Source organism: Schistocerca cancellata, chromosome 1 (genome assembly GCF_023864275.1).
Source record: "Schistocerca cancellata isolate TAMUIC-IGC-003103 chromosome 1, iqSchCanc2.1, whole genome shotgun sequence".
NCBI classification, from domain to species: Eukaryota; Metazoa; Arthropoda; class Insecta; order Orthoptera; family Acrididae; genus Schistocerca; species Schistocerca cancellata.
In genome coordinates, this window is record NC_064626.1 from 409490968 (window position 1) to 409635146 (window position 144179).

The following is a 144179-nucleotide window of genomic DNA, read 5'->3' on the forward strand; positions in this document are numbered from 1 at the left end:
CGCAGTGAACGAATTGTCACGCTACGTTGGGATAGGGGAAGGAAGTGTTTGCAGAATACTGAAAGTGTTGGCGTTAAAAAAGGTTTGTGCCGGGTGGGTTCCCAGAATGTTGACAGTGGCTCACAAAGAAACAAGAAAAACGGTATGCAACGAACATTTGGAACAGTACGAGAATGGTGGAGATGAATTTCTTGGAAGAATTGTAATAGGTGATTAAACATGAAAAAAAATTCAAAACCACACATTCTGCTGGAAAAGTTATTGTTACGGTGTTTTTCAATTTCGAAGGACTGTAGCTTGTGGACATCATACCAAGTGGAACCACTATAAATTCTGATGCATATGTGACGACACTGAAGAAATTTCAAGCTCGACTGAGTCGTGTTCGACCACATCGGTAAAAGCAGGATGTTTTGCTGTGGCACAACAATGCACGACCACATGACGGTCAAAAAACCGTGGAAGTGATCACAAAACTCGGATGGACAACACTGCAACACCCGCCTTACAGTCCTGACCTGGCTCCATGTGACTATCATCTCTTTGGGAACCTGAAAGACTCTCTTCGTGGAACAAGGTTTGAAAATGATGACTCCCTTGTGCACGCTGCCAAACAGTGGCTCCAACAGGTTGGTCCAGAATTTTACCGTGCGGGTAGACAGGCGCTGGTTCCAAGATGGTGTAAGGCAGTTGAGGGGGATGGAAATTATGTGGAGAAATGAAAATATTGTTCCTAAAGGATGTATCTACACACTGTAAAACTTTCAAACATGTAGAATAAAAGATGGATTTAAAAAAAAATAGTGTGCATTTCTTTTGGAGTGACACTCGTATTATTGTTGTTGTTGTTGCTGTTGTGGACTTCAGTCCTGAGACTGGGTTGATGCAGCTCTCCATGCGACTCTATCCTGTGCAAGCTTCTTCATCTCCCATTACGTACTGCAGTTTACATTCTTCTGAATACGTTTAGTGTATTCATCTCTTGGTCTCCCTCTACGATTTTTACCCTCCACGCTGCCCTCCAATACTAAATTGGTGATCCCTTGATGCCACAGAATATGTCCTACCAACCGATCCCTTCTTCTAGTCAAGTTGTACCACAAACTCCTCTTGTCCCCAATCCTATTCAATACCTCCTCATTAGTTATGTGATCTACCCATCTAATCTTCAGCATTCTTCTGTAGCACCACATTTCGAAAGCTTCTATTCTCTTCTTGTCCAAACTATTTATCGTCCATGTTTCACTTCCATACATGACTACACTCCATACAAATACTTTCAGAAACGACTTCCTGACATTTAAATCTATATTCCATGATAACACATTTTTCTTCTTCAGAAACGCTTTCCTTGCCATTGCCAGTCTACATCTTATATCCTCTCTACTTCGACCATCATCAGTTATTTTGCTCCCCAAATAGCAAAACTCCTTTACTTCTTTAAGTGTCTCATTTTCTAATCTAATTCCCTCAGCATCACCCGATTTAATTCGACTACATTCCATTATCCTCGTGTTGCTTTTGTTGATGTTCATCTTATACCCTCCTTTCAAGACACTGTCCATTCCGTTCAACTGCTCTTCCAAGTCCTTTGCAGTCTCTGACAGAATTACAATGTCATCGGCGAACCTCAACGTTTTTATTTCTTCTCCCTGGATTTTAATACCTACTCTGAACTTTTCTTTTGTTTCCTTTATTGCTTGCTCAATATACAGATTGAATAGCATCGGGAATGGCTACAACCCTGTCTCACTCCCTTCCCAACCACTGCTTCCCTTTCATACCCCTCGACTTTTATAACTGCCATCTGGTTTCTGTACAAATTGTAAATTGGCTTTCGCTCCCTGTTGTTTACCCCTGCCACCTTCAGAATTTGAAAGAGAGCATTCCAGTCAAAATTGTCAAAAGCTTTCTCCAAGTCTACAAATGCTAGAAACGTAGGTTTGCCTTTTCTTAATCTAGCTTCTAAGATAAGTCGTAGGGTCAGTATTGCCTCACGTGTTCCCATATTTCTACGGAATCCAAACCGATGTTCCCCGGAGGTCGGCTTCTACCAGTTTTTCCATTCGTCTGTAAAGAATTCGCGCTAGTATTTTGCAGCCGTGACTTATTAAACTGATAGTTCGGTAATTTTCACATCTGTCAACGCCTCCTTTCTTTGGGATTGGAATTATTATATTCTTCTTGAAGTCTGAGGGTATTTCGCCTATTATTATTATTTTGAAACATCAGTCGTGCTTGATGGACTAGTGGTTGATCTATACATCTCCTTTTACCGCAGTAGTCTGGAATGGCAACCGGTTGAAAAACTTCCACCAGGTGGCTGAACATCCCTCTTGATGGTACTGCCAGGCTGTCATGTCATAGGCTACGACTAACGTAAAATCTGGTTAGCCTGATCTCAAATTTACTCCTCCAGAGCAGGAGCTAGTATCTTCAACCCGGCGGCATCCCGCTCGCGCCCGATGTAGGAGCGGCGCGTTGCGCGGCCTGCGGTCTGTGATGCCGGCGCTGTTCTGCGGCGGCTAATGGACGGCAAACTGGGCGCCACTCGCGCGATAAATCAGCCCCGAGTGAGCTGTCTGTCAGGCGCGCCCGCAGCGCCGCCCCCATTAATATCGCCTGCGAGGGCTCTCCAGGGCCGCGGCGCGCCGGCCCGGCATTCCGCGGGCACACGAGCCGCGCCGCGCCGCGCGAGGACGCCCGTGCGCGCCGCATTTGTGCGACTGCCCACACTGTACTGTATTCTGGGGCGTGCGCTAGCGTAGGCCGGAGGGCGGCGTCCAGGCTCTCTCTCCTAACGTTTTCATACTTTCCGTGCCCGGACATTTTCGAATCTTACGCCGCCCTAGTTTCGTTTACAGTTCTAGTTTTTATATTGCGGATGAACGGTGGTAAAACCCGCCAGGGTAGCCGAGAGCTTTAATGTATTGCTTCCTGGACTCGGGTAGGCGCGCCGGCCCGGATCGAATCCGCCGGCGGATTAACGACGAGGGCCGGTATGCCAGCCAGCCTGGATGTGGCTTTTAGGCGGTTTTCCACATCCCACTTGGTGAATACTGGGCTGGTCCCACGTTCCGTCTCAGTTAAACTACTCACAGACATTTGAACACGTTCGCATTATTTCATAGCTTACACTAGACGCAGACAGCTGGGGTACACTGATTCCATCCCTGGGGGTACGGGGTGGCAGCAGGAAGGGCATCCGACCACCCTCGCTACTAACACCGCCAAATCCGTAATAACACAGCCAACCCCATGCTGGCGCGGAACAACGGCCGAAAGATAGGAAGATTAGCTTGGGTAAAAACTTTCTAAAAACCAACAACGTATAAATATTTCTTTATTTAAAACAACCGGTTTCGACAAACTTCGCTTTCGACTTCACGTTTTGAGTTTGAATCTCATGCCAAGTTGTCATTTTTGCGGATAAAATGTAGCACATTATACGAAGGTATGTCATAAACAAAAGATTTAAAATCAAAAAGCACTTAGTGCTCATTATCATGATCATATACGTATATGTATATTGTTACGTCATAAAAAATAACTGACGGAGGTTCGAGTCCTCCTTCGGGCATTGGTGTGTGTGTTTGTCCTTAGGATAATTTATGTTAAGTAATGTCTAAGCTTAAGGACTGATTGTTGTTGTTGTTGTCTTCAGTCCTGAGACTGCTTTGATGCAGCTCTCCATGCTACTCTATCCTGTGCAAGCTTCTTCATCTCCCAGTACTTACTGCAACCTACATCCTTCTGAATCTGCTTAGTGTATTCATCTCTCGGTCTCCCTCTACGATTTTTACGCTCCACGCTGCCCTCCAATGCTAAATTTCTGATCCCTTATTGCCTCAGAACATGTCCTACAAACCGGTCCCTTCTACTTGTCAAGTTGTGCCACAAACTCCTCTTCACCCCAACTCTATTCAATACCTCCTCATTAGTTATGTGATCTACCCATCTAATCTTCAGCATTCTTCTGTAGCACCACATTTCGAATGCTTCTATTCTCTTCTTGTCCAAACTATTTATCGTCCATGTTTCACATCCATACATGGCTACACTCCATACAAATACTTTCAGAAACGACTTCCTGACATTTAAATATATATTCGATGTTAACAAATTTTTCTTCTTCAGAAACGCTTTCCTTGCCATTGCCAGTCTACATCTTATATCCTCTCTACTTCGACCATCATCAGTTATTTTGCTCCCCAAATAGCAAAACTCCTTTACTACTTTAAGTGTCTCATTTCCTAATCTAAATCCCTCAGCATCACCCGACTTAATTCGACTACATTCCATTATCCTCGTTTTGCTTTTGCTGGTGTTCATCTTACATCCTCCTTTCAAGACACTGTCCATTCCGTTCAACTGCTCTTCCAAGTCCTTTGCTGTCTCTGACAGAATTACAATGTCATCGGCGAACCTCAACGTTTTTATTTCTTCTCCATGGACTTTAACACCTACTCAGAATTTTTCTTTTGTTTCCTTTACTCCTTGCTCAATATACAGATTGAATAACATCGGGGACAGGCTACAACCCTGTCTCACTCCCTTCCCAACCACTGCTTCCCTTTCATACCCTTCGACTCTTATAACTGCCATCTGGTTTCTGTACAAATTGTAAATAGCCTTTCGCTCCCTGTATTTTACCCCTGCCACCTTTAGAATTTGAAAGAGAGTATTCCAGTCAACATTGTCAAAAGTTTTCTGTAAGTCTACAAATGCTAGAAATGTAGGTTTGCCTTTCCTTAATCTAGCTTCTAAGATAAGTCGTAGGGTCAGTATTGCCTCACGTGTTCCAGCATTTCTGCGGAATCCAAACTGTTCTTCGCCGAGGTCGGCTTCTACCAGTTTTTCCATTCGTCTGTAAAGAATTCTCGTTAGTATTTTGCAGCTGTGACTTACTAAACTGATAGTTCGGTAATTTTCACATCTGTCAACACCTGCTTCCTTTGGGATTGGAATTATTATATTCTTCTTGAAGTCTGAGGGTATTTCGCCTGTCTCATACATCTTGCTCACCAGATGGTAGAGGACTGATTACCTTATCAGTTAAGTCCGATTTGATTTCACACACTTTTTTTTGAAAAAATAACAGTAGACAATAAAATTTGCAATAATACATCTGTAATTATCCGTAAACATGACAAGTTGGTGTGAGGTTACATCTTAAAATGAACACGTTTTATAACAAAAATTTTTGAGGACCTGAAGATGACTGCAGAGTGTCGAAACCGGTTGCTGTAAATGAAGAGGTCTTTATGCGATCTTGACTTTAAAAAGTTTTTACCGCGTAAAACAGCTCGCTCCTTCTGAGTTCTCAAAACGAGAAAATTCTATCGAATTAACGTCGGCTCACGCTCGACGGAACGGAACATCAAAAATATTCCACAAAGCATTTCAAATGACAGCATTCGCGCAGGCTGACAACGGAACGGAACGGGGTGGCACGGAACAGGAACCCAACGTCAAGGTTTCACGGAAAGAAAGTTATGCAAATGTGGTACGATACCTTGGATATTATTTCCATGAGTATCCTGGTTTTACGATAGCTAGACAGAGAAAAAGTTACACTGTGCATAAATAAGAACATTGGCTATGAAATTATTTTTATTAAACAGCCTACACTGTGCATAAATAAGAAGACTATCTGTGAAATAATTTTTATTAAATAGCCTTTTTCACTTGTCAGCTGCCGGCCGGAGTGGCCGAGCGGTTGTAGGCCCTACAATCTGGAACCGCGCGACCGCTACGGTCGCATGTTCGAATCCTGCCCCGGGCATGGATGTGTGTGATGTCCTTAGATTAGTTAGGTTTAAGTAGTTCTAAGTTCTAGGGGACTGATGACCTCAGAAGTTAAGTCGCATAGTGCTCAGAGCCATTTGAACCATTTGAACCAGTCAGCTCTATTGAAGGAGAGAATTAAGTTCTGCATTTCTATTTGGTATTTAGAATGAAAAAAAACGCAGTTGATAACGAATAGAGGCTCTATGTATTGCATTACAAACATTTTTGATATGTTGTATGTATATGTTTCGTTAGCAAATAAATATAGATTTTTCAAATCTTTCCAAGACAATTTTCCTATTTTCCACTTCTCAACTGTTCACTGCACAAGAACTTCAGTTATGAGGTTTTGCTTTCGTCGTTAATAATGTTACGGCCTTACCTCTCGACATCCGTGTTTACAGCCAGGCTAGCCTGTACTAAATGGAAAGGGGCTGAGCTGATATGACGAAATCCCTGTTCGGGCACTGAAGCGAGCTGATTTCCACACTGCCTGCTGCCAGGACTGGACCACTGTCGACACAGTATAGTCGGTCGCAGTCGCGACCAGGATTACACCCCACCAGGCCCTGGTACTACACTGCTTCCATGATCTTCATGGTCTAAAATTATGCCCTGTCACAAAAGGGCCGGGTCAAGGGGCGAAAAATACCGCCTGTCCCAGCCAAGCAGGATCTGCCATAGTCCACAGCCAGCACTGAGATGCACTCCACGCCAGTCGTCCTGCTGTGGGTCATCCAGCCCCAACTACCACTAGTGGGTGTCTCCTCCATCTGCCGGGCTATGGGCTACGCCTAGTCCTGATGCTGCCGGGAGCTGAACTGGTGTCTTCCAGCTGGAGGCCAGCTGCTGGCGGACTTCAACCGACAGGGCCCTTATCTCGGGGTCCCTGGTTCGCAGTTTGTGCTCGGGTGACTCCTGCACCACGTCCACCCTACCGCACATTTGCACCAACCGGCGTGACTGGCTACCATTGGAGTTCGTTGCTGCGGCCTGCTTGGCGCAGCTCTGTGGGCCCGCTCGTACGCTGCCTTGGCTCCTACGACGCTGCTGATTGTCCATTCTGCCGCCTTCTGCTAAGCTAAGCAAGCACCGCCGTTCTGAGCTTGAGACACTGACTACGTCAAGACGACGTCTTCGACTAATTTATAAATGCTGTTAACTTGTTGTTATTCTCTCACTCATTCTATGACTCCACATTGACCAGCCACCTGGTTCTACGTACCTGCCGCCCTGTGGACCATCCTGCAATGTCATCACGACATGCTCCAAGGTCAATAACCTCTAAAGCCATCCTGACTCCACTACAATAAACTTTGTCGTCACTAGTTGCTCAATTCTGACACTATATTCCGACTTTTTGCATCACAGACGGTATTCTTAACCTCACTTTCACCATTTGGTATTTGTCTAAGCAAAGTGACGTCCTTCTAGTGTGAACACACTACTTTTTGATGGTAACGTCACGTGCCGTACGGTCCCATTCCATAGACGTTATTTGCAAATTGGCCTTTAAGAGTCGACTTCTGTTTGTATTATAATTGTCTCATTTCATTATATTTTATAATGGAGAGAAAGCGGAAGTCACCATGGGAGGACCACTTTCTCAATGCAGGATTCTTCTTTAGCATTCCACTAGCGTACCTAGTAAAGGGACAACCGCCCGTTTGTATTGAGTACAATATATCTTTGCCCCACGCAGGTCGCAGTAAGTTTTGCCGATAGTCGCCGGCCGCTGTGGCCGAGCGGTTCTACGCACTTTAGTCCGGAATCGCGCTGCTGCTATGGTCGCAAGTTCGAATACTGCCTCGGGCATGGATATGTGAGATGTCCTTAGGCTAGTTAGGATTAAGTAGTTCTAAGTCTAGGGGACTGATGACCTCAGATGTTAAGACCCACATTGCTAAGAGCCATTTGAACTATTTTTGACGATACTCCAAAAAGTAGTCAGTGTTGAGACTCCGAGTCAGCAAGGTGGCTGCTAAGCGAGCAGGGCGGATTTTGGCAGGACGGCCGACCGCGTTTACAATTGTTTAACGGCTGTGTGTGTCACTCAACGCCGTGGGCCTGACCTCCAGCAAATACGTAACTGGCATTAAATGAGTGATCTGTTGATGTGTGCCGGCCGCTGTGGCCGAGCGATTCTAGGCGCTTCTAGGCGATTCTAGGCACTGCTGCTGCGGTCGCATGTTCGAATCCTGCCTCGGGCATGGATGTGTGTGATGTCCTTGGGTTAGTTACGTTTAAGTAGTTCTAAGTCTAGGGGACTGATGACCTCAGATGTTAAGTCCCATAGTGCTTAGAGCCATTTGAAACATTTTGTTGAGGCGTTTAGTGTTCATTTATGCACTGTGATTACGCGACAAACTTGCCGGACTCTCACGATTTCGACTGCAGTGAGGATTGTGCATTCGGTGACACATGAAGAATTTTGGCGAGTGACGACATTAATAGGCGGTAGGTGATCTGTGATGAGTTAACCGTTGTTACTTTGTCAGACTAATGGAGGAACTGCCTCATTCGTGCTGTTTACGCAATAAATAAAGAACATTAACAACAAGTAGGAGCCTGATTTTTGCTACCCGACATCCTAGTTAGCTTTGTTGGATTTGGTACGAAACAACTCCCGTGAAAATATTAACCGATCAACCTTTATCAGTTGCAAAAATGTCTCTGAACACTATGCGGCTCAACGTCTGAGGTCATCAGTCGCCTAGTCGCCTAACCTAAGAACATCACACACACCCATGCCCGAGGCAGGATTCGAACCTGCGACCGGAGCGGTCACTCGGTTCCAGACTGTAGCGCCTAGAACCACACGGCCACTCGGGCTGGCTATCAGTTGCACACGGTCAAACTATTCTAAACTGTTAGGTATAACCCACTAGTCTATAACGGTTGGTATTAATAAGGAAGTGTTTCAACCTGATTCGTTAAAAACTGTCAAAAAAGACAGTGTTTCCTTCTCTTATAAAAGGATACTTCGATTGTTTCCCAGTAGTTGTGTGTGTTCCTCGCTCTCTGTGGCTGGGTATTTACTTCTGTGATAGCGGATAGCTACGAAGACGGAAGCTGTAGTTGTCGCTTCTATTGAAACCGAGTAGGAATGTAACAGGCATCCGGGATACTAAGTGACCTTTGGCCTTGGAGCTGATTGTATATATGATCAGGGGCAAACACATGACAACATCATACATCATGTCCCTCTCCCTTCCAATATTCCCCCTGCCTCCTCGCCACATACTTGTGACTTCAGGGCCACTCGGCTATGATGTGTATGTATGCTTAGTTAGCAAAGTCTCAGACAAGTCAAGATTTTTTCATTTGTTCAAATTTGCACAAGTCTTATTCTTCATTTTACAGATGTGCGGGCTGCGCAAGTATCAGGTTGCTGTCAGAGGAGTGGGAGATGGGAGGGCAGCTGTGCACTAGTGGACTGCGAAGAATAATTAGAGAAGGGAGTGTCTGTAATGGTAAAGAAAGAAATATGTGGTGTACTTATCGTTATTTATATGGAAAATTCTCCAGGATGAGCTGCTCAGGATATTGTAGCAGCTCTGCGTAGATGAGTATTATCTAACGGATCTGTATATATATTTTGCAAAAAGACTACCAAGCAAACAGCATCGTAATTGAGTAAAACGATAAGACAGTTTGAATTGACAGTTTAACATGGGTGAGCTCCAGTTGTAGAATAAAGACGTATAGCAAATTTACCTGTCAGAGTACAAACCCAGGAGTGAATAATGAGATCCATAACAATCTTATCGATTTTATAAAGAGTCCAAGATATGCCTACGAGTAACTGCCTTGGCTAAAGGACACGTTACTGTCAGGCTGGAAGCTATGATTTATAAGTGCTGTATGAATGGCATTTTGACCCTGTTCAACTATACGGAACGTCAACAAACAATAATTACATTGTGCTGTACTGTACTCTCTGTCAGTCGCTTCAGGCTTGGGGTGGCCAGTAACTCTCCACCAGAGATGGATGTGGGTGCAGCAGAAGAGGCAGGATACCAGACAAGTTTTTATTACTGTTGATTGGCAGTCATCAATCTTCGATGCTGCTAGCAGCGATCCTTGGCAAGCGCGGCAAATACACCGACATCGCGCCCCTCATTGTGTTCACCGCCACGCATCATACTTAGTTGCAGCGTGGGCTGAGTTCCTCTGTGGCAGCTGCTGGGTCAAATGAAGTCTTGAGTTACCAGATCCGTAGCTGGATGACCCGCTGGTGGCTGCTAGCACCGTGAATACGGAAGACTGTTTCTCTCCCCAGTGGCATACTGGAGGCATTATCTGTAGTACCTCAGCAGATGTGGAGATGACTGGACCCCAAGTCGTAGTCCAGTGAATGCAGTATATTGCTAGACTGCCCAAGCACCAGATTGGTTATGCAACAGACAGGGGTTTGAGCCACAGCAACTGCGGTGGCGGCAATGTCATCAGTATGGCACTGACTGCACGGGATGGACTTCATTCAACTGGCCAGCTGTTTGTCGATAACGGGCTGGCCCGATCGGTGTAAATGTAGCTGTCCGGGACTGAATACACAGGAGCCATGTTTCTGTGTAACGTGCAAATGTCTTGAACAGAGGCCACTGACCAAGTTCCGGCGATGTCACCAGTAGTGGGTCGAACCACAGAAAGATGCTGATGGTTTGTCAGTATCCCAGGCAAGTTATTGTTCATGGCTGCACCCTAGTCACGTCTCTGTGCTGTGGCAATTGCTTCACGCCGTTACATATTGGGTAGATTACAGAATAGTTGCTGGTTAGTTTTTAACAGTGTCCTGAAATTTGTCTACTGGGGCAATAGCAATACACGAAAGTTGACAGATGTACAAATAAACCTCCAACATAACAGGATTGAGAAAAGATGATAAACTATGCTCTGTCCCTATACCTGTAAACTACATGGAAATTGTTAACATAGACTTCCCACAAAGGCATTATAAGTATTATATATAAGTGTTTGCCGACTTCGGGGAAGATCAGTTTGGATTCCGTAGAAATGTTGGAACACGTGAGGCAATACTGGCCCTACGACTTATCTTAGAAAATAAATTAAGGAAAGGCAAACCTACGTTTCGAGCATTTGTAGACTTAGAGAAAGCTTTTGACAATGTTGACATGGAATATGTTCAAATGTGTGTGAAATCTTATGGGACTTAACTGCTAAGGTCATCACCTTACACACTACTTAACCGAAATTACCCGAAAGACAAACACACACACCCATGCCCGAGGGAGGACTCGAACCTCCGCCGGGACCAGCCGCTCAGTCCATGACTGCAGCGCCCTAGACCGCTCGGCTAATCCCGCGCGCCAACATGGAATACTCTCTCTCTCTAATTCTGAAGATGGCAGGGCTAAAATACAGGAAGCGAAAGGCTATTTACAGTTTATACAGAAACTAGATGGCAGTTATAAGAGTCGAGGGGCATGAAAGGGAAGCGGTGGTTGGGAAGGGAGTGAGACAGGGTTGTAGCCTCTCCCCGATGTTATTCAGTCTGTATATTGAGCAAGCAGTAAAGGACACAAAAGAAAAATTCGGAGTATGAATTAAAATCCATGGAGAAGAAATAAAAATTTTGAGGTTCGCCGATGACATTGTAATTCTGTCAGAGACAGCAAAGGACCTGGAAGAGCAGCTGAACGGAATGGACAGTGTCTTGAAAGGAGGATATAAGATGAACATCAACAAAAGCAAAACGAGGATAATGGAATATAGTCGAATTAAATCGGGTGATGTTGATGGTATTAGATTAGGAAATGAGACACTTAGAGTAGTAAAGGAGTTTTGCTATTTGGGGAGCAAAATAACTGATGATAGTCGAAATAGAGAGGATATAAAATGTAGACTGGCAATGGGAAGGAAAGCGTTTCTGAAGAAGAGAAATTTGTTAACATCGAGTATAGATTTAAGTGTCAGGAAGTCGTTTCTGAAAGTATTTTTATGGAGCGTGGCCATGTATGGAAGTGAAACGTCGACGATAAATAGTTTGGACAAGAAGAGAATAGAAGCTTTCGAAATGTGGTGCTACAGAAGAATGCTGAAGATTAGATGGGTAGATCACATAACTAATGAGGAGGTATTGAGTAGAATTGGGGAGAAGAGAAATTTGTTGCACACCTTGACGAGAGGAAGGGATCGCTTGGTAGGACATGTTCTGAGGCATCAGGGGATTGAGAAGGTATTGAATAGAACTGGGGAGGAGTTTATGGCACAACTTGACTAGAAGAAGGGATCGGTTGGTAGGACGTGTTCTGAGGCATCCAGCGATCACCAATTTAGTATTGGAGAGCAGCGTGGAGGGTAAAAAACGTAGAGGGATACCAATAGATGCATACACTAAATAGATTCAGAAGGATGTAGATTGCAGTAGGTACTGGGAGATGAAGAAGCTTGCACAGGATATAGTAGCATGGACAGCTGCATCAAACCAGTCTCTGGTCTGAAGACCACAACAACAAGAACATATAAGTGTTACAATGAAGTTAGAGAAATACATTTTTCTTCATCCAGGATATTGTTGGGTTGGGTTGTGTTCTTTGGGCTAAGAAACCAAACAGCGAGGTCATCGGTCTCATCGGATTAGGGAAGGACGGGGAAGGAAGTCGGCTGTGCCCATTCAAAGGAACCATCCCGGCATTTGCCTGGAGCGATTTAGGGAAATCACGGAGAACCTAAATCAGGATGACCGGACGCGGGATTGAGCCGTCGTCCTCCCGAATGCTAACCATCGCGCCACCTCGCTCGGTCAGGAGATTCTTCTCCACAATAATGTCAAATACAGATATTGTCAAATTTTGATTGGTTCCCATGAATAATAAATTTTAATTAAAAGAAACAGGGCATCCACAGACTTAAATCATTCCCTATTACAGAAATTGCTCCTTTAATTGCAGTTAGCGCGTAATGTGCACACAAAAGAAAACTGGAAATGGAGAGATCAAAGTGGAAGAAAACATTTGCCACGAAAGAAGAATATAATCTGCTAATGAAAAAAAACAAGCCATTGCAGATGTGCAAGCAAGGCCTACAAACCACTTTAAACATATCATATGGAAAATTCTGGGTATGACTGGGGAATAAAAGATTTCAGCACTTATTGTAAATACCAACGGGAAGTGGCCATATGTAGGAGTACTTGCAGAACGGAATGAACCCAAGGACATTTACTACATACGAAGATATACAGAAAACGTGATGACTGGGTGTTGCGTGATGTCCTTAGGTTAGTTAGGTTTAAGTAGTTCTAAGTTCTAGGGGACTGATGACCATAGATGTTAAGTACCATAGCGCTCAGAGCCATTTGATCCATATACAGAAAATTTATTAAAAAAAACTCCATTTCCGTTTGGATCTGCTAAAATAGGATGGCTATATTGTATACAAATGTGTTGGTATCAGAGTTGTACGTCTGGCAACAGAAAAGCCATCTGCAGAGTTTTAAACTGATGGCATAACAATACTTCACGACCACTGGTTTGCTAAACTGGTAAACTTTCTGTGAGCACATTCTTCTAGAATATGGTGAAGAACTGATGACGTACACTCAAACGAATGTAGAATGTCTCAACAATATTACTAGGCAGAAAATAAAACGCAAGATTAAAATTCCTGCTCTCAGCTACAAGAAGTCTTGTACGGGGGGGTAGGGGGATTGGGGGTGGGGAGGGGGGGGGGGGGGTTCACGTCCAATACGAGCATTGTGTCAGTCGTTGAGTCGATTCCAGTACTTGGATGGGAGAGAGGGGTCAGTCTCCAATTGGCCTGATCATCAGATTCTGGGAGAAGGTGTATCGGTTACAGCAGAACTAAAACGACTTTCGGACAATACAGACAATTTATGCCTGCCAATAACATTGTGGCACTTAATTTGAGGGTCAATTGTACCCTGCACCAAGCGTGTACAAAGATCTAACAACAGATGTTGGGCGACAAGTGGGGTACAGAGGACAAGCTCTGAGGTACATACTGGTTTGCTATTCTATTTCTAATAGCCGTAAAATACTGGATGATGACTGAGCGATCTAAATATTTGTGTTTTGGCTTAGAATCTCGAAAGATGCTGAAAAATGTGGGTGGGAGAGCAATATATATAAAGCCGCCATTCCATTCCCACTAACTTGTACTCATTCTTCAATATTTCGACTGCTTCACTGACTTTCTTCTACAAATATTACTTTCTATGGCTAGTACATGTATGTTCTTAAAATTCATAAACTGGGCACATTCTTCTTGGTATTCTGCCACCACTGATTTTACCTTTTGTCTTAAACGTGTTTAGTGTTTGTACTCTTTTAACACGTTATTTTATTGTCCATACAGTTCCGCTGACACGTTCTTTATCACAACCATACATAATTTCATGCGCTCCTGCAGTATGGAGGCTGTCAGGCAGATCCGTTGTAGGTCTGAAGAAGTCTTTTATGTTTGCTGACTGGAAAATGTAGTCCCCATACCTTTCCTTCCGAAGGATTCTGCCTATGACGTCAGTTACTCTAGTCACAAACGCAACCTTACGGAATGTGCTATAGGTTCTTCGTTTTTCTTGTCAGCATTATCATTACCGCTTCATTTGAAAGCACTGTTTATGAAAAGGTGATCACAGCCATTGCCCATCAACGTTTCCTTAAGGAAATCTAGCACTGATCACAATGCACGCAAAGACAATGTTCAGAGCAGCTTGCTTCTGGCCTCGGTGATGGGGCTAAGTGGCGCCTACGTAATTAGGTTTCTAGGGTTCTAGGGTATTATCAGTCAGATCTTCTCTAGATCAACACATCTCAAAACAGAAGACCGACATCACTCTGCATCTCCATGGTGAAGATGGTTTCTAGATGAATGTTGTTCCGAAAATCGTGTAATATATGTAGCTGCTAATCGTTGTGCATCCAGATAAAAACATGTATGGACAAAGCGGAGGCAGCAAGATGTTTCTTGTTCTACATCACTTAATGATTTTATTCGGAATGCTCCATACCATTGTCACCTGCTACAGGTGACAAACGTGAGCCCATAGCAACTACATCCCACTGTTCATAACATTCTGCCTTGTGTTTAAAATAACTCGACTGCACCGCAAGAATAATTACACCAGGATACGTATATCTGGAGAAATTTTCCCTCCATGATTTCCATATTATTTACTTATGGGGGTTATAGGAAAGTGTAAGTGGCCACCCCTTTGGAGGGAATCGAGATAGTTTATTAAATTTTTTTGAATTACTTTCTTCGGTTAAGAGTGCTGGTACCTGAGAAACCGCTACGGTTCGGTCACAGCACCAGCCCGCATTGCTGGGTTAGCATCGTTCTCACTTTTGAGGATTACTGGCGAACGGAAATGGACGTGGCGAAAATCGTCCACAATCCTCGACCAATTGTAGCGTAGGGAATTTCTCACGTGAGCCCCCGGTAGGTGGAAAGAAAGTGCTGGGCCCAGACGAACACGATCTTTCTGCTGTTGGCTCCCGAGGCGACAACACGTCTCTTCCTTAAACTTCCTGGTAGTTTAAAACTGTGTGCCGGACCGAGACTCGAACTCGGGACCTTTGCCTTTCGCGGGAAAGTGCTCTACCAGTGCAGAAGTGTAGCCTTGAGGACGTAGAGTACTTGCCCGCGAAAGGCAAAGGCCCCGAGTTCGAGTCTCGGTCCGGTCCACAGTTTTAATCTGCCAGGAAGTTTCTTATCAGCGCTCACTCCGCTGCAGAGTGGAAATCTCATTCTGGAAACGTCTCTTCCTGCTCTCGTATGAATCACCTGGCACTTTGGCCGTAAAGGCCCCTGCAGACGTTTGGCGTCTTCCTTGGATGCACCCTATCTGTTCCTGACTATGCAGTACACCTGAAAGATTGTTCAACAGATTTTTTTGTTAATTATTAAGAAACTACACTGAACAGCCAAGAAACTGGTACACCTGCCTAATATTGTGAATTTTGTGTAGGGCCCCCGCGAGCACGCAGAAGTGCTGCAACACGACGTAGCATGGTCTCAACTAATGTCTGAAGAGGAACTGACACGATGAATCCTGCAGGGCTGTCTCTAAATGCGTAAGAGTTCGAGGGGGTGGAGATCTCTTCTGAACGGTACGTTGCAAGGCATCCCAGATATGCTCAATAATGTTCATGCCTGGAGAGTTTGGTGGCCAGCGGGAGTGTTTACACTCAGAAAAGTGTTCGTGGAGCCACTCTGTAGTAATTCTGGACGTGTGGGGTGTCGTAATGGCCTGCTGGAATTACCCAAGTCAGTCGTAATGCACAATGGCCATGAATGGATGTAGGTGATCAGACAGGATGCTTACGTACGTGTCAGCTATCGGACTCGTATCTAGACGTATCAGGGATCCCATATCACTCCATCACTCCAACTTTTGCACACGCCCCACACCATTACAGAGCCTCCATCAGCTTAAACAGTCCCCTTCTGACATGCATGATCCATGGATTCATGAGATTGTCTCCATACCCGTACACGTCCATCCGCTCGATACAATTTGAAACGAGACTCGTCCGGACAGGCAACATGTTTCCGGTCATCAACAATACAACGTCGCCCAGGCGAGGCGTAAAGCTTTATGTCGTGCAGTCATCAAGGCTACACGAGTGAGCCTTCGGCTCCGAAAGCCCATATCGATGACGTTTCGGTGAATGGTTCGCACGTTGACACTTTTTGATGGCCCGGGGTTGAAATTTGCAGCAATTTTCGTAAGGGTTGCACTTCTATCACGTTGAACGACCCTGTTCAGTCGTCGTTGGTCGCGTTCTTTTTCCGGCCGCAGCGATGTTTGATGTTTTACCGAATTTCTGATATTCACGGTACATTCTTGAATTGGTCTCGGGAAAATCCCTATTTCATCGTTACTTCGGAGATGCTGTGCTCAATCGCTAGTGCGCTGACTATGACCACGTTCAAACTCACTTAAATTCCAGACGGCCAGAGTGGCCGTGCGGTTCTAGGCGCTACAGTCTGGAACCGAGCGACCGCTACGGTCGCAGGTTCGAATCCTGCCTCGGGCGTGGATGTGTGTGATGTCCTTAGGTTAGTTAGGTTTAATTAGTTCTAAGTTCTAGTCGACTGATGACCTCAGAAGTTAAGTCGCATAGTGCTCAGAGCCATTTAAACCATTTCACTTAAATTCCCTAAAATCTTGGTAACCTGCCATTTTAGCAGGAATGACCGATCTAACAACTGCGCCAGACACTTATTGTCTTACACAGGCGTTGCCGACGGCAGCACCGTATTCTGCCTGTTTACATATCCCTGTATTTGAATATTCATGCCTATATCAGTTTCTTTGGCGTTTCAGTGTAGGTTGCAAATGCTCCTCCGAGATGAAGAGATTGGGGTGGGATTCGTGGCGGGCTGCATCAAACCAGTCAGGAGACTGATGACTCAAAAACAAAAACAAAAAATAAGAAAATACTCACTGTATACCCAGTACCGGCTTTGACCCCTCCCATTCTGCACAGGTAATAAAGATTTGTCATTGAAAACCTGCACTCATATGTCAGTTGCGGATATTTTTACTGTGTGTAATATATATTACAAAAATGTTTTTAGTCCTTCACCAAAGAACAAGTTTGTTTCCGACAAGATGCTTTTACTTTTCCGATAAATGACTAGCTAAAAAGTACAATGCGATTTGTCCCATCCACTGTCGGTCTCAGCCGACATCCCTCTTTGTGACCGTACGGTAAACCGTATATTTTAGGTGAGACAGGTGAAAGTGGCATCAGTCTGTTGGAGTCTAATAACAGATTTTTCAGTTTTCTTGATATCTTGTTCGTTGGTTCACATTTGAGCCTACTGTACACCGGCTCCTCCAGTAGTGTCCAGCTCCTTGTGATATTCAAGTGTGACCAAAACAAGAGTTGTCTTTTCGTTACCTACTTTGGCAACCACAATGCGTTCATTTCTCTCGAGTACATTAAGAACTTTCCTTTCCTCCGTTGGTATGTTGTTCTCAGCTGGTTTCGCTTTCTGCAGAATTTTCTGTGTCGCCTCTGAATGCTTTTCCTGTTGTTGTTGTGGACGGTTTCCTGTATACAAGGGGATGGTGATATTTACTTGGCCTGGGGATGCAAGGCTATTCCCTCCACAATTCTTCTGAATGGGCTGTGGTCAAGGCCTGGATGTTTTCCAGTACCCACTGAAAACAAACTTACGAAAGATCTAGCAGGCAGTGGCATTTTACAGAACAGCACGATTAGTGGGACCGGCAATGACGGATTGAAATGTCTGATTTCTATTCGTGAGGATGACTGGCTGAAAGGATTAAATGTTTAAAAAAAATTCATAGAGCGTTTCGGAGCTGTCGAAGTCGAGGTGTGGGCGGGCAGCCGTCGTGCGGTTACGAGGAGAAGTCTTATGCCTTCTGAGGCGGAGCTGGTGTTTCTAAAGCCGGGAATTGCTGATCCTTCGTTATCAACAAAGTTCGTCTTCAGATACGGTAAGACTACAAGAATGGGGTATGTGTTGCTGCAACCAGGTGTACCCTTCTGCATAGTCATTTTCAGATCTCTAGGAAAGTTTTGCGTTTTACTGAGAACGCACGGTCTAAGTAGCCAGAAGCCTTATTGGTCTGTAGCTAGCTGAAAGTGGTGTTAAATGTACGAAGTAGGCCAAGATGAGATTTAATTAAATCTAATAAATTCTATTTGTTGCCATGGAAATTTTAGTGTAGCGTTTTTGTGAGACTTTTTCCCCTATCAACTTTGACGTGTATTTGTGTTTTATTGCCATTGAGATTGTCAGCGTAAGTTAGTAGGAACCAGCTGGGGGCGATGTATGATCTTTCAGTGGTATGCATATTCCAATCTAGTGGCTTGGTCTCAGAATCTTCCTGAGAATAGTTACAGGACTTTTAATTATTGGCTTTGGAGTAATGAGAATTTTAACCATGTCTCGCGGGTCAAAGCAAGGTTGGTGATGCCTAAATAAAGTGATTTTACAAGTGTTGCAGTGCAGAATATTTATCCGGTTCCGCCAATAAACGTTTCTCAGTAAATCTATGGAGCTAAGATTGCGCGGATTCTGACTGCGGTCGCGATTGGATTTCGCGCGACCCCGATGCAGCTCTGACGACGGACGTAAGGAAGATTTCACAGGAAGCACTGAGTCACCACACGTTACTGGTCGTTTCATGACTGCGTTTTTAGCAACACTAAACACACTCATTATCTTATCACTATCTCGAACAGGAGGCTTGAAATGTTTACACAAACTCTAGATACACTCGAAGTCAGTCCCACAATGTCAATTACTTTAAATCCACATTTAGGTGTACTTTCCAATCGTATCCCTCTCCTGCTCCTTTTTCCTATTCTATTCGTGATCGGTACGACGGAAGACTTGACTTTCGGTACTCCACTGTAAAAGCCCGAATTTCTCTAATTCATCTCATTACACGAGATGTATGTCAAATGGAATAGTATGCTTCTTGACTCATATTGCGAAGAGGGCTCTGAATTTCGAGAGTAAAGTTCTGGTGATGCAAAACGCCTTTCTTACGCAGTCTGCCATATGCAACTAAAATGAACTGAATCCGAATTTATTGGCCTTTAGCTTACACCATACAGCTAGCTCGTATTACATAAAATATACAGTTATTGACACGAAAGTATTGTTATAATGTATGTTTGTTTGTACGGGTGCACACACACACACACACACACACACACACACACACGCACACGCACACACGCATGCGCGCTGTAAACAGAACATACGTAGTTGCAGGCCACTAGTCACAGAAGACTTTTGTGCAGTCCACTGTCAGTGTCGTGTTGGCCTTAGATGCGGATACCTCCAGCGACAGTGAATCTGTACATCACGTAGAAAAGTCTGTGATTCTGTGTTAGTAGCAGAGGCGTCATGCAGGCTGGGAACCACTGACCAAGCTGCACATGTTCTTGTGAAATGATTGTAGAACTCCCACGCTGTCTGGGGCACCCAAAGGAAAGGTGATCTGCGTCCTCTCCTTCTCCACCAGAGCAAAATGGTTTCTCTACGAAGTGCAGTCTGTGAAGATCTTTACACAAACATCACTTCTTAAATGTGAATCTGGTTATTAGGGAGACGAGCTGCCTAGGCTTTGTAATTATATGACATTTCGTGGAAAAAGGGATCGATATTGTTGTGTAATTCTCGCCCCTGAGTCTTGTGGTTTCCTCCAGTTCCCGGTGGTGGTCTTCTATCACGCGTCTGTGTAACTCCAGGAGGCTGTATCTCCTGTCACACCATCTACTTTGACGAAGCAGTCGACATCTTCATTTTCAGTGGTCTCACAGTCTGATTTCACCCGAGCGTCCGGCCGGAGTGACCGTGCGGTTCTAGGCGCTACAGTCTCGAACCGAGCGACCGCCAAGGTCGTAGGTTCGAGTCCTGCCTCGGGCATGGATGTGTGTGATGTACTTAGGTTAGTTAGGTTTAATTAGTTCTAAGTTCTAGGCGATTGATGACCTCAGAAGTTAAGTCGCATAGTGCTCAGAGCCATTTGAACCAATCACCCGAGCGAGGGTACGGGCTTCCCCAGTGGTGCTACTGACAAATGACTGCGAGAATACGGCGGTTCCCGCTTTCAGTGACTGGCCACCATCCATATCGTACCTGTGATGAGTTAACAGTTCACATTAGGAGATGCACACGCGAGAAACGGCTAACACACTCTTAAGTATATCATCAGAACACCGAAATAATATCTTAAAATAAGTTGAATCCTGTAGAATGCATTTCGATTGCTACTTCTGTGGAACGGTCGTTGTTTGGCAACTCGAACCGTAGGAGACTCGAGCATCTCAGTGACGCTCTTGTGCTAACTGTACAAATCCGTGATGAATCGTGCAACTGTCCTATGAATCCTTGACATATTTTCGATTAACCCAACATTATAAGGGTCCTAGGCTAGTAAAAGTACTCAAGAAGTGGTCAAAAGATGGTTCTGGAAGCGATTTTATATAATAATATTGTAAAATCTTGGAAGAGTGCTGCATCTGTAGATGGTATTTTCAAGCCAGCTGTTCGTTTGCTTGTCATAGCCGACAGCATTTTCTCTTCCAATACCATTTCTTTTATAACTGTTTCTTGAGCCCGATTTTTTCCTGTCATGAGCTATGGCGCACTTCAATTGTTTGTGTGTGTGTGTGTGTGTGTGTGTGTGTGTGTGTGTGTGTGTGTGTGTGTGAAAGCGGATTACAGAAAGGAGCAAGCAGCCAGTGTCCGGTCCACCGACGTTTGACTCAGTATTGCCATCGCCATCAGGAAATTTGCTTCTGTAAAAATTCTGAAGCAAATTTCTTGGACAACTTTAGTTGTTACATAGAAGAGTTCTAAAGATAGCCATATAACGCCGAAACTGATTGTGCTAGGTACAGAGCGTATTATGTTAGCGATCACTCTCCCGCCGGAGGTTCGAGTCCTCCCTCGTGCGTGTTGTTCTTACAAGGGAACCTCTCCATCGCACCCCCCTCAGATTTAGTTATAAGTTGGCACAGTGGATAGGCCTTGGAAAACTGAACACAGATCAATCGAGAAAACAGGAAGAAGTTATGTGGAACTATGAAAAAATAAACAAAATATACAAACTGAGTAGTCCATGGGCAAGATAGGCAATATCAAGGACAGTGTAAGCTCAGGAGCGCCGTGGTCCCGTGGTTAGCGTGAGCAGCTGCGGAATCAGAGGTCTTTCGTTCAAATTTTCCCTCGACTGAAAATTTTACTTTCTTTATTTTCGCAAAGTTATGATCTGTCAGTTTGTTCATTGACGTCTCTGTTCACTGTAATAAGTTTAGTGTCTGTGTTTTCTGACCGCACCGCAAAACCGTGCGATTAGTTGACGAACTGACGTGCCTCTCCAATGGGAACCGAAAAAATGTGATCACAAGGTCATAGGTCAACCGATTCCTCCAAAGGAAAACACGTCTGATATATTCTATACGACACTGGTGACAGCATGTGCATCACATGACAGGAATATGTTGTCGACCCACCTAACTAGTACACTTGGCGAATGGGTAAAAAGATTCTTCTACCTTGCCCGATTTAGGTTTTCTTGTGGATGTGATAATCACTCCCAAAAAAGTGATGAAAACATAAGAGTTTGTCACATAAACTGAAAATAAAAAGTTAAACTTTTCACTCGAGGGAAGATTTGAACGAAAGACCTCTCATTCCGCAGCTGCTCACGGGACCACGGCGCTCCTGAGCTCATCTGTCCTTGATATTGCCTATCTTACACATGGTCTACTCAGTTTGTATATTTTGCTTATTTTTTCATAGTTCCACATAACTTCTTCCTGTTTTCTCGATCGATCTGTGTTCAGTTTTTCAAGGCCTACCCACTGTGCCAACTTATAACTAAATCTGAGGGGGTGCGATGGGGAGGTTCCCTTGTTAGCATAAGTTAGTTTAAGTAGTGTGTAAGTCTAGGGACCGATGACCTAAGCAGTTTGGTCCCTTAGAAATTCACACACATTTTAACTTTTTAGTGATCACTGGACGAAAATTATATTGTTTACTTACCTTACATTTTGTCAGGCTAAATTTGTTTTCCTTTATTCATTTTAATTAGTCAAGTGCAAGCGTCCGTATTGCTTAGTGCGTTCATTAAACAGCAGCAATTTAGTTCGAGCTGCAACAAACTGTAACAGCTGACTGGAGAAAAAACTATGTTTCAGCCTTGGCACTTCTGTTCGTAGTAGAGACCCTTATTTCAGTTAAAGACTAGTTCTATAATGATGTCATCATAAAGCTCACTCATCGCGAAATACGATGACTTTTACAAGCGCGCAGGCTGCAGATGTAAAATGTGACTGACTGGGACATGGTAATATCGGTGAGTGACGTAAGTACATTACTATTCGCGTATATTGCAACTCCTAGAAGGAATGTTCTGAATCGTTCCAAAATCTAAGAACGTGTAGAACAGTGGACAAGTTCTTAAGATTGCGGAGAGGTGGCGTGCACGAAGGCAGGCATAGCAGCGTCCTCTTTTACATGACCAGGCAGGTCGGCGTTACGCCACGCTCAGTCGGAACGATAAAGGCATAACAAGGGCAGATGGAACTACAGACACGCTGTACCTTGCTTTGGAGCCGCGCATCCACGTCAAATGCCCCAGAATATTAGCACTACCGTTTATCATTGCTTCTTGTTCTTAATTTCTGTCCTGCTCACGCAACACTTGTTTTAAATGGTAAATATTGCTGCGCTTTCGTGAATGACATAGTGTCAGGAATGCAAAAAAATGGTTCAAATGGCTCTAAGCACTATGGGACTTAACGTCGGAGGTCATCAGTCCTCTAGACTTAGAACTACTTAAACCTAACTAACCTAAGGACATCACACACATCCATGCCCGAGGCAGGATTCGAAACTGCGACCGTACCAGCAGTGCGGTTCCGGACTGAAGCGCCTAGAACCGCTCGGCCACAGCGGCCGGCTCGGAATGTATTTCTCCGACGGTTTTAGGTCCAAAATGCGTTTTCATCCAGTAATATGGTGCATTTGGCCTCGTTAATCGTATTTTATTATACTTTTCGAATAATCAAGAAGAGAAGTATAAGATGTAAAAAGGTTGCTTTCGTAATCCAGTATTTCCCTTAATATCGAAAGACGGCACTAATGTTCAGTCTATGTCCTCTTCTCGGAAATGCTGAGAACTTATTTTGCTACGTTTGGTCGCTTTCCAGTCTTTCCTTCTCATAGATTTCATGCAGAGAGCTTTTCGAGTTGGACTGATAGGAAATCTTAAGTCAAGTTACAGAAATAAAACCATTACAACAAAAGTGAACAACCAACCAAAATTCCTGCATTTAAACGAAAATATCTCTTGAATGTGTCGTGGTCATGCGGTAGCGTTCTCGGTTCCCGCGCCCGGGTTCGATTCCCGGCGGGGTCAGGGATTTTCTCTGCCTCGTGATGACTGGGTGTTGTGTGATGTCCTTTGGTTAGTTAGGTTTAAGTAGTTCTAAGTTCTAGGGGACTGATGACCATAGATGTTAAGTCCCATAGTGCTCAGAGCCATTTGAACCATTTTTTCTTGAATGTGTCCAGTTCCAAATGAAAACTGATTCCTTTACATGTTAGACTGTTATTGGGACGATTAGTACAATCATAAACGATGAAAGCCGGCGTTATTGATCAAAACACTTCCACCATAAAAATGGTTCAAATGGCTCTGAGCACTATGGGACTCAACTTCAGAGGTCATCAGTCCCCTAGAACTTAGAACTACTTAAACCTAACTAACCTAAGGACATCACACACATCCATGCCCGAGGCAGAATTCGAACCTGCGACAGTAGCGGTCACGCGGTTCCAGACTGAACCGCACGGCCACACCGGCCGGCGCTTCCACCATACTGTAATGTTTTTGAGGCATTAAACATGGCGGACGTCAGCTTGAAGTTTGTGGCGTCAAGACAACTTCCCTTACTATACCTCCACGGTCGACACAGAGCCGACAAAGGGCGCAATATCAGCAGCTGAGTGAGTTCGAACGGAGCAGAATAATTGGTCCCTTGTAATCAGTTTTGTCCTTCCATGACATTGCGACTCGTAGAGGGCTCGCTACTTCAAAAGTGATGCGCGTATGGAACCAGTGGATAGAAGAGAACCGTATACATTGACGAGCGTTTAACTGGACCACATATGCAACCACAGTGCGGGATGAGCGCCATCTTGTCCACGTGGTCGGAACCAACAAAATAGCTACGTCCACCGTGTTCCTTCGACGTGGGGCACTGCAACGGGTGCGGACATGTCTGCGTCGACACTTCATTGCCCTCTGTTGAGTACTGAACTGGTGGTACGAATGCTATTTGGTCGATATCCGCAGGTCCTTTACCCCCGTCAATCAATCAATCGGTTTCCACTGACCAGAAACTACTGATGTTTCACTACGCAGTGGGCACGTGGACGACGTCACAGGCGTGCTGAGTGCCAAAATGTAGTGTTTCCGGACGAGTCGTACTTCAGCTTGTCCTACCTTCACGACCGAGTACGTGTTAGGCACTATCGTGGCGAATGAGGTCGGACAGACTGCATTGTTGAGCGGCGTAGCGGAAAAATGGCAAGAGTGATGCCTTGGGCGCCATTGGCTTCAACAGGCAATCTCGCCCCCAGCGTATTGAGGGCAATCTGCACAGTAACCACTACATCGGCAAGCTTTAAGAGCACGAGGCACTGGCCCTGCTGCAGGCGGCCTCACATTCCATGTTTCAGCAGGACATTGCTTGGCCACATGTGATGAAGAATGAACACAACTTCTTCGAAGAACAATAGTTACAACAGCTTCCTTGGCCGGCACTTTGTCTGACGTGTCACCCAACAAACATGTCTGAAATGTGGTCATTCAGCAGCTTAGTTCTGGTCCTCCTGCAACCACTTTCGATGGTTTGTGACGCGCCTACAAACCGCGTGCTAGCGATTTTGCCCAGCAACATACCCAAGCCCTCGTTGATCCATGTCACGATGTCTAGAGGCTGCGATTGTAGTCTAGAGGCTGCGATTGTAGCACGAGGGGGATTCACACCAAACAGAATTCACACGGTCAGAGTGCATGAACATTCTGCGATTCTAATCATTTGTGTAATGTCACATTCCTAATTTGTGGAATAAATTTCATTGTAATCATATGTCTCCGTCCCGATGTTGCAGTTATCACGGACCGTAGCGCAGTTACTTGTTCGTATCTTGGATACTTTTTTAATTTCTTCTTTGGTTGGTTTTCTCCTTTTTAGGCTTTCTAAACTGTAAATAATGTGCTAAATTACTTACGTATTCAATTCTATAAGTTCCAATACTACGCCTCTCCCATCCTCATTTCTATAGCAACGAACAGCAGGCACAGAGCCATACAGCGCCGCACGCCACAGCGCCATAACGAGAGCTGAATCTGCCGTGAGCTCTTGGACGCCGGCGAAAGACGGGCGCCCCAACTACTGCTGCCGCAGACTTCTTGGAAGCAAGAGTCCCGCGACGCGATATGCGCCGCAGAGGGACGCCGAAAAATCGATGCGACTCCAGTCGGCTGCGGTCTGGTCAGGTCCAGTCCGCGTGCTTAATTACGGCCATGAATTATACATGCAATTAATGTCGGCCGCATTAGCCGCCGGACGGTTACAAAGGCCGCGCTTGTGCGCGCTCGCCGCAACAGACGCGCCGCGTCCGAGGAGGCAGCTTCTTATTTCACCCTCCCCCCTCCATCCCTCCGCCCCACAATCTGAGACAAACCCGTGAGCCCTCAGCGACACGTTTCCCTCACTATATTGGTTACAGATCTGACCAGCAAACAGCAATAGCGATACCTGTACGGAGGAGCACAAACACGACAGAGAAATTGAATAACCACATCGATTTCGTCATTTCGCAGTCGTCCACGGGGAACGACCATGACTGCCCGGTTTGACGTTCGTATATAATATGGAGACTTCGGTTGTAAACAATGCTGTGGGACAAGTTGTTTGTTTTGAGACATTTAACAGTAAAGTTTCGATAAAACCTCATAAATGAGATATCTCAAGCACATCCAATGTGACTTTTTATTCAGATAAGTTATTGTTTGACGAAGTGATCAGGCAGTGAAGAGCAATAAACGTGGAAACGGGAATACCAAAGAGCCATGTAGGGGACAAAAAGGACAACAAGGCTCAAGTGGACTGCCTAGCCTTTGCAGATGACATAGCAATAGTAAGTGAGATGGAAGAAGACGCAAAGACACAACTCGACAACTTAAGTAAGGTAGCCAGAAAGGTGGGACTGAGGATCACCTATAACAAGACAAAGACATTAAATACCACTGCAGACTGGGAAACACCGGAAGGCACTGTGCAAATGGTGGACAAATTTAAATAGCTGGGAGAATTTATAAAGGAAGGAACAGGAGCAAGGAGGGAATAACAGAGAGGATAAAGAAGATGAGGTCAGCCTTCTGCATGACGAGAGAGATATACAATAAAAAGAATAGATCCACAGAGGCAAAGATAAGCCACTACAAGGAATGCAGTATTATATGCTGCTGAGACGATGGCACTAGGAAGAAATGGGACAGAACAACTAGAGAAAGAAGAGAGAAAACTACGGAGGAAAATACTAGGTCCCAAAAGAGGTGGAGAAAGGTGGGTGCGAGGACCTAGGGAAGAATTGTACCGGAACATGAAAACAATATGCGGGAAAATCAGGCTCAAAAGGGCACGGTTTGCTGGACATGTAGTTAGGATGAGTATGGACAGAATGACGAAGCGAGTATGGGAAATGTGGTGTCACCGACAGACACCACACTTGCTAGGTGGTAGCCTTTAAATCGGCCGCGGTCCGGTAGTATACGACGGACCCGCGTGTCGCCACTGTCAGTGATTGCAGACCGAGCGCCGCCACACGGCAGGTCTAGAGAGACTTCCTAGCACTCGCCCCAGTTGTACAGCCGACTCTGCTAGCGAAGCTACACTGACAAATACGCTCTCATTTGCCGAGACGATAGTTAGCATAGCCTTCAGGTACGTCATTTGCTACGACCTAGCAAGGCGCCATTACCAGTATATATTGAGATATTAAAACATGTATCGTCAAGAGCGATGTACACCAATTATGGATTAAAGTTAAGTATTCCAGCAACTACGTTCTTTTCTTACTAGACTCAACTACTTCACTGTTCCAGACCTCACGCCAGTCTGCGTGAGCTAAACGCGTGCCTTTCGGCTTTCTCCAAACCCCGTGAATTGGCTCCTGCCAATTCACAACAGGAAACAACAGGGAGGACTTGGGGAAAGACAGGAACCAAGTGGGTTGTTGAACTTCGGAAGGACTGGTTGGAATTGGGGATCAAGGTCGAAGGAAAGGAAAATTGGAGGAACAAATATACACCGAGCAATATGTCGGAGATCAATGACAGAGAAGAATACAGGAAAAGATTAGAGTGTCACCAGTGGAGTCGACAGGAGAAATGGAAACTGAAGATCTCGGAAGAAGAGCGGGAGAGAAGAAGAGAAAGAATGAAGAGGTTCTGGGAGAAGAAGAGGAAAATGCAGTCCACGAAGGGGCTACCCGTGGACCTACAGAGGCCGTAACGCAAGAAGAAGAAGAAGAAGAAGATGTTATTGTTTTCAAATATTTCTAGAGTAGCACGACATAGTTCTTAAAACTTATATTCTGTTCAGAATTTTATTCTTAACTATACACCAAAGAGCACTTGCAAACTGAGTGCACTTAACGTGTGTTAGCACTGACTTACCAGTGTTTACTTGCTGGGAGAGTTCACGAAACATTGCTGTGAAACCTCTCAAAAATCCAGAATTGTGAAATTCGAACTGTTGCAGTTTACGACGTTGAGATTTTCATTGCTAGTTTTTGCAATAATAAAGTATAACAACCTAAAAAATTAATCTACGATTCAGCAGAATACAAAATTAATTTTATGGTCCCCATACTACAGGACATCAACAATGTTAAGGACAGCCCTTAAATTTCTACCTTCACTCTGTCGCGAAAAAAATGGTAAGGGACACAACATTGTTTACTTGCTCAAATAATTGCTCACGTACTCCTGATTATCGACTACTTTTGAAGGGCATTTTCGTCCAGGAATGTATCCAGATCTTTGTCTGACTCGTCGTTATCCCCAATATCCTTTTACCACAAATCGTCCCTGAAAAGCATTTCCCTGGTCCGAACACCACACGCATTACTACTACTGGCAGCCATGTTTTTGGCACTTACCACTGTTTGCACCGACACATCCTGACAATGTTGCCATTAGTGAACAGCTAATACTAGAGATAGAGCTGTCTCTTCTCGGTTTATCGTGCCACTATCAACTAATACGAATAAAACCATCACGTAACATCTTCTCCGTGCAACAATTGTTTCTCGTCGACTGTCGCGTACCACTGATTACGACCAAGGTCTTCATACACTGGGTTATCCAGAAAGATGTTACCATTCACATAGCACTCCACAATTTTAAATTTTCTTTTGTTGCAGATTAGAGAGGGTCACCCGCCTTACTTTGAAAGAGAGGAGGACGGTAACAGCTTGGATGGAAGAGACACCCACAACAGTAAGGGGAAAAAAATCGGCAGCGGTTTCATAGGGATCGTCCAAGCCGTTTAACTATCCATCGACTGCATAAGAAATACGTGTGCGCCGCGTCTGTGACCAATGATTGTAAGTGTAAGAGTGGACATCCAAAAAGTGGGAAGCGCACGGACGAGTGTCTTACGAATTCTCCACCTCGACCTGGGAATGATACCGTACCACATTCAAATGATACAGACCCTATATGACGCTGACAAAATTGCTCATGTACGAACTACTTTAGTATTATTAGAAATGACGCACATAGATCCTTAAGTTGTGTTCTGTATGTTGGATGAAACCACATTTCATGTCAGCGACAATAAGAATAAGAACAGTTACCTCATTAGGAGTACAGACAATCCCCATGAACTAAGAGAGCATTCTGGATCCCCTCCTAACTGTATGGTATGGTGCGGTATGTTTGAAGTACTTAGTCCATTTTTTTTAATGATCAAACTGTAACGGAAGATTCTTACCTAGATATATACTGCAGAATTTTATTGTTGATAATCTTCCCCTAAGTATGGCAACGTCAGGTTGCTTCCAGCAAGACGGTGCATTATTCTTTCAAGATCCAACCTTACCTAGATGAAACATGTGGTAGGCTCTGGACTGGAAAAGGTGGACCTTTGACGAGACCACCAAGGTCACCCAATTTGACTCCATGTGACTTCTAGCTATGGGAAATAGTGAAAGAATGTGTGTATGCTACAAGGTCGACTGACATTAATGACCTTAAGGAACGCATAACCCAAGCTGTCCACTGTATACCTACGGAAATCTGTGAACAAGCTATGTCCAGTATAGTGAAAAGACTGTGCACATGCTTGAGAACCTAGGAGTACACTTCAAAGATGTGCACTAGCTTCATGTAGACTTGTGTACAAAGTGTTTGATTTTATATTAAAATGAATAAAATAAAATAAGAATAAAATAGTAATAAATAATAAAATAAAAACAGTCCCATATAAGAAGTAACATCTTTTTGGACAACCCCATATTACTATCAATTCAGCGCCATCCTTTTTCATAGCAGTCCAGGAAGAGTCTCGGCGTGGCGGCTGATGGGGACTGAATACATACAAATCAAATGACATCACCAGTACTCATTTACATCTAGTCGCTGTCAACGTTAACTATCAGACATTATGTTTAAGGCAAAAAGCACACAACACTAGAAATGAGACACTGCGGACTTAAAGACCGCTAAAATCTTGTGTGTATTAGTGTTTGAAATCATCTTACAACAGATGTGATCCAAGGGGGTCGTTGGGGAGGAGGGTGGAGCTAATGATTGGAGATCAAAGTGGTATGGAAAGGAATTCTAGAATTTACGAACTACGCTTAATACAAGAAGTTTCTCATTTGCTTGCGTGATCTCCTGCCGACTTGAATGGTGTTGCGGCCTATGAGTTATGTTTCAGCCAGGTAAAGGCGCACATACCCACAGTAACCATATGAACAACACATCTGACACGCTCATGACTCAACAGGTAGAACTGGCCACCGCAGCTGAGTAAGAGGAAATAGAAATGGAAAACGCCTTCCACTAAGGAAAAAATCGGACAAGCGTTGAGTAGGACTCGCACTCTGAGCATTCCGTACAAACTTTATTATGTATATAAATAACAATAATAATTTCGTATGGCTCAATCGTCTGGCACAAGTCTTTCTACTCGATGCCAATTCGACGACTTGCGTGTTCCTAACCTACCCCAGTTATCCAATCGAGGAAATGGGACCAATAGTGCAACGTGGAATCCAAACCACATATTGTCTCCGGCAACTCCTCGTCATTGAGAAATATCAGTGGTCTGACCTTCCCATTCCCAGGCTGACAGTTTGCCGCTAGACCACAAGGTCTGACACACACACAGTACAAATCAAAATGGTTCAAATGGCTCTGAGCACTATGGGACTCAACTTCTGAGGTCATTAGACCCTAGAACTTAGAACTAGTTAAACCTAACTAACCTAAATACATCACACACATCCATGCCCGAGGCAGAATTCGAACCTGCGACCGTAGCGGTCTATAAAAAAAGGCAGTTTTTTATTTGATGTAACAAAGACTGAAATTAAATATAAATCAGTTAGTTACGACAATTGGTACTAGATGCCACTTATATTCCTGGAAATTTTATTACACTCCCCCTGATACCTAGCTTGTCTTCCCTCCATTTTGTGTTATCTGTTCACTAAGGAAATTGTATGCATTTTGTGAAGAATTGTGGGAAAAATAATTAAGTAAGTATCCAGATAGTTTTTATGTTTATCTATTATGCTATAATACCATAAATAAACAAAATCTTTGTTTTATCATAGTTAATTGTATAAATATTTGGTTTTACACGTTATGAGAAAGAGAAAAAAGCGTTTCTCCAATGAAGCAAGGAATGATTTTGAGACTCAAAGCTGACAGACTCTCGAATAGAGAAGATGCTAGGAAATTATCAATTGACCATAAAACTGTGGTAAATGTACCGGAGAGACAAGCTGAAACTGTAAAGTCAAGTAAGAAGTACAAATATAGTTAGAAGAAAATCTGCAGTCCCAGATTGCGCAGGGCAATGAAAATTTAGCAAAATAAGACAGAGAACTGTATTGAAGGGAGATTGTTTTTAAGACTGAGCGAGAGTCTGCAGTTTCAACTCCCCATCAAAAGAAGCCTTCCTGATTTCAACCTTATGAAGAAAAAACCTGCAAAGAAAGCTAACCTAAAAGCCTACCTAACAAAACAATATGTAGATGGAAGAAAAAGGTTTCTCAGTCTTTATCAACACTGGACATCCATGGACTGAAACGGAGTGATGTTTTCGGGTGAAAAGGAACTTAATGTGTACAGCAATGACAGTGGTTCGAAACTATAAATGGAATCAAGAGAGGAACTGACGAAAGATTGTGTTGTGGAAACGAAGTAGTTCAGTGAAAGTGTAATTCTGTGGACAGCAATGTGTTCTAAAGGAGGGGGAAGAATCAAGGTTTGCATAGCTTCAATTACAGAGTTAAAATACTGTGATATCCTTAAAAATGAAGTATTAACTACTGCAATGAGTAATGTCAATGGAGAGAACTTCTGGCCATTCATTTTCCAGAATGACAATGTGAGGAGTCACCATGCCAGGGTTCTCCAGGAGTGTTGTACATATTTGGGTATTCAGCACTTATGTTGGCCTCCAAATTCTTCAGGCCTAGGCCCTATTGAGAATTTGTGGGCAATTATCCCTAAAAAACTAAGTAAATTTTGTTATACAAGTAGAGTTATCTGAGAAAATTGTTCACGTCTGGTACCATGAAACTGAAGCTGGTGCATGTGCAAAACTTGTCGAGTCAATGACAGATTGAGCGCAAGCCCTTAAAAAGGTTTGAGGTGGGACCAGTAGCGGATTTAAAAATTTTGAGTCCCTAGGCACACCCCCTCCCCCCCAAAAAAACATGTTTTAAATAATAACTATTAACTGAACACTTCACACCTGCCGTTTTGAGTGGGAGCGCTGTGAGCTGTTTCCGTACTCTGTTATTCATTGTTTTGAAGGACGCGTCTGCGGTCTAGTCGCGCTCAATTAAAATGTAATATGGTTCCTGAACTGTACTTGGTGTACGGCAGCGGATAAAACAAACTTAAAATGCATTGTGTTAACACATTCTTCTGTCGAAAGCCAACAGAAACGAACACAAGGAAAATAACTTTTCTTTTATGGCCTAAAAATTCAGCAGACAACAGATTTTTGTTATACATTCACTTTTAATATGTTCTTTTACATGAAACCGTTGAAAATGAAAATAAAAAAGTTGTGTTACGATCTAAAAATTGAAGCGAACGTGTCATACATTAAAAATTAATACGTACTTTTACAGAGATGCGTTCAAAATTAAAATTAAACTGTCGTTTTACGATCTAATACTTGAATGTGTAGCAGATAAAAAAAACACATTCGGTATTAATACGCGAATCTATAGGAAAACGTAAGAAATGAAAATGTAATAGAGATTTCGGTGCACGAACTAATAACTAAATACAGACGAACAAACACAGAACTGGATTTGCTATTACATAATTTTACAGACTCGTGTGGAAAAACCAAATTCGTTTTATAATCTAATAGTTAAAGTGTAAAGCTTTAGGGTCTGTGTAGCTAGATGCTGCATAATAAGTGTACACAATACCTTTAATCAATGTAAGGGCTGAGCAGTTTTGTACTGCAGCTACTGCTATCGCCATAGCTCTTTCTAACAGTATTAGCCAAGCTTTTACGTATTTGTCGACAGAACTGAACTACCGTTATTTATTAACACTTTTGCATCTGAGCGTACCGTCCGATAACGTATATTTCCGCGATAACTATACATTTCAACAGACGCCAAGAACACGCTTCAGCTGTAATATTCTACAGTATCAGCATGACTTGGCTGTACAGCAACGAGCGGCATGGGTCATTCGGGTATTGTTTAGTATTGTCGGGCGCCTTCGGTCACGTCTGCACGTGAACGAGGTTTAGTTCCGCGTTCTGCCATCGGCAATCGTAAAATAACCAGGTAATACGTCGTTTGGAAATCCAAAGAATGTGCTCTAAGTTATAACAATAATCACATTATAATCTTAAATATTTGAAACTAATATGAATAAACAAATAAACTCACCAGTCATTAAAGTTTGCGTCTAGCTTTGACAGCAGAAAACTCGTTGATCATATCTTCATAGTTCAGCCGGTTGTCAGTTAGGAGGTCGGCTTCGATGTGAAGAATGGACAAGGCGTTCAATCTCTCTTCAGGTAACGTAGAACGTAGGTACGATTTCAGTCTTTTAAGAGCCGAAAACGAGCGTTCTACTGAACAATTTGTAAGTGCCGTACATAGAAATATTCTAAGAGCAATGTCAACATTCTGAAACACGGACTGTAACCTCTCTTTTCGTTAAATTTTACTCATTTTGACTGGTATATCACTAATCTCAGAAGATTTCAAAATTTCCGCGAAATGTACACATTCACTAGGGAAGGAAAGCTCTAAATCTGTCACACATGACACTTGGAGTTTTAGTGCACGTTCAGTAATATCGTCAGGTGAACTGTTCTTAAGGTTACTGAAAACTGTGAAGGAGTCCAACAGTGTTCTATAGCTTTCCTTCCTCTTCACTACTTCGGCGTGCAAGTAGTTGAGTACTGGGATAAATGTTTCGACTCTAAATTTTTCCCTTCCAGTCAGAAAAACTTCTTCAGAGTCCACTTCTTCGTCATCATGAAATTTGCTTTTACGTGATTTTTTTATCGGTGCGTTCATAGTCTATATCAGTCACAATCTCCGTGGATTTATTTTCATAACAGTCGAGCATGCCACGAATAGATGCAATAAATCCTACAAGTGATTCATATAATTCATGCACTATTTTAGTATCAACATTTACACGTTGCAATTTCAGATTTACACTATTAAATCTCCGGAGTATGTCCTTCCAAACTGTCATCATGAATACTGTTTCTAGTTTGCTGAGTTGATTCAATAAATCTGAAGCCTCATTTCGCACAAGTGCTTTTTCAAACGTATTATTGGCATATAGACTTACACACGCTTCTTCTCTTGCTGACAACGTGTTTTTTGATAAACTTTTTACCGTTTTGCTTCCCTGTTTCATGAAAGCTAGCGCTGTGTAGAAGCAGAGAAAAAATTATAAAGGTTTTGCACTACACTGAAAAATGAACATGCTTCCCGACAACAGCTTGCAGCACTAGTGCCGACTAAATTCAAAGGATTTGTTGCACAAGGCACATAATGCGCTTTCGGATTTCGTTTAATGCGTGCCTGCAAACCAGTGTAGGTTCCTGACATATTGCTCGCATTGTCATATGACTGGCCTCTACAGTCAGTAATACCAATGGAATTCGTGGGCAGGACTTTTAGTACGGCCTCAGCTAAGTTTTCGGACTTGTGTCCCGGGTTTGGTAAAAACAGAAGAAAACGTTCAACAGGTTCACCATTCTCGTTCACATATCTTAATATGAAAGATAATTGATGAATATGTGGAATGTCTGCAGTAGAATCTACCATTACAAAGAAATATTTGGCTTGTTTTATTTCAGCTATAATAATTTTTTTATTCTTTCATAAAGAAGCTCTATTATTTCATCACAGATTGTTGAGGAAAGATAACTTGTGTGCCCCTGGCCTGGATTTCCGTATCGTTCAATGTGCTCTGCGAGAAAAGGGCCATACTCGGCTATAAGTTCATGAGACATCATAAATTGACCACTATGTAATGAATGGAATCTTTCAACGTGTCCACGCATGGAAAGTCCACGACTTCTTAGCTTCTTCACTACTGCAAACACCGTTTTCAACACACCGCGCCAGTACATTTTTTTCTGCCTCAACATATGACTCGAAATGGTTATCTATTGTTCCAAGTGACTTTTTTCTTGTTAAGAGTGATAACTCAGAATTTTTGCGTTCAAGTGAATTCTCACGATGAGATAAAATATTAGAAATATTTTTCCAATCTGCAATACCATACTAGCAATCGTGGCCTTACCTCCCAACAATTTACATGATGCACAGAAAACAGCACCGGTGCTACAGGAGTATACTAGAAAATCACGCAAAGTTGATTCACCATTTAAAGGTTTGCGGTAAGATACATTTCTGTTCAAATATCTGATTTTATCACCTATTGATCTTCTTGAATTAGATAAATCAACGTTACAATTTTGATTAATGCCACGTTGTAAGAGAATGTCGATTGTTGATTCATGACACACCATTCTGCGGGATCATCACTAGCGAGGTTATTTCTTTTTGTGATGTCTGACTCGACACTTAGTTTTTCGTGAAACTCGAAATCAGGAACAATTTGCTTTTCTTCATTTTTAACTTTTGTTTCGTCTTTATTTACTTCTTTTACAACAGCTGCAGTGCCAGAAATATCATCCGCACCACTTGAAGTCGAACCAGCAACGTTTTTTGCGACAAAATTTATCTACTCTGCCAAGCGTTCTTAGAACATTTCCTTTATTTAGGTCCTCCGAATAATAGGATTTTCCACAGTGTCGAGAAAATTCACATGACATGATGTGTTATATTGACTACATGTCATAGTGTTCGAGTTGGTAGAACTTGCTAACCCACTATACTAAACAATCTATAACACTCACAGGTTGTCTTGCCTAGCTAATGAGAAGGTTCTTGTGAGCATTCTCACAACAGTGACAATCTACAGAAAATATCCACACCATCTCATTTCCATGTCCTGTCAAACTTTTCCTTCTGAATTCCCAAAACCCCAGGGTCTTCATCTTTCATATAAGACAATCAAAGTATTACAAACTGAGGTATCATCAAAGTTACCTGATGGATACTAACAGTTGCACAGAGTGAACATCTGGATTTGACACTGAGGTCTACCCTCATCGGTCCCCTTATTCTTCATTAAGATGTTATGAGGGATCTTCCCTCAAAATTCTTAACAGAGCCATCTTTTGCAGCTTACATATATTTGTAATTCCTCAAAGGGAGATCTTCAATCCAATATTACATACCATATGTTGTTGTCATTGGGCTTGGTGGTGGTGGTGGTGGTGGTGGTGGTGGTGGTGGTGCTGCTGTGGTCTTTAGTACGAGAACTGATTTGATGCAGCTCTCCATGCTAGTTTGTACTGTGCTTAATTATTGCAGTCTATATCCACTTGAATATTTTTACCGCAGCCAAGCATTGGTTTCCCTCTAGAACTTTTAGCATCCACATCGACTATTCCTTGATGCCTCAGGATGTGACCTATTAACTGACCCATTCTTTTCATCAGTTTGTGCCATAACACTCTTTTCTCCCAGATTTGATTCAGTATCTCTTCATTAGTTATTCAATCCACCCAAGTAATCTTCAGCATTCTTCTGTAGCATCACATTTAGAAAGTTTCTAGCCTCTTCTTGCCTATACTGCTTGTAACTCACTGCACTTTCATGTAAGGTTAACCTCCAGACAATTTCAGGAAAGACTCCCTGACACTTAAATTTAAGTTGAATTTTAAAAATTTCTCTTTTTCAGAAGCAATTTTTCTTACTATTGCCAGTTTGAATTTTATAACCTCTTTATTTTGTAGATCTTATTTATCTCTGTCCCAGAATATCAAAACTCATCTAGTACACTGCTCTCATTTCTGAATCTAATTCTTCAGTGTCAACTATGGGAAAGACAGATGACCCTGCAGGAAAACTGAAGAAAAGAAAAGCACCTGCTTGAATATCAAGAGCTCAGATGGCCGGCCAGTAAAGTAAAGAAAGGGCTGAAAGGTGGAGGAAATATATAGAAGGGTTATAGAAAAGAACTTGAAGACAGTATTATGAAAAGGGAAGAGGAAGTAAATGAAGATGAGATTGGAGATGACATGGCATTTATGCCCCACTTTAGGTCATTTTAATTCAGTACAAAGTAACATTCACTGCTGTAGCTATGTGTGTCAGAAGGGCTAGGCATGAAGTGGATCTCGAGTATGGGAAAGTTTCAATTGGCAGGAGGCTATGTTCTTGAGATAAAGCAGACCACAGAAACTTCTGAACAAAACTGGCAAGAATAGGCATTACTTAATAAACAACTTATTAAAAAGCTAAGTTGATCACATTGGAATCCGTAATCATACTGACCTTTCATATTTGCAACATATTTATTAAAAAGAACATTCAGAACAGATGAACAGAATTAATGTGACTGATCTTCGACAAACTGCCTTGTGCAAACAAGTGGGATATGGTTGGAAATACTCAATGAGCAGTTTAGCTTGATGATATCAACATTTAATCTGTTACTGAAAGAAGAAGTTATAATTTTGTGATGAAATTGTTTGGAAGTCAATCAGAAAATGTTTCATGCAATACCAAACAAGTAAAGGCACTAATTCAAGTATAACAGATATGGTGCTCAACACCGTGATTAGATGCCATGATTGTAGTGCAGACACAATGATTTTTACTGGCTCTCCTGTGGCTTGACCTTTATCATATTGCCACATATAAATGTTTTCCTTGTTTAACACAAATGACTAAATAAATAAGGTAGCAGCCATTGCCTTAAATCCAAATTCCTTGATTACTTTTTTAGTGACAACCAGTATTACATCACCAAGTCTTTAAAGAATCAGATTCCCATGTATAAAACAGCTTCAAACATCTCTTTACTTTACAAGTGTGTTAAATATTTGATTTTAAGCAAGTGAAACATTTATAGTTTGAGTCACATACCTTCATTGAGTTGGTTTATTAGTTTTGGATCATTCATTCATAGACTAATGAAAAAATGCCCTCATTACCAAACAAAGGATGCTTATACTCCATATAATTTGTGCTCCATTTTAAGAAAGTAGAGGTTTTCGCGCATCTCAATGTTCATGACACACTATCTCCTGAACTAAATGTCATACAATAACATAACTTTGCACGTAATTCAGTGGTGTATGTGGATACTGTCTACAAAATGAGTTAGTGGTAAAGACTTAATAAATTTAAATGTCATCCCTGATGTCTACTGCATGAACAGTGAAAATGTATTAAACAAGAATTTTTTTCCTTTCGTTATTTTGTCAGATGTATCGACAAGAAAAGCTTTCGCAAAGGTTTGACAGTATACGTAAAGTTAATTGTTAGTCACAAAGGTCTCTCATTATCAACAATGGATGAACAAAGTCTGTTTAATTTGCATGCCATGATTTATGCTGCCCGAAAACACACACAGTTTCTACCTTCATTACTTGACTTATTGTGTCAAACCTTCAACTTAAGATTATACTTTGTGCCTCTTAAAGCCATTAGATAGGCAACTTGCAACTGGAGTAGGCAATCATTTAGTAACAGATATAATAGTGACCTTTATGACCATTCTCATTTTCACTGTTGAAATTAGCTACGTCAGAAGTTCAACCTACAGAGAAGAATTCCAGCGAGACATTGGATAGATCTTTAGAAGACAAGAGGTAAACAGACCTCTGTTCCAACTATCAGTGTCTACTGAGTGCAGGTTTTTAGGATTTAACCAATGTAGCCCTCCATGTGCAACTTCGCAGAGGGAACAACTTATGAAGTTGACAAACACAGATGCAAAAAATGTGTCACAGTAGGGAACTTCCTTTTCACAAACAACAGAAATAGTTGCCTTGTGATATCACAAGAATAATTTGCACAGCACTGAAAGACCAAATCTGAAGAAAGCCTCCTTAATAGGTATATTTCTATGAGAATTATCCTTTGCAGAATTAGCCACAACAAAAATATTTCCTCTGGTATGCAAACTATTACAACACTGGCATAATAGCCTCAGATTTAAAACAGAATGTAATATTCCCAATTCCATAGAAGGGAGGTGCTGAGAACTGTGAACAAGTCACTTTTGCACAATACTAATACAAATTATTTATAGAAGAATGAAACAACTGGTGCAAGCTGACCTCAGGGAAGTTCAGTTCGTGGTTTAGAGTACTATAGGAATACACAAGTGACTACTGACCTATGACTTATCTTAGAAGATAGGCAAGCCTTTGTTTAGAGCACTTTTACACTGAAGTGATAAAAGTAATGGGATAGTGATCTGCACATATATAGCTGACGGTGGTATCACATACATAAGGTATAAAAGGGCAGTGCAGTCATTTTTACTTAGGTGATTCATGTGAAAAGGTTTCAGGAATGTTTATGGATGCACTATGGGGATTAATAGCCCATGAATATGGAATAGTTGTTCAAGCTACAAGCATGGGCCATTCTATTTTGAAATCATTAAGCAATTCAGTATTCCAAGATCCTGTTTCAAGAGTGTGCCGAGAATACCAAATTTCAGGCATTACCACTCGCCACAGAAATCAGCACCAACATTTGTGTAGAGTTGTCAGTGCTAACAGAAAAGCAATACTGCATAAAATAACTGCAGAAATCAATATCCGATGTATGATGAATGTATCCACTGGGACAGTGCAACGAAATTTAGCATTAATGGGCTATGCTAGCAGGCAACTGAAGCAATTGCCTTTGCTAACAGTAAGACGTCACCTGCAGATCTTCTCCCAGGCTCATGACCATTTTATTTTGAGCCTAGAAACCAGAAAACCGCAGCGTTGTCAGAGGCGTCCCTATTTCAGTCAGCAAGAGTTGATGGTAGGGTTAAAGTGTGACGCAGACCCCATTAAGCCATTGACCCAGGTTGCCAAAAAGCATTGTGCAAGCTGGTGGTGGCTCCGTAATGGTGTGGGCTGTGTTTACATTGAATGAACTGGGTCCTCTAGTCCAAATGAATCAATCATTGACTGGGAATGACTGTGTTGGCTACTTGGCGATCATTTGCAGCCAAACAATAATGGAATTTTTATGGATGACAATCTGTCATGTCAGTAAGCCACAACTGGTCGCAATTGATTTAAAGAACATTCTGCACAATTCAAGAGAATGATTTGGCCATCCAGATTGCCAGACATGAATTCCATCAAACATTTATGGGACATAATTGAGAGGTCAGTTCGTGCACAAAATCCTGCACCGGCAACACTTTCACAATTATGGATGGCTGTAAAGGTGGCATGGCTTGATTTCTGCAGAGGACTTCCAACAATTTGTCGATTCTGTACCATGTCGAGCTGCTGCACTATGCCAGGCAAAAGGAGGTCTGATATGATACTGAGAGGGGTCCATGACTTTTGTCACCTTAGTGTAGATTTAGAGAAAGCTTTTGACAATGCCTACAGGAAAAAAACTGTTTGAAATTATGAACATAGCTGGAATAAAATACAAGGAGTGAAATGTGGTATATAACTTGTACAAAAACCAGATTGCAGTTACAAGTCATTAGAAAATGAAAGAGCAGCAGTAACTGTTATTCAGTCTGTACACTGAGCAAGCAGTAAAGGAAACAAAAGAGAACTTTTGAAAGGGAATTACAGTTCAGGGAGAAGAAATAAAAGCACTGAGTTTTGCCAGTGACTCTGTAACTCTGTCAGAGACAGCAAATGATTTGGGAGAACAGTTGAATGGAAAGGATAGTGTCTTGCAAAGAGGTTATAAGACAAACATCTACAAAAGAAAAGAATGGCAATGCAACGTAAGTGAATTAAAACAAAAACAAGCAATGCTGAGGGAAGTAGATCAGGAAATAAGGCACTAAAGTAATAGATGGGTTTTGTTATCTGGGCAACATAATTTATGATGGCCAAAGTAGATGGTATGTGGAATGCAGATTGGCAACAGCAAGAAAAGAATTTCTGTAAAAAAGAAATTTCTTGAAACTGAATATAAATTTAAATGTTAGGAAGTCTTTTCTTATGGTATTTGTCTGAAGAATTGTTTTTTTGGAAATGAATTGTGGATGATGAACAGTTCACAAAAGAAGAGAATAAAAGGTTTCGAAATGCTGAAAATTAGATGAGTAGATCGCATATCTAGCAAGGAAGTACTGAATCGAACCAGGAAGAAAAGAATTGTATAGTAAAACATTGACTAAAATAAGGGATTGGGTTATAACACACACCCTGCAGCACCAAGAGATGATCAGTTTGATAATGGAGGTAAGTGGGGAGGGGGGAGATAAAAATACCACCATCACCACTACAGTGGATGGATGAACGCCTCATTTTTAAAAATATTGTAGGGGCAAACACAGCAGATGCATTAAGATACCATATGAACACACTATTTGGAACCTGTTACCGTCTATAGTATGTTTTTCAGTACATTTGGTCTTAATTTCTTTGTATTGTGTGTACTTACGATAGTTTATGAGTACATCTTTTCTCTTCTACCTTTTTTTTTTTTTTTTAGATTAGATTTATTTATTTTGTGGCAATGATGACTATATTTACAACTGTTAATTTCATTTGGTGTACATACCATACAGCCAACACCATAATATATACTTAGCACATCTAATTATTAAAGCAAATTTGTATAAGTACATTCACAGTACAGATGTTATATTTGTCAATTTAAACCAATACTCCGAATTTATCTTGTGATGAAGTAAATAAAATAGGTGTACTTGTCAAGTGATAAAGGAAATATCTAAATACTGTCTTACCTTATCATATAAGCAGAAAATGACATCAGAACATGCCTTTGGAACAAATTATTGTATTTGCTCTTTTTTCTTCAATAACCTAAAATAATTGCCCGCTCTGTATGTACTTACACAAATTTGCTTTAATCATGAGATATACTAACTACATAATATGGTGCTGGCTTCATGGTATGTACACCAAATGCCAATTACAACAGTTGTAAATACCTTCATCTGTTCTTGAATTATTTATTGAAATAATTTCAGACTAATGTTAGTACACAGTAACAATTTTCCACAAATGTAGTTAGATTTAGTTCTACACTCAGTGCTAAACATCTGGTTACAGTGTGCAACTTGCATGAATTTTTTTGGGAGGTTTACTAGCATCTTCTACCCCACATAATGATCAGGACTCCTCGTTCAGGTGGTGGAGACAAGTTTAATATTCCCATCTAGTCGACAAACTCAACAGTGTGATATGCCTTCTGCATTCGTAAAGGTCTGCTGTTATTTTACCAACTGCACAATAATTACTGAAAAACAAATGCCAGAGCTTTCTCAAAACCAACTTTAATTAAATTTTTATATACAAATAGAGCACAATCTGATGTTTGTAACAGGTTGCTTCCAGAAAATTTGCACTTGCATGTTACATTCCTTCAGTAATGCCAATCATAGTATATCAACTCAGAAAAGGAAAGTATTACAAGAACAGCATATTTTTCATCTTTTGTTTACTGAGTGTACGCTATATAGTCTGAACATGTGACATGGGTAGAAAAGTGCATGTTGAGAGTTAAAAAATTATTTATCTTCCTCAGATACATGTGATGAAACAAAAAAATCTCAAAAAATTTGTAAGTAGATGTTAATTTTGTTGACTTCTTTTATACATGTTTGTCTGCTCTAATTGCTCCCCCAACATCTCTCAACCAACACACACACACACACACACACACACACACACACACACACTTGCTTTAATGTACAATAAATACAGATTCATTATTACAAAAGCGTGATTGGCATTTGAAAATAAAGTGCAGTAATACAAAGTAATAAATACAATGGTTCATCTCCACTTTTGCTTGAGTGTCGCAGAGTTGAATAATTCAGCACCACATCAGCACAACAATTATATAAATAATAAAATATGGACATAGGAATTGTATGTTAGCAAAACAAATTTAGATATAAGTTTTGCTAACAAATGTGAAAAGTCTGCTACACCATTCTAAAACACTAGTTGTGGGGGTACTGGTAGCTGAGCAGACCAAGAGTCACTCTAGGCTTAGCTGCCTATTACTTTTTGTTCAAATATTTATGGACAAAACAGAAAGTGCCACTAATTTACACATTAAGTAACATAATTCTTGGATCTTCAACAGCTGCCTTTATCTTCCGTAGAAACAAAACAGCTTCACGACCATCTATGAGACGATGGTCATATGTCAAAGCAACATACATCATGGGTCGAATAACAACCTAGAATGCAAGAACAAATTGTTTAGTTGGTACAAGATTTCAGGTACAGGAACAGAAAGAAGTTAAATATTTGCACTGCACATCAATAATTTTAGCATTTAAAATGCAAAACTACATTACAGCTAGCTGTAACAAAGGCTATGACACAGATTATTTGGAAGTAAAACATTTAGCAGTGAAATAAAGTAATGAATTGTCAATGCACTAAGTTTTAATGGCGACTTTCAGTGCATACACGTCACTGGATGTAACCAATAAGGGAAGGGACAACTGGAGCATGTGTGACAAAACAGAAATGTTTCATTTTGTGGCTAGTGGAATATGAATCCAGGTACTTTCCTTCCAGTCATTTTGGAACAGTTTAGTGAGTTTCTGAACCTAGTAACATGTTGAAAATAGTGCTAGCTATTCCCATGACGTAATGTGTGGCAATTTTATATCATCTTTCCTTCTCATATTTACAGTCTCTTATTTGTCTGTCAATAACTAAAGCCAGGCATTTAATGACCTAACTTTTCCTTGTCCCCCATTTTGATCTTATTTTCTTCTCCCTCTTTTACTTTCATTTTTATCTGCACTTGCATCTCATACTTTTCCTCATTCTCTCATTATCACTTAATGGCAAGGAACCACTATTCCTTCTGACGTCCACCTAGTTAATTTATAACACAAACGACACATGCTAAGAAGCAGCTTTTTCCCTTCCATCAACATCTTTACTAAACTTTTTTTTTTCTTTTGCTGTCTTGTCTGTTTAACACAAATAACAATATCACAAGTTTTTGAGCCTCGAGATTCTCTTGTTGCCAGCTGCTTTATATTTAACCAGACTTGCAAAATGTATAAGGTCTAGGCCAGGGCTGTTACAAATCTACTCCCCAGGGGTACGTGCACCCATGAGCATCCACAGCTCACCACACCAGGCCAGCATATGTGGTAGGCTACCTTTCAGAGGGATCTACTGCACTTCACCATGCCCAATTTGAAGGAGTGTGGGAGCCATTTGCTCACCCAACCTGCTGGCACTTGGCGCATCATATGGTGCATGGCAAAAGGTAACTTGTAGCACTATTAGTCAAATGGGGGGAGAGAAAAATAACTGTTTATGTGCCTCAGTATGCAGTCTGAATCCTGTCTCTGTGGTCCCTAACCAAGATGTACACTGGCAGCAGTAAAGTCGTTTTGGAATCAGTTGCAAATGTCGGTTCTCTACATTTTCTCAATAGTGTCTTCTTCCCTCCAGGAATTCCCATTTCACGGAGTATTTCTGTAATACTTGTGTGTTGATTGAGCATACTGATAATAAATCTAGCAGCACACCTAGGAATTGCTTCAATGTCTCCTTTAATGCAACCTGGTATGGAGTCTAAACACTCAAGCAGTACTCAAGAATGGGTCAGACAAGTGTTCTACACACTGTTTCCTTTATAGATGGGGTACACTGTCCTAGAATTCACCTAATAAACTGAAGTCAACTACCTGTCTTCCCTACAACTGACCTCATTCCATTTCCCCTGCTCTTTAGTGTTATGCACAGATATTTAACCAATGTGACTGTGTAAAGCAGCACGCCACTGATACTATATCCAAACATTGCAGAATAGCTTTTCTTATTCTAGTCCAAGTGTTTTCCACATTTAGAGACAGCTGTCATTCATCACAGGAAACAGAATTTCTACCTAAGTCATCCTGTATCTTCCTACAGTCACTCATTGACAAAGTTTACCATAAACTAAGTGTCATCAACAAACAGTCACAGATTGCTGTTCACCCCTACACATCAGATTGTGTTTATATTTATTTACCAAGGTACGAGCATACGAAATAGGCTCTGAGATATGTGAGTGGCTCGAAGACTTAACACTTCTTAAGTATACTTAAGAAGTGTTAAGTCTTCGAGCCACTCACATATCTCAGAGCCTATTTCGTATGCTCATACCTTGATTAAAAGTCTGCAGTGTGAGAATGTATCATATATTATATGGGAATCCAGGAATATGGAATCTGCCTGTTGCCCTTCATCCATTGTTGGCAGGGCAACCTGCTAGAAAAGGGCAAGCTGAGTTTCACACAAGTGATGCTTTCTAAAACCCTGCTGTCTTGTGGACAGAAGTTTTCCTCCCTCAAGGAAATTTAGTACATCCAAATTTAGAACATTCTCACGAATTTGCAGCACAGGATAGTGGTCTATAATTTACGGGTCCATTCTTTTATCCTTCTTTTATCCAGGAATCATCTGCGCCTTTTCCAGTCACTTGGGAATTTGCACTGGGCAAGAGATTCACTAAAAATACAACCTAAATGGCCAGTGCTGAAGAGTACTCTCTGTAAAACCAAATTGGGATTCCATCCAGACATCAAGATTTGTTTGTTTCCAACTCTTTCAGAAGCTTCTCAACACCAGTGCTACCTATTTCTATGTCATTTTGAGATTTATAAAAGGCCAGCCATAAAAATACATATAAAGCACAGCAGACTAACTAGGTAAGTTTAATGATAAAATACCAGTACAGAAAGTTAAAAGTGGACAACAACAACAATGCTATACTGAACAAGAAGTCCTCGGTCATTACATGTTATGGAGGGCACTGGTAAACTGCCCAAAACATTTGTGTGATTTTATTTATTTATTTATATATTTAAAAAGAAAGATGATGAGACTTACCAAACAAAAGCGCTGGCAGGTCGATAGACACACAAACAAACACAAACATACACACAAAATCTAGCTTTCGCAACCAATGGTTGCCTCGTCAGGAAAGAGGGAAGGAGAGGGAAAGACAAAAGGATTTGAGTTTTAAGGGAGAGGGTAAGGAGTCATTCCAATCCCGGGAGCGGAAAGACTTACCTTAGGGGGAAAAAAGGACAGGTATACACTCGCGCACACACACACATATCCATCCTCATATACACAGACACAAGCAGACATTTGTAAAGGCAAAGAGTTTGGGCAGAGATGTCAGTCGGGGCGGATGTACAAAGGCAAAGATGATGTTGAAAGACAGGTGAGGTACGAGCGGCGGCAAATTGAAATTAGAAATTAGCGGAGATTGAGGCCTGGCGGATAGCGAGAAGAGAGGATATGCTGAAGGGCAAGTTCCCATCTCCGGAGTTCTGACAGGTTGGTGTTAGTGGGAAGTATCCAGATAACCCGGACGGTGTAACACTGTGCCAAGATGTGCTGGCCGTGCACCAAGGCATGTTTAGCCACAGGGTGATCCTCATTACCAACAAACACTGTCTGCCTGTGTCCATTCATGCGAATGGACAGTTTGTTGCTGGTCATTCCCACATAGAACGCTTCACAGTGTAGGCAGGTCAGTTGGTAAATCACGTGGGTGCTTTCACACGTGGCTCTGCCTTTGATCGTGTACACCTTCCGGGTTACAGGACTGGAATAGGTGGTGGTGGGAGGGTGCATGGGACAGGTTTTACACCGGGGGCGGTTACAGGGGTAGGAGCCAGAGGGTAGGGAAGGTGGTCTGGGGATTTCATAGGGATGAACTAAGAGGTTGCGAAGGTTAGGTGGACGGCGGAAAGACACTCTTGGTGGAGTGGGGAGGATTTCATGAAGGATGGATCTCATTTCAGGGCAGGATTTGAGGAAGTCGTATCCCTGCTGGAGAGCCACATTCAGAATCTGATCCAGTCCCGGAAAGTATCCTGTCACAAGTGGGGCACTTTTGGGGTTCTTCTGTGGAAGGTTCCGGGTTTGAGGAGATGAGGAAGTGGCTCTGGTTATTTGCTTCTGTACCAGGTCGGGAGGGTAGTTACGGGATGCAAAAGCTGTTTTCAGGTTGTTGGTGTAATGGTTCAAGGATTCCGGACTGGAGCAGATTCGTTTGCCACGAAGACCTAGGCTGTAGGGAAGGGACCGTTTGATGTGGAATGGGTGGCAGCTGTCATAATGGAGGTACTGTTGCTTGTTGGTGGGTTTGATGTGGACGGACGTGTGAAGCTGGCCATTGGACAGGTGGAGGTCAACGTCAAGGAAAGTGGCATGGGATTTGGAGTAGGACCAGGTGAATCTGATGGAACCAAAGGAGTTGAGGTTGGAGAGGAAATTCTGGAGTTCTTCTTCACTGTGAGTCCAGATAATGAAAATGTCATCAATAAATCTGTACCAAACTTCGGGTTGGCAGGCCTGGGTAACCAAGAAGGCTTCCTCTAAGCGACCCATGAATAGGTTGGCATACGAGGGGGCCATCCTGGTACCCATGGCTGTTCCCTTTAATTGTTGGTATGTCTGGCCTTCAAAAGTGAAGAAGTTGTGGGTCAGGATGAAGCTGGCTAAGGTAATGAGGAAAGAGGTTTTAGGTAGGGCGGCAGGTGATCGGCGTGAAAGGAAGTGCTCCATCGCAGCGAGGCCCTGGACATGCGGAATATTTGTGTATAAGGAAGTGGCATCAATGGTTACAAGGATGGTTTCCGGGGGTAACAGACTGGGTAGGGATTCCAGGCGTTCGAGAAAGTGGTTGGTGTCTTTGATGAAGGATGGGAGACTGCATGTAATGGGTTGAAGGTGTTGATCTACGTAGGCAGAGATGCGTTCGGTGGGGGCTTGGTAACCAGCTACAATGGGACGGCCGGGATGATTGGGTTTGTGAATTTTGGGAAGAAGGTAGAAGGTAGGGGTGCGGGGTGTTGGTGGGGTCAGGAGGTTGATGGAGTCGGGTGAAAGGTTTTGTAGGGGGCCTAAGGTTCTGAGGATTCCTTGAAGCTCCGCCTGGACATCAGGAATGGGATTGCCTTGGCAAACTTTGTAAGTAGTGTTGTCTGAAAGCTGACGCAGTCCCTCAGTCACATACTCCCGACGATCAAGTACCACAGTTGTGGAACCCTTGTCAGCCGGAAGAATGACGATGGATCGGTCAGCCTCCAGATCACGGATAGCCTGGGCTTCAGCAGTGGTGATGTTGGGAGTAGGATTAAGGTTTTTTAAGAAGGATTGAGAGGCAAGGCTGGAAGTCAGAAATTCCTGGAAGGTTAGGAGAGGGTGATTTTGAGGAAGAGGAGGTGGGTCCCGCTGTGACGGAGGATGGAACTGTTCCAGGCATGGTTCAATTTGGATAATTCCATAATCTGTCACCACCAAACCACACTTTTAATACATCCTCACGTAGTTTTTTCGAAATTCTCCTGTATTTCTCCACCCTTTAACGTGTTTTGGCGGCAACACAACCACCTAACCTTTATGCACATCATTATCTACCTACACAAGTTCACCACAGGATCAACAGCCCAGCTCTAACCAACCCTTTTTCGCCTTTTTTCACACCAGATCTCCATTTGCTTTCTAGTTTTACCTTTATCTCTCCCCATATATTTTTATATTTATTTTCATTTTCATTTCAGCCTCGTGTTCCACTTTCCACCTTCTAGTACCATGTCACCCTCACAACACCTCCACAACGACCCCATTAAGTTTTATTTACATTCCCTCCGCAAACATGCCTTCGCCCTAGCCAGATTACACTCCCATATTTTATTTTCTCAGGCTTGTCTGACATTTGGCATCACCCCCAAAGGCCTCACACTTAAAGTTCCCATCTCTGGCTGCAACCCTTCTTTCCATCAGTCCCTATACCAGTTCCAAACCGAACAATCCATTGCCCTCACCCACCTAATCCTTCACCTACACATCCACTCAGCCAATCAACACACCCATCAACTCCTGTCCCTAATAAAAGTCCTCAATCTTTCCTCTCCCACATCCACACCGGTTGTTCAGAGCATCCTCCTACAGGCCAACCGCAAATTAGAAAAGCATGCCACCCTCCACCTTAAAAAACTATCCAATCTCCTGGTTTCCCACCTCCGGAAAGGCAACTCACTCACCCTTCACAACCTTTCCAGCAAACCTCAACCTCCTCTCATTGCACACAAACCCAGTCTCTCCCATCTACTCAATCTCCCACTTCCAGCTCCACTCCCTCCAAAACCTCAAAATTCCAATCAACGCAATCTGGAACCACAACACCCCAATTCAGTAGTTAACCTTTCCTCCAAACCTCTCTCCCAATCCGAAACCTCTTCCTATCCAAAGGCCTCACCTTCAGCCCCACTCCCAGATTTAACCAAACAGCCCTCGTCAAAGATTTACTGTCCTACACCCGTACTCTCTGCTGGAAATATCACTTTGCCACGAAGAAAAATGATCCTAATCCTACTCCTAATGATCCAACTCCCCAAGACACTATCCAAAGTGAACCATGCCTGGAACAGTTCCATCCTCCGTCACAGCGGGACCCACCTCCTCTTCCTCAAAATCACCCTCTCCTAACCTTCCAGGAATTTCTGACTTCCAGCCTTGCCTCTCAATCCTTCTTAAAAAACCTTAATCCTACTCCCAACATCACCACTGCTGAAGCCCAGGCTATCCGTGATCTGGAGGCTGACCGAACCATCGTCATTCTTCCGGCTGACAAGGGTTCCACAACTGTGGTACTTGATCGTCGGGAGTATGTGACTGAGGGACTGCGTCAGCTTTCAGACAACACTACTTACAAAGTTTGCCAAGGCAATCCCATTCCTGATGTCCAGGCGGAGCTTCAAGGAATCCTCAGAACCTTAGGCCCCCTACAAAACCTTTCACCCGACTCCATCAACCTCCTGACCCCACCAACACCCCGCACCCCTACCTTCTACCTTCTTCCCAAAATTCACAAACCCAATCATCCCGGCCGTCCCATTGTAGCTGGTTACCAAGCCCCCACCGAACGCATCTCTGCCTACGTAGATCAACACCTTCAACCCATTACATGCAGTCTCCCATCCTTCATCAAAGACACCAACCACTTTCTCGAACGCCTGGAATCCCTACCCAGTCTGTTACCCCCGGAAACCATCCTTGTAACCATTGATGCCACTTCCTTATACACAAATATTCCGCATGTCCAGGGCCTCGCTGCGATGGAGCACTTCCTTTCACGCCGATCACCTGCCGCCCTACCTAAAACCTCTTTCCTCATTACCTTAGCCAGCTTCATCCTGACCCACAACTTCTTCACTTTTGAAGGCCAGACATACCAACAATTAAAGGGAACAGCCATGGGTACCAGGATGGCCCCCTCGTATGCCAACCTATTCATGGGTCGCTTAGAGGAAGCCTTCTTGGTTACCCAGGCCTGCCAACCCGAAGTTTGGTACAGATTTATTGATGACATTTTCATTATCTGGACTCACAGTGAAGAAGAACTCCAGAATTTCCTCTCCAACCTCAACTCCTTTGGTTCCATCAGATTCACCTGGTCCTACTCCAAATCCCATGCCACTTTCCTTGACATTGACCTCCACCTGTCCAATGGCCAGCTTCACACGTCCGTCCACATCAAACCCACCAACAAGCAACAGTACCTCCATTATGACAGCTGCCACCCATTCCACATCAAACGGTCCCTTCCCTACAGCCTAGGTCTTCGTGGCAAACGAATCTGCTCCAGTCCGGAATCCTTGAACCATTACACCAACAACCTGAAAACAGCTTTTGCATCCCGTAACTACCCTCCCGACCTGGTACAGAAGCAAATAACCAGAGCCACTTCCTCATCTCCTCAAACCCGGAACCTTCCACAGAAGAACCCCAAAAGTGCCCCACTTGTGACAGGATACTTTCCGGGACTGGATCAGATTCTGAATGTGGCTCTCCAGCAGGGATACGACTTCCTCAAATCCTGCCCTGAAATGAGATCCATCCTTCATGAAATCCTCCCCACTCCACCAAGAGTGTCTTTCCGCCGTCCACCTAACCTTCGCAACCTCTTAGTTCATCCCTATGAAATCCCCAGACCACCTTCCCTACCCTCTGGCTCCTACCCCTGTAACCGCCCCCGGTGTAAAACCTGTCCCATGCACCCTCCCACCACCACCTATTCCAGTCCTGTAACCCGGAAGGTGTACACGATCAAAGGCAGAGCCACGTGTGAAAGCACCCACGTGATTTACCAACTGACCTGCCTACACTGTGAAGCGTTCTATGTGGGAATGACCAGCAACAAACTGTCCATTCGCATGAATGGACACAGGCAGACAGTGTTTGTTGGTAATGAGGATCACCCTGTGGCTAAACATGCCTTGGTGCACGGCCAGCACATCTTGGCACAGTGTTACACCGTCCGGGTTATCTGGATACTTCCCACTAACACCAACCTGTCAGAACTCCGGAGATGGGAACTTGCCCTTCAGCATATCCTCTCTTCTCGCTATCCGCCAGGCCTCAATCTCCGCTAATTTCTAATTTCAATTTGCCGCCGCTCGTACCTCACCTGTCTTTCAACATCATCTTTGCCTTTGTACATCCGCCCCGACTGACATCTCTGCCCAAACTCTTTGCCTTTACAAATGTCTGCTTGTGTCTGTGTATATGAGGATGGATATGTGTGTGTGTGCGAGTGTATACCTGTCCTTTTTTCCCCCTAAGGTAAGTCTTTCCGCTCCCGGGATTGGAATGACTCCTTACCCTCTCCCTTAAAACCCAAATCCTTTTGTCTTTCCCTCTCCTTCCCTCTTTCCTGACGAGGCAACCATTGGTTGCGAAAGCTAGATTTTGTGTGTATGTTTGTGTTTGTTTGTGTGTCTATCGACCTGCCAGCGCTTTTGTTTGGTAAGTCTCATCATCTTTCTTTTTAAATATATTTTTTCCCACGTGGAACGTTTCCCTCTATTATATTTATTTATTTATTTATTTATGTGTTTAGGGCGCTCAACTACTAAGGTCATTAGTGCCCAGTCACAAACGTTAGTGCACTAATAGCGTAGAAAAACGCAAGGGGGCAACATCAGAAAGTACTTACAAAGACACAGAGAAACAAAATAAAAGAGTTAGACCTCTTTCGACAAGTATGTCAGTGTAATAAAACGAAGGACACGAGCAGCTGCTTGAGCGTCATCAGCTAAAAGTTCCTGTAAGGTAGATGGCAGACACAGAACAACATGAGAGAGAATAAAACAGGGACAGGACAATAAAACATGGCACACCGTCAATGGATGACCACAGGGGCAGTGCGGGGCGGGGTCACCGGACGACAGATAGCGGTGGCTAAAGCGGCAATGCCCAATCCGCAACCTAGCCAAAATGACCTCCTCTCGCCGGGAAGGGCGCAAGAAGGTCGTCCAAGCCATCAGGATCAGTTTGAGGGCCCTAAGCTTATTTTCGTGGTGAGATGACCAAGCCTCATGCCACAATGATGAAACGCGCCGACAAAGAACCCCAATAACATCAGTTGATGGGACACAAAAGGGAGCTGTCCGAGGCAGGAGGACAGCAGCCTTGGCCGCAGCATCAGCAGCTTCGTTCCCAGGCACACCAATGTGGCCAGGAACCCACACAAAAAGGACACGAGCGCCGGTATCAGCTAGCAACTGAAGGGACCATTGAATTTGTTGCACGAGAGGGTGGTCTGAATATGGGTCATGGAGACTGTGAATGGCGCTCAAGGAATCAGAGCAGATGGCATAGGGAGAATGACGATGGCGGCAGATATACTGAACAGCCTGATAGAGAGCAAAAAGCTCAGCTGTAAAGCTTGAGCACTGGTCAAGGAGCCGGTATTGAAAGGTATCATCTCCAACGACAAAGGCACATCCAACGCCAGCAGTATTCTTGGAGCCATCTGTGTAAATAAGGACGTTATGAGCGAACCTCGAACGAAGTTCGACAAACCCCGAGCGGTATATCGAATTCGTGGTCCTCTCCTTTGGGAGCGAGCTGAGTTTAAGGTGAACACGAACCTGAGCCTCGAGCCAAGGTGGCGTCAGGCTCTCACGCACTCGAAAAGTTGTAGGGAGGGTAAAATCAAGTTGCTGAAGCAGGCGACGAAAGCGAACTCCAGGAGGTAACAGGGCAGAGACACACAGCCTGTATTGGTGGTCGAGACAGTTGTCAAAGAAAAAGAAATATGACGGGTGGTCAGGCATTGACATCAGCCAGCAGGCATACCGACAAAGCAACATATCGTGCCAGTAGTTTAGCGGTAATTCGGCAGCTTCGGCGTACAGACTCTCAACAGGGCTGGTGTAGGATGCTCCAGTCGCCAGACAGAACCCCCGATGGTGGATAGAGTTTAGACAGCATAAGATGGACGGCCGGGCAGAAGAGTAGACAAAGCTCCCATAATCCAGCTTTGATCGGACAATGGACCAATATAAGTGAAGCAGGACCATTCGATCTGCTCCCCGTGACGTACCGCTGACAACACGGAGAACATTTAGGGAACGGGTTCAACAAGCAGCCAAGTAAGACACATGTGGAGACCAGCAAAGTTTCCTTTCAATGTAAGACCTAAAAATTTTGTTGTCTCCACAAATGGGAGAGCAACGGGACCGAGATGTAAGGATGGTGGAAGAAACTGTTTGTAACGCCAGAAGTTCATACAAACCGTTTTCTCACCAGAAAAACGGAAACCCTTAGCGACAAGACATGTTCTCTGAGCACTGTAGTAGATCGTAAAGTTGTCCACGAAAAGGGAGCCTGAAACGTCAGCTGGAAGGCAATTCATTATTGGATTGATAGCTATAGCAAAAAGGGCCACACTCAAAACGGAGCCCTGGGGCACCCCATTCTCCTGGTGAAAGGCATCTGACAAAACAGAACCCACACGTACCCTGAACATTCGGTCCATTAAAAATCCATTAATAAAAAGAAGGAGGCGACCATGAAGGCCCCAAGTGTGCATGGTGCAGAGAATGCCCACCCTCCAACAGGTGTCATAAGCCTCCTCCAAATCTAAGAACACAGCCACCGTCTGGTGCTTATGCAAAATGTTGTTCATAATGAAGGTCGACAAGGTAACTAGGTGGTCAATTGCAGAGCGGCGCCTACGAAAGCCACATTGCACATTGGTAAGTAGGCATCGAGATTCAAGGAGCCAAACCAATTGAGAATTTACCATGCGCTCCATCACCTTGCAGACTCAGCTGGTAAGGGAGATGGGGCGGTAACTGGAAGGAAGGTGTTTGTTCTTTCCTGGTTTGGGTATGGGAACAACAATTGCTTCACGTCAGCGTGTGGGAACATGACCTTCAGTCCAGATGTGATTATAGGCGCGAAGAAGAAAGCCTTTACCTGCAGGAGAAAGGTTCTTCAGCACCTGAATATGGATACCATATGGCCCCAGAGCAGAGGATCGGGATCGGGCGAGTGCACTTTCGAGTTCCCGCATGGTGAAGGTGGCATTGTAACTTTCACGATTCAAAGACTGGAAAGAAGGTGGCCCTGCCTCCTCTGCTTGTTTTTGCGGGAGGAAGGCAGGGTGGTAATGAGCAGAGCTCAAGACCTCCTCGAAAAAGCGGCCGAAGGCATTTGAGACATCCTCAGGATCCACAAGGACTTCATGCGCTACAGTCAGGCCAGACATCGGGGAGTGGACCTTGGTGCCAGATAGCCAGCGCAGGCCACCCCGGACTACCGAAGGAGTAAAACTGTTGAATAAGCTGGTGAAAGCCACTCAGCAAGCCTTTTTTTCTTTGATAACACGACGACATTGTGCACAGAGTTGTTTGTAACTGATACAGTTCGCCATTGTAGAGCGGTGTTGGAAGGCGCGTAAAGCACATCGTCCAGCACGAATAGCATCGCTGCATGCCGTAGTCCACCAGGGGACTGGGACTCAACGGGGAGAAGAGGAAGTACGAGGGATGGAATATCAGGGTGTCTACATGGACAAGGAAAAATAATTCCCGGATTTCCCGGTTGAAAATACACTTCCTCCCGGGTGAAAATACACTTTTTTCCTGTTAACTGACAGTATTCTTTTTCTCGTCACTTATCAATCCTTTTATGGTTTATGTTTTTATACACCAGCGTAGAATTTCCCGGCACTTTAGAAAATGAAACTCAGGAGAAAAAAACAAGTTTTGGAAAGATCTTTCATGTGCAGCAACATATACACTGCATAGGGCTTTAGGAAGACTGTGCAGTGCTTCTTAACAACAAAGGTATAAATTCAAATTCCACCAAACACCGCATGTTACTTTCCGAAGCATTAAAATCAAGATTGCGACACGGTTTTGTAAGCCAGTCACAGCTCACGTCACCTGATCTCGCCAGCTGATGACAGCATTTGACACGTGATGTAGTCAGCCAATAGCAAGATCACTCTTAAGTAGCGCGAACACACAAATAAGAAAAATTAATGGCTTAAATTAATGTAAAATTATTGCTACAAGAAAAGCAAAGCTATCACATATAATATTGGTCTCTAAAATTAATAAGCTGCAAGAGAAGCTAAGCTTCCACATATATTGTATGACGTGCAAAAAAGATCAACATCACATAAATGTGCCAGTAAAATTTTTTAATAACGACGTAAATGTCTGATCATCTGTGCTCAAAATTCTTCATATGGTCGTCCCCAAAGAGTTGATTTTTAAATGGGAGTCAAACGCTCTGTGATTTAAGAAATTCGCCGTACACTCTCTCACATAGTTTATCAGGGTGTCTACATGGACAAGGAAAAAAAAATTCCCGGACTTTTCCCGGATTTCCCGGTTGAAAATACACTTTCTCCTGGGTGAAAATACACTTTTTTCCTGTTAATATATAATAATAAACGGAAATTTACTTTGAAAGCAACGCTTTTCAAAGCAATATTCGCAATATTTTTCCATGACCTATTAGAAAGGTACGTTTCAGCAGTTGCCAGAGAGCGCCAGATAACAGGCGTCACTGCACTTGCACAGCTACGATGACGAAGGAAACCCGCATGTTCGTACGTGTGAAACATTAAAAGATCTCGCATTAAAATGAATCTAATGTAAAAAACTGTCACGTCACGCTCATTAAAGATTGGATAATTGTACGGGCGCTGATAACCACGCAGTTGAGTGCCCCACAAACCAAACATCATCATCATCATCACGTCACGCTCATTGGAGGCAATTTGTTGTTAAGAAGCACTGCACAGTCTTCCTAAAGCCTTTGACACACTTTGCTGTTGGCAGACGCTTCTATGACCACAGTGTTTTGTTATTGTATATGGCGCATTTTCTTTGCGACTTAAGTTTTATTTTCGTTTTTTTCTCTCGTTCATGTTTTGTTGCTGCAGTATTATTCTGCAGAAGTCGGATACAGTAAATTTTTTGTTAGAGTATTGGTTCTTACCAGTCAAAATCACAAAAATTTAACTGAAAACTAAGACAATGAAAAATTCCCGGAACTCAAAAAGATTCCCGGGTTTTTCCCGGTTTTCTCCCAGATCAAAATATTCCCGGGTTTTTCCCTGATCTCCCGGTTGTCCCGGGTCGTAGACACCCTGAATATTCAGCAGCAGTGAGAATAACGTCCGTGAGGTAGGAGACCTGACTATCGCAGCTGGAGAAGTCTTGATGATGGAAGGTCACCAGGGAGGTGAAAAGCCCCCAGTCAGCTTTGGAGATGTTCCAGCGAGTGGAACGTGGAGAAGAGGTGTGATGCAGGAGATGGATTATGCAGGGGAAATGGTCGCTCGAGTATGTGTCAGACAGAGCATACCACTCGAACCGATGTGCAAGTTGGATAGCGGATATTGAGAGGTCCAAGTGGGAATAGGTATGTTTTGTGTCCGAAAGGAAGGTAGGTGCACCGGTATTTAAGCAGACTACATTGAGGTGGTTGAAAACATCAGCCAAGAGGAAACCTCTCTGGCAGGAGGCTGGAGAGCCCCAAAGGGGATTGGTGGCATTAAAGTCTCCAATCAACAAAAATGTTGTAGGAAGCTGAGCAATCAGTTGTACCATGTCTGCCATAGTACAGGCAGACGATGATGGAGTGTAAACAGTACAAATGTAAAATGTAAAAGTGGGGAGAGTAATTCAGATGGCAACTGCCTGCAGATCTGTGTGCAATGTGATTGGATCGTAATAGACATCATCCCAAACCAGCAACATGACCCCTCCACGAGCCGGAATACCTGCCACAGGGGGTAGGTCAAAACGCACAGAGGTATAGTGTGCCAGGTCAATACGATCACATGGGCATAACTTCGTTTCTTGGAGACCTACGACAAGTGGGCAGTGCATTCGAAGCAGCAATTTTAGTTCCTCTCGGTTGGACCAAAAGCCGCAAATATTCCATTGAAGAAGTGCCATTATGGGGAAAAAAAACAAAAACAAGAAAGAGTAACCTCGATGGCTGCTGAGGGCCTGGCTTCGAGGGAGCACTGCTGCTACAATTGATAGGTGGTGAGTCATGGTCCATCAACTCAACAGTTGCATCTGCCACCTTCCTGAGCTAGTCAGGAGGGGCAGCTTCCTCTGCCGGTGAAAGGCCAGATGATCGGCTACCAGCGGTGCGGCCAGGCGAAACTGAAGACGGTCGGGGATGGCAACCGCTGGATGGCGCAGGAGAAGAAACGCACCTCAGCGGAGATGGAGAACTCTTTTTACTATGAGCCTTCTTTGAAGAATTACATTTTGTCGAAAGAACAGTTGATGGCTGTGAAGTTCGGGTACACAAGAAATCTTCGCATGTCGGTTCTTTTTTGAAGGTCCGAGCATCTGATTTAGAGGTTCTCATCTTAGCAGCAGCAGATGATGATGTTTGAGCCTTAGGGTTGGTGGGAGGAACAGGAGACATTGATCAGGCGATCTTAGCACTGGCCGATCTGATGAGCGAATCGCTGCATGTTAGAGCGCATGTCTGTGTAGTTACCTCCCTGGTAGGCCGAGGAGAGGTGAGAACGGTACTGTATTTCCCTGCCAGAAGAACAGTGGGCTTTCTGCTATTGAATAACTTGTGAGCAGCCGAGGTCGACACCTTCTCTTTCACTCGAATTTCCTGTATACTTTTCTCATCTTTGTAGACGGGGCAGTCACGAGAGGAGGCAGTGTGGTCACCCATGCAGTTGACGCAATGAGGGGACGGAGGTAGACAGTCACCCTCATGGGCGTCCCTTCCACAGGTAATGAATTTAGCCCCACTTGAACAAGACTGCCGTGTATGGTTAAACCACTGACATTGGTAACACCTTGTAGGGATGGGTATATACAGCCGAACAGAAATGATCTCAAAAACCGCTTTAATTCGTGAAGGCAATTGCACATTATTGAATGTCAGGAATATGGTTCGGGTCGGTATGAGGTCCTTGTCGACCCTTTTCATGACCCGATGGACGGCCGTCACTCCCTGATCAGAGAGGAAAGACAGAATCTCCTCATCAGTTAGTCCGTCGAGTGACCTGGTATACACCACGCCACACAACGAATTCAAGATGCAGTGGGTCTCCACCCGTACAGGGAATGTGTGTAAGAGAGTGGCTCGAAGTAATTTTTGGGCCTGGAAGACACTCTCTGTCTCCAACAGCAAGGTACCGTTGCGCGACCGAGTACAAGATTTCACTGGTACTACAATCGCATCCACACCCTTCTGAATGACAAAAGTGTTGACTGGTGAAAAATCATGACCGTCAGATCTTGTGACAACAAGAAACTTCAGTGCTGGTGGTAGAATTTTCGGAACAGGAGTTTCATCTAGCTTTCTTTTTTGAGCAGAAGACAGGGAAGAAGAAGAAGAAGAGAAATCCATTGCGGATGAATCCCCCATGATGCCAGCGTCTCCGATGGCGCGCTCCTTCCTTGTAGGGCCCCCCTCAAAGGGCACTACCGCCTTAGGTGATTGTCCACACCTCAGATCACACCTCCCGAGAAACGGACGGAGGGACCAATCGGCATGTTCGGAAGGTAACAGATCAGGCAATCGCCCCTCCCTGGGCCCGGCCTTTACCAGGGGGTACGTGTGTGCCTTACTTGTCTACCCAGGGCGGGGAATTACGCGTTACCCTGTCACCGGCTACGCGTGCGAACGCATGGGTCAGCCTTCAGACACGCACAGGGAGGAAAGAAGAGAGGAAAGAGAGAGAAGGATAGAAGAAAGAATCTCAAACGCCGAAGCGGAGAATAAAACACGGAAAAAAGACAAGGAGAATACGGCAAGGAGAATGAGGCAGAGATAGAAGTAAGGGCATGAAAGCAAGGAGAAGAGTGAACATAGGGACAGACCAACAGAGGAAGAAAGTGTGAGAACAGAAAAAAAAAACAAAGGAAACAGGATCCTGGAGTGTTCAAATGTCCGTCTCCGGACGAAGGCTTGATACATTACTCCCAAGAAGAGGGAGCGTGAAGGGGAGGTGGGGGGGGGGGGGATTGGGGACGAGGAGGGATGGGGAAGGGGGGTAGGGCAGCCCGGAAAGGAAGGAGAACTGCGCTAGCTCGGGGCCCCGTGCTCACCACGGACGTATCCACAAAAGAGTTGTGGACCCCCTGGGGGGACATTCATGCGAGATTCACACCATAACCAGATGTTTAGTATTGACTGTATGATTAAACCTGTCTGACTATATTTGTTGAAAATTTTTACTGTGTCCAACATTAGTCTGAAATAAGTTTAAGTGATAATTCAAGAACTGATGAACATATTTACTGTGGGTGGGTGAATACTTTGGAATAATGGCTGACCACGCCACTCTGCAACAGTTAAAATCTCACAAGCAAAATTTTGTGAAGGAGTCCTAACAAAATACAAAACCTTCTTATGACACACTCAATTAAAATTTGTTATATCATCTGCTGTGTGTCAATGGGCAATATCCCACTCTAAGCCGTGTAAGGGCTGCTACTTCTTCAGCTCGTTGTGGCAGGAGATAAGCTTTGGTTGCACTCAATGTTTCACTGAACACAGCTAATTACCGTGCACTTTCACTTAATTAGCCTCTCACCAATACAGGGTCTTCCAGTTCACATATGGTAAGAGCTAGCAGTGGGGTTGAACACTGAGCAGGAGATGGAAGAGAACAAGGCTCTTTGGTAGTAACATTAGCGAGTTCATTTCCCTGTAACTGTGTGTGTCCTGGAACCCAGCAGAAAATTATTTTCTTTGCACTTTGGAAATCTGAGCAGATGAGGAACTTTTTGCCACAATGCCATGTCATCTGCTTCAGTGCCCTCAGCATAGAAAACTATTCTGCACAGCAGTCCTGGGATATCTGTACTAATGACAAATTCGGGGAACATGACGGAGCAATCGATAAAGTTCACATGCTTAGATCCACCACTGTAAATAATAAAAATATGCAGGTGGTGATTTAAAATCTCATAAAATTTAGTTTTAAAAATGTAATTTGAGGTAAAATTCTCCCTGTACCGAGTCAGTTGACATCTTTAGTAGCCATGGCCATCCACCCCTGGCATTGGATGTTAATGCCCTCTACCTACAATACTCAAGATGCTCGCTTACATGGACTCAAATGGCCTCATTGCCCAAGGATGGTTACATAACGGACATTCCAGTGGCAGCTGGGCAACAGAGATGGATGCTTGTAATGTGGGAACAGGCAGAACCCTCTATGGTTGGTATCCCACGAGGAGAAGAGACTCAATAGATAGTGGAGACTAACCAGACTCCGCACACAAGCTGGAAACTGGACTAGTCCAAAGAGTCCAGGAAATTAGTGGAAAGGCTACTGATCACAAATTTCACAACACCAGTTCATCTATTCTTACTAGACAAACACTGATGATGAAAACTTCATCCACCACCACAATTTGAACCGGCTATCTATGGATTAAGTGCAGCTGCACTAGGGTGCATTAGTGACCTCGGGTATAGATGCAGGTAACAGTTTGTATCAATCTTTAATGGGTTTCCACATGAAATGTCAGGTCCATTGGCATGAGATGAAAATACAGTGATCACTGAAGGTTTCAAGTCCTACCTATAAATTAGAGCAAGATTCTGAATGTGTGCAATATAAAAACAGGTCACAGACAATAGTCCAAACAAAGTTTTCATCTTGATTTGTATGTCAACTGACGATGAATCTAAAATACATATGCGACTGCTGTGTAAAATTAACAGTAATCCTTTCAAGAGTTAATGATGTTCGTGTTTGACAGTGTACATATTAATTTACTTAACGAATGGATTCAGCTTCATGGAGGCTTCATGAATCTTCAGTTATTGCAACAATTAACAGTAGAGTTACTTGTATTATAAGAGGAATATACTCACAAAGCTTAGACACAAATTTCATTTACAAGAGTGGAAATGTTTCAGAACCAAACACCCGTAACAACACTTACCTGTCCTTTGATGGCAACAGGTCGTTCCACAATAGCATGCATACCCAAAATAGCAGACTGGGGTGGATTTATAATAGGTGTACCCAGCAGAGAACCGAAGATGCCTCCATTACTAATAGTGAAGGTCCCCCCATCCATATCCTCCACTGCAAGCGCTCCTTTTCGAGCTTTCTCGCCAAGTGCAGCTATCCCCAGCTCAATGTCAGCATAGCTCATTGATTCAACATTTCGCAGAACTGGTACTACCAGCCCCTGAGAAAAAAGTAAATGTTAATTCCTGAGAGATAATTTGATGAAAACACATAATACACAGTAAACTAAATCCATGAGACAGACATTATCACTCATTACATATTTATTGTTTGTTTTCTTTTACCAAAACTGAAAAAAAGGGAAGTTTATTCAGGGCACAAGTAACAAAGCAATATATTGAGGCTGAAATTGAACATATGATCCCAAAATAGAAAAAAAGGTAATACAGAAGTATAATATGGCATACACAAATTGTTACCCCTAATGTACACAGTTACTAACAGAAAATCTTTGTAGTATTGCCAGCAGGCAGGAGTGTTTTATGCACATGACACAGCAAAGTAATACGTAAAAAATTTCATACTTCATTAGAATAAAGGCAGAATAATCAAGATTCCATCACCTGCTGAAAGGAAATCAAGAGATCATTTTCCACAGAACTCCTAGTCCTTCTGACTGCCTCCATTAACTAGAGCCTGTAGAATCTACTTTGTAGGAAAGTAAATCTACAGACCAGGGCATCTTAATCACAATTATGCAGTGATATAAGGGTACAACTATCCCCAAACCAAATACTTTGAATGAATTTTTCAGGCTACCCAAGAGACAGAAATTACTTTGCTCGGAAGGAGGATTTAGAATTTGTTCCCACATTTTTTTGGTAGAATGAAAATTCACATGGCCATGTTGCAATAAACAGTACCTTTCATAGTTCTTTCAAGAAGTTTTGGCAGTTGTTGTCATCTCCAGTGAAATGAATCCAGGTATGGAACTGCATTGTCATCATGGTTAAAAAAAACATTTCGACCACTGTCGCAAATGGCCTTCATCAGGGAGACTCTGGGCCAGTGCTACATTCAGGTTTTACATACTATAATTGCATCCTGTTCATAGTTTGTTTGTCAGGAAATTCGTTGGACTCTTATTTTGATTGGATGGCAGGAGAAAAAAGGTGGGACTGACATCCTTACTTGATAGTAGCTTTTATTTTAATTCCTGCTGGCTACTATCAGTGAATGAGGGGCAAGACAGTTGCTCCACAATATCTGCTGGCAGCCAAGGCAAATCATTGTATTTTGTGCCTTTGACTGCTGTGTATACTGCCATGCTTAAAGGGGCAGCCTCACAAACATTGTTGCATGTAGCTATCTCCTGCCAGCAGCATAGAAAACAGAGGGCTATACCCATTATCACAATTCATGTTGGCAGACTGTTTCATAACTTCAGTTGTTTCATGTACTGTTCTCTTAAAGGTAACTGGCTGACTAGTTAGCAAAACAGAGAGAGAGAGAGAGAGAGAGAGAGAGAGAGAGAGAGAGAGAGAGAGAGAGAGAGAGAGCGCACAAACTTGATACTAAACTCATGAGTCTCTACTAAACCATTTGATTTGTGTGTTTTAACATGCCCAGTCTAAAATTTGTTATTTAAAAGAGCAAAGATAATAGTTAAATAAGGTCAAGTTGATTACTTGGCTGGAAAGTAAGAGCTATCAAAATTCGAATTCTTTTCCAAGATTGATTATATCTTTTCTGTGAAGTTTCAAGATAAAAGTTTGATTATTTAGTGAGCTCTATTAATAGTATAACAACATAATTACTTATTTATCTAAAAACAAAGATGATGTGACTTATCAAACAAAAGCGCTGGCACGTCGATACACACACAAACAAACACATACATACACACAAAATTCTAGCTTTCGCAACCAATGGTTGCCTCGTCAGGAAAGAGGGAAGGAGAGGGAAAGACAAAAGGATTTGGGTTTTAAGGGAGAGGGTAAGGAGTCATTCCAATCCTGGGAGTGGAAAGACTTATCTTAGGGGGGAAAAAAGGACAGATATACACTCTCATATGCACACACATCCATCCGCACATGTACAGACACAAGCAGACATAACACATATGTCTGCTTGTGTCTGTGTATGTGTGGATGGATATGTGTGTGTGTGCGGGTGTATACCCGTCCTTTTTTCCCCCTAAGGTAAGTCTTTCCGCTCCCGGGATTGGAATGACTCCTTACCCTCTCCCTTAAAACCCAAATCCTTTCGTCTTTCCCTCCCCTTCCCTCTTTCCTGACGAGGCAACCGTTGGTTGCGAAAGCTAGAATTTTGTGTGTATGTTTGTGTTTGTTTGTGTGTCTATCGACGTGCCAGCGCTTTCGTTTGGTAAGTCACATCATCTTTGTTTTTAGATATATTTTTTCCCACGTGGAATGTTTCCTTCTGTTATATTCATATCATTAATTACTTATTTAAGGTTGTATGCCACACTATGTGAATAGCACTGCAATGGATAGACAACATCAGGTGCTGAATATCACAATATTGTTGTCAAAAATATCTGATGGCCATCTGTTTTAATTTTATACAGATAACAAATAGTTACATTTTACGGCACTGATGGAAAAGAAAATGCACACTCATATACACATGTTCACATATTACTATAGTGTTCTTGCAATTTAAATCAAATGATGCTCTTCAGCTTAGCAAACTGAGAATGTTTAACTCTAGGCAGGAAGTTATCAATATGGTGCAATTTCTGCAGAGAAGGCTGGCAACAGTGCTTCATTAAATGGAAACCGACATGCACACGCAAGTTGAAGCTACTACGAGGGGTCTTTGAAAAGCCCGTGCAAAGTCCGAGAGATGACACCACCAGTGCGTATCGAGGTCATGTTAAGTTAGTAGCATTGATTGTCAAAAAATGGATGAAGAAGAATTTCATGTGGTGATTAAACATTACTTTATGAAAGGCAAAAAGGCTCAGGAGACTAATGAGAAGCTTGTTAAACACTATGGTGATTCTGCATCTTCAATTAAAACAGTTTATAAGTGGTTTCAAAATTTTCAGAGTGGCCATATGGGCATGAGTGATGCTGAACTTTCTGGACGCCCTGTGGAGCTTATGACCCCAGAAATCATTGATAAAATCCATGATATGGTAATGGATGACAGAACAGTTAAGGTGTGTGAGATTGCTAGTGCTGAGGGCATCTAGAATGAATAAGTACATAATATTTTGCATAAACATTTGGACATGAGGAAACTATCCGCAAGATGGGCTCCACGATTGCTCGCACTTGACCAAAAATGGAATCGTGTGAAGTGTTGCAAGGATGGTTTGCAGCTGTTCAGGAAGAGGCCGCAGGACTTAAATTAAACATGAAGCAAAGGAAACCAAGGAAAATTTGGAAAGATAACTGAAATTCAGGTAGGAAAACACAAGCATTAAGAATGAATTTTCACTCTGTAGTAGAGGGTGGACTGATATGAAACTTCCTGGCAGATTAAAACTTGGACTTAAAGTCAGCATATTTGCCTTTTGTTGGCAAATGGTCTACTAACTGAGCCACCCAGGTGCGACTCATTATCTGTCCTGAAAGCTTTACCTCTGCCAGGCTGTCTCTCCGCAACATCCTTTTTTCCAGCAGTACTAGTCCCAAGTTCCACTGAAGAACTGTGAAGCTTGGAAGGAAGGAGATCAGGTACAGTGGAAGTAAAGCTGGGAGGACAGTTTGTGAGTCATGCTTGGGTGGCTCAGTTGCTACAGCACTTGCCCCAAAAGGAAAAAGTCCCAGGTTCGAGTCTTGATCCAGCACACAGTTTTAATCTGCCAGGAAGTTCCATAATAAGCTTTCAGGTCTGCAAATTCAACCCAGAGATGGCAAAAGGCTTGCAAGAGAAGTTGAACAGAATGGATAAAGTCTTGAAAAGAAGTTATGAGATGAACATCAACAGAAGTAAAACTAGGTAATGGAATGTACTCAAATTAGGTGATGCTGAGGGAATGAGACTCTATAAATTACGTGATGCTGAGGGAATGAGACTCTAAAAGTAACAGATGATGTTTACTATTTGGGAGGCAAAATAACACACAATGGCCAAAGCAGAGAGAGAATATAAAATGCAGACTGGCAACAGTGAGAAAAGTGTTCCTAAAAAGAGAAAATTGCTGACTTCAAATTTAAATTTAAGTGATAGGATGTCTGTGGCATGGTAAAGAAGTGAAATGTTCAGACAACAAGAGAAAGAAGCTTTTGAAATGAGTTACTATAGAAGACTGTTTAATATTAGATCGGCATATCAAAAAACTAATGAGGATGTGCTGAATTGAATAGAGGAGAAAAGAAATGTATGGGACAAGTTGACTACATGAAGGGATTGGTTGACAGGACACATCCTGGGGCATCAAGCAATTGTGCATTTCTTAATGGAAGGATGCATGAGAAGTAAAAATTGTTGTGGGAAAGCAAGGTATGACTACAGCGAGCAGATTCAAATGTACATGGGTTGCAGTTACAACACAGCGATGAAGAGGACTCACAGATGATTGATTAGTGGGGAGGGCTGTATGAAATCAGTCTTTGTATTGAAATCACCATCATCTTCAGTATTTCAAGGATTCTGGACCAGTCAACATTGTCAAATGCTTTACTAAATCTACAAATGCTATAAAGATAGGTTTGCCTTTCATCGTCATATCTTCTATGGTAATATTCTATGGTAAGTGGTCAATATTGCTTCACATGTTCCAATATTTCTCCTGAACCTCATCTGATTTTTCCCTACGTCGGCTACTTCCAGTTTTTCTTTTTTCTGTAAATAATTCATGCCAGTATTTTGCAACAAAGGCTTTTGCAACCAATCATTAGATAATACTCACACCTCTCATTTGTGTAGTCTAAATTGAACTTGCAAACACACACAAAAAACCTATTAAATATACGTACACTGTGCAAACTTCCTGGGTACAGCAAGTAATCACCCCATTACATAAAATGTTATTTTTCTAAGAACAAGAATCTATGTATTTGATGAGAACTTTCCAGTTTTGACAAAACATGTACTCCATCACTGACTTTGTGGAGCACACGCAAAAATTGAAGAAAACACATCCTTACTGTCAATGCAAAGTTGACATTTTAAGTGACAATAATGGAACACTAACTTGAAAATTCCTACGATGGAATGGCCTGAAAAATTCTAACACTCATCTTTGCATAATTGCTGACTACTACCTAGGGAAGCCCATTAATATTAAATTTAGTGAACTGACAGGTTACACTTATGAACAACCTTGGCAAATTCACACACCCCTCCCCCTTAACACTTTAATTAAATATCATTAATACTGGCGGAATGCAATGTGGTGGAACACTAACTTTTTAGTACAACATCCTTCAGTATATGTGATGAGAAACATCTGCCAGTGGTAAGGATAAACTCCATTAGCAAACACTGCAGGTAATTCTGTCTAATTACAGTTCAATAAACTATTGTTTAGTCATAGCATGTGCAGCAAGTGGGAATACATGTTACTTAGAAGTGAATGTGAATTTAACCTGGCAATGTGTTTTCATAAGTAGCGACACAACTTTACAGTTTTTCCTATATCGATGTTGACAGTTCTAGGCTAAGGACATATATTTACATTCAAGATAGAGCAAGAGGACTGTATGGCTATATTTGCCATCACAGATTTGATGATTTCCTACCATAATTTACATCAAGTGTAGCTGAAAATGGCTTAAAACCGAAATCGTGCAGCTTTACTAAGAATAAAGCAAGAAGTTAACAGCTGAAGGTGAAAAAAAAAAAATAGAAAAAACTTACTTTTGGTGTAGCAACAGCAACTGAGATGTCAACATAATCCCTATACACAATCTCATTGCCATCAATCACAGCATTTACCACTGGCTGATCTTGCAAAGCATATGCCGACGCTTTTACAAAAGCAGACATGAAACCAAACTTAATGCCATACTTCTTCTGGAAAGTCTCCATATGTTGTTTCCGGAACTCCATTATATTTCTGTAAAAAAAAAAAAAAGTGCTGTAAATAATTAATAAATGTATTCCCCATGACTGTACACATTAGGTTAATTTTGTAAAAAAGTGTATTTTAGAGAAAAACATAAACAGCAACTTTTTGTTTACCAACCCCATATCAATTTCATTAAATGTTGTTAGCATAGCATTAACATTCTGTGCTTCCTTCAGACGTTGTGCTATGCGTTGCCGCATTCTGTTCATCTTGACTCGTTGTTCTGTTCGTGTTCCCGAGATCTCTGACGTAGGGTCAGAAGGAGGAACTTTGACAGTGGCTGCCTCAATGGCCTGTGCATGTCTGATGGCTGCCACAGGAATGGAACTCATTGGTGCCTGTGGTTTTGGTGGTGGAGGTGTGGGAGGAGCACTAGGTGCTGGAGCACTGGGAGCAGCGGAGGGAGGCGGTGGTGGTGGCGGTGGTGGGGGAGGAGGAGCCGCAGCAGCTGCAGCTGGCTGTGGAGCTGCTGATGGAGCCTTGGCTGCCGCCTCTGCCTTCGGCTTTGCAGGAGCAGCACCTGTGAGACATCTTCAGTTACTTACAGTCAACAAAAAACAAAAGGAGAATCTTAAGATGTAAGTATGTGATATCATAATATGTGAGACAGAAGGTGAAATGGGACTTCCCGTTGGAGAAATAAAATTTTCAGTACAAGAAAAAATGTTTGATAATGTCTAAAATAACTATTTTCATTTTTTGTATATTGCAGTAATTTACTTCTTTTGTACAAGCTCATATCAATTTAAAAGATCTTTTAACCCAACAGGAATCAATTATATCCTTAAAAGCAATTGATTTCAGTTTTCTCAAAAAGGACTGGCCTGACAAGAGGTCCCCGTTCTAAATCTCGCATCTGCGTGTGCTATCCTTCACAAAATAGTATTTCCTAAATTTTATAGGCATTTTAAGGAGATCAGCATAGCTTTGGATAAAAGAAAAAGGCCTCATAAACACAAAAATGCCAGTCAACACAAGTGATTAATTTTTACAAAACAGTTATAAATGCCTACAGATGTTACCAATTTGCAGTTGGCAGCCATAAAATGCCAGCTAACATTACTGTAGCAGCAAAAATCTACAACTACAACACGTTAACTCTGTTATTGCTGCTAGAAACGAAAAAAAAGTTGCAGTTGCTGTGAATAAATATGGCTCTCTTGAAAAATAGCAATGCTAACGAAGTATCTCACATAACTAAACATATCCACTTTGAGCTTGTTAGCTTCAAAGATACTATACATTGCAAAATGGACACTGATGGAAATGGATTTGTGCACCGCATCTTTCCCCAAAAAAAATGAACCTGCTGGGTTTCCTGGTGCAGTAATTCCAGCAGGGATGACAAAACATTGAAAAGAGTGTGTTTTTAGAAGCACCAGGACTGGTTTTGAAGATAAATAAAAAGACATTGTGTGTCCTGAACTAGAATCAGAATTCGAACCAGAACCTCAAGTCAGTGACAATAAGGATCCGGTGGAATGAACCATATCAGCCAGATATTCCAGAGCCAAATAGGAGGCAAAATGCTGTTTGTGATGGAACTTGAACCCCTTCAGTGTTTTAGAAGTAGAAAATCAAATCATTTGGCCACTACACAATATGAGATTTCAGTAATATATTTTTGGGGGTTTAGTGAATTCAAAATTTTAGACTCTTTTCGGTCCCTTAACGGCTTTTTTTTAATAAAAAAAAAAAGGCTGTGCTGGATAAACTAATTTTTTCTGGCCAATTTATTTGGTATCAAATGTTTGTACGTGCTGTAGATCTGAAGGGGTTAACCTCTTACTAAGTAATGTTAACTTTAAAAAGTCTGTATCATTTGACAACGGACATTTTAAGGGTAATACAAATGCAGAATTTGTTTCTTAAATATGTCAAATTAAACTATGCCAATAAAGTGAAACTTCAGCATTATCACCAATATTAAACTTGTCATGACTCACTCAAATTTAGAGAGAGTGCTTTTTTTTCCTTCAAATTATTCAGAATTTAATGTGGAGTGTAAAAATTACAATAGCTCAAAATTCAAAATTTTTGACAAGCAATCTTTTTCTTTTTCATTTCACATATCATGTTACAGGCCCCTTACAATACTATGTAAATTACACACAGTGATGCAACACCTTATACAGGGTGGTCCATTGATCGTGACCGGGCCTAATATCTCACGAAATAAGCGTCAAACGAAGAAACTACAAAGAATGAAACTTGTCTAGCTTGAAGGGGGAAACCAGATGGCGCTATGGTTGGCCCGTTAGATGGCGCTGCCATAGGTCAAACAGATATCAATTGCATTTTTTAAAAATAGGAACCCCCATTTTTTATAACATATTCGTGTAGTATGTAAAGAAATATGAATGTTTTAGTTGGAGCACTTTTTTCGCTTTGTGATAGATGGCGGCTGTAATGTAGGTAAAGACAGATTGCCACTTACCGTAGAGAAGACATGTCAAGTTGCAGACAGGCACAATTAAAAGACACTCACATACAAGTATTTTTCATGTGCAAGTGTCTTTTAATTGTGCCTCTCTGCAACTTGAAGTCTCTTCTTTACAATAAGCAGCAGTCTGTCTTTTCCTACATTGCTGATATTCCTACCTGGAGTTTCCACTGTTTGAAATACATTAGTATAACCATATATAAAAAAACAATTAGAAATTTCAGGCCTTGAAGACTGTTCTTTTGCCAAGCAGTGAGGGAACTCTAGCATCCCATTCTGATAAAGAAGAAGTAATATTTAAGGAATGGTTTCGAATGAGTGAAACTGGAGTATGGAATGTTTGTGTTATAAGAGTAGTGAAATATGTGGTACCCCAGAAGAGGGATCCACCAGTACACAATGCAATGCACTAAGTCAAATGTAGGATTTAGGTGAATACTACATTAGCAGTAGAAAAACAATAATAGAATCTTAGTATACCTCAGTGAAAGGTTGCAAGCACTGGATAAATATGAAAATTCCTCCAAAATATATGGCAAGAAACATGATTAATAGATAAAATAGAACAAATACAAAAGTTTGAAATGTTGGCGGAATCATGCAAGTATACAAGAAAATGAATTAAGAGTCATTTACAGTACAAGACTTAACAGCCGAAAAAAAAGGCTTAATTAAGGATATCCACAAGAAGAAATGCATCACATTGATAAAGGCACAACATTTGTATCTATGTGAACATTTAACCAAGATTTAACACTGGTAAGAACTCTTAACATTTTTAAATGAAATTCTATATAACTTTTCAATATAATTCACACTAATATTTAAGACACTTATCATTATGAATAACCAACATCAGGCTTCCATTCCCATAAACATCTGCCAACTAATTTGGGGCGTATGGACAGCAATTTTCCCATCAGCCTTGTTGTCATGGTGCAATAACAAGTGATAATTGGTGCTTGATCAATGCTATATAGAGGGTAAGCTACATCTACATGCTAACACCTAAATGAATACTTTGCAAATCACACTTAAGTATCTGGCAGAGGGTTCATTTAACCACCTCCATAATAATTCTCTATTATTTCAGTCTCGAACAGCACGCAGAAAAAACGAACACCTATATCTCTTCCATGCGAGCTCTGATTTCCCTTATTTTATTATGATTATGGTTTCTCCCTATGTAAGTTGATGTCGACAAAATATTTTCGCATTCAGAGAAAGATGGTGATTGAAATTTTGTGAGAAGAGCCCACTGCAACAAAAGACGCCTTTGTTTTAATGATGTCCAGCTCAAATCCTGTATCAAGTCCATGACTCTCTCTCCCCTGCTTTGGGATAATACAAAATGTGCTCCTATTCTTTGAACTTTCTCAATGCACTCTTATTCATTCTATCTGGTAAGGAGCCCAGGCTGTGCATCAGTACTCCAAAAGAAGATGGACAAGTGTAGTTACCTGTTCTAAGTGTTCTGTCAATAAAGTGCAGTCTTTAGTTTGCCTTCCCCTCAAAATTTTCTATATTTTCTCCAATTTAAGTTGTTTGTAATTGTAATTCCTTTGTATTTAGTTGAATTTACAGCCTTCAGATTTGACTGATTTATCATGAAACCGTAGTTTAACAGATTCCTTTTAGTGCTCATATGGATGACCTCACACTATTCATTTTAGAGTCAATTGCCACTTTTCGCACCATACAGATATCTTTTCTAAATTGTTTCGCAATTTGTTCAGATCTTCTGATGACTTTACCACATGATAAGCACAGCATAAACTGCAAACCAACATAGATGGCTGCTCAGATTGTCTCCTAAATTGTTTATATCAATAAGGAATGGCAGAGGACCTATAACATTACCTTGGGAATGCCAGAATCACTGCTGTTTTACTCGATGACTTTGTCAGTTACTATGAACTCTTTGACACGATATCACAAAGCGAATAACATAAGTGAGATGATATACCATAAGCACGCAATTTCACTAATATCCGCTTGTGTGGTACAGTGTCAAAAGCCTTCTGGAAATCCAGAAATATGGAATCAATTTGAAATCCCTTGTCAACAGCACTCAACATCCCGTGTCAGTAAACAGCTAGTTGTGTTTCACAAGAATGATTTTTTCTAAATCCATGTTGATGAGCATTGACAGACCATCCTCTTCGAGGTAATTGTAATGTTGGAACACAATATATGTTCAAAAATCCTGCTTCATATTGATGTCAATGATATCATCAGCATATATAAAACTGACATAATCAACAAAAATACACTTTTCTAATACAACAACAGGGTCATTCCATGTCAAGTCATCCAGGCCATGACACACATTATTTAGTTGTGAACTGAGATTTTGTGTACTTTTTTTGTGTCTAATATCATGAACTTTTGCCAATTTTTATTGCTGTTTATACATTCTGTTGGTAGCAATTGCTGAAAGTTTGACGCAATGCGTAACTTCAAAGCGAACTGTAAAAATCTGAAAACTGGCTGCAGTTTTTAAACAAAAAATGGTATGCTGACAGTTTATTCCCTGAATATCCTTTCGGACATGTAGTTTCTGAAAACATGCTTGAATTGTCCAATTAAATTGATTTAATTTTACTGTTAAATTAGAAAAAAAAATATTTTGGACAATTGCCCCGCCCCTATGGAAAACACTGAAAAAATTAGAAAGTGATCTATAAATAATAAAGTTTCATCAACAAAAAATCAGAATGAGATTTTCACTCTGCAGCGGAGTGTGTGCTGATATGAAACTTCCTGGCAGATTAAAACTGTGTGCCGGACCAAGACTCAAACTCGGGACCTTTGCCTTTCGCAGCCAAGTGCTCTACCATCTGAGCTACCCAAGCATGACTCACGCCCCATCCCCAGAGCTTCACTTCTGCCAGTACCTCATCTCCTATCTTCCAAACTTGACACAAGCTCTCCTGCGAACCTTGCTGAAAAGATGGTAGAGCACTTGCCCCTGAAAGGCAAAGGTCCCTGCAATATATGAAACAAATTATAAAATATGGGGCAACTTGTACATTGTATGACACAAGGACACTTTCTTACCTCTGCCATAACCAAATTAACTCAATGTAAAAATACATAGCATTTGGTTATAATATTTAAGCATTTTGTCAAAAGCCAATATAGTCAACACTGCACAAAATTCTGGTGCTAAAATCTTCATTCCAAACATCATTATCAGGCCAACAGAAGGATGGGGATGGTCCATGTGGATGCACGATCCTTCTGTAACTTCTTCTTCTTCTTCTTCTTCTTCTTCTTCTTCTTCACAATTCACCTTCTCAAGAATTCCCAAATACAAAGAAGAGTCATATGCACATGCAACATAGCAGGTGGGCTGCATTAATGGCAGAAGTGCATCTGAGAAATCATGCAAGATACTGAAGTCTGTATCACAGCTCAGCCTTTTTGCTCCAATCTTGGTTGGTTATATTGGTACAATGTGATGCATATATCGTGTTCCAGGAATTGTTTTTGCACTTGTGAAGTGCTGAGAAAGATATTGTCTGACTTGTGCCATTTTATCTTTTAAACAAAGAGAATTGAAATACCGTGCAGATTCTTGTGACAAAATTCAAATACTTGTGAAGCTGTAAGTATTTGATCTTTATACACTCTTTGCAAACTTGTTTTTGTGACAAGTCTTTTAACAGTGCCACCAATACCATCACAGGGAGATTTGCCATGGCTGATAGCAAAAAATGACCAGCTGCACTTTATGTTGAAGTTGTGTTCATGCTAGTAGAAATTTCTGAAATTCTTACAATTTTTATATTGTGCAGCACAACCATCAGTGAAATATTCAACATATGCAAGATGGATTACAGGAAATTCACACTTTAAAAAATTCAATACAGTTTTCTGAGTCTGGTACATCAAGGCAACATTATGTTCTAGATCATCAGAAACAATACAAATACTTTTTGCATGCAACTTTTTGTAATGTATATATGGACAGTGTGAAGAGTGCAGCTGTCATTGTTCCAATGGTACCCCTGTACTTCATCTTGAACAACAAAATTGAGATTTTCACTGAAATCCATTAAAATTAACACTAATCCTTCATCAGTGTTTCCTTCTTCATTTTCAGATAATCAGATTGTGACTGAGAAATAAAAGAGTGTGGACAATTTGCTTAATTAGTGTGTCACAGAATTCAGATAGAGGAGTGATTCGAACACTTAAAGTCATCTTCTCAGTTGATACCCATTGCCTGTACTGAACCAGCACATCAGGATCATAGTCTTCTATTTCATTTTCTAAGTGGGTTTGAAGCTAATAACTGGTGGGGCATTTTTTACACAGACGAAGCATACAGTCTCGGTTATTTATATCACATGTTATTATTTTAATTACATCTAGGTATGTTTCTTTAATAGAAATGGAATTTAGAAACAATTTATCATTCTGGTGGTAAATGCACACACATACAGTATGTGTTCCTGATGACCCTGCAAGTATACACTGTTTTGGTCAAAGAAAAGCAAATTTTGAGACTCCTGCTTTGTCTCTAGGATACTTTTTTTGTAGAGGGAATACAGTTCAGTTAAATTACTTAAAACACGAAGCTTTTGTTCATAGATACTTTTGCTGGTGCTCACTTTGTCCTTTTCCCTAGGCATTATTCTTGTGTTTTCGTCATCCAAATAAAAACTCTTTACTTTTTGCACTGTATCACGTGGCAATGTCTTTCCTCTTTTCTGCTCAGCCATCGATAAAATATCCTTCTCCATTAAAAGAGCTCTTGCTTGTTGTACCAAATATTCAGAAACCTGAAAATTGCAACTGACTTTCTGTCAAGACCAAGTTGGTGGCACAAAAGTAACTGAATTTTTTCACAATTATTTGCATATTCAATTTTCTGTTTGATTTTGCCCATGAGTTCATCATAATGTTTTGCCTTTTCTTCCAGTTCTGTTAAATCACTGTCAGGGATAGTGCTTGCGTCAGCAGCCAGCTCAACTTGATATGTATGTGAAACTTTAGTTTTCAGAGCCCCAGCTGCAGATTCCAATATTCGCTTGGCTGCTACATACCGACTATGCCGAGCAACTGAATGCATCTATGCAGGAGATACTCCTAAGCTAGTTAGCTAGTACCGAGCACAGATTTTTCAGGAGTCTGCACCTTCACATTACTGTCATTTATATAGTCTGGTTATGAGTTGCCACTTGCTTGTTTTTCATTAATAAGTTTGATATAGGCTGGGCAAATTTTCTCCCCAGGAATAACGCTAAAGCCCTTCATTTTGAAGGTCTTTGCCTTTTCTAAACTAATTTCATACAATCCAGATGAAACAGATCATTTATGGCACTTGAAGGGATCACAGAAAATTTTCTTATGTGGAGGGAATCTGCACAGGTACCGGTCTTTGTGTTTAAAACACACACATGAAACACTTAAATCACAGTATGAATGTTGCTTCGCCATAATAAAAGTTCTTGTTCTTCGCTGGTCAGTTCATCTGCACAAGTCAGGGCATTATCACATATATCTTGCAGATAGTGTCCAAGAAAACACTGCCTTCTTGTATTTTCCATACTGCTTCAGTCATAAAGGCAATGTTTGTTGTAAATAATTCAAAAGATGATTGGTGTAACCTAAAAAGTAATTAAATAATGAAAAATTGTTCTATCCCATTATTTCGTTACATAAGTATTTCACATTATCATTGTAACATTAGGAGACCTATTTTTGTTTTGGAATGAATAGTTAAAAACTGCAACAATTGAATTTTTAACCAATAATTGACTCTGGGTACAACTCAATACAAGAACTCAGAACTGTATGCTCAGTGAACACATGACTCAAAACAAAGGGACTGGATGATGCAATCCATGTAGTGACAATAAAACAATGTTCTCAGATATGATTTGTTCTGACGGAAATCCAGTGTAGCCAACTTCAGCAATTTAGTGGTGACATGGTAGTCATTAATTAGCAACTTCAATATTTCTTTTACAATAACATTGTTTTTCACACTTCCCATTATTACTACAAACTGATTCTTTTTGTGTGATATAATGGAATATTTATAATAATTTTGTAAATTTTTCAGGTATCTATGAGGGGACAATACCTTAAAAAATTGTAATGTCCATGCATGGATTTTGTTCAAAAGAAATTATTTACAATTTTTTCTGAGATGTAGATGATGGATATTCACTACAAGAAGCATGACTACAAAAATATAAACCTTCCTCTTCAATTAAAAAAAAATTTCAAGCTTCCGCTGGAAAAACTGTAGGAACTATAGCATTTTTAAATTTTAAAGGAGCTCATCTATGAAAGCCTGAATTCCTGAATCTATATAATTTCTTTTTATCGTAAGTGAAAAAGTAATTGACCTGCAACATTTACATTTTGGAAATATGAATATATCTAGGTAAACTTCCACTAGCCAAAATTTCAAGGATTTGCGTGATGATGGGTGTCATTTCCCAAAATTTCTGGATGTTTTGACGTGGAATGATCCAACAGAACTTGTAATGCTGGTGCAGATTTCAGTAACTCCTACCACTCTTTCCCCAAAAAAGAGTTATAAGGCTAAAAGCACCATAGTTACGTTTTCACATATTCCTTCATAGTTATAAAATAGAAAAACCATCAAAATAGAAAAACCATCACTTCAGTATTAGTTCATTCTCTCAATTTTCCAACACTAATGTGAAGTTTCTCACTTTTTTCATAAATAGTTATCACTAGAGATGCATACAAAGTTGCTCAGCCACTATTGTTCACTGTGATCACCATGTAAACTTTCCGTCTTTCAATAAAAATGTGAACAACTACAAGGAGCATAATATTTAGCTTCTATAATCTTTTGTCAACTTCTGTAAGTTGCATCTACATACCAGTTACTTTGAGTTTAAACAACTTCTGTCCTGCTTTAACTGTTGCTCCATCTTCCACAAACCGCTCTTCTATCACACCAGCCGCTGGTGAAGGAACAGGCACTGATGTCTGAAATATGGAACATAATACAGAACTAGAGATGATGTGTAGCTAATCAGTTACACACTTTGCTGTTCAATAGCATAACAATGTCAACCAAGACATAGTAGATACTGTTTAACATGTTCATTTTTATATTACATGTGATGAATTTATATAGTAACAAGTGCTTTTTATTGTATTGCATGTTGGATTCTGTCTTGGGATCTTCGGATGACTTTTATTAAAGAAATGTTAGCAAAAGAGCACTAGACAGAAGCCACCAGGTAGTACGTCAACAAGTGGCCATGAAAGCCTTAACCATTTTGAAATACATTTATAGTCCAACAATAGCATAAAGGATGATTCATCTAACCTGTTCCCTTTACATGTTTCAAGGATGTGACGCCTGTGATTTTACGGGTGCACTTTCTCAATGTTCTCATCATTCCATTCCATGTTCTTTTGGTTCCCACATGCCTGAGTTAAAGCAGAACGAGGATAATGGAAAAAATAAACAAGGATAATGGAATGTAGTCGAATTAAGTTGGGTGATGCTGAGGGAATTAGATTAGGAAATGAGACACTTAAAGTAGTAAAAGAGTTTTGCTATTTGGGGAGCAAAATAACTGATGATGGTCGAAGTAGAGAGGATATAAAATGTAGACTGGCAATGGCAAGGAAAGCATTTCTGAAGAAGAGAAATTTGTTAACATTGAGTATAGATTTAAGTGTCAGGAAGCCGCTTCTGAAAGTATTTGTATTGACTGTAACCATGTATGGTAGTGAAACATGGACGATAAATAGTTTGGACAAGAAGAGACTAGAAGCTTTCAAAATGTGGTGCTACAGAAGAATGCTGAAGATTAGATGGGTAGATCACATAACTAATGAGGAGGTATTGAATAGAATTGGGGAGAAGAGAAGTTTGTGGTGCAACTTGACTAGAAGAAGGGTTCAGTTGGTAGGACATGTTTGGAGGCATCAAGGGATCACAAATTTAGCACTGGAGGGCAGCGTGGAGGGTAAAAATCATAGAGGGAGACCAAGAGATGAATACACTAAGCAGATTCAGAAGGATGTAGGTTGCAGTAAGTACTGGGAGATCAAGAAGCTTGCACAGGATAGAGTAGCATGGAGAGCTGCATCAAACCAGTCTCAGGACTGAAGACAACAACAATAACAACAACATGCCTGACTTTCTCAGCAGAGAGTGTAGTTCAAGTATTGCTCATTCATTCAATGGTGCAGGCATGGTTCTTAGTGGCAGCAAGTTTTTGCTGTGCCAGCTCAATTGCATCCAAATGGTTAGGATGGTTTGCTCTGTGACAAAATTACGCATGAGCTCCCTTGTGATTTAAAGAAAGTGATGTTCATTTTACAAAAGGAAAGCACCTAACAGTAATGCAGTATATCTCAATCCTGCATACAAGTGGAGATCTTGAACTACAGCCCAATATATCAGGACTCTCCCGACTATCAACAGGAAACTATTTCTTAAAGCAGATTGAGATAGAAATAGGGAAGAGTTGGAAACAACAACTAGTTATAGTGTGCTCTCAGAGATGCAAGAAACAAAGTGGAAAGGTGTGGTGCACAAAAACAGGCTAAAAAGCAACAGTGTAAATTGTTATGTTTAAAATACACCATACATAATAGAAAACTGTGTCCTAAAAGCTCCAAAATAATGTTATTTTATGTAAGATGAACTGTTTGCTTTGTTATTTAATTATGTACATAAAAGGGTCAAGTTGGTTTTTGGGAAATTTAGGGTGTGTTCTTTTCAAGAACAAGGATATCGGTAAATCTCTTTGTGCATGTTAATGAAAGAGCACAGTATTACACAGCAGAAGATGTAGATTTTCCTTAAGATGATTGTTAATATTACATTAGGAACTTTTCAAGTAGTTTGAAATATGGTAAAAACAGCCAGGCTTTTTAGTACAGTTTTACTTGTTATAGCTTAAAAGCCAATGTTTTAAGATATCTTAATTTGGTCTTTAACCTAATTAAATGTAAGAAAGTCAACAACAATGACATACCCGCCCTTGTTGTAGCTATACAAATTACACTTTTATTGAATTCAACCATATGCTACTTACCAAAATTCAATACATAGTTTAAGTTTTAGAATTTAGAAAGTATCTGTTTTATTGTCCTGAAATAAAAATTCACTTGATGACTCTATTAAATTATGAGATACAACTGCTAATCAGAAGTTACATGGAGGTGAAATATTTAGTACTGCCAATAAACACACATAAAAGTACACGAGACTAGCCTAGCTTTTGGAACTATTAGTTGCTTCAACAGGGAGGAAAGAGGGACAAGTTGGAGGAGGTTAAAACAGATGGGTAGGTTTCTCAGGTTCCAAGATGAAAGAGAATCTGTGGTGTGAGTGACAGGCTCCAATTTGGTTACTTTTAGTACCAAAGAGAAAGCGATCTGCAATGCAGCAGACAGGAAAGCAGGAGACCCCAGGCCATTCCATGAATAGGAAGCATAGATTCTCTTTATTGAAGCTCCAAAAGCAATTCAAATACAGTGCACCTTGTTTGAACCTGAAATGACTTCACTGTGATAAACATGAATTTATTGATAAATAAATGTTCATTTCACCATGAATTCTTATTACACCTTGCTTGACTGCACCACTATGATTATCATTATATTACTGTTGCTTTCTGGAGAAACAAGATTCATTGTACCGGGACAAGTGATTGGTGGCAGATTAGAGGGAGAAAAAAAAAGATAAATGACAAGAATTGAACACAATACAGATAGACTCCTACTGCCTTAACCATTTGCACCAACACTGCAGCTTGATGGTTGGTGCTCTCGTATTCTATTCAACATGCTTGCAGAACTTTGAACCTCAATTTCTAAAAATGCCTGAGATGTGCAACTGAAGTCAAGCAGGTTATATTTTCTGCACTTGAGGATGATAAAAATCATTCAAAGCTCCCATTCAATCATGCTACAAATCCAACTTGGGGTTTTGATCAATGTCATGTGATGAATTTTAATGGCTGCAGTCAATTCCAGGTTTCTGGTCCCAGAATTCACTTATGCTAACTACATACAACGTAAATATTGATAGTCAAAATATTTCTTCAAAGGGCAATACACTCACAATGTTACAACACTTTAAAGTTCAAATCTGAAAGAGGGGTCCTCGTCAAAGTACAAACCCTGACATGGAAAGCATGTTTATTATGAACAGCAACCATTACAACAACACATAGTCAGAACAGACCTGAACTCCTGGATGGAGAGAGTTGCTCTTTATACAGATATCAAATATTCTGGAATATACCAAAATAACAAACACAAGAAATTTCAAGAACTTTCCAAAAATAGTAGATACTAAATAGCAAACAATTGCTGGTGGCCGGGTATGAATTGTCAATCCACAGCATACCAGCCTGTGACACTAACTGCTCTACCACAATGCCTGCACCATTGCTTACGGCATTTCTCCCTCTCCTGAAAAACTGCAACCCACTGTTTCATAAGTTCTCACTTGAGCCGATTCATTATCTTGGATCTAGATCAGGTCTTCAGTTTCCTTGACTAGTAGACCCCATACCTGATACCGTATTTACTCGAATCTAAGCCGCACTTTTTTTCCGGTTTTCGTAATCCAAAAAACCGCCTGCGGTTTAGAATCGAGTGCAAAGCAAGCGGAAGTTATGAAAAATGTTGGTACGTGCCGCCACAGCTAACTTCTGCCGTCGAATATATGTAGCGCTACGCAGGCATACTCTGTAGGCACAAAGATAAATACTGGCGCCAAAACCTCTGCGTCAGTAAATAAATTTAAAAAAAAAAAAGTGGAAGACGAGTTTTTTTTCTCCGTCGCGAGTTTCGACCACTGCATTTTCATATATTATCTAACGAAGTAAATACAAATTCCGTATTGTTCATCTTCGAATGTAGCACAATTTCAGTGTACTACGAAAATCTGACTGGCAAGACTGTTTGGGATGTTTGTCAATATGGCCAACACTACGTTCTGAATTTTTTCCTATCTGTGAGAAGAGATGGTTGCTAATAGGAACCTGATGAAATTTGAATCACATACAGTATTCTCTTCACCATAAGAATAATACGGATATAAACATTTTGCCGTGTATTCTTTCGTGTTTGCTGCTCTCTCATTTAAATCCTGTCTGCCTAATAAACTACAAAACTAGAGTGAGACAACAGCAAACGCGGAAGAATATACGTATCGTGTCATGTTTATATTCGTATTATTCTTATGCCTAACAGCGATACAGTCAGAAATGAAGCACGGCAAGTGACTAGATTTTTAAATCTAAGATGACTAATTTCTGTGCAGAATTTGATGTAATAAAGAAGCGGCCGCAAAGATTTTCAAACGGAGGAAAATTTTCGCCTAACTCTCGTTCAGAACATGTTCTATCATACGCAGTCTATTATTTGATTCTTGTTGATCATTATCAAAGAAAGCAGCAGTGTAAGTAACAACAAATAGCAGTCTCTTGCAATTGTTTCGCTAATGAGACGATTCCTCACTTTTTTTTTAATTGTACGCGGCAGTAGCGCGCACAAAAGCAAGCCATGTCGTGAGCCGCGACAGGCCGTAAACACGCACTATCAGAATGCGACAAACAATGCATGACACAGTGCAGTAATGCATTTTCAGCTTAAGAGTGACGTAAACACCTATAACAAAGAAAACGGCACTTGTCAGCTCAAAGCAAAATAAGCAATCGATTCAAACCAGACGAAGCACGTGAAAAAGGAAGGGCACCCGTATAAATACGGACGGAGCGCCTGACGCATAGCAATGGCTACGTAGTAAAGCTTAACTGCTAAGCTTACGACTCGAACCAAACTACTGTAGCAGTATCGTCATTCATTCGACCTAAATTGTGTCTCATATTAAATGGACCAACTTTGTTTCGATGTGGAGGTGTGGCCTAAAACTTTTCTCACCTCTTGAATTTCGAGTCTCAAACTTCAGGTGCGGCTTAGATTCGGGAAAATTTTTTTCCTTGATTTCGAGTCTCATTTTTCAGGTGCGGCTTAGATTCGAGTGCGGCTTAGATTCGAGTAAATACGGTATCTGTCTCATGACTTGTAGAACTTCATACAGAGAACATGGACGGCCTCTCTGCTATTTTGTCTTCTTGATGAAGGGTCAAAATCCTCAACGTTGTATGTGATGTTGAAAAAGTAGTGCTTTAGTAACTTTTCCGATAGCCCCACTTTCTCCATACATGTAAAACTTCCATCTCTTGAGTCATTCTCCTGGGTGCCCAAGGTCCAACTGTCTTGCTTCTTTGGTACTGGTAATGATGGGTTTCATGTAGGCATCCTGAGTATTATCTAGATGAAACGGGAACAGTGCATACATTGTCATTTTGGCCTTGCAACCATAGAGCAGAAAAAAACAGCACAAAGCATGAAGTGTCTTGCTTTGCTGTGTTGTATGTGAATGTCACAAAGGACAGTACTCTATTCCAAGCGCTCTGTTCGATATCGGCGTACATTGAGAGCATATCCAGCAATGTCTCATTAAAGTGTTCTGTGAGGCCTCTGGTGGTCATCCTGTGAATGATGTTGCAATGTGAAATTACCACTGTCTCTAGTCTCAAATGAAAACTTTTCTATGATCAGATATCGTCATACTGGGTGCCCTGTGCTCCTGAATGATGTCTTCTACAAATAACCTTGCAATTTCCAGAGCTTCAGCAGACAGCACAGTTTTGGTGACAAAATAGTGACTCCTAACTAGGAGGCTTACTCCCTCTGTAGAAGAGAGAATTGGAGACTATCAGAGTGGCTTTAGAAGAAATAAGACCACAACTGATCAAATTCACATTATGCATAGTGCTTGAAAAATGTTACGAACATCAAACAAACATACGTCAGCTTTATATCGATCTTAAACAACCCTATGATAGCATATCAAAAGTGACATTCTGGAATGAATACCTAAAAAGCTCATTAAACTTACTATGACGACCCTCAGTGAAACCAATTGTAAAGTAAAAATATAGGGCAAAATCTCAGAGAAGTGGAAGTGAAGAAGGTACTGAGACAGGGTGATGATATCTCCTCACTGCTATTCAACCTCTACCTAGAAAAAATCATAAGTCAGACAGAGATAAATAGAGGGGGAACCATATTTAATTGTTGACTGCAGTACCTAGCCCACACACATGATGTGGCGTTACTCACACGAAACACTGCTGTGCTGGCTGATGCCTATCAACAACTGGAGAGAGGTGCAAGGGATCTTGGTCCGATACTCAATGTTGAAAAGACCAAATATATGGCAATGACCAACCAGCAAAACCTACCAAATCTCGGAATATCCGATAAGGAGTTTGAAAGAATGAGAGACTTCAGGTACCTCAGATTGACTATCATGGAGACCAATAACATCAGCAGCAAGGTGAAAGCTAGAATAGTAGCAGGCAACAGAGGCTACTTTGCCACATTACCGATGGTTAGGAGCTCATTTCTAACAGGAAAATCCAAAATCCTCATATTTATCTCTGTGCCTACAAAGCATGCCTGTGTAGCGCTACATGTATTCGACGGCAGAAGTAAGTTGTGGCGGCACCCACCAACATTTTTCAGAACTTCCGCTTGCTTTGCACTCGATTCTAAGCCACAGGCAGTTTTTTGGATTACAAAAACCGGAAAAAAAGTGCGGCTTATATTCGAGTAAATATGGTACAACATTAGTTTAACTACAGAGTTATCCATTAGAAGTATCTACAATTACATGAACTGAGGGTGTGTACACTAAACTCAGTTTTCCCCTCAGTTTTTTCAATTCTGGCATTCCATACAGTGCTCATGACAATGGGAGTCAGAAAAATGGGAGCTGCAGTGTGTTTTGAGGTTGCAGCTGTGCTGCTTCTTTAATCCTTTCTAAAAAGTAGATCAAGGGTTGTCTATTTTCTTCACAACAATACACAATCATAAGTCATGACGGGCCACAAAAGTTTCAGTTTCTACATTAAAACATCGTACATCGCTGCCTTCCCCTGAAGCTTGGGACTGAAGGATTCGGTACATCAAATGCCTGGCAGAACTATTTGGTAAAAAAGAAGTATCTTGTAACCTGTCTTACCACCAATTTAGAATATTTTGCCACATCTGATATCAGATACAAGTCTAGCAATACTTTCAATGTTATGGAATTGTGGTCTTTTACAATTTACTCCCTCTAAAACCAGTGGAAAATATATCAGAGGAAAAAAAAGAAAGAAAGAATGACAGCCCTTTGTGTTAATAGTGACAGCTACGGAAAGTTGCTGCCATTGATAATGGGGAAAATTTTATACTCCCAGGTGATTTACAAACCACAGTGTGCACCTATGATTTTATTAGCAATCCCTGGTTGAATGCTAAAATTTACACAAAATTTCTTAGGAGCTTAAACACTGAGATGGTGCCACAGACAAAAAGATCATTCTTATTACTGGCAGATGCCCTGCACACCAAAGGACTATCGCACTGGGACACCATAGTAGATCTACTGGCAGTGCTGCAGTCTGTCAGTACAGGACACCAGCAGAGACAACAGAGAAATTTCTTCAGCCTGTGCTCAGCACCGAAATGAATGTAGAAGAGCTAGTAGCTAAGCTTTCGGTGCAGCACTGAAATAAAGAGAATGGAGGCAATGTAGTAGTTCTGGGTTCATTATGGGCTCATGCTGGCAATATCCTGGAGGAACAACACCAGACTGACAAACACATATCCATTCTTCCTTATGGATGCACCTGATCTTGACTTTACAGATTTCTTGCAATGCAGTTCACAACCAAAAGAACCTCTAAAAGCCTTCCTCCTCTTCTGTAATGAATAATGAATGCATTAGGTATTAAGGTAGCGGGGGATGAACTGTGCTTGCAGTGAGAGAGAGATCTGCTGAGTGTTTTGTTAAATATCGTCGCTAGGCAATGAAAACCTCGTAACTCCATCTGACAATGATATCCACGTAACTTCATTACCAAATGTAGAAAATTATGCCATATAGGCTGTTGAAACCTTCCATCTTCGAGTTGAACAGTGTTGCCATCTAGCGGCAATAATGAAAACCTCACATCTCCAGCGATACGTAGTTTGTGCTGTAAACCTCGCATCTCCGATAATCGCCATTGTTAGTGTGCAGGGCGAACACATACTCCGAGATTTAAACGTTTTTTGACGTGATAGTAACTTTTTTGAGTGACAGACCCAACACTGCTTTACTGCTACAGGTACGTGTTAGTATTTATAGGTATTTATGTATTGTATTTTAATATACAGAATTAATAATGACCTCGTTAAATACAATGTTGACTTACGAGTTTTTCATCGCGCGTAAAGCAGACTGCGCTCGGTACATAGGAGGTTCTAATTTTAGAACTGAACAGAATCCTATACATTCTACAGTAACTACTTTGTTTTCAGCTATGGGTAAAAAGAGTAAATTCACTCTTCACCTTGTGAAACAAGCCGACAACGGATCATATCGTATAAAATCACCAGAAGATTCTAGTCATGTTCCTCCTTGTCCTGCACCAAAAGAAAGGGTAGACCTACAAAATGAAGGTAAACCGTAGTTTATATTGTTGTAACTGGAAGTAAGATCCTTGTTTGGAAGTTGAGGTGATTAAATTATTTAAATGTATTGATGACGTTATGGTTTACACTACAGATAATGCGGAAAAAGAAGCCAATACAGAGGCGAATTCCACTTCTGAGTTTGAAAGTCTTTTCGAACACAGCAGCGAGGATGATATCTCCAGTGGCAGTAGTGATGCGTACGATCCAGATAAAAACAAAAATGACCATAGCAGTAACAAGAGCAAGGAAGACGACGATGACAAAGTTGATGTGGGAGTGAAGAGTACTAAGCAGCGCCGTAAAAGGAAAAGCAATCAATCACTTCAAAGTTTGCAGAAAGAAAAACGTATGAGGGGACAGGATTATTTAGGAATGCAAAAAGATGAGTTTGGCAAAAAGAGACCAACAGTGAGCAGGAGCAGGAGGGAAATGAAACCATGATGTACTTGTAAACATTCTTTCTTAAATCGGAACAAGAATTGCAAGGATATTACAAAAGAGCAGAGACAGCGAATATTTAATCATTTCTGGCAGGATATGTCTTGGGGTGAAAGAAAAATTTTTGTTAGAAGCCATGTCTACTAAGTTCCAGTTAAAAGACGCAGAAATAATTCAGAATCTAATAAATCTCATCGTTCTAACACACTATATTACAATTTTGTAGTAGAAGGAAAGAGAAAAACTGTCTGCAAGACTATGTTTCTGAATACTTTGTGCTTAGGCGAATGGAGTGTCAGAACATGTGCATCTAGTGCATCAGGAAGAACGCTTGCAGAAGGGCCTCAAATGCAGGAGAGACCAGCGAAAGTTTCAGGTGGACGACAATCAGCATTAGATTTTTTTGCAGAGTTGCCGAAACTGGAATCGCATTACTGCTGTCGTTCTTCCACAAAACTCTACTTGGAACCTAACTGGCAGAGTAGATCAGAACTTCATAGGGAATATACACAATTTTGCAAGAAAAGAGGACAAATCCCAGCTGCTTACAAACAGTTCTGCGAGGTATTCGATGAAAATAAACTTAACTTATTTTCGCTTAAAAAGGACCAGTGCGATCTTTGTTGTTCTCACCAGACAGGCAATCTCTCAGACAATGAATGCTCTTTGCATATGGCCCAAAAAACTGAGGCAAGGGAAGCGAAAAATAGTGATAAATTAGGATCAGCTAGAGTGTTTACAATGGACCTTCAAGCACTTCTCCTTTCTCCCAGACTAAAAGCATCTGCACTGTACTATAAAAGCAAACTGAAGGTCCACAACTTTACCATCTATGATTTAAAAAGTAAGGATGGTTATTGTTACCTTTGGCACGAGAGTGAAGGTTGACTAACAGCTTCGGAATATGCCAGTATACTCGTGCATTTTATAGAAACGTACGTCCAAAATGATTCAGAAGCTATTTTCTATAGCGACGGATGCACGTACCAGAATCGAAACTCAGTCATGAGTAATGCAATGGCTTATCTCGCCAATCAGAAAGGTATTACAATAGTGCAAAAATTTCTGGAGAGAGCTCACACTCAAATGGAGTGTGATTCTATGCACTCCATCATAGAAAGCAAGTTAAAAAACAGACACATTTATACTCCTGCTGGCTATGTAGAAGTTGCAAGACAAAGTCCTAGACCTTATGTTGTCAATTATTTGGACCACACGTTTTTCAAGTCCTATGATAAACTCTCGTTGTATTCATCTATTCAGCCAGGATCCAAAATTGTGGATCCAACAGTGACTGATATCAGGTGTCTCAAGTATGATCCCTCCGGAAAAATGGAATATAAATTGAAATTCAGCGATACATGGGAACCACTTCCAAGAAGCATGTCAAACATACCCAGCTCACTTACAGTGCCCCCTCTCTACAGTTCACCACTAAAGATCAGCGCAGAAAAGTTTACGCATTTGCTACAACTAAAGCTGGTCCTTCCTAAGAATGTGCATTCATTTTATGACACACTGCCTCACATTTGTAATGAGTGAACATGTCCGTGCATAAAAAAATGCAGCCGAAATTAAACTTGTTTACAGCCACCTATGACTGACTGTCAGTGTAGCAGCAATAGTAACAATAATAAATGTTAATAAACTGCACAAATGTTTACAGTAAGAAAAGGTTAATTAAAGCCAACAACATTGTTTCTATGTTTTTTAAACACTGCAATTTATTAACATCCAGATTCCAATATTTTGATCAAAGTGAAATTATTCATTTCACTTTATATATGTAACAATGTATCGTTACAGACGTTTCATAATACACAAATAATGTAAAATTTAAGTAAGTTTTTTTTAAAACAAATTCATTTCAATTCTTAACCGTGCACTCGTTACATGCCTCTTATCTCCATCACTACCAAAAAAATAACTGTGAAAACCTCGTAACTCCAAAAACCAGCAGACAATTTGAAGTGCATAATAAAGTCTTATGTACCAATGACCGGACCCATATGGTGTAGCAGAAACCACTACATTTAACTAATCAGGTCCTCATGTGATTTCTATAATTAGCTTTTTGTTTCTCCTGTAAAATTTGACCAATTTGAGTTACGAGGTTTTCATTGCCTAGCGACGATATGATCCCTTAAGTTGCAAAATACTTATGTTCGTGTGTAGAACAAATCCTTAACTTGAAAAACTCGATGAAATATTTGCATAGTACTTCAAACAAAAGTTATGCCATCACATTTGTTGACTTTAAAAAAAGCACAGAAACAGCTAGAATTATTACAAGACTAGGCAGCAAAAATAGGATTAGAAATTTCATTTGAAAAAAACAAAATTTACGGCTCACATCAAAGATGCACCTTCCGATCTCAAAATTGGTAATAACTACATCTCTCGAGAAAAAGAATTTAAATATTTAGGTGAATGGATTGCAGAAAATTGTAATGAAAAGAAATCTGTCAGTTCAAGAGTCCAGAAATTGGAGATGGCATTTCAGTTAACAAAAAACGTTTACAACAAAAAGAATCTCTCATGGAACTGCAAAATACAACACTTCACAACAGTAATTAAACCCGAAGCTCTCTACACATCTGAGACACTAAGTCTTCAACACAGAACACTAAAAGGGGAATTAGAAGTGAAAGAACATAAAATAACAAGGAAAATCCTAGGACCAAGAACTAAAGATGGTGTGCATTATCCAAAACCCAATGCAGAAATATATAAAAATATCTCCAAAATAACATACACAATGCGCATGAGAAGAATCCAATTCAGGGGGCATTTAGAAAGAATGGGCTCAAACAGGTTACTGTAAAAAATCTGTACATTTTTAAAGAACAAAACTACAAGACCAAACTAGTACAAACAGACAGAAGAAGACCTGAGAGAATTAGGGCCTCCAAATCTACATGACAGAAATTAAATCAGAAAAATCAGAAGCACACAGAGTTTTGAGGAAGAAGAGAGAAAAACTAACCGACATAGGTGGTCTGTGCAATGAAAACTAGCCCATTAATTGAGTATGAAGGAATACAGAGTGAAGAGGAATGCCAACAAATGTTGATTACGCGTGGTCCTTAGTGATCCCACCGCAGAGAAGAAGGAGAAGTAAAATAAGTTTTGAAACATTCATCTCTCTCTCTCTCTCTCTCTCTCTCTCTCTCTCTCTCTCTCTCTCTCTTTCTTGCTCCTTCCAAAGTCGATTCTTTTATTCTGGAAATTTCCAGAATTTGTTCCAACACTTTTTTTTTTTAATACTAACGAGATGAAACTCTTGTCAGTAGAGTATGCTGGCTGGAAAAACAAAATTACCTCTTGATCTCTGTTATTGGGATATAAAGGATAACATTGAAGGATAAACAATTACTTCTTCATTCTGGATGCTGCCCTTAAATTGAAAGCCCCAATGGTGACTTTACATGTGACCTTAAAATGAATGCCTACTGAGTTAAGGACAAGTGTGCGGCACTAATATATATTTTATTATTTGCTAGTGCCAAGTAATGTGCATTTGTGATATGGCTAAAAAAACTCTTATACAGGAAAAAAACCCATTTAAGGAAATAGGATTTCCATTTCCCGAGTTTCTTTAAAATGTAATGTAATGTGTTCGTAGTGGACCCACTGTGTGCATGGTTCATCTCATTCTTCTGTTGTTAATGCACTGAATTCCAGGTTTTGATGCCTGGCAGAGCACAGGATTTGCTATTGCATATGAGTCGAAGTCTTGGCACCTTCCACGTAGGACGGTTTGAGTTAACTAGACGAAACCTCAACCACATTTCATGAACACCAAAAATCAGTCAATGGAACTGAAGCTTCAAATGTCAATGATATTCATCAAAAATCTAATGCTCAAACCTGGGATATTACACCAATGGTGCAGTGATTAGGACTGCAGACTGTCCACTACTCCTAAATGAAATAGAGGATAGTCATAAATAGAGTTTTGCGTCAACTTCTGATGAAGCAAGCTGGGATCTCTTTACTTCCTCTCATTTTGCCATCTGCCGCCTTAAATTCATTTTATTTCCATTTTCACCTAATTACCATTAACATACATGAGTATAATCTGCATGTCCATAAAAGAGAAAGTTTGGCCTTCAGTCTTAAAGAATATAGCACCAGATCTAATTTTGTGCTCGGTTTTGTGTATTTAATCAATTTCCTAATTTATTTCAACTATTCCTAGTTAATACTTTTGTTATAAGGTGAAATCAATAATTGTTTTGTGACTTCTATTCTATTGTTGACGTATAAACAAATATAGATTCTGTACTAATTATAAAAATTTGGAAGAATAACAACTATCATTTGTAAAGTATTTATTTGGATCTATTCAAAAACATGTTAGCAAAGCCAGCCCTTATTTAATACCAAAGTAATTATGAGGTTTGTCTAAAGTATGGTTTGTGTAAATATATCTGTTAATTTTATTATTTAAACAAATAATTTGGCCTAACCTTTGTGGTAGAAGTAACTGTTTCACAGGAGGAATTTTTCTATATATTCAGTTAATTGAATAAGTATTGTTTGAATTGTAATTTCTGTAAATTAAACATTGAACTGTGTATAGTTTCAGAATCTATTATTGTGAAATATATAAAGTCTCGATTTTTGGTCCCGAGACAGTCAGTCCATGGTCGATTTTCAGAGGGGAAATCTGTATCAGTTAGAGCAACAATAATGCAGTTAAATTAGTGTAAGATCAATACGCCTTATGTTAAAACAATGACAGAGTCTGTTCAATAGTGCCACATGTACCGTATTATTCTGTAAGAACTGTGTGGTTAGGTTTTTTACTGCTCATAGGTGTTCAACGGTAAACCATTGTAGCAGTGTGCTGACATTTGCCTGCAAACTATTAATGAGCCTTATCAAAAGTTAACTAATAATGAACTGGCCATATTAACATTGTAATATTGAGGGGTTGTGAACAGCGAAAGAAAGTAAAGAACTGTGAAACACAACTGTCAGCTACATCATTTACAGTAGTCCATGTTGAACTTCCATCCCTCATTTTTAAGCCCGTTAACAATGCAGTATGTCGGCACCGAGGACTATCAACGAAGAAATAAAGCAGGCGAACGTCACAAACTACTACTGCTACTGCTGCTTCTGCTGTTGTTACAGCCAGCACTTACAAAACAGAGTAAGCAAACTGAGATCATCAAACTTTTCAATAGCCAGCACACTGCTAACAGACTAACATAGTTTCCCACCTCTAAGTCTCAGGAACAAGCAAAAATTTTTCAGCCATGGCAATAAGAATTGAGTTGTTATCTGAAAGTTACTTCTGCAGTACACTCTTGGATGTTGTTTCTATGTTTGCATAGCTTTAAACAAGGTAGAAATTAACCTTATGAATGTAAAGGTAGCCATTTGTATCCAACCGCAAAAACATATCACATACCTTATCAGTTTCTATTTCCAAAACTACTTCATCTTCTGAAACAGCATCTCCAACAGCTAGAATTAACAATATAAATTTAGAAGATTTTATATTCTGACAATTTTACTGAAATTTATATGCATGATATTTCTTGTTAATAGATAAATTCACATACAGGAACAGCAAACAAATTACCTTTCTCCCACCTCACATCTCCTTCCGAAACAGATTCTGCAAATGGTGGTACATTGACGATCTTCACTTCCTCACCTGCAAAAATAAAAATACATATGCTGAAAGATTTAGCACAGCACAGAAAAACTAAATTTCTTTCTGAAAAATCAAACAACAGTTGTATATTTTAACGCTTTAAGTCTTCCAATGAAACACTTGTCATAACACACAAAAATTACACAATGGGGGTTTCAAAATCAACTCAAATTGTACTGGCAAACTGACATACTTCTTGATTTAAAGTACAAAATACAAAATTAGAGCCAAAGCAGCCTGCATTCACTATAAGCAAAAAGGTGTTTGTAGATCACAATGACTTCAGTGCATGCCCACATAATTAAGACAAACAGGAACTCTACACTATCACAGTATATAAGATAAAGGCAGTTCAAAATACTTTCATTTGACATAACACATGTCAAGAAGCCATTGTGAGCGAACCTCACACAGCTCTCCAATGAGAAGGAGAAGAAAGATTTTAAGCACATGAAGAAGTAACAAAATGATATCTTTCTGCAGTGGGTAATCCAAAACAATGAATAGAGGGTGTATCACAACTAATGGCATAAACACATATAGCTGAAAGTACATGATAACAGAAGCAAAAGAAGTCAGTAAAAATTGGTCTGCAAACGAATCATTTGCAAGATAATTGTGATTTGGTTTCTGCCAGCCACCACAGACTTGATTATGTGTAAACTTCATCCCAGTTGTGAAAAGGTAACAGTACCATACAACATTAAGAAAAGTTATAAGCGATACTTTGGTAGAATTGCTGGTGCTCTGAATGAACACAAATACTTGACAAGCAATGAAAAGTCTCTGCTCCAATTCTTCAAATGTGTTAACCATAGTGGCACACACTATACATTTAAGGTGGCCCAAATACAGAAATACATGGAGTTCAGAGCAGGTAATCTTGGAGGTTGCAGTACAGAGCCTCCTTGCCTGATTCACCTTCAGCTCATTATGTCATTTCACCATAATTGTAAAATGTGCCAGTGTTTTAATGTTAGCCAGCATTAGTGGAACAGTTGCTTGAAGACAATGGACTATATCAATCCATTTTTAGTGTCAAATTGTTCACCTCGATAGCTGAGTGGTCAGCGCGACGGAATGCCACGTAAAGGGGCCCAGGTTCTTTTCCTTCTTTTCCTTCTTTTCCTTCTCCCCCTTTTCTCTCTTATTTTACCCTCCCCTTTCCCTTTTTTTTGTCCATCTCTTCCTCTCCCTTCTCTCTATCCATCTCCTCCTCTTCCCCTTCTCTGTCCTTTTCCTCCTCCTCGTCTGTCTGTTCAACATCTCCTCCTTCCCATGCCTGTGCCTCTCTCTTCCTCCCCCTGTCTCTGTTCATTACTTACTCTTTCCTTTCTCTGTCCATCTCCTCCTTTTCTCTCTTTCTCTATCCATTTCCCCCTCCCCACTCTTGTCCATCTCCTCCACTATTTGCCTATCTCCTCCTCCTCCCTTATTGTTTGTCCATCTCCTCATCCTCTCTTCTCTCTCCATGTTATCACACTCACCCCAATAGGAGGCTGGGAGTTCCCACCCCTATGGTACTCCTTTCCAGATTGTAATTAATATGTGTACAAAATTTGACTGAAATCATTCCAAAGTTTCAAGATGACCTTTTTACTTGTGGCTTTGCATGCATACTCACATGTCAAATATATTTAGTATACTTCACATGTATTTGTACACATATTTCACCTCTACGTCTAGCAAATTTTGCACTGCATTTTCATTTTTTTGCAGTTCAATGTTTATGACACTGTATCTTCTGAACTATGTGCTGTACACTTATGTAATTGAACATGTATCTCCAGTGGTATATGTGTGTATTGTCAGTGAAATGTGTTGTGAGTTGAATTGATAGTAAAGAAGTAATAAATTAAAACGTCATGCATGATGTGGCAGTTTTTCTCACATCTCAGTATTTGATGTCATATCTCTTAAACTATGTGTTGAACAATGAAATATTTTTGTAGGTAGATTCAGCAGCATATGTGAATACCGTCTGCATAAAGTGTTGTGAATATAATTATAGTTCAATTCTTTTATCTTGGCAGCTCACGCATGCTCGCCCAGACGCGGCAGATTGCTGCGTTGCCAGTTGCACACGACGCACGTGCCAAGAGAAGCAGCGCCATAGTATAGCATAGTTCACAAGCTTACGTCTAGGGGGGAGTGCGCAGTTCATGAAGTAATGCCACCATGGCCGCATTAACCCTTTCGCTGCTACAGAGACGTGCTCCCCGCATTCCGCGCTGTGCGCGATTTTGTCACTGCACTACTCGCCTGTGCTGACACGTGGTGTTTCGACTGCTTTGACACTCTTATCATTCGATTCCACAAAAACTATTTGGCCCAAAAATTAGATTTTTACACATCTTCTTGACTGATACCTTTTATATGAAATTTAGGTATCTTGTCCACATTTCATTGTCAACATTGTGGCAACTAAAATCGACCATACGGAAAGTATACCCTATGGACTTTTACCTCTGCAAACTCTTCAAAATTTCGTGCAATGGTTTACTACATTTAATGCTGCACAATAACTGGGTTGAACATCGAAACAAAATTAAGTCATTTATGGGGGAAAGGTATCAGTCAAGAAGAGGTGTAAAAATCTAATTTTTGTGCCAAATAGTTTTTGTGAAATCGAATGATAAGTGTGTCAAAGCAGTGGGAACACCATGTGTCTGCACAGGCGAGCAGTGCAGTGATGACAAAAGTGCGCACAGCACGGAATGCGGGGTGTGCGTGTCTACAGTAGCGAAAGGGTTAATGAAGAGACAAAGCACTAGAAATTTCAAAAAATTGCATTCAAACGAATAAAATTCGTGAAGCAAGACACTTCGATATTGTTTTTAAATAAAGAAAATATTAAGCACTGCATAAGGTTTGAACCCTTCTCCTTTTGCTTACCAACCCAACGCCTTAACCGTTACGCTAACGTAACTCGTCCTACAATGTAACTCCATGGGACTCTAACAGGTCACGCAAAATACTGACAAACGCTCCTGGTATGACTATGAATTACTCACACTTCGTCGAAGTACAATAGGAAATAAACAATTACCGCTGTTCTTTATTGCGAAAAAGCGGTTCGTGAGATTGATACAAACACCTTTCCTTGCTATCGCCTGAATTAGGTGTCGTATTGCTTGTTTGGTTTAATTAATTAATAGAATATGAAGCAACTGGTATAAAGAATGCTTTTTCCAAACTTTCTATAAAAGAAAGTCTGCTATCGAGACATTGCTTTTGTTCTATTACTTTATTTATGACTGAACGTTTCTAAAACTGAAGACACTCGTCCGTGCTCTGCTCTGCAGTCGAGATCTGGCAACGTCGTTCTCTGTGCATTGGCTGACTGTGTTTTGTGACGTCAGATGCGCAGAACGAACTTAAACTTGGCCGCCAACATAAATGACGCGCACTTTAGTGATAAATTTAAAAGTATTGCATGATGCAGTAATTTTTCAACATTCAATGTTTATAACATCAAATCTCCTGAACTAACTGTCGTACAACGACGTAATTTTTCTGGTACATTCAGTGGTATATGTGAATACTGTCTGCAAAATGTGTGACAAACAGAGTTGGTAGTAAATGCATCATAAAACAAAACATTATGCTTCACGTGGCTGAGTGCATTAACAGCACAAATGTAGTACGTTATAAACTTTTTTCCCTTTGTCATTCTGTGGGGATTGTCAGCAAGAAAAAGTTTCATAAAGGTTTGAAAGTAGTGTAAACTTCACAAATCTCTAAGTGCTCTCATTCTCAAATATTGGATGGCTACACTGTTTCTCCACCTCTACCCCCAACCTTTTAACAAGTGGTTGGTTCTTACCCCACAGTGACTCTTTCCAGCGTGTATCAAGTTGCTGAAATGAGTCCAGATATGTGGAGGTGTTATGTGCTCGCACCTACATAAACACCCCCCCCCCCCCCCCCCACACACACACACACACACAATTATAATTTGAGTGGATACTTTAAGACATTTAAATCTACATATCAAAAGGTGAACAATCTTTTTCCATGTGATCTATTGTATAGCAATTGGTTGGGGTAGGTAGTTGATTGGTACTATGTGGCCTTTCAATCCTGTCAGGTTATGAAGAAACAATATTGGTAGGAGTACTTTCTTTGAGAAAGTAGTGTTCCATCAACAAAACATGTATATGCCATTTTGTTCAGAGTTTGGATTTAACATAAGTGTTTGAGACACATCTACGCTGAAGTGAATTGTTGTAGGTAGGTCTGTTACAGTGAATGTTAAAAATACATCTGGCCTAACATTTATGAATAGGGGTTTGGTTACATTTGTTCCCAATGAAAAGAAAATTGGTTATGAGACACTGCTTTCTACACTTAATGTTGTACATGCTAATTGCCACATTGTTCATTGTTCTCATATACAGCAGGAGGTGGATACTTCAGACATGCATAGCGAAACCAAGATATCAAATCTATGCCTTATTTCAGATGATGATGATGATGATGATGACGACAACAGTGCACCGGTGCCTGAGGTGATGAATTTATTGTAGGTGTCATGCTATTGCTTCAAAACATATATTTGGCCTTCTGTGCAAATGGAGGACAGAATTTAGACAATGAAGGTTTATTTGATATGTACATGAAGAACTTTCCTTTACTCTCCCACTATAACACAGAGCACACGTTAAAGTTTATTGCTCACAAGCCTGTTCTTATTAACAAAACTGTAACATATGTTTACATGTACATGTTTGTGCAGAGACAGTTACTAATGAAAATGCTGTGAAAAAGAAGTTCTTTGAGGAACAAGGACTTATTGAGAAGATAATAATACACACACTCATATAAATACATGGAAGTTTAGCACATATTGCAAGCCTTCTACGTCAGCTTATGTTTCTAAGGTAAAGGACTGGCCCATCCTCAAAAATCTTTGTAAAGCAGAAATTAAAATTTTGCAGGCTACTTTTACACGTGTGTTCAGGCATCAGTTACAGAACCAAAAAGGATGATATGATGCAATGTGAAGTTACATATTGTACACAACAGAGTTTATATGGCTATTTGTAAACGCAAATAAAAGGAAATATTCTAAATATAGGTTTTGCATTAAAGCATGTGTCTGCAAATGCCTTCTTTTATTCCAACTGGGATCGTGGGATAGCCACGACAGATACAAATACAACACCCGTCATAGTAGGGCAACTCAATATGTTAATTATATATGACTGTAGTATCTGTTCCCGAAAGAACAGTTACCGTTGATGACCATGCAGCTTTGCTGGAATGAAATGATAATTAAATGGACACCCTAGCTGCAAACAGGTGTTGATATACTTTATTAGGGACATTTGAAAATGTGTGCCCTGACCGCGACTCGAACCCAGGATCTCCTGCTTACATGGCAGACACTCTATCCATCTGAACCACTGAGGGCACAGAGGATAGTGCGCCTGCAGGGACTTATCCCTTGCATGCTCCCCGTGAGACCCACATTTCCAACATGTCCACACCACTACATTCTTAGTGCGCCTAATAGATGTTTGGCCATCATACTCATTACTCATGGCAGATTAATCTACAAAGTCCCGTACGAGTTCAGGCATAGCGTGTGCGTTCGCACAAGAAGGTCAATGGCCGGGAAGCCATATTTTAACTATATATGACGGTAGTATCTGTTCCCGAAAGAACAGTTACCGTTGATGACCATGCAGCTTTGCTAGAATGAAATGATAATTAAAGGGACACCCTAGCTGCAAACAGGCGTTGATATATGATGTTAATTAGCTCTGCAGGTGATGAAGACAGGAATCTATCATGAGATAAATGAAATTATTCAGGCTGTTAAAGGGGATGAACATTTTGAACATTTAATTATGATGGATTACTGGAATTCAGAAGCAGGAAAAGGAAGAAACAGAAAAATAGGAGAACATAGTTGGGGGGGGGGGGGGGGGGGGGGGGGAGGGGGGAATGAAGAGGAAGCCACCCGGTAAAATGCAGCACAGAGCATAATTTAATTTTTGCTGATACCCAATCATGAAAGAAAGTTGTACATGTGAAGAAGACCCGGTGACACTGGAATGTTTTGGATTGATTATACAATTGTAAAACAATTAAACTTGACATTTCCAGGGCCTGATGTCAACTATCAGTTATTGGCTATTAATTGACGACTGCAACTGAAGAAACTGTAAAACAGTAGGAAATTAAGTAGATGCAAGCTGAATAAACTGAAGGAGCCAGAGGTTGTTAAGAGTTGCACAGGGAGTATTAGGTAACACTGGACTAAAACAGAAGAAAGGAATACAATAGAAAAAGAATGGGTTTCTTTAACATATTAAATAGTGAGGACAGCAGATAATCATACAGGTAAAAAGACAAGGCCTAGTACAAACCCTTGTGTACATCAGGAGACATGGAATATAATTGAAAAAAGAAGAAAATGCAGCTGAAAGTGAATACAGATGTTTAAAAATTGAGAAAGATAGAAAGTGCAAAATGGCTGTGCAGAAATGAATAGAGGAAAAATGTTAGGCTGTAGAAGCACGCATACCTAAGGAAAAGCTAGGTGCTACCTATAGGAAATTTAAAGAGACCTATGAGAAAAGAGAAGCAACTGTATGAATATCAAGAGCTCTGATGGTAAACCAGTACTAAACAAAGAAGGGAAATATGAAAGATGGGAGGAATAGTCCATATAAGGGGATCAAACTTGAAGACAATATTATACAAACAGAAGAAGAGTTAAGTGAAAATTAATGGAAGATACCATATAGCATGAAGACTTTGGCAGAGTACTGAAAGACCTAAATGGAAGCAACGCCCCTGGAGCAGACAACATACCCTCAGAATTATTGGGATCCTTGAGAGAGCCAGCCATGGCAAAATTATTTCACTTCATGTGCAAGATATATGACACAGGTGAAATACCTTCAGATTTCAGAAAAAATGTAAGGATTCCAATTCCAAAGGTGCTGATAGATGTGAATACTATTGAACCATCATTTTAATAAGTCATGTTTGCAAAACTGTGACACAAATTGTTTACAGTAGAATGGAAAAAGTGGTAGAAAAACTGTGGAAAACCAGTTTTGGTTCTGGAGAAATGCAGGACGGGCGTGAGATAGGGTTGTAATTTACTTCTGATGTTATTCAATCTGTACATTGAGCGAGCTGTGAAGAAACTAAAGGATCAATTTGGATACGGCATTAAAGTTCAGAAAGAAGAAATAAAAACTTTTAGGCTTGCTAATGATATTGTAATTGCTCAGAGGTTGCTAAGTAATTGATTATAATATGAATATGAACCACAATGAAACATGGGTAACAGAATGTAGTCTAAATAAGACAGGTGTTGCTGATGGAAGTAGATTAAGAAATGAGAGACTAGGAGTAGTAGATCAATTTTGTTATTTGGGCAGAAAAATATCTGGTAATGACCAAAGTAGGGAAGATATAAAATGCAGATTGACAATAGCAAGGGAAGTATTTCTGAAAAGAGGAATTTCTTAACATCTAATGTAAATTTAAGTATTAGATCATATTTGATACGTCCTTCACTTACAACCACAGCTACCCGCATCACTGACATGAATGAGCAGTTGCCTGTGCTGCTAGACTGTATTCAAAACATGCCAGTCTATTTTGAAGTAGAACTTAAGCCAGCACCACAGAAAATGCAGCACTAGCTTCACCATGAGAGGCATCAACCTCAAGACCAGTGGTGTGCACATCCCAGACAACAGCACCACAATCAGGAGCACACAGATATTACTCTGCCAGGAGTGTATTTAGGGGGGTGCCTGGCTACTCTCCATTAGTTCAGATCAATGAGCCACTGCAAGCAGTTCCGAGGCACAGCAACCTCCAAGATCTACACAATGTAGTTCCAGTAACAGCCCAATCTCAAGGATGTGGCACCGCAGCCACTACAAGCAGACGAACATCAGCCAAGGGACTTAGTCTGTTCCAACTTGTGTTCACGTGGGATTAGTTCTCCGAGATTGGTATTCCTTTGTGGAGCTGGAAGGTTAACTGCGCTCTGATCACTCTCATTATATGACCAACTGGACTTTGACCCTGAACCAGTAAGAGCAAGTGATAATTGGACTTAGGAATTATCGTCACAAGCGTAACTAGTTCAGAGAGTCTGATCTTTGTGATTCTAAGGAACATATTAGCTTTCCCGAGCGTGTGTGTGTGTGTGTGTGTGTGTGTGTGTGTGTGTGTGTGTGTGTAAACAGACAGACTAAATATCCTCCTGGTTTATCAATCATAAATTCACAGTAAACTTAATCTGTACAGAATTTATACCAGTAGTCGAGTAGGATAATTTAGTTGTATTTTGAATATTTGTGTGTAACTCACACCAGTCCTTGGACAGAACACGATGACGACAACACCACCACCACCACCACCACCACCACCACCACCACCCCCCAATATTTTGTCAACTCCAAAGGACACTCCCCCTTCTATGGGACCCAACATGACCTTCAAATATACATTAAACACTTCCTTAAATATTTCAGCACTTTCTACGTCAGGTTTCATTCAGTTCCTGGTTGTGTGTATAATTTGACTGTGACAGCTTTTCTGGAGGGTAGTAAATTCAGGGACTTAGTTATGAATAAGTCCGGGGATTTTGTTATGAATGCAATTTAGCTACTCTCACAGCCCCCTTGTTAAATGTCTTCTTAGAGTCAACTGTATAGCATTGCAGGCTGGAAGTCATTTTTGACCTTAGCTCAGAAACTGAACTGTGTTCTGGACTCTACTATATTGTACAACACTTAACTTGGATCCATCAAAAGAGGTTCAGTATGGATAAAAATTAGCAAAAAATGCAGTGGCAGCACAGCTAAAATCAGCTATTGAAATAATTATCATCACACTTCGATTACCAATATTAATTACCATCATCAAAACAGAGGAAAAGAAAGGCTTGGAAGAAAGTTCTGCGAAACTTGCAGGACTAGTACTATTGGAAGAAAGGATATTGTGGAGACATGGTTTAGCCACAGCCGGGGGGATGTCTCCAGAATGAAATTTTCACTCTGCAGCAGAGTGTACGCTGATTTGAAAGTTCCTGGCAGATTAAAACTGTGTGCCGTATCAAGACTCGAACTCGGGATCGATCGTTGTCTTTCGCGGGCACGTGCTCTACCAACTAAGCTACCCAATCACGACTCACGACTCGTCCTCACAATTTTACTTCCACAAGTACCTCATCTCCTACCTTCCAAACTTCTGTGAAGTTTCAAATCAGTACACACTCCACTACAGAGTGAAAATTTCATTCTGATTACATTTTGTCTCCCTGTAATTATATGTGCTGTGTAAAAATGGAGTAAAAACAGTGTCAAAACTTTTTAAGGTTGAAAAACTCAAAGCTGGAAGAGGAAATTTTGTCAGGACTACTGTTATGGAAAATTGGCAGAAGTTAATTGCAGGCCTGAAGTAATACTTTATTCCTGGTGATTTGTATAATTTTAAAAAGCTTAGGTAAGTTTTTTTAAAATGAATTTTCTGTGTAAAAGGTAGTTTATAACATTTTTCATTACATTCTTGTTTATTTCTTATTCTAATACAGATTTCAATAACACTGAAGGCTGCAGTTCACACACATTATCAGTAAATGTGTAGATGACTCTACCTTCAAATGAAAATATTGTTCGGCTCATAGATGACAAAGGAAATGAAGATGAAGGGCAGAGCGTAAACTGAGTTGATAGGAATGGTGGTGCAAGTTAACTGATAGTAATATATCTTTTATTTTGAACTAAAAAGAACCTCTAATTACAGGCAGGAGTGCAATAGGTAAATCATGATTCTGTTATAGAAACTTCAGTGTCAGAACAGCACTCCAAAAACAAAAGAAAAGAAAATGTTCTTGAAGTGTGAACATAAACGTACATTGATGCTCGGGGAACATGAATTAAGAACAATAACAATGAAAGTAGATAGTGAAATTAAAGAAATGTAACTAAAATAAATGGAAAAGAAAATCAGTTTTTCAAAGTGACACTTCCTTAATAAATTCCAATTTTGTAGCTGTTGTAAAATACCACCCTGATTACATTGTAGCTCCTGTTCCCTTAATTTTCAATTGGTACTGGAATTTCTTCATAGACTCTTCTCCTAACAAATAGTGTCACCTGCTTAAAATTCCTTGTCCGATGCACTGACAACTACACTGTGCAAGTCAAATGCTGCAGCTATAACAACTGCCGCACAATTTTGTTTTACTCTGAGTCCTCAACTTAAACAACTTAGCATTTTGGATGTTAACAAACATTGCCACAAAGTTTCGAGCACGATTGTGGGATCGAACCTATAATCCTCTGGACTGCATTCCAGGACACAACCACTGAGCCACCGCACGACAGTCTTATTCATCGACAAGTGTGTAGTTACCAGAGCAGTTTAAGGACTTATTTTGCAGTTAAAAATTTAAGGTGATGTCTAGTTACTGATATTCAAACCTACAGAACATTTTTGTAAGAGATATTCAATCATTACTGGTGACTGTCAAACTACTTGTATTTATTTTTCATTGCAAATACTTTAAATTTCCATTTATTAAACTGCTGCTAAGGGTCTACAAAATACCTTCAAAATAAAAACATTAATTATAAGTCATCTACAACAATTTTATGAGTTCAGTTATAATCTGCCCTGATTACTTACATAGCCAATAATTTCTTAACCTAACTTTACAGATCTAAAACATATTTTCAACTTCAGCAGAGTGAGAGTGGCATATACACAAATTTACATCACATTTCGTGTGTTAATGATAACTACTTCATTATTTACTTTTTTACACTTGTATTCATGCAAAAAAGCATTGTTTTGAAATACCACTACACTGTAACAAAGTAACTCTAATTTCTATAAGCACCCACAAGCAACAACAAAAATGGAAAACACGAGACATGATTTTGTGGAACAAGTATCATTCATTATACAGGACTGAGTCATTGTGATTCTATATGTAATACAGAATACAGTACTGTACATTACACATTTCAATTATAACTTGATAATATCTTATGCCAATATCATTATAGTATACCCACATACATTTATGGGTCTAAGACGAGAGATAATCTTGGCTGCTCTGTGCTTTGCCCCAATGACATCCTCAAGATCTACACCCTGAATGAATTTTATGTTAATAATGTGGATGTATACATGCCATCGCGAAAATTTTGTAGCAAGCAATATGTATTTGAGCTAAGAAATTCCTCGCATGCTCATATTTCTTCAGTATGCTGCAAGTCATCCAATGTGCACACCTGGCAGCAAAACAAGTCCAGTCCATTCAGACCAATCTCTTTCAATTGCACAATCTAAAGAGGGGTCCGATATCGTAGTGGGTAATAAAGCGTACGAAAATTCAAGGAATAAAACAGTCAAGGAGGCCTGTTTGATACCTACAGTAGCAAATTATTAAGTATCCATGCATACATCACCATCACCGTTGAATAACAGTTCATGTGTCAATGGGAGGAGGTGCTGGAAGTGAGGGCAAAACAAGTTGTTGTATGAGATTGACAATCCAGCCATGATGTCACTCCTTCCAGTCACTGAGGGCCTGCTAACTTGCCTCCAGATTGGACATCGCCCGTTGGTACAAAGTTTCCTTCTCCAGAGTAAGAGGAATTGCCAATGTGCAGAGCCTCGATAATCATAATGTGGCCCAAAGATTAGATGGGGACTTCCCTCTATTTTTGGCAGGGATTGCCTATCAGTCACGCATATGTAAAATTTTTGCCTCTGTTAAAGCTCCTCCCAAAGCTGCTAGAAAATAATAGTTTGCAACTCAAGCTGTGCTACAGCAGTTGAGATTTAGTTGTCTTCTATTTCCTAGCTGTTCAGTTTTATGTGCTCTTTACATTTTTATAATTTTAATATCAAGTTGACTTTGTGGTATGTCTTATCAAAAAGACAAGGAAAAAGATAGATTGCTACTCATCGTAAAGATGACATTCCAGTCTGCGCTGTCAGAGATGGCAGTCATAAAGGTGAGACGTGTGCTTGCATCTATGAATGAATGAGTGTGTACTTTTCTGAAGACGGGAAAGGCCAAGAGCTAAATCATAAGTCTTTTCATTGTACCTGGCTGCAACTCAACACATCATCTTTACGGTGAGTTGTCATCTTCACAGTGAGTAGCAATCTTTTTCCTTATACTGTTGAGATTCCAACTTGGAGTTCCCACTGTTTTTACTGTGAGGTTTACTTGTTAAGAACACTAAGTATTTGAGAATGTGGAGTAATGACTCCACTGTCATGCAACCATGTCCCAAACAGCAACAACAACGATAGCTACTGCAGCGGAATCAGCAAAAACAACAGGGTTGGTCAGGTCAGTATTTGATAAAATTTTAAGTAACAACATGCAGGGACCTCTAAAGACAAGCGAGTATCAAGTACCTGACTAAGCTAGCATATCTATTTCAAGAACATGTTTAACTGATACATGTACTCTTTAGCGTGACTATCGCAGTTCATGGTAGCAGAGGTCAGAAGTTAGCTCAGCACATTTCAGAAAAAAAGTTTAAATCTGTCAGTGTTTGTATTTGAAACATGAAGCAGTTTTACGAAGCAACTAAGGATGCCTCATTAAAAGGCCCAAGGCCTAATCCGGAACTGCCAGACAGTTTCATTCTGTCTGGAAAATCCAATCTTTGTAACTTTACATGCCAGTCTCTACTTTTTACAAAGTTAAATGCAGAACAGAAATTTTCTAATGCTACTACAAATCATCTCCAACTTACACAGAAATGAAGACGATTTAAAGTCTCTCACAAAAACGTTGCACGACCGTAAGTTCTCCATCTTCATAAACCTATAAAATACAAAAAGGAAATTATTCAAATTGATTCCAGTGTTTTTATGAGAAAAACTTAGGTTTTAACAGGTACAAGATACAGATTAAGTATGGGAAATCAAAGTCAACCTCTTTCACGTTCTTTCTGTACTCTAATAGAAAGTTTCCAACATAAACATATAAGAAACTATAAACTGAAAAATCAGAACACAGTCAACTTACAGGGGTGAGAACTGAAAAAGACTACTCGCCACAAAGAGCTCTAATGCATGTTTCCAACCAAAAAATGGGAAAGATGATGACTACCCACATCTTAAGAAAGAGGAATAGATCTTGCTATGCAGAAGAGAAAGGAAGGAAGATTCATTATTAACTTCCAGTTGACAGCAAGGTCATTAGATATGGTGTACAAGTTTGGATTGGAAAAGCTACAGAAAGAAAGGTGAAGTACCTTTCTCAAAGGTATATTCCCTTAAGCGATTTCAGAAAACTACAAGAAACTTAGATCTGGATATTAGATGGCAATTTAAATCCTTCTCCACCTAAAAAATAGAGCCCAGTATTTTAAGCAATGTGGCAGAGGTGTAATAGGAAAGGAGAGGTAATGACTAAAAGAAGCAGCAAGCAATATATTTACGTACAAGCAGGCTACAACTACAAGGAAATATACTTGGTATCAAAATTCTGTTCGTTAATGCTTCTTAAAACAAAGTACTTGATTTACATTGCCACAGATATTTAGTGTTAACTTGGATTCTGCTGTGAACATTTAGCAGAGTACTGCTGAACAATATTAAAGTTCAACATAATGGTGCAAAGTTCATCAGAGAAAAATTAATACTTTATTTACAACAATCTTTACAAGTTCTGTATGTCCATGGGGAATTCCGTGCCGCCACATAAGTAGTTTCATAATTTGCAGTATGCAGAATTTTAAGGAAATCAGTAACAAACTTCTTTATGAAAGTAGAATTTAAATAAAAATGCCTCCTCTATCTGGTGAGTAGTTACCTATTTTTCATATTGTTATTCAATCCTCAATTTTACACTGTTTGATTCTGAACTGTCCTTCATCAGACTCAGACAAAATACACACATATTTTCACACAAACACAACTCTCTCTCCATTGAAAAATGATACCAATAGGTCTCCTGAATGTGTCTGTAGGACTAATATTTCCAATTCTATTCAATTTATAAATGACAAACAACCAAATATCAGTTACTGATGACTCCTACAATCTTTTCATGAATTAGTTTGCTATTCTCAAAGAAGATGTTAATCACAACTCGGACAATTTACTAAAAATCAAGGCTGCAAGATGACTAATTAATCATATACATAATTGTGTCTCACAATAAGAATACACAATTTTTAAAAAAGTCCCTACCTTCAGTTTAGGGGTGTAATCAAGAGTGGGACAGGAGAGGGGGGGCGAGAGATGGGGCGGGGTGGGGGGGGGGGTCGAGAGATGGGGCAGGGGGGGGGGGGCGAGAGATGGGGCAGGGGGGGGGGTCGAGAGATGGGGCAGGGGGGGGTCGAGAGATGGGGCAGGGGGGGTCGAGAGATGGGGCAGGGGGGGGTCGAGAGATGGGGCAGGGGGGGTCGAGAGATGGGGCAGGGGTGGCGTGAGATGGGGCAGGGGGGGGGGACGAGAGTTGGGGCGGGGGGGGGGGCGAGAGATGGGACAGGGGGGGGGGCGAGAGATGGGGCAGGGGAGGGGGAGAGAGATGGGGCAGGGGGGGGGAGAGAGATGGTGCAGGGGGGGAGAGATGGGGAGAGGTTGGATGGTTGATTTGGAGGAGGGAACCAAACAGCAAGGTCATCACCAGGCCCATCAGTTTAGGGAAATCACGGAAAACCTAAATCAGGATATCGGGCCTGGATTTGAACCGCCATCTTGTGGAATGCCATTCAGAACATCGACCGGGGGGGGGGGGGAGGGGGGGGGGAAGAGATAGGTGGAGAGGTGGAAGAGAGAGGGTGAGAAGTAAGAGGGACATGTAGGAGGAAAGAAAGGAAGGGAGGGGTGAGAGGGGGTAGAAAAGGGGGGAGGGGTAGTGGGGAGTGAGGGGGAGGGGGAGGGCGGCAGCACACAATCTGGACAGGGAACAATGACAGAAGACAAATGGGAAAAGGTTAAGTGAGGCAGTGGTAAACAAGTTAGTAGAGGATTAGGCCACGGGAACTGCAGCTTGTGCTGGAGAGAGAATTCCCACCTATAAGAGAAATACACAATATGGGAGTATCCATATTACAAGCTTAGTGAAGTCATAGGTGGTGGTGTGTGCAGCATATTTGGCAACTGTCAAGTCTGCAATTTTCTACAGTTTGGTGGTAGCAATCCTGCACCCCATGGGCCATTCCTTTGTGAACAACCTGTCCTAAACACTCACCCACCGATTGCTACTACAGAGTAGTCACAGGCCACCACCAAACTGTGACAAACCACAAATTTTACCATCCAGTTGCTGACCATGCTACACACCAGAACACAACTGCCTAATAGCTGCTTCAGTATGCATGTCATCTGGATACTCCTTTCCAGCACAAGTTTCTCTGAACTATGCAGGTGGGGATTATCTCTGCAACATATCCTGCATTCTAACAATCCCCCTGACCTAACCCTCCGTTAAATCATTTATCAATACCTCACCTTACCTTTCCCGTTTTGTCTTTGGTCATTGTCCACACCACTCCTTCCCTATCAAAATCATGGACTCACTCATTCACTCCCCCCTCACGTCTCCACCACCCTTCCCCCCCCCCTTTTCCCTCTATATTTTATATGCTGTACCCCCTCAGAAGTCCAAACCCAAAGTTATCAGATACACACTGGCTGAATGATGATTTGGGAAGTTGCATTAAACAGAGGACACCTTTTCCAACATAAGTGAGGAGCACCTCGTTTCGGGCACTATGATTTTCAATTCTTTTCTTATTTGATGTGCTCTAGAGAACATTTTTCTAACCTTTTCACAGAGCAAGAAATGGGAAAAGTAGAATGAAAGACAACAGTCTAAACACCTGCTGAGCTGCCTTCAAGCAGAAGCAGATGATCGACAGCATTACTTTAGAGGATGGGTATATTCTGTATAGCAAGACTGCAGCAATCATCTTTTTGGACACAGAAGGCATTTTCTTCAGTTAAGAATGCCTCTGTCAAGATATTAATAAACATTCTTTTAGTCATTTTTCAAAGAACATGTTTGAGATGCTAAATGGAATCATGTTTTAGTAAGTTCAAAATACCAACAGCTGAATATTTTTCTTATTGAGTGTTTACACTAATTTGATCAATAGTGTATTGTATGAATGGAACTGCAATTTGCATGAAAATGTTGAGACAAAGTGGTCATTTGGATGCACTTTAATAACTTTTCTTATGTCTTGACCACACTTTATTATTTCCGAAAACACCTTACACATTTTGACATTCCATCATTTTCAAAGGCTTTAAAATAAAACACGAAACTGACATCAGAAGATATGAAAATATACCACTGGTAAGAGACATAGTACAATGACAAGAATATGGCTTTATAACTTAGAAGTGTTATGTCGATCATGTAAATTTTTTCCATTAGATACATGTACAAAGACAACATTCTCAACCACAAGACCAGTGCGAACTGCTACTAAGAGAAAATTTTGGAAACCAAGTGCACTAAACCACTAGGCAGCACTGCATAAATGGTACACACTGTTTTTTGTTTTGCTTACAACTACTATTTTCATCATTACGTCATGTAAAACAATTTTATCAGTAAATATGGAAATGACAGCGTTTTACAAAATGGTATTTCTTTACAAAACAACATATAAAAGATCTTCTGAGTGGCCAAAATTAATACATTGTAAGAATGCTGGTTGGTGCTGGATTTTTTCTTATTTTCACAACTTACAATTTACAAATTACTAGCATCAGTAAAAGTTCATAAATATCATTTTTGTAAGAATTTACGAAGTTGACATATACCAGCTGAGGCATATAACATTCAGTTATGAGCAACAGGTGGCTCTAATGCACTGCTATTTCTGCCAATGAGAAAAATGCTTGTACATACAGGAAATTCAAACAATTTGAGAGGCACAATCTTGGAACCCCATACATCAATTCCATCAATATTATATGGAAACCATCCCATATTGTCTTATGTAATTGAAATGCCTTAACCCTCAGAATCAGTTTCAAGCACCATCCAAAAAAACAATCATGTCAAAACCAGTGCAGTTTTTAATGCTAATGGTACATGGTACACTGGCAATTGTGTTACCTTACGTAACTTGTTGCCTTTTTACTTATGTTACATGTCACAACTTTCTTTTTTATTTCTCCATGAACCAAAGAAAACTCTTACAGAAATAGGTATAACTATACCACAAAACCATACACTATGATTGCACCTATGACAACTGAAAAATTAAAAAAAATTAAAATTATAGATATTACAAGAGATGGGGGGAGGGGAGGGGGGGGGGGAATTAGTTAGAATTGTCACACTTGAAATAATGTACATGCGATCTTCTGTGGTTCTATGAAAAAAACTACAAAATTAAATGCGCTGAATTATGTCACACCTGGGAGGAGTTGTGAAATATTACAAACACCATTTTACTTAAAGACAGACACTTTCTGCACTACAACCAAGTATAAATAAATAATTTAAGACCAAAGCATATAGAATGCATGAATTGAAGGATTCATATAAGCAACAGCTTGCAAAACCAGTAAAAAATATTAAAAGTGACGTTTCCCTATCAAGCATTTTCGGCTGTACAGATCTATGGCATAATATTATAACTGATGCGAGTACAGAAAGAACATAGTATAGCATAAAATACATCACATGTCTCTGTAAATAGCTGCAAATAATTAGTGTATACACAATGAACAGTGTACTGTTACTTTTCTTGTTATCATGCTAATATGTTCTAAGTATGTGAAAATGTTGCACACTAGGCATAAACTGAATGAGGTTGTTAAGACACAGGGCTCAGACTTGGAAGAATGGATGCTCTGCTGGATCATCCTGATTAAGGTCTTCCTAAATAATTCCAGGAAAAATCCCTGATGGTTCCTTGAAGAACACATGACCAATCAACTATCGCATACTAATTAAACACAGCTGTATATCTTTAGATGAGACATTTTTTCCTCACACTAAAGGTGACAAATCCTGTATCACTGTAAAAATAACCTGTACAAGTAAATCACCATCCTACTAAATACCTAAAGCAGAACATTCTCAGGGTTCTAAAGTGCCAACTAATGCAAATTACAATAACCTGCACTTACAAATGCTGTGTGTAGCAGATTATGGTCCAGTATTTGTCTTCTTAATTGATTTCATATATTACAAGGTGCTCACTGAAGAGATCCGCAGAACACGATTTTTGTTTTGAATTACAATCAGTACTGAAACCTCATCCAATAAGTTTTCTTGTTTTTCTTTGGGGAAATGTCATTAGCTTATAATACATTAATAAAGAGAAAGAAAATAAAACTACCGTTTTACTGCTTGTGCAGATGTAAGACGTCTTACTAAGGTGTGGCTTGAGCATGATCTGCATCCGTGATATGATCTTGTTTTGAATGTCACCTGAAAAAAAGAACAATAGGATCAAGTTTCAAATGTGCTACTTCATACATAATGGATGTTAAATTACACTAAAATTTAACGAGAACGATGAGTAACAGGGCAAAGCTGAATCACACAGAAAATAGAAAAAAATAGGGGGACACAGGTGGGATAGGAACAGAGGGAGGGGAATCCATGATAATCAGAGAAATAAAATGCAAGTCAACCTTGTTGTTGTTGTTGTGGTCTTCAGTCCTGAGACTGGTTTGATGCAGCTCTCCATGCTACTCTATCCTGTGCAAGCTTCTTCATCTCCCAGTATCTACTGCAACCTACATCCTTCTGAATCTGCTTAGTGTATTCATCTCTTGGTCTCCCTCTACGATTTTTACCCTGCACACTGCCCTCCAATGCTAAATTTGTGATCCCTTGATGCCTCAAAACATGTCCTACCAACCGATCCCTTCTTCTAGTCAAGTTGTGCCACAAACTTCTCTTCTCCCGAATCCTATTCAATACCTCCTCATTAGTTACGTGATCTACCCACATTATCTTCAGCATTCTTCTGTAGCACCACATTTCGAAAGCTTCTATTCTCTTCTTGTCCAAACTAGTTATCGTCCATGTTTCACTTCCATACATGGCTACACTCCTTACAAATACTTTCAGAAACGACTTCCTGACACTTAAATCTATACTCGATGTTAACAAATTCCTCTTCTTGAGAAACGCTTTCCTTGCCATTGCCAGTCTACATTTTATATCCTCTCTACTTCGACCATCATCGGTTATTTTACTCCCTAAAAAGCAAAACTCCTTTACTACTTTAAGTGTCTCATTTCCTAATCTAATTCCCTCAGCATCACCCGACTTAATTTGACTACATTCCATTATCCTCGTTTTACTTTTGTTGATGTTCATCTTATATCCTCCTTTCAAGACACTGTCCATTCCGTTCAACTGCTCTTCCAAGTCCTTTGCTGTCTCTGACAGAATTACCTTGTGGAATGATAATCTGATAATCCCCGAGATGTTCTTATTAAGAAGTAATACAAAATTTTAAGTTGAAGTTAAATCCAACTGTCACAAAAGAAGATACCAATCTGAGACAATACTCACAGAGTAACTTTTTTAAGGCAATGGTTATTTACATAATTCTTCAATACTTTCCTAAGTACTGTCCTTCTGTCAAAGATCCTTACCACATGACTACTAACCCTTTCAGATCTGATTTTTTTTCTGTAAAAAAGGAAAATTTTTTAACATGATTTTAGATGAAAGATTTATACAAAAATATGTACCTGTTTTCAAGATCATACTTTTTACACTTGGCTTCTTTTTATGGACCAAAATAACTAATTCTGAAATATTCACTGTTGCAAAACATAAATTGATCATTTGTTAATCATTTTAAAAAATAAAAATAATATTATTCACTTGCGCAGTGAACTATAACTAACCAACCACTTCCGTACATTCTGGTGGTCACAAGCTGCTGCGCACTGCTACACTGCCTTGATACTTTTATAGTGATGCCAAAAATTTGGCAGCACTTGTACAAGACAAAAAGATTAAACATATGTGTACTTCAGGTTTCCATTGGAAAAAAACATTTCTGTTGCAGCTAGGAGACAGTAAAAGTTTAAGGGGTAAACTAGGAAGAGAGAAGATACAAAGAAGAACTACACAGTTCATGAAGAGTTCATTTACTCAAACAAAAAATTACTCGTAAAATTATGACGAGTCTTGCCGGAAGGACGAGGAACATACTACAGTCACCCCCTACATAGGTAATAATAAGCCAATTGAAATTCACTACTACAAACATACAGGCTTCCTCTGGTCTTTTACTAACATACCAGTCTTCAATACACAATTCTTTCTGCTCCTGCACACTTTTTCTCTTTTTCATTTATGTATCCATACAACATTAGATAGTTTTCTGCCCCTTTACGTATTACTTGGTAAATAGTAACTAACTTTTTGTATACATCTACTATCAATTTGCCTGGGTACATGCTTCACTACCTTCATTTAATTTTCCTTAGTCATAATTAAGTCTTTCACTCTAGCCTTTGCCGTGATACATACGTGTGTTTCTTGTCTTTCCTAGCGTTTCTCAAAATGACCTCTATATTGCTCAATGATGAATACTTAGCTTTCAAATGGTTTGTGAATGAAAAGCGAAGACTCGTTGCCAAAGTCATAATTGGTAATAGACACTGACTGGAAATTTTCCATTTCAGCCACAACGGAAACTGAGTGTTGAAAACTCTGTTAGTTTATTAAAATTATCCCAGACAAATTTAATTCTATTGTTTGTTTATTTTTTGTTTGTTGAGTCATTGCCTTCAAAAAGCACTATTAACATTTATTACTACATCTGCAGCGTTCAGCAGCTATGCATCAAATTTATAGTTTTATTAAAGCACTGTAAAATAATATGACATAACAACTAACTTAAACAAATTTAACTTTTTACTGTAGAATACATCTGTAATCAACACATATTCTATCAGTCAGTTTACAGGGTCTGGAGAAAGTTCAGTAGAGCCATTCACTGACATTAGTGTCTAACAATTCATGTATAGAGTATAGTGCACATAGTTTTAGGTCTCTTATAAATTTGTCCTTATATGGTTAGTTTATATTTTTTTGTTTTGCTGAATGGTCTATGGTTTTCCTTCACATGGATGACACACAATGATGATAAAGGCAATCTATAATTATTATTACCAATTTAGGAATAACGGCTTGCACTGCTCCCTTTCACTACTCTATGTGACACTTTTTACTGCCTTCAAAATGTGTGAAATCTTATGGAACTTAACTGCTAGGGGCATCAGTCCCTAAGCTGACACACTACTTAACCTAAATTATCCTAAGGATAAACACACACACCCATGCCCGAGGGAGGACTCAAACTTCCGCCGGGACCGGCCACATAATCCATGACTGCAGCGCCTTAGACCGCTCGGCTAATCCCGCGCGGCTATACTGCCTTCTTTTGTAGTAACATCAAGTTTGTTGTAGACTGAAAATGACTCTATAGGTGTATGGTAGTCCATGGCAATACAGCTGTGGAACAGAGTTTGATATATTGTTACTTTATATTGGTCAGTAATTAACCTTTTCAATCTCCTGAGGAGGTATATTACAAATGACAATTTCTTGTGTATATACCCAGTGTGTCTGTTCCATAATAGTTTTTGATCTGTTACAACACCCAGCACTTTACTATTTCTAAATGCTTCAAGAATGTGTTGTACTGAGGCTGCATACCATATGCTGAGTTTTTCAGCACTTATTTTTTGTCTTATTTGTGATCAATGTTCCAACGTTGTTTCAAAAAGCATATGTAATCTGAGGACTGCCTGGATAGAATTTGTTTCCTTTGGCAACAAATCTAGTGTCATTGACAAATTTTAGTATGTGACTATCTTTGATTATGTCAGTAACAAAAACTAAAGAGTATGATGGTAATTAGACATGCTCAAGCTCATTCCAAAGGAGGTAAGTAATCACAATCCCGAGGTTCAGTCACCAAACAGAATGAAAAGAATAAATAACCATTAATCAATCAAACCAAACTCAAGAACTAACCCATTTCTTTATTATATGCCCCCCCCCCCAAAAAAATCAGACACCATATGATTGCTTGTTAGGTACAAATGTATATGAATATAAACTCACACATATGCAGTAGATTTATAAAATGAAACCAAAACAGGAAAACCAATGGAAGGGATGATTGATACACTCATTCTAAATATTATTTAAACTCTAGTTGTTGGTATTTTCAAAGGAAAAAAATTGCTGTAGAGGTGGATAAGTAAAGTTACGAAGAGGGAGCACATATTTTGGAAGGAAACAGTACTGAAAAAGTCACTTAAAATTCAGCAGTCAGAAACAGTATAGTAAAGGATTTTGAAATAACAGCTGAATGTAAATGTCACTTTTTTTCACCCAACTGTTCCTTTATTTTCAGATATTTTCCTGTAACTTCAGTCTGTTCTGATCATGAGAATGGCTAAAAATTTCCTTTACATCTGGCTTCTGCAAATTTCTATCTTTCCATTCTCCTGATGAAGGAAATGTGAAAAAATATCTAGCACAGATTCAAATGGGCTTTTGACTTAGAGTGCATCAGCTCTGCTGTGGAAAAACATATATTCTCTACAGCAAATATTAATGACAAACAGTTTTGACATTATGTTCGAACTAGGACAATGACACTGTAATAGAACAGCATTAGCCTAATACATTTAGCAACGGACGAAATGAATTATTCAGCAGTCCTAGAAAAAGAAATAGTTATTACAGAGAAATCTATAAAAGAATCCAGTAAATTACAGACTAGATACTCTAACATCCATTTTTTTAAAATAATAAAGGTCCACAGACAGAAGTAAGGTACAACACAAGATCCAGTATGGTTTAACAAAGAAGGAATGAAGATTAGGATTCAACAACTTATTGACAATTGAGCACAAGTTTGGACAGAGGAAGAAAATCAGCCATACCTTTCAAAAAACAGTCCCAAGTTTTGACTTTAATTTGGATGGCTTGTACTGCCACCTCCCTAATATGGGTCCGATGTCTTATCACAAAAACAAGTTCAACAAAGATCAAATCATTTGGAGCAACAATAAAAACAAAAACATTGTTGAAAAGAGGCTTTGTCTGTATAAAAATTCAGAGCTGATGGTGCATATATTTATGGTATCCACTGATTTTCAACACACAAAATTTGCTTTAACAGAGGGATGGATAAATGACAGGGTCAGTACTCTCAAGTTATTCACAACTGCTGTTACAGGACCAAGGACCAAGAAGTTGGCTAGAGTGTGATATTGGACACCCCCCTCCCCCCCCCCCCCCCCCCCCCCCGAAAAAAAAATCTTCATTGTGGGGACACATTAACCTGTAGGATAGTCCAAGGTGTGGGTAAGATTGGAAGGCAATAATTTGGTTGCGAGTTGCAAAGTCAGTGACTGCAAATGCCAAATAAAAGCTGGGGTAGCAGACTGATCTGTAACATAGCCTAAGATTTGTGTTCACACCATACTTAACACTTGTTTTCCATATTTAACACACTTTTCACTATAAAATCTAAAACTGCAAGGTGAATACAGAAACCTTATATCAGATAATGGATGTGTGATTTGATACATATTATGTACGTACATCACAAAATAGGGAGGAGGGACAGACGTCCACCGTGTAACTGTAACCAAAAAATTATGTTTGCAGATCAAATAACAATTTTCATACAAAAGACATTAAGCAGAACAGAAAAAGAAGATGAAAAATAGAAGAGAAAATTTTTCGGTTTATGGAAAAGTCTTGCAAATACAAAAGTGGTAATAACAAACATTCATGTGTTAGTGAATAATCCCTACATATAAAATTAGATGAATGATGTGTAGTCCACTTTTTAAGGGCACAAATGAGTAAAAATTTTTGAGTTGTTCTCATAGGCTCCATCACACTTCTAATCAGAGAACAGTACAAACGGACATTAATAAGAATGTACTGAGGGCTTATCTACATTACCCTCAAACTCAGTATTGTGGCACAAATATGCAAATACATAGATTAGCACAAGTAAAAACGGGAGCTGTATGATATATCATCGTCAGAGCATCATGGAGACAGCACTGTTAACATAGATCTGAGATTCATAAGACCACAAAAATAATTAGTACCGTATTAATAACAAACGTTTTAACCCAACTGATCTTGAGCCCCCTCCCAACTGTCAAATGTACTAAATGCATGTTTTATAAGAACTATGAATTAAGTATTTGACTTAAAATCTGTTTTTTTTTTATTTTTTTTTTTTATTATTCATGTAGTTTATGAAACGTTTTGATGGTTACCAAAACAGCTACACATGTACAAGCAACAGTGGTGTTCAAAGGCAATTTCTCGGGAGGAGAAAGCAAGAAAGATGGGGACACCTATCGAAAGTAACAAAAAAGTTAATCCTACTACCTCAGTACAAAATGATTTCTCCCAAATAAGAAGAAAGAGTACAATCTATTCAATTCTCAGTGATATGGCAGCTACATCAAAAATATTCAGCCAGTGTAACAGAACACTGCTTGATAAAATGTCCATTGAACAGCTAACATATATGGTCAATTTCAAATAATTTTGCTCTTGATATTCCAATAAAATTATTTTGCCATGCATCCATGCTTTACTGTTTACAAATTGCAATTAATGTACCAGGTGGCTATCTCGACTTACAAATTCCGCTTTTTAAGAGTATCACTTTCAAAAAAATTAAAAATATAAATGTATTCATATTTTGTTGATTATGAATTAAATTGCTGTTGGATCGTGACATTCATTTATTTATGTTGCTTTTGCAAGTAGGGCATTCGTCGGCGTCCTTCAAGTGAGCTGGATGAGAACATGCGAACTTTCATCCATAAGCGAGATGCATACTCTAAAGCCATTTATTATGTTATCTTTCTCACGGATTTTCACAAATTCTGAGACCTGTGCTTTCCTACCCACATGTGATTACTTAACGAAAATAAAAGAGAAAAATGGGAGAGTTGTAACCGTAATGGTCTGCACTGTGAATCTAATTTTAAGTAGCACCAGAAAACTTTCACGTGTTACGGCACCAATAATCTATAAATAAATTGAAATAATCACCTGAGACCATTCATTCTCTAAAACTTTTTGTGTCAATCTGCTAACGCTTCGCGGTAAATTCCGCGATGTGAAAAATAACATCCCTGCCATCACCAACACACTTCTCCCTCGGTAGTCGGCCACTGAGTGCAGTCGCTGTTTTATCTTTGTCTAGCGGTAATGCCACACCTCAAAAGCAATATTCGCTGGTACAAATGTACGAGAGTATTTTGCAATTTGTATCAGGGTGGAGACGAAGGGGCAGAAGCTGTTCAAATCACATGCCACTTCCTTCAACAGAATCGGTATTAATTGATTTCACGACCTCTCCCGGAATGAACAGTACAGTTCAGAATGAACAAGATACAAGAATATGCACCTTATAGAAACCTGTAGAATTAGTTAATAAACGAATTATTTTTGACAATTTGCAATGCGAATTGACATGCTGATCCAATAATGTATGAACATGGCAGTGAGGCATATTTGTTGACGTTGATGGTAAGGGTATGCCCAGTGTCAACTGCTACCGAATGAAATATTAAGAATGTTGGTTATAGGAAATCTGAAATTAATCTTCAAATTGTATCATGGGTGGAGCTGTATTTGGGCGAAAATTGTGTTTCGCGTGCTACACGAACGTATAGTAAACGAAAACAGTGACAATTGGAATGTTAATCTGTACTAAGGTAAATGGAATACAGTATTGCCCATTACAAGAATACAGTATTGCCTATTACACTTTCGTCTAACCAGTATAAGAGCCAAACAGAGAATTGGACAAAACCAATAGCATTTCAGAATGGTATTAGTGTGGCACGGGTAATTTTAATAAGCGTCCCTTATTCGCTAAAGTTAAAAGCGTAGCAACTATCGTACAACTTATATAACATGTTTATCGCAGTGTGGCTGCGAAATCACAGCAAATATTAGAATGTGGATTAAATCGCTATTCCTCGCTGGCGTTCAAAGTACGGAAAGACATGTATGCTGAACAGCTACACGAGAAGTTTGTCATGTTTGTAATTCGTAAGGAATAGTGCGTCCTGCGATTCGATTTCGCGGTTTAAACTCCCACCGCGATCGTGACACACTGCAGTGTAGTAGTTCAAGGTTCCACAATGACGTAATTTAGCGATGACGCATTCTTCAGAGGTAGGGCACCCACCGCGATACATCCGGCTCCTGTCAGTACATAAGCTACGTACTGTATATGGACTAGCACATTGTACTCATATCTGAGGTCCTTTCGTATTTCGTCTTAAATATCAGAAAAAAACTAAGGAAAGAAAAGCTTTAAAACCCAGAGTCTTCTCTTCAAACGAGAACATAGAAATGAAAAGTAGCCTACCGCATGAAAGATTATTTTCTATGTACCGGGCTGTCAAAATGTCAATGGCTTATGGGTAGTTAAGCATGTTTAAAAAGAAAAAGATTTTCACAAGAAGCCCAAACAAAGCAATAATAGTAAAAGAGCTGTACAGTATCTGTTAATCCAATGAAACCCATTTACACAATAAATATACAAAGCTATAATGTATAATATGCATCAGTAGGGCCTACTAATGAAATATTCAATTCTTAAACAAGAATTGGTGTGTTATATGTTTAAATGCTGAACTTGGTTAAATCTTCACAGTTTGGTATACAAATAGCGTAAAAAGACAGTAAAAATTTCATCAGCCATAGCCTGGTATGATTAAAAAATACAGATGAGCCCCTATAGTCAAACATTATTCAGTACTCAGAAGAAATGTGAAGTAAAATCAGCAGAATGGTAAAGTGTATGCAATATAGCAGCAGTTGTGACATGATTTCACAGAAAGGCCATCAGTACCTATGTCCTAATTACATATTTAGCTTTAATACCACTGTTTCAAAGCCCTAATTTTTGCAGCATCTCCCCCAGAAAATTGTTAGACCCTTGTCTTTCTCCAATTTGTCTGGTATTGATCTTATTATCAGTTCTCTGTCCTGTCTATACGATTGCTCGTCTCCCTCTTTAAGTACATTTAAATAAATGCGGTCTTGACTGAAGTGTGTGAAAATTACCTTTTTTTTAGTTTCATTTATATTTCATTCTGTCTCAGTCTCTGACATACCACATACAGAGTGGGCAAAATAAAACCAGCCTCAAAAAGATTTCTAAAACATGCAGAATTGACCTTTGTTAATGAAGGAGAACTACTCATCACAGAAAATTTTGGAAACTGTGATTTCAGTGTGTTGCGATCTGCCAATGATTTGCAAGTGAAGTAAAATCAGGACTTTTGAACCCTCAGGTTTTTGCTTCTTCAGATGAGGCCTAGTTGAGCATATCAGGGTATGTGAGCTCAGAACATGCACCGTTATGCATCAGGAAATCCCCATCAGTACTCTGAAGAAGCATAGCATAATCTCAAGACAAGTTTTTGGAGCACAATGCCTGTTGTACACATTTTTACTGAACTGTTAATGCTGAGTGGAATGCCCAGAAACTATTTAATCCATATGTAGATAAACTCATGGAAGATGAATGACTGCATGGATATTTTCGGCAAGATGGAGCAACAGCACGTACCATCTTGGCAACCTTGCCATGAGAGTGTGAGAAGTTCTTTGAGGAGAGAAAAGTCAGCAGAGGTAGTACAATCTCCTGTACTCTTTGATCACATGATCTCTCTGTGATTTTTACCTGTGGGGTAAACTGAAGGATCAGGTGTATTCAAGTAATCCTCACAAACTACAACAGAACACTGAAAATGCTGTTGCTAGTATTAATGTCAAAGTGGGACAAGCAGATGTGGTCACAGACCACTTCCTAGTCATAGCCAAATTATGGTTACAGCTGTGCTACAAAATGAAAAAGAACAACGTGGCCAAGAGACAGTTTGATATTGAGAAGCTTAAGGATCCAGAGATATGCCAGCAGTATAACATTCATAACAAGTCTGAAGTGTTGGCATCAGACCACAATGATGAAATAATTGTTAAAAGGCAATGGGAAGAACTAAGGACCTCTGTAACTGAAGCAGCTCAAGAAATTCTAGGAGAGAAAAAGCTAACAATGAAGAAGAAATGGGTCAATGAGACATGTGAACAAGCTGTGAAGGCCAGGAAGAGAGCAAGGGACAGACAGTGTGTGGTACAACAGGTAGCACTCAAGACTGTAAGAAGAGAAACAACTAGGATTCCGAGAACAGAAAAAAGAAAGTTCATGAACAATATGATCGTTGAAATAGAAAAGGGAAATATGATATCAGACAGCAGGAAAATGTTTCAGATGTTGAAACTTGTGAGGAATGGTCACAGAAACGAAGTTTTAGTTATTAATGATAAGGGTGGAAATATGTTAACAGACAAGAAAAACATTCTGAATAGGTGGAGAGAATATTTTGAAGCGCTATTAAATGCTGAAGATCCAGAGAGTGTCTTTCCACTTGAGAATAAAACAGAGGGTGAAGGAGAAGCTGCATACATTCAACTGACTCAAAAAGATGTAGAAAGAGCAATGAGGAAGCCAAAGAATAATAAGGCACCAGGAGAGGATAGGATAATGGCAGAGATGTCGAAGGCAGGAGGAGAAACACTTCAGGAAGAACTATACAGTCTCATAAAAGAAATATGGGAAAAAGAGGAAATCCCAGAAGAGTGAAAATTGGCTGTCATTACCCCACTGCAAAAAAGGAACATTAATAAGAATTGAAATGACCTGGCAGATTAAAACTGTGCATCGGACTGAGACTCGAACTCGGGGCACTTGCCTTTCGCGGGCAAGTGCTCTACCTACTGAGTTACCCAACCACGACTCACGACCTGTCCTCACAGCTTCAATTCTGCCTGTACCTCACCTCCTACCTTCCAAACTCATTCTGGAATTAATAGGAATTGTAACAACTTCAGAGGCATTTCTCTCTTAAGTGTACCTTATAAAGTTCTATCTTCGATAATACCTGAAAAACTTAAGCCATTTGCAAAAGATATTGTAGGAGAGTACCAGGCAGGCTTCCAGGAAGAACTATTGACCATTGATCAAATTTTCACGATGTGGCAAATATGAGAAAATTGCTGTGAATTCAACCATTGGTTTCTGGTGACATTCATGGACTCCTCAAATGCTTATGACAGTATCCACAGATTAAGTATATACAACATCCTGAGAGAGCTTGGTATACCAATGAAGTTAATAAATATGGTCAAGATGTGCACAGTGGAGACAATAGCCAAAGTCAAATACCAAGGGGAGCTGTCCAAGGAATTCCATACCAGAACAGGTGTGAAACAAGGTGATGTTATTTCACCACTGTTATTTAATCTGGTCCTAGAGAAAGCAATCTGACAAATGAAAAGAGAAAACAAAGGGGTGATGCTAAATGGTAGGACAGATTTATTGGGTTATGCAGACGACATCGCAGTTCTAGCAGAATCAGAGGAAAAGATGGCAGAAACTGTAGAGGATCTAGCCCAAAATCCAAGTAAAATTGGGTTACGGATTAATGCGGGAAAGACTGAGGTAATGAAGGTATCAAGAGAAGTCCCTAATGACATCCCATTACAGGTAGGGATATGGAAATTTGTTAAAGTGGAAAATTGTAATTACCTCAGTACATGGTTCAACATGCAAAATAATTTAAAATGGGAAATAAACCAACATATTGCGAACAGGTCTAAAACTTACTTTAGTGTAAAGCAGATAATGTAATCCAAGAAACTGTCAATTAAGACCAAACTTAAAGCATACAATGCTGTGATAGTGCCAGTATTGTTGTATGGGACAGAAACCCTAAGCACAACAAAGAAGGATGAAGAAGACTTGTTGGTCTTCAAAAGAAAAATTATAAAAAGGTTCTTTGGACCTGTCTAGGAAGGGAGCTTGTTGAGAGGTAGAAAAAGCCAAGAATTGTATGAGCTGATGAGGCAACCAAACATCGTTCAAAAACTGAAAGTGTGGAGAAAAAGCTTGGCAGGCCACATTGCTAAGAGACCAGACACCTCTCGGGCAATAGTCGTACGTATGGGAAGACCTGATGATACCCGTCCAATCGGAAGATCCAGGAAGCAATGGGAGGAAGAGCTACAGAAAGACCTTTGCCAGCTAGGAGTCTGTGACAACTGGATCCCAAGTGCACAAGATCGCCATCTATGGAGGAGCATTGTGAGGTCGGCACATGATCTACAGGGTCCTTGATCAATGATGATGATGATGATGATGAGGATGATGATCATAACTTATCTATAAAATGCATCCATTTCAGGTAAGTATCATGCATTCTATGTCTAACATGTATATCCAACTTCTTTATATACTCAAGTCATTCCAGTCATGGACACAGTATGTTTCACTTTCTATGTTAGAAAACTTGCACAATTATTGGCAGATTGTGATAATATCTGTGCAATGAGAATACTACTGGAAGGGTGGCTTGTGCAGAAAAAATAGCCATTTGATTGAGCAGTATCTCTAACTCTTGTCTGTAAGTAGCTACTTCCTTTGTAAAAACTAATTTCTTTTTGTTTTACTGCCTTATTAGATGCAATTAAATGACAAAGAAGTTCACCTTAGAACTATTCAATTGGTCTTCTCCTCAAACAAATGTTATATGCTGCTTTGGGCACAGGTATGCTCATTTTGTTTGTCAGGCCAAGGGTTGTGAGAATAGTAATGAGGTAGGTCTATATATCCTTCACAATTAACTCCTCACTTTGTTCAGATGATCTGTGGCGTAGCTGCAGTTTGTGAGGTCCTGTGATGTTCCCATGACTGATCATCTTTCTTTATGGTGTGATTCTTATCCTTTTACGTATATACTCATGTAACAAGCACTATACACCTATATACCACCCTAGCCCTATCACTACAGTACTCAGTTCATCTTAACAAGATCCAACATTTAACTCAGGTTTGATTTTGCATTTTAGCACCTGTCATCATGAAGCTACTAGTTTTCTGACTTCAGCTCTTTGAGTAACAATGAATTTACACAGACAGTTAATACTATAACTCAGTATTCTGGTGTGAGAAGGCAAGCTGTCTTGCTTCACCTCTTGATATATTTGTAAAATTTCTCTGGCAATCATAGCTTTAGAATTTCAGAAGTGGGAACTTGTCTCCAGCATAGATATGGCTCCTGGCACATCCTGCCTCTCTGTATTGTAGCTACAGATAATTTTACTTACAGCTTTATGTCTCTTACTTCTCTTAATGCATTGACACTCTTTTGGAAAAAATGCACGAGAAGTAAATGACTGAAAGTTATAGCTAAGAATATTGCCTACAAAAGACGATATTCCACATTTCAGTCCTCGTCCAGCACACAATTTTAATCAGTCAGGAAGTTTCAGCTATGGTAAGATTATCCTTAATTAAAATAAAGGGATGAAAGACAGAACCAGTGGACAAAGACCCAGAAATTATTAGTAACAACATTCAAATTCACAGGCATAATACTAGACACAAAAGAGATCTTCATATGATTAGCAGAAGATGGACATGGAAATGAAATGATCTTTATCTTAAAGATATGAAGTTTCACACTTCCCTACTAACTGAACTGAAATGAAATGATCTTTATGTTAAATATGTGAAGTTCCACAACTCCTTACTAACGAAACAGAAAATACTGACTGGTAAAACATTTAAAGAACAATATAACTAATGAAACAGTGGAAACTCCAGATAAGAATATCAGCAATGTAGGGAAAGGTAAAATGCTTCTTAACACAAAAATAACATGCTTTTAGCCTCAGCCTTCAAAGAGAAACATACACCATTCATTCACACAAGCAAGCACATCTCACGGATGCATGACCACCAACTCTGGCAGCACTGAGAAGAGAAATGCTATAGAGAATAGTAACAAAGGAAAACATGATAGTATTGTAGGATGGAAGAAAAGTCATTCGACAGAATCAAACAGTGGAAACTCCTGACAGGAATTTCAATGATGTGGTAAAAGATAGATTGCTAGTTACCACAAAGATAACAGGCTAAGTTGTCAGAGCTGGCAATCATATGAAGGTAACTAATAGTTTTTTCAGAAATAGCACAATATCTTGGAACTGGCATGAACATAAATTAAAGCAGTAATTTGTTTTAGCCGTATGTGCCAATTGATGTGACACAATGACTCACATCTGGTAGAAGCTTGAGTCAAATCCCCTTCCAGTCATTCAGACTTGATGTTTTTCCATTGTTTCCTTAAATCATTTGAGACAACTGCTGGGATGATTCCTTGGAAGAGGATATGGCTAATTTCCTTCTCCATCCTTCATTCATCCATTCATTCATTCATATTGCGTAACTCCCATGATGGAGAACTTCCAGGGATGTGGCATGAGGCAAGATAGAATATACGAACAAATGACAAGTAAATCATAGAAACTTAATCTATACACTATATTAACAGCAGACTATTACTGTACTGCTTAATGCTATTCACACTTACACCAGCAAAATTACAACAAGTGAATTAAAAAAAAGGTGATATTCTGACAAAAGTTACATTAAACAGCTGCTGTTCATCTCCTTTTGGTAGCTTGATTTGATTTAACCAGGGAGACAAAACAGCAGTGGTTGTAGCCCCTTGTTGCCCACACCAAAACTAAGTTTATTGTGCAGCTTCTCTTCCCATCATCTTCCAAAGACAACCAGCACCCTTAAGGAATAATAGGTCCCTGTTAACCACAGTTTCTTCAGGAATTAGTGACCCAAATATTTCATGTCTTTTAGCCTTCAGAGCTTTGATTTAAAAAATTACATGTGGTACAGTTTCATCCCCCGTACCGCACAGTCAGTACATAGGGACATCTTTCTCTATTATCATTGTGCACAGATGTTTCTTGAAGTTCCCATGGTCAGTTATTAAACTTTCCATTAGTTTACTCTGCCTTTTGTTCAAGCCCAGGTTTACAGAACTTTTGTTTAAATATGGTTCTGACATCATTAGCTTACCATGTTTTTGCTTTTTGTTTTAGTCTAATGTTGTATGTGCTGCCTCCTGATACACTATATATGAGGAAGATTTCACAAATAATGCATACTGATTTTTTATTTACATGTTTATTTTATTTTTTCAATATCTCTTGAGAGTATTTCAGTATCATCTCCCTGCTTCTCTATGGTTGAATTCCAACATCTCTGAAGCTCTATTATTCCAACCAGGAGACCACTTCTGTCAAATGACTCAGGTAACGATGGTGGAAAGCTCTTTCAGAGGAGGATAATAGTGTCCACACATATGTTTTTTCATCTATGGGAATAACTCAAAGTCTTGTGGACTCATGTGTGGGCTGTAGAGAGGATACAGCAACACTTCCAATCCATATTCACACAGCTTTTGGGCTACAGCATTGCCAGTGGCCCTGAGCACTATGGGACTTAACTGCTGAGATCATCAGTCCATTGCCAATATCTGGATGGACATTGTTGTGGAGAATGAGTGGCCCAGCCTCAAGCACATGAGGTGAGGCTTCATGCATTTTTCTGCACAGGTTTTGCATAAAGTTACCATAATACGCTGTTGTGACACTTTTTTGAAATGGAAGTCTATCTGTCATGATGATTCTCTGGTGATCACAAGCAAAAATCATAATTTACATGTGCTTTGATTGAGCATGCCAAAATTTTTTTGTATGTGGAGAATGTGAAGCTTTCCATTTACTGGACTGTGATTTCAACTCCGGTCAAAGTCTCTGAGTCATGTTTCATCAATAGCGACAATTCAACATAAGAATCTTTGACCTTCACTGTCAAATCATTGTTTGAGCAAGGCTGCAGTGTCCAAGAATTTCTGCTTCTCTTCAGCAGTCAAACAGTATGAGACCCACTTACAGAAATTTTTCTCTTCTTCAAATCATCTGTCAGAATATGGAACAATGATGGTGGGAGGTTTTCCTGGCTTCAGAGAGTTCCTCACAAGTTGTACTGTGATCTTGAAGAGCCTCTGCCACAAGTTTCACACTTCATTCATCCATTGACGTTTTTGGCCTTCCAGGTCTTCAATTATTGTCTATGCTCATACGGCCAGTATGAAAATGATTAATACAATGTGAAACTGTTCTACAGTCCACTATAAACTCACCATAGAATTCACTTAATGCATTGTGGATTTCTGTCAGGTTTTCGCTACATAAGATTTCGATCTTGAAGTACAACTTGTGGCCTTCAACAGTCACAGTACCCGAGACCCCTGCACGACCTTTTCTGAAACTCACCAATTTTATGTTAGAGTACACATGCTTCTTCCTTGAGCTCCCAACAACATCTGACATAATTTTCATTGTTGTTGCATCAAACAATCCACAGTAATACCAACCTGTGCATAATTTATGAAATATCTCTTGTAGTTTAGATTTCACTGTTGCCGTAGTGATAGGACAGGTTCTGATTCAACAAATGGATTCATTAGCCCTGCCCTGGCTAGCTTATCAGTTTGTTTGTTACCACTAATACCTAAGTGACTAGGGATCTATAGCAGGTTCCCGCTGTTGCTTTTCCTAGCCTCACAATAGTTCCATGGCACTCAACAAAGAGCTTTGATCATATTGCAGGGACTGATAGAGATTTCAGAGATGCTTGGCTGTATAAATGAGTGAACAACTATGCAGATTCTCCTCTGTGAATACTCTAATACCAAATATCTATGCCTGGAATACTGTAGCGAGCTTCTGTAGAGAGACTGCGCTCCCTGTGCTATACTGTACCCTATACACCACAGCTCCAGCACCTTTGTGTGCTTTCAATCCGTAAGTAAACCACACTATATCCCCTGAATAATATTGTGGTTCTTTTTTACGCTGCACCCAACTTCCTACTGTCACTTTGAAATGTTTATTGCAGTAGCTGGAAGTTACTGTTTGGTCAGCCAGCTTTTTCCTGGCAATTACTGTTTTTACAACATTCAGTATATTAGTATATCCAGTTTTTAACCTCTGTGCCCTGCCAGTGCCTCCACTGTAACCCAAAGATGTAATGGGGGCATGACCAGCATGGTCTCCATCCCAGCAGTGGGTGTGGTACTAATTCCCCCTGCGATGGATAAGCAGACCGATCTCTGCACCTTCCAGGGCTCCTTAGCAACCATCTTCTGTTGTACTTTATTCCAGCATACCATAGCCCCATATATTGTCATAGGTCTTATTACAGAGATCTACATCAAGTGCATGCCCTTGGGACTAAGGCCCTAGGTTTTTTCCACAGGTCCTCCTAATGCACTTAAATCCACCTTTTGCTTTATGTGAGGGGTCCATATTAGTTTCACATCCGTGGGTAACCCTAGGTACTTCACTACCCTTTCTACTTGTAGTGTTTCGTCAGAACGCTTAAGGGCCCAGTACATGTCCTGGATCTGTTTCTTTGTGAATGGCACTACAACAGTTTTCCTTGTACTAATTCTTAGATCCTGTTTTTCACATCAGTTTTGCACGATGTTTGGAGCACACTGTTCCAATGTTCTAATGGTACTGTGGGAAATGTGTTCTACACTAATCTTGCACACATAAGCTGCTGTGGTGCACTAGTTACATATGGGCCTTTGTAGGAAAAATGAACAGGACACAGAAAATGCTTTCTATTTTTCAGTTTCTTTATTGGAACAGAACACAATTACATAAAAATTAATGAGGGAAACACTAGCTCAATACAATTACATAATAATGAGAATGAATACAGGCGAAATAATTCCTACAGAGCAAATAACTGTTACTAAGAATTCCATGACACAGAGGTAGCCTACTGGCCCCATGAAACTGCCAGGGGCGGCATGAAAACATAAATATCAAATTGGTCCTAATAAACAAAATTTTACCACTCTGCCACTAGCACTCAGTAAGGTTTGCAGAAGCCAGCAATCATTGTTCAGATGAAACATGAGGTGCAGACTCACTGGCATCGTCTTCTCTACACCTGTGCATGTCCAGAATACCATTACTGCATCTTGTGGCAATTCCATTCTTCAAGTTCATATGGCACAATACACTCACTATAAAACACTTCCTTGCTTGGGTGAGCAAGCCAATCATTCGACATCAGTGCAGGAAGCGCTGGTCAGGAAGCTTTTGGTGATGCATGTTTCTCTCTGGAAAAACTCAGAGCTGCAGCAAGGCCATACACAGCACATGGGGGATGAGATTCCACTATTTAAGCCCACTTTGCTCGCAGCTGGTCCTCATGTCGTTTATTGTAGTCATCTACTGAAGCAGATGGGTGGCGGGGGCATGCATGCACCATAGTGCATCACCACATAGCTTCCCCCCTATGAGAAGGGGACAATGGGGTGGGTAGATGCCGACAACAGCAGAAGTGGCGGCATTGCTGGCTGCGGCCCCTATGCTGGGCAGTGGTGTGGTGCTGGTGGGGGTGGCAGTGTTGACTTTGGTGGCAAAGGCAGAAGCAGCGATTACACGCATTGTGGTCCCCACGGCAGGCTGCAGTGTAGCATCAGCGGGGCTCGCGAATGTCATGGCAGTAGTCAAGTCAACAGCATGCACATTGATCAAACTTCAGTTTGCTGGCATGGTGGGGTATGGCATGGTGTTGGGGCAGATTCAAATGGCCTTGAGCACTATAGCATTTAACATCTGAGGTCATCAGTCCCCTAGACTCAGAACTACTTAAACCTAACTAACCTAAGGACATCACACACATCCATGCCTGAGGCAGGATTCGAACCTGCAACCACAGCAGCAGTGCGGTTCCGGACTGAAGCGCCTAGAACTGGTTGGGGCAGAGAGTGGCAAGAGAAGCAGTAGTGTGCTGGCACATGGGCAGGTGACACATGACACGTGATGCACAGTGTGCCCTGCACAGCCGGTATACTGCATGCTGCCCTTTGTTGGTGCTGTGGGCATCCACTGTGGGCGCCCTGTGCTTGTAGGCCATACCATGCATAGTCACAGGGTCATATGCTGATCTTGTGATGATGGTGATGGGCCCTCTGTGCTGGGGGTGCCAGGTCCAGAGGCGGGGGCGGGGAGACTGATATCATCAGTGGCTCTGTCAGGTCGGTCAGCAGGGCAAATGTCAAGGCAGCCTGTGCCGTTGGATCCGAAGTCTTGCCACTCAGATCAGCAGTGTTGGATGAGGCACCATCATCTTTACTTAGTCCCCCTTGATCTCGATGGCCGACTTACACGCTCAAGTGGGAGCAATTCAGTCAAAGGTCACAACTGTGGGAAATGCTTTCCTCACTAACCTTGCACACATAAGGTGCCTATGGTACACTAGTACTCGTACATATGGGCATTAGTGGGAAAGAAATAAACAGCGTATGGAATGTGCTTTTGATTTTTTGGTTACTGTATTGGAACAGAACACAATTCATAAAAAGTAACGAGGGGAACATTATCGCTTTAAAATTTTGTAGCAATAAGAATAGACACACAGAAAATAATTCCTACAGAATGCAGTAGCCTTACTGAACTGAAGGTTTCAGTGAGCAGACAGTAACAAATCATAAACATCAAAAATTATACACAGTGATTTATACCCAAACAAATACAAGGAAAACACAACTTGCGAGCAGGCATGTGGTATTCTATGGTAATCAGGCAACATGCGGTGCACCTGCCTATGTCCAGAATATCATTACTGCACCACATGGCAAGTCCCTTCTTCAAGTTCACACAGAACAATACGCTCACTATAAAACACTACCTTGCTTGGATGAGCATGTCAGTCGTTCAACATCAGTGCAGGAAGTGCTGGTCAGGGAGCCCTTACATTGCATGTTTCTCTCCAGGGAAACCCCAAAGCTGAAGCAAATCAGTGCATGCTGGAGAGAGATTCCACCTCTAAGGCCCACTTTGCTTGTGGCCAATGTGCATGTCATCTGCTGTTGTCGTTTTCTGAAGCAGATGGGTGGGGGTATGCATGTGCTGTAGTGCATCACCACAGTTCTCACAATTAATTTGCCAAGTATTATTATGACTAAATTACCTGTATGTCCTTGGTAAAAGTAACCTTTAGCATATATCTCCTAATTTAGCTGATTCATCAATTCTCTGCCTTAGCAGGATCAACCTCTCCCCCTGATTGATTGATTGTGGTGGCCAACAATAATAGCAAGAAGTTGATAATGTGTATAACTAAAACTAATTTCACACATTGCTGCAGCAATGTGGTCGAAGGCCATTTAAGCTAGGAACTGCCCCAACAGACTTTGTCAGTTGTATATGACTACTTATAATTTCCTTCCTTAGTTACCCCTTACATAATCTTTTCACTGGTGATGTCTTCCAGGACATTAACTGATATTTAAACCCTTTAAACATGTAATAATTAATCCTGAGTATAACAAAAGTAAAGCTAAAACTATGTCTGTTGCACTAGGTACAAGATGGCTAGGCAGGACTTATCAGTCCAGCAGAGAGGAGTTTACGTTAGTTTACATACTCTGGGATATGCAATTTTAATGTTTGAAATAGTTGCATTCATAGAGTAAACATCACTAATACATTCTGCATGGCCTATGCTTGAAATGGAGAGTCACTCGAGTAATCTTATAACTAGCAATAAAGATCTAAAGGAGGGTCCTTGCACCATTAATTGTTGTAGTTGCATGGTGGCTGACACTTAGGCACAACTTGCTGGGGTGACTTGCAGTCATTTATAATAACTGTTCTGGTGCAGGAGCCATGTAACAACACCAAGCAAAGCTAGAACTGAAGAAGTGGAAATGGTGCTAGGCAGTGCTACGGTTAACATGTACTTTCATTGGTGCCAGTCCTAAGTATGAGTAGCAGCATGATTCATACTGATCTGTCTTTGTCCTTGGGTGATTAGCGTATCCATCGATTGCAGCAACTGTTTATCTGTAAGCTGAATGGCAGTGACCATTTGTCATGAGGGTGCACCTCCAAGGGTAAGTCAGGTAGATACCCCAAAAATGGCTTCAGACTTACACTGAAATGGTATTCCAATTGCACAGACAGCTTAAAGTATGGAGTGAAGATATTGCATTGGGGGCTATTGAACAGTAACCCACCATCAGTTAAAGCAACATGGTAGGTCTGGGAAACAAGTGCATAGTCATAGCAGATTAAAATGACAGTTGACAGTGTAGGCATAGAGTACAGTCTACTATTATCAACAACGATAAACATAGACAACCGTAATGCAGCCACAAATTGTGGGCATGGAGATTTAGTAAATTCTGCCAACATAAGGGCTATCTCAGTAAATGCCCAAGTAATTCTTGATTTGAATCCATCATTACAAAGCAGCAAGTGATATGGCAGAATGTGTCTGCTGAGCTCCGCTAACAGCCAGGAATGTGTGGGTCTGCAAAGTAATGTGCTTCTGCATGGTTTTCCATGTGACGGGAAAGGTGTATAGCCAGTAGAACTCAAATCCACAAGTGGTACAAGTACTGTCTGTACAGCAAGACTGTCACAAAACCTAGTTATTTCCACATGGGCAGCAAAATAATAGTAAGGCAAGTAGGATTCTGTAATGGGATAAATAATATGTGATGGTGCCATTATGTCAACAGTGATATTAGTTATAAGATGAATGGACAGATTGGCAGGTGGGAGGACAGGGCTGTTTGTTTGTGCTAGAACCCTAACTAGATAGTATTACACGCACTGTTCATATGTATCTGGCCTGCAAGTGCATCATAAAGAAGGATCTGTATAACTCAGGTTATTTCTGAGAGTGGCTATGAAGTTGCATATGTTCTCATGTGTTGAAAGTAAATCCTGAGCTAAAGTTGTTTTAAACTTTTCAAATTGTTGCATTGGTCTCATGCCAACTGTTTGTATTTTCTGTGTATTGGCAAGTAAAATATCTTCTAAATGAATTAGCCACACATGTTGGCAGGAAATAACATCATGTTATTACTAGCAAGGGAGGTGACATGGTGAACAGCTGTATTTCATCTGTTGGTGTCTGTGTGATCAGGCATTCTGACTGTCATTTTAAGAATAGAACCTCCACCATTCAACCATGGCCTCTTTACTCAATGTGGTGGAATGGCATCACTGATATTGCATAGTTGTTTATAGATATTAGTTATCATCTCAATTAGATCTCATATGGATTAGAGGCCTTCATGCTTTTTAGTAGTTGCTTTGATGGATTCAGACACTAGCAGTTTTTCAGTCAAATGTTGCAGACTAAGTTCCTTGTTGTGGAAAAGTAATACTTGAGTTTGGCAGAAATTATTGCATAGTTAGGTGTCTGCAGTAAGTTGTTTACTTGTGCAAAGAATACTCCCAAACTGGAGTGATGGTTTTTGAATGTTGGTATTCCAATATAATGGTGGTTAGAAAAATGAGTAGAGTATAACACCTTATTCCAGTGTGCTAGTGCAAAATGTGGAAATACAGGGCTATTACAAATGATTGAAGCGATTTCATAAATTCACTGTAGCTTCATTCATTGACATATGGTCACGACACACTACAGATAGGTAGAAAAACTCATAAAGTTCTGTTCGACTGAAGCCGCACTTCAGGTTTCTGCCGCCAGAGCGCTCGAGAGCGCAGTGAGACAAAATGGCGACAGGAGCCAAGAAAGCGTATGTCATGCTTGAAATGCACTCACATCAGTCAGTCATAACAGTGCAACGACACTTCAGGATGAAGTTCAACAAAGATCCACCAACTGCTAACTCCATTCGGCAATGGTATGCACAGTTTAAAGCTTCCGGATGCCTCTGTAAGGGGAAATCAACGGGTCGGCCTGCAGTGAGTGAAGAAACGGTTGAACGCGTGCGGGCAAGTTTCACGCATAGTGATGTGAAAGATTCAGTGTTTAAACCTCCTCTACCAAGAAACATGCCAGAACTGCGAGCTCGCATCAACAATGCTTTCGAACTCATTGATGGGGACATGCTGCGCCGAGTGTGAGAGGAACTTGATTATCGGCTTGATGTCTGCCGACTCACTAAAGGGGCACATATCGAACATTTGTGAATGCCTAAAAAAACTTTTTGAGTTTTTGTATGTGTGTGCAAAGAATTGTGAAAATATCTCAAATAATAAAGTTTTTGTAGAGCTGTGAAATCGCTTCAATCATTTGTAATAACCCTGTACATATCATGGTCAGTGGAAATGCAACAATTGGTTTAGCAAATAGGCCCAAAACTTCCAACACTAAGGTGGAGTGAATAATGAATGTCATCTATCCTGAAGATGAGAGAAGGTGTAAGTAATTGCCAATGCATGCTGGTAGGTTGGTATCAGCTGTTGGTGAGTATAGAGATGACAATGTGGACTCATAGATTATCATTGACTAAGTCAGTAAGTCCCTTGGAATGTTTATCAACAGAGTTTTGGCCCAGAGAGGATAGTTGGTGAGGGGGTATTGTCAGCTTGAAGTTCCTGATGAGTGCTAGCTCACAGTTTTTCCTGTCAAGTGCTAGTTGTAAGGCAACATTTGATTTTGGTGATATCTGAATAGTGTGTCAGAAATAAATTCCAGTTCTGTTGAGAATTTAGAACAGCTGCATGTAATCTGAGATACTTACAGGCAAGAGCTAAATTTTTAGCATTACTGGCTGGTATGAAAAGAAATGAAATACAAAACTTGTGTTTGCAGCAGTTAATGCTGACTGGGTTGGTGTTGGACTTAGAGAAAAGTAAGTCATGAAGCTGCGTATTTATATGTGGAGGATTTTATGGACAAGTGTAGGGAATATTATCTTTTCCATTGTTTGAATGGGATTGGGGCAAGTAATTTCCCATCCAACCCATAGCTTCCCAGTCAATCCACACATTGTGCACTGCATGAGATTACTGACTTAGTACTGGATTTGAAATAGGAATCTGCAAGGGAGGAATGGATCGAAACTAGGTGGCTGGGTACTTTTGTGTAAGATTCAGGTGGATAATAAGTCAGATGTTATGGTTAATCAAGGGGTAACGGTGTCTACAGAGTACAAATGATTGATGTATGTAGTTGGCTTTTCAGTAGAGTAATATCATCCATATATAAGGTTTGCAAAATGTTAACACAGGAGAGAATGTATACAAGCACCCAGTGCATGGAATTAAATCTAAAATAACTTCGTGGCTTTCCTTTACAAGAGTGACAACAAAAGAGAGAGAGAGATGATCCTGATAATAATGTTAACCAGCTAGTAATACAAACAGCAGTCCGCGGATGATCTCCATGATAATAAGGGAAATGCACACAACCAAAACACATACACTGTGTGGTATAACTTTAGTATATGCAGGCACCTTCCATGGCATTCAAGGGTTTAATCACATGAACATCTTGTGATAATCACTCAGCAGTAGCCAGCCAACATAACACAACCTTGATGTTCACAAAGAATTTGAATGCAGAATAGGCATGGTTATTAGTAGCAGTAGCTGTGTAATGGGCAGACACACTCAGAGAAAGTTCACTCTCTATGACAGAGTCTGGGGAGAGGAAGACTTATCAATGCAGTAGAATGGAGGTGCAATGCCTCAGTGTTTTTTGCTGGAGAAGTTAAGATAACAAACTGGTACTGCTTGGAGAGTATAGCCAAAATTACTCTCATTCAGCAGAAAAAGAAACATGCATAGCATAGGTGGCCCAACAGGAGAGTAAGAATTAGATAGGGGTGAAAAAAACAATAACCAGATAGCGTCTAACAGCAGCTACCCACTGGCTGTGGTCGTGCCTTCTGCCACCTGAAAAATGTCAGAACTAGTTTCCATCCATCATAGGTGCAATACAGTTCCTCTAACTGCCTATTCATTAAACAAGTAATACTAAAACTGGCAGAGTGATTCCACAGCTCTTCATGGTAGGGGTCATAGTGCCATGTGGGACAATAATCAAGGAATGGTGTACCAAGTGAACTTTTATGTACCTGTAATATGTATGCAACGCAGGTGTATCAACTTGGTAGTGTGTGGGTCATATCAGGCTGTCATTCATCTGAGTGTGTTAGTTGGCAATTGTGTAGGGTGCAAAAATGACTCTGATGACCCCTCAGGGTTTGTAAGGGTAGTAGGTAAGTAGCACAGGCTCAGAACCAACAACGAGGATTTCAAACTCCCAGAAAAGAGTCTGGGCAATGAGGCAATTAATGACATTCACTTGCGTGTACTGCTGATATGGGTAATGGAGCCTGCAGCCAGAACAATAACAGAACTCACAACAGGAAAACAGAATTAAAACAGGAACCATCCTCAAGTAAACATCGTCACTGTCTTTGGAGGAGCTTACACGAAATAAACCAGCAACATGATGGTGTATTGTTTGGCCTCTATAACTTGACAGTTTCACTAGTGCTGCCAGAAGCAGAGAAAACTGGCACTACTTGAAAGATATTCATTTGGCTCCAAGTGCTGTCAATGTCAAGCTGCTTCTAGATGTTAAGTATTATAAACGGCTTGTGTCCGCTAGCAAGTAACTTCTGTAAATACGTGCTGAGATGTTTCTGTTAGAACAAAAACTTACTCAAGTTTACTTCTTGAAATCACTGGGTTAGTTTATTTCATGATCTTGCTGCAAGTACTTGTTGCAGAAGTGTAGTTATTCTTAAAAATCAAAGTAGTTGCAACTGTTGTTGCATTATTATTAATGAATAAAAATCATGTCAAAAACAATGTTCAATTAACTAAAACCAGAGGAATTCACTTAGATTAAAAACTTTGAGGATGTCATATGCAAATTCCAAACATGTCTTATCTATTGTATAATCAAAAAACAAAGATGATGTAACTTACCAAACCAAAGCATTGGTATATTGATAGACACACAAACAAACACAAACACACACACAAAATTCAAGCTTTCGCAACCCATGGTTGCTTCATCAGGAAAGAGGGAAGGAGAGGGAAAGACGAAAGGATGTGGGTTTTATGGGAGAGGGTAAGGAGTCATTCCAATCCCGGGAGCGGAAAGACTTACCTTAGGGGGAAAAAAGGACAGGTATACACTCTCACACACACACACACACACACACATCCATCCGCACATATGCAGACACAAGCAGACATATGTGTTATGTCTGCTTGTGTCTGTACATGTGCGCATGGATGTGTGTGCATATGAGAGTGTATACCTGTCCTTTTTTCCCCCTAAGATAAGTCTTTCCACTCCCAGGATTGGAATGACTCCTTACCCTCTCCCTTAAAACCCACATCCTTTTGTCTTTCCCTCTCCTTCCCTCTGTCCTGATGAAGCAACCGTGGGTTGCGAAAGCTTGAATTTTGTGTGTGTGTTTGTGTTTGTTTGTGTGTCTGTCAACATACCAATGCTTTGGTTTGGTAAGTTACATCATCTTTGTTTTTAGATATATTTTTCCCACGTGGAATGTTTCCCTCTATTATATTCATATCACCTATTGTATAATCAAATATTCAACAGCAGGAAACAAAAATGTGGCATGTTATCTCACCAAGAGATTGCCTTTTAATTATTTTTTTATTTTTGCAAGCAGTATTTGCTACTTTTATCATAAAAGTATTGCATTAATGTTTACGGCAACATTAAAAAATCAGCTAAAATTTAAAGACATCTATATTGTCATTCTAGTTTCCCTTCTGGTGAAGCAAATTGACTGGTAAACTCATTTCGCAGTTTTTTGACTGTTGGTGCCAATTATGCATGTTTATGGGTTCCAACTCATGTGTCTCAGTACCATTCTTCTTTTTGACATTGAAATTTTCACATTGGTACTTACTTCTGCAGGTTTGAAACTAACTGCCATGAAATGACAAATTCAGCAAGTACTTGGAGCAAGATGCAAGGAACTAGAATGAATTTTCACTTTGCAACAGAGTGTGTTTTAATCTGAAATTTCCTGACATATTAAAATTGTGTGCTGGATCAGGACCTGAACCTAGGAACCCAGTCCGGCACACAGCTTTAATCTGTCAGGAAGTTTCATGCAAAAAACTGTTTCCACTTACTTGTGAACTTTTTGAAGTCAATGAAACTAGCAGACATTAATGGAAGGGGAGGAGAGGGTCAAGATATACAGAAATGGTGGTTCCTAATATTCCACCCAATTCTGTGATTGTATGGATAACGTGCCATACCACAGCAGGAAGTTCCACAGAACGTGTAATAAACGTGATTTCAGGCTTATGATGTTAGAGTGGTTGTGAATCAGGGGAATACACTGTAATAACTCAATGAGGAACGCTGAACTGGAAAACAAACCAGCTGTGAAAGTGTATGTCACAGAAAAAAAAAGCTGAGAGCAGAGACACAAATTGGTCTATTTATTGCCCTACAACTGTGATATAAATCTGATAGAATTGGCATGGGCCAAAATAAAACACAATTTCAGGGAGAAAAATGTCACCAGTGACATGTGAAAGAAAGAGTGCAGAATCTTGTTGATGTTGCTTTCCTTTCAGTTACTCCATGAGACTGGCAGTTTACTGCAGGAAAATGTAGCAGTTGAAGCGAGCGAGAGTATTGAACACGAGACAGAATAATGGAAATGGCCATTGATGAACTTATCATTAGTACGACACCTTCAAGTGATGATGATGGCGGTGATGATGATTGTCGTCATCATCATCATCGTCATCATCAGGGGAAGTGGCAAGGGGGAGGAGTTATGGGGGCTATAGCCCCCCCCCCTAATGGAGTATCATATTACACTGGATAAAATGACTTCAGAAATCAGCAAATATATTACTTCAACAGATTCAATTATTTTTTTATAATTATGTAGCAATATAGGTTGCAATGTGTTTCAAACACATTTTAACAAAAGAATAAGAGTGGCAAATAGCTTACTGTCTAAACCAATAAATATCATCTAACTTAAAATGGGAATCTTATTATTTATTAGTATACATTGGATCTATATTAATGTAAGAGTACCACTTTATAATCAAGAAAGCTAAATATGCTGGGTATGCCTACCCCAGACAAAAACTTTGAAATCACTGGACATCTGGGTCAAATCATATTATCTTCCTGGGCACACATATTCTGTAGACATGTTTTTATCCTGAACTCCAAAACAGTTGCCAAAAACTACTTTAAGCATCACCAGATTTTACCAATTTGTCAGTGGAGGAGCCAAAATTTCCTTTTGTTAAGCGATATTCCATTCCCCCTCAACCCCCACCCCCCCCTGACATTAGCCACCCCTTGACCGACTTCTAGAATCACCCCTGATCATCATATTGCATCAAATACATATGACAGTGGAATTTAGTAACATCATTTTGACAGTTCTTTCAGGCACAGTTAATTACACTTTGCAAACATTACTACTGTACAGTGTTTAATAAATGCAGTGTGCAAACAGAGTCCAAAATTCAGTTTCTGACTTTCGATTCATAGTGTCATAAGTTGTACAGTCATCTACTTTCATTTTTCAATATTTTTGACAAATAAGTAGTACATAAATTGTAGGTAAAACTCATGAGCATGAATATGTCAATAAGTTAGGTGATTTTTGATCCAATGGAAGTGTCACTTAACCAGGCAATATTTCCGCAAGTGCCACCTCTGATTTTGTGTTAAACACAAAAAGAGGGTAGTGATGCCAGCACTACTACAAGCAGCTGATGCTGCCTTCCCCTCACTGCTCCTTTCCACTTAGAAGCCATAATTCAGGGGCACAGACATTTCTGACAGCCAACCACACCAATTGTCAACTTATTGTGGACAAACAGTAATGTGCCAGAATAACACTGCTGGGGCGGGGAAGTGTCCTCATCAGGCATTTGCACTACCAAATCCTGTGCCAATCTGTCAGGATTGTCTGAACAACTTGGTGTTAGCTTAGTGACAAACATGGGTGTATACACTCCTGGAAATTGAAATAAGAACACTGTGAATTCATTGTCCCAGGAAGGGGAAACTTTATTGACACATTCCTGGGGTCAGATACATCACATGATCACACTGACAGAACCACAGGCACATAGACACAGGCAACAGAGCATGCACAATGTCGGCACTAGTACAGTGTATATCCACCTTTCGCAGCAATGCAGGCTGCTATTCTCCCATGGAGACGATCGTAGAGATGCTGGATGTAGTCCTGTGGAACGGCTTGCCATGCCATTTCCACCTGGCGCCTCAGTTGGACCAGCGTTCGTGCTGGACCTGCAGACCGCGTGAGACGACGCTTCATCCAGTCCCAAACATGCTCAATGGGGGACAGATCCGGAGATCTTGCTGGCCAGGGTAGTTGACTTACACCTTCTAGAGCACGTTGGGTGGCACAGGATACATGCGGACGTGCATTGTCCTGTTGGAACAGCAAGTTCCCTTGCCGGTCTAGGAATGGTATAACGATGGGTTCGATGATGGTTTGGATGTACCGTGCACTATTCAGTGTCCCCTCGACGATCACCAGTGGTGTACGGCCAGTGTAGGAGATCGCTCCCCACACCATGATGCCGGGTGTTGGCCCTGTGTGCCTCGGTCGTATGCAGTCCTGATTGTGGCGCTCACCTGCACGGTGCCAAACACGCATACGACCATCATTGGCACCAAGGCAGAAGCGACTCTCATCGCTGAAGACGACACGTCTCCATTCGTCCCTCCATTCACGCCTGTCGCGACACCACTGGAGGCGGGCTGCACGATGTTGGGGCGTGAGCGGAAGACGGCCTAACGGTGTGCGGGACCGTAGCCCAGCTTCATGGAGATGGTTGCGAATGGTCCTCGCCGATACCCCAGGAGCAACAGTGTCCCTAATTTGCTGGGAAGTGGCGGTGCGGTCCCCTACGGCACTGCGTAGGATCCTACGGTCTTGGCGTGCATCCGTGCGTTGCTGCGGTCAGGTCCCAGGTCGACGGGCACGTGCACCTTCCGCCGACCACTGGTGACAACATCGATGTACTGTGGAGACCTCACGCCCCACGTGTTGAGCAATTCGGCGGTACGTCCACCCGGCCTCCTGCATGCCCACTATACGCCCTCGCTCAAAGTCCGTCAGCTGCACATACGGTTCACGTCCATGCTGTCGCGGCATGCTACCAGTGTTAAAGACTGCGATGGAGCTCCGTATGCCACGGCAAACTGGCTGACACTGACGGCGGCGGTGCACAAATGCTGCGCAGCTAGCGCCATTCGACGGCCAACACCGCGGTTCCTGGTGTGTCCGCTGTGCCGTGCGTGTGATCATTGCTTGTACAGCCCTCTCGCAGTGTCCGGAGCAAGTATGGTGGGTCTGACACACCGGTGTCAATGTGTTCTTTTTTCCATTTCCAGGAGGGTACATTGTAGGTGGTGATCCAGTGTGAGTTGGGCATTAAAGATCTTTGACTTTTGCACAAAAATACTCAGCTCATTGGAAGAAAGATAGTGGTTTTCTGTGAGTTAGAGGCAAGAGGAGCTACTTGGTGTATTTTAATGGAGGATATGAATTCTGTTGGAAAAACAATGGCTATGACTGTGACTTCGACTTAGCCAAAAGTATCTTATTGAGCAAGTGTAGACAATCACATGCCGTTTCAGGGGAGATCTTTTTGTTCAAGTATGGTTCAGGTTGATGTCAGTGTAGCTGGATGCTCTACTCATCTTGATTACTTGGCCATTTGTTTGAGAGACATGAATATTTGAAACACATCATTAATTCTTTTAATAGAGAAATTGCATAGAACTGGCAGTATCTGAGGATGAAGATACAATAATGATCAGCAACACAGGGCACCTAAAGCATTCAGGAAGCTGTTGATGGTGCAGCGATACATCAACATCGCAAATAATGAAAGATTATACAATACATACAGAAATATAAGGAGTGATGAAAAAGTTTCCATTTGAGGGCATTGCTACAGCATATAAGCAACATAGTGCAACTCCAATGTGGGTATATTAACACTGCCATATAGGCAAGGGCTTAGTGTGGTGTTTGTATCTTCCTGAAATGTGTCCAGTAAATGTGAAAATGTGAACTATGGTGAAGTTATTACCAAATGCATCCAAACAGGATCAATGTGCTGTTATTTTTTTCTTGGTTGCCAAAGGAGAAACACTGGTAGACATGACACCAACTAGAGAATGAAGAATGTGTATGGGACAGCATATCTGGGCACCACTGCCGAATGATGTGCCAAGTTCTGTGCTGGTCATGATTTGACACAAGATGTCAGTCAATCTGGGAGACCTGCCTCATCGATTATGCTAGTTCAAGTAGGAGAGATTCAGATGCCTGTCCTATGGTTATGATCTTCCCCATGTGATTATCATGCCTACAGTCTCTTAAAAAAGGCCTTGAAGGGTTGACAATTCCTGTTGAAAGAGGATGTGCAGCATGCATTATGGACTTCTCCATGCAGCAGGACACAATGTTTTACCAAATGGGTATCTCCAACATAATGTGTTGGTGGGATGGTTGGCTCAGTGCTCATGGTGATTTTGCATGATTAGCATACCAACCTTTGAATAGAAACTTTTTGTTCACCTGTTATAAGAACACACTAAATATTAATAATATATGACATAATAAACATCACAATTAACAAGGCTTCAGCCAGTACAGCATTGGAGGAAGTTTGAGCAGAGATCCCATTGCTATTGTAGCAGTTAGTAGGCTTGTGCCAGCATGTTCCTAGTGGAGATTCAAGGTCTGGTAACTCTTTAACCTTGTTGCAGTGATCATCTAGTACCTTCCTCTTATGGTTTTTCTATGGGAAATGGTCATCCATATCCAGCAAGCAATTCTTCAGAATTACCTAAGAGCTAACAACAAAAGAGTTAAGAAAAATCGACTGTTGACCACTTATGGAACTCAGACTGTGAAGAATCACAGATGAGCATGCAGTGTCACTGAGCAGAGAGACTGCAAAATGGGGTTAGACTAATACAGGTGATAAACAGCAATATAACAGACGACTTAAGACAGTGTATAACTAAGTCCTGATCCTATTAGTGACAAACAGAGTTCAAACAGATCCTAATTGTTGCAATTAATGATGTGTCAATAGTTCAGTTGGTACACTGGTGCAGTGTAGGTTTAGCAGTGTGGCAACAAGTGGTTGTAAGCATTTTTATAGAACCCATTTTACATCTTATTTATTCAGGGACTTCATATACCTCATTCTACTTCTGCTTGTTGTTTATCAACTGGTTCTGAAAATCCAAGGTCTTATAAAATTAGAACATTGTAGGTGGTCCAAAGAAAGTAGTGATAAAATGTTTACAAGAAATGCTGCAAGAAAAATTTTAGCATCAAAATATGTGAAAGACAAAATTCTCCAAACAGTGCATACAGAAAGTGTATGAAACAGCTCTTGCCAACAAGGCAACAGCATCAATCATTGTCATGAAGGGATGACACATGAGGCAATGGTGGTTGTGGGAGGAGGGGGGGGGGGGGGATGTGGAAAACCAAAACAAGATTGTCTATGTACTAGCAAATAAAATGACAAGCTTGTGCAAAATATATGAGGGTGAGTGCACTTAAGCAATAACACCACTATAAACAGGGAGCTGAAAAGACCAATTTGAGAATGACTGCTACACCATATGTTACTGTGGGTAGTTGTAAGCAACAAAAGGTCTCAGTTGCACATGAATTCATCCTCCCTGATTGGCATGCTGAGGCTGTGGTGGCATTCTGTAAACATCCAGCATATATAAGAGTATAAGTCCAGATGTAAAATTGTATATCATCATGCAACTGTGTTAGGTGTAATTGTATCACTGTGCATTAAACAACGCCACCAACTTTCCCAGCCAGAGCTCCCCTGAGTTTACTCCTCTGCTTATAAGCAGACTGTGCACAATCAGGCACATTTTATATGTAAATTGAAGATGGAAGGGGGAGAAAGGAAAGGGAAGGGATTACTGATGATGTCAGCTGCATTGGGACATTATGTGGAATCAGTGCCGATGAGTGAAAATGTGTCCCAGACTGGGATGCAAACCCGGGATCTCCTGCTTACTAGGTACGTGCATTAATGACTGTACCATCCAGGAAACAGTGTTATCACAACTGCACAGACTATCTCAGCATGCTCCATGGCTGACTCACATTCCCACCGAGTAACACCTATCTGCAGTCCCTGTCCATTTCCCTCATGCTCACTACTCTGAGATTCCTGCAGGAGGTTGGACATACCCATGCATCTGCACTGAAGATTGTGGATCCATTCACCATCAAGGTGAATCAAATATGTGAATTGTGGTGTCTGTTCTTTCAGACATGTCTGAAAGAACAGACACCACACATTCATAAAGGCACATTTTAAGCAGCTAGCACAATTAATATGAGTTTGTTGCCAATATAGTCCCAATTTAGATACATCCAAGCTGTTAGAACCTGACTGTGGAAGCCTGATATGAACTTATGATTTGCGGCCACATGTGAAGAATATGGGACTAACCCAGCATCAATGCTACTGTCAAGACAGGAGCCAGCTGTGCACAATATCAGCACAGCAAGGTGTCGTTAATCACTAGTGGGCATTAGAGGCAACAACAATAGGGGAAGTTCCACATTGTGGTCAGGTGTGGTGGGAACATGAGAGGAGAGCAAGCTCCAACTCTTTCTTTGTGGTGACTTTTATTTCGATGACACCTAAGGGTGAAGATGGTATGCAGATCAGTGTGGGACAGCATGACTAATATGAAGATATTGGTTTCTAGAGAAGAAACAAAGATTTGAAAGCACATTGAAAAAACTATACAGAACAAACTGACTGAATACATAAATAAGTCAATCTGTAAAAGGTGCTTGCTGGAACTGGTAAGCCTCTCCCATTTATTCCCAATTGGGACATCATTTTATACCTTCATTGTGGACAAAGAAACAAACATTTTGGACAAGTCATAAAGTGCTATTGATGTGAAGCTGGTGTACTGCAAAGGTGACTTTTTTAAGAACATTTTCTTGGTTTTCATGCTTTGTTCACTGTGCTGAGTGACATGTTTCAGAATTATAATGTTGTTGTTGTTGTTGTTGTGGTCTTCAGTCCTGAGACTGGTTTGATGCAGCTCTCCATGCTACTCTATCCTGTGCAAGCTTCTTCATCTCCCAGTACCTACTGCAGCCTACATCCTTCTGAATCTGCTTAGCGTATTCATCTCTTGGTCTCCCCCTACGATTTTTACCCACCACACTGCCCTCCAATACTAAATTGGTGATCCCTTGATGCCTCCAAACATGTCCTACCAACCGATCCCTTCTTCTGGTCAAGTTGTGCCACAAACTTCTCTTCACCCCAATCCTATTCAATACTTCCTCATTAGTTATGTGATCTACCCATCTAATCTTCAGCATTCTTCTGTAGCACCACATTTTGAAAGCTTCTATTCTCTTCTTGTCTAAACTATTTACCGTCCAAGTTTCACTTCCATACATGGCTACACTTCATACAAACACTTTCAGAAATGACTTCCTGACACTTAAATCTATACTCGATGTTAACAAATTTCTCTTCTTCAGAAACACTTTCCTTGCCATTGACAGTCTACATTTTATATCCTCTCTACTTCGACCATCATCAGTTATTTTGCTCCCCAAATAGCAAAACTCCTTTACTACTTTAAGTGTCTCATTTCCTAATCTAATACCCTCAACATCACCCGACTTAATTTGACTACATTCCATTATCCTCGTTTTGCTTTTGTTGATGTTCATCTTATATCCTCCCTTCAAGACACCATCCA

At 40.6% G+C, this 144179-nt stretch overlaps 1 protein-coding gene across 1 annotated transcript; it reads right to left on the reverse strand.

Moving 5' to 3' along the window:
* Window positions 1-42828: 42828 nt before the first annotated feature.
* Window positions 42829-116836, reverse strand: LOC126175714 (dihydrolipoyllysine-residue succinyltransferase component of 2-oxoglutarate dehydrogenase complex, mitochondrial). The gene is made up of 10 exons (XM_049922650.1): window positions 116681-116836; window positions 109938-110029; window positions 104373-104443; window positions 91531-91605; window positions 91357-91412; window positions 76823-76931; window positions 67625-68027; window positions 67297-67495; window positions 61430-61681; window positions 42829-43378 (listed from the first exon to the last, which is right to left on the reverse strand). The coding sequence occupies exons 1-10, from the start codon at window positions 116768-116770 to the stop codon at window positions 43244-43246; spliced, it is 1482 nt and encodes a 493-aa protein (XP_049778607.1). The 5' UTR covers window positions 116771-116836; the 3' UTR covers window positions 42829-43243.
* Between the last annotated feature and the right edge of the window lie 27343 nt (window positions 116837-144179).

Excerpts from the sequence above, each read along its gene's own strand:
- LOC126175714 (XM_049922650.1), bottom strand. The coding sequence starts at position 116,770 with ATGGCAGGGATGTTATTTTTCACATCGCGGAATTTACCGCGAAGCGTT. Across the intron at positions 104,444-109,937 it reads TCTGCACAAGCAGTAAAACG|GTTTATGAAGATGGAGAACT; the intron begins GTAGTTTTATTT and ends TGTATTTTATAG. Across the intron at positions 76,932-91,356 it reads TGGAAATAGAAACTGATAAG|ACATCAGTGCCTGTTCCTTC; the intron begins GTATGTGATATG and ends TCCATATTTCAG.